Source organism: Mustela erminea, chromosome 1 (assembly GCF_009829155.1).
Source record: "Mustela erminea isolate mMusErm1 chromosome 1, mMusErm1.Pri, whole genome shotgun sequence".
Lineage (NCBI taxonomy): Eukaryota > Metazoa > Chordata > Mammalia > Carnivora > Mustelidae > Mustela > Mustela erminea.
Window position 1 is genome coordinate 3663498 of NC_045614.1, and position 140502 is coordinate 3803999.

Sequence of the window (140502 nt, forward strand, 5' to 3'; positions counted from 1 at the left end):
CCACCGTGAGATACCACCTCACACCTGTCAGAACAGCTAGAATCAAAATCGCAAGAAACAGCAAGTGTTGGTGAGCGTGTGGAGAAAGGGGAGCATCATGCATGTTGGTGGGGAGGTAAATTGGTGCAGCCTCTGTAGAAAACAGTATGGGGGTTCCTAAAAAATTAAAAATGGAACCACCATGTGACCCAGCAATCCCACTTCTCTGTGTTTGAGAAACACAAACTCTTAAGCTGACAAGAGACATGCGCCCCTGCGTCCACGGCAGTGTTATTGACAAGAGCCAAGGTCCGGGAGCGACCGAAATGGTCCAGCGACGAGGAATGGCTATTCCTCGGCCCTAAAAGCGAATGAAGTCTTGCCATTTGTGACAACGTGGATGGACCCGAGGGTATTATGCGAAGTGAAATAAGTCAGAGAAAGACAAATGCTATGTGATGTCGCTCATATGGGGGCTCTAAAAAAACAAAAGAGAAATAGACTCATGGAGAAAAAACTGTTGATTGCCAGAGGGGAGAGGGGTTGGGGAGGCGTGATGGGTAAAATAGGTGAAGGAGATTAAGAGGTCCAGAGTTCCAGTTATCCAATAATACTGTAATAGCTTTATATGGTGGGGGCACCCAGGTGGTTTAGTTGGTTGAACATCCGACTCGACTTGGGCTGAGATCATGATCTCAGGGTCCTGGGATCGAGCCCCGCATCAGGCTCTCTGCTCAGTGTAGCATCTGCTTGTTCCTCTCCCTCCCCCTCTGCTCTTCCATTCAATCACACTCTCTCTCTCTCTCAAATAAATAAAATTAAAAAATGTCTTTCTATGGTGACAGATGTTAATTGGACCTATCATGGTGACTATTTCATCATGTATAAAAACATCAAATCACGTATATTGGAAGCAAACTTAATATTGTATGTGAATTATAATTCAGTGAAAATTATAACTGTTTATTTTGAAATGGTTTTATACCCACAAAGAAATTGCTAGAATAGTAGAGATTTCCTCTGTGTTCCTCACTCAGCCTCTCCTAATGTTAGCATCTTACATAAACCCAGAACCTTGACTGAAACCAGGAAATTAACATCGACAGACCACCAGTAACTCATCTACAGACTTTATTCAAATTTAAGCAGTTTTGTCTCTCATGTCCTTTGTCTGGTCTAGAATTCAATCCAGAACCCCAAGTTGCATTTTGTCATGATGCTCCCTTGGTCTCTGGTTTGTGACAGATCTTCATTCTTTGGTCTTTCATAGTCTCAACACTCTACAGGGTACTGGTTGGTTTAACTTGAGTCTGCCTGGTGATTACTCATGATTCGATTGAGGGTGCCTTGGGCAGCAAGAATACCACAGAAACAATACCGTGTCCTTCTCAGTGCGGTGTATCAGGAGGCATGTGATGTCGGGATATCTCATCGTTGGGGAGGCATTGACTTTGATCACTTGGTTAAAGTCTTGTTGGCCAGGCATCCTCACTGTAAAGTTCTTTCTTTTCTCTTGTAATTAAAAAGCATCTTGTGTGTAGATGCTTTGAGACTCTGCAAATATCCCGTTTTACAACCATTTTTTTCACCCACTAACTTTATCATTGTTGTTGTCATTATTAATTTCCTCCCTTGCTTCCTTCTTTTTCTGAAGTTTCTATCTCATAGCTAACTTGACACCAGGTAATACTTGTGCACATCACAGTGATACAAAACAATGACTTAAAAAAAAAAAAAATCCCTTCTTTCAAATAAGTACGAGAAACCCAGAGAGAGAACACTAACTGGCTATGCAAAAAGGGTAGAGAAGAACCAGTGAGTTCTGCCTGACTTTGCAGAGAGAGTCAGGCTCAAATGCCACGTGTGGGAGCTGGGTGGATCTCTCTTTTATTTTTGTATTCTTCTTATTATTTTTAAAAGATTTTATTTATTTTCATTTCATATTTTTAAATAGTATTATGCTTTTTTAAAAAAAATATTTTTTAAAAGATTTATTTATTTGACAGAGAGAGCACAAGTAGGCAGAGAGGCAGGCAGACAGGGTTGGGGGGAAGCAGGCTCCCCGGTTGAGCAGAGAGCCTGATACAGGACTGGATCCCAGGATCCTGAGACCAGAACTTGAGCCAAAGGCAGAGGCTTAACCCACTGAGTCACCCAGGACCCCCAAAGATTTTATTTATTTATTTGAGAAAGAGGGAGGGAGCCAGAGCACAAGCTAGGGGAGAGAGGAGGCTTTTCACTGAGCAGGGAGCCCAACAATGTGGGGCTCGATCCCAAGACCCTGAGATCATGACCTGAGCTGAAGGCAGAGGCTTAACTGACTGAGCCACCCAGGTGCCTCTGGGCCTTTCTTTTGCATGGAAAATTACTTTCTTCTGGCCTGTGGGCAAATGGTCACAAAGGTCTAAATATGAACATGCTGAGCAGCTGATAAGAAATTGGATCAGAGGGCACCTGCATGGCTCAGTGGGTTAAGCATCTGTCTTCAGCTCAGGCCATGATCCTGGGGTCCTGGGATCGAGCCCCGCATAGGGCTCTCTGCTCAGTGATGAGCCTGCTTCCTCCTATCTCTCTGCCTAGTCTCTCTCTCTGTCAAATAAATAAAATCCTAAAAAAAAAAAAAAAAAAGAAAAAGAAATTGGATCAGAGCTATCCATGGCTGGAATGTTCTTGGTTGAGCAGCATCAGCTTTAGAAATAGGCCAGTGACTTTTTAGGGTGGCTTCATAATCGGTATTTTGCTGGGTTTCCTTATTACTTCTAATACAATTTAAGATGATTTGTTGGAGTTGTCTAGGTAGGCAATATTCAAAGCTTTGTCTTTGTCTTTTTCACACATGTACCTCATTTCTTGTTCTTGTTTTATTGCATTGGCTGGTGTCTCTAGTATTACATGAAAGGGTTGTTATGATAATAGATATTCCTTGTCTCATTTCTGAATACAATGGACATGTTTGTAAATTAGGGATTGACATGTGTGTAAATCATGGCCTGGGGGCCAAAGCCAAGCTCTTGTCCATTTTTCTAAATCATATTTTATTGGAACACAGCCATGCCCATTTGTTTTATCTGGAACTGCTTCAGTGACATAGCAGCCTAGCCGACTGGTTACACCCAGACCTTCTAGTCTGCAAAGGCTGAAATATTTCTAAGTGGTTCTTTACGAACATACTTTGCCAACACTTCTTCTAAAATTTCAACATTACCAAGGAATAAAGTTAAAGAAATTGTTTATTTATTTATTGCTTTTTAATGAAGATTATTTATTTGTTTATTTGACGGACAGAGATCACAAGTAGGCAGAGAGGCAGGCAGGGGAGGAGGGAGAAGCAGGCTCCCCGCTGAGCCGAAAGCCTGATCCAGGGCTCGATCCCAGGATCCTGAGACCAGGACTTGAGCAGAAGGCAGAGGCTTAACCCACTGAGCCACCCAGGACCCCCAAAGATTTTATTTATTTATTTGAGAAAGAGGGAGGAAGCCAGAGCATGAGCTAGGGGAGAGAGAAGGAGCCTCTTCACTGAGCAGGGAGCCCAACGATGTGGGGCTCAATCCCAGGACTCTGAGATCATGACCCGAGCTGAAGGCAGAGGCTTAACCCACTGAGCCACCCAGGCATCCAAGTTGTTTATTTTTTAAAATCAGGTGATAGCTCTCCCTTTTCCCATTGATAGATTTATTATTCTGTATTCCTGATGCACAAAAATAATATAATAGCATATCCTCACCTCCTAACTTAAAAAAGTAAAACACTATACATAGTTGGATATACCTGTATACCCTTTTCCTGAATTTTTTTTTTTTTTTAGCCAAAAGGGAGCAATTATCCTGAATTTGCTTATCAACGAGTTTTTCTAAGAGTTTCATAGTTTACCTCTAAGTAAGGTCTTTGAGCCATTTGAGTTCATTTTTGGATATGGTGTGAGGTAGAGACTCAATTTCATTCTGTTGTTTGTGGATTTCCAGTTGTCCCCGCACCACTTGTTTAAGACTGTTCGTTCTTTGGGGCACCTGGGTGGCACAGTTAAGCGACCGACTCTTGGGTTCAGCTCCGATTGTGAGATTGAGACCCACTTTGGGCTCTGCTCTGGCTGCAGAGTCTGCTTCAGATTCTCTCTCCCTCTTCCTCTGCCCTCCGTGCTCCGCCCCATTCTCTCTCTCTCTCTAAAAAGATAAATAAATTTTGAAAAGAGAACTGTTCATTCCTCATTGAATGGCCTTGACACCCCTGCAGAAAATCTATTGGTCATAGACGTATGGGTTTTCTGGTTTCTCGGTTCTATTCCGCTGATTTATAGGTCTGTGCTTATGCCAATCTCACGGTTTTGAAATCAGGAAGCGTGAGTCCTCTGAGTTTATTGCTCTATTTCAAGATTGTGTTGTCTTTTCCAAGCCCTTTGCAATTTCAAAAGAAATCGAGATTTGACTTTGCTATTCCTGCAAAAAAAGATCTTCGGGATTTTTATACGGATTGCATTGAATCAGTAGATTGTTTGGGGGTAGGTTTGCCATATAGATGAGTTTTTTGGGTTAATATTTTATTTATTCAAGGGGAGGGAGAGGGAGAGGGAGAGCCTGAGGCAGGACTCCGCCCCAGGACCCCGGGATCATGACCTGACCTCAAGCCAGATGCGTAACTGACCAAGCCATGCAGGCATCCCAAGTAAATAAAATCTTTACAAATAAATACAATCTCACTAGAGCTGTACCTGTACATGCCTCCTCAGGCCCCCGCTACAGTGTCTGCAAGATGCCATCCAGGTTTCTGGGTTGAGGTAATGTCCACCTTGCACTTGATACCGTCAAATTGTTCTCCGAGGCAGCACCGGTGCTCGCTGTGGTTGGAGTAGATTTTCTCTCTCTTTCCCTGCTGACCCATAACATCCTGTTCTGTTAAAGAGATACTCAGTTGGCCAGTATTTTCTTAGCATTTTGGCCTCTGGGCACATTGGCAGGATGTCCTGTTGTCTTTCCTTAGGTATTGTTATAGCTTGAGTGCTGTGTTTCTAATAGCTGACGCAGTTTATAACAGATGCAAGTCTTTTCTTCTTTTTTTTTAAAGAATTTATTTATTTATTTGACAGAGAGAGATCACAAGTAGGCAGAGAGGCAGGGAGAGAGAGAGAGGAGGAAGCAGGCTCCCTGCCGAGCAGAGAGCCCGATGCGGGACTCGATCCCAGTACCCTGGGATCATGACCTGAGCCGAAGGCAGTGGCTCAACCCACTGAGCCACCCAGGCGCCCAAGTCTTCTCTTCCTGAAGATTTGGGAAAACTCGCTCACCTGAAGAACCATCTGGGACGGCACCTTGTGAGGGGAATAGATGTTCCACCATCATTTCAGTATTTCCAAAGGTGACTCACTTTTTCGTGGCTTCGTTCTCATTTTGGTGTTTATTAACTTGGGTTCTTTCGACCATTTCATGCATTTAGCGGCATAAAGTTGTACATACGTGGTGTAAGCTCATCCTTTAAAATGTCTCTCCTGCAAGAGGTGTCGGTCCCCTGCCACCCCTACCACCACCCCTAAGGTTTATTTGTACCGTCTTTCTGCCGCAGGTCTGCCTCTTATTATAGGTGTTTCCAAAGATTCAGGTTTTTATATTATTTTGTGTCTGTTGCTGCTGTAGTTCCCCATTTCTTAATTTGATTTTTTAAAAAGATTTTAGAGAGAGCTCGTGAGTGAGGGGAAGAGCAGAAGGGGAGGGAGCAGCAGCCCCCCGACCCGATCCTAGGACCCTGACATCATGACCCGAGCCCAAACCGGGAGTCAGATGCACCTGACTGAGCCACCCGGGTGTCCCTAATTTCTGATTTTCTTAATATTTTCCCTAGAATTTCCTTGGGTTGGTCTTTTTTGGGTAGATGCTCGAGGTGAAATCTTACCTAGTTTATTTTCAGTTATCTTCCTTCCGAGTTGAGATAAAGGCTACGTATTTCCCTCTGAGCCCTTCTTTGGCTGCTTATTTCAGTGAACTCCCTTGCCCCACAAATGCGTTTAAGACGTCAGACTGACCTCAAAGTCCAGTTTGGGTTCTCATTAGCAATGGGCTCGCCACCCCGCCCTAAACATCTTGTACTTCAGGTACGATTTGCCTTCCACTCGTGTTTAAGCTCTTCCAACCCCGTGGACCCGAGCAACTTCGGATCGACACCGATTCATCATGTTTATCGTGTTGGGGCTAGTGCGTGAAGTCTGAATGTTTGCCTTTATGGCCTCCCGCGGGGTCTGGTTCTGGGATGGCTCCAAGCGTTCAGACAGAACGTACCTTCCTGGTTCCGTGCGGCTCTGATCATGTTGTCTGTTGTGTTATCTCGGCTCTGATCATGTTGGCTGTTGTGTTATCTCCTCAGGATCCTGACTGTTTTGACAGTTTGGTCTTTGCATTCCCAAGTGAGGATCGGTCCCCTGCCCTGCTGTGGTTCGACTGACTTCTTTCTTGGGGGCATCTTTGCTTTAAACACGTTAAGGGGTTGCTGTTTAGGACAGCGTGCATTGTCCCCGGCCCCCCCGAACCCTAAATGCTTTGGCCCCTCAGTGACGAGCTTGCTGATGGCTCCTGCTCTAGCCTCTGTCCCTTCCAGCCCGCGGCTGCCCTGTGTGGGCGAGGCTGGCCACAGGCAGGTGGACCAGCGTCACGGTGGCTGTGGGAAATAGGCAGACCCGGCTCTTCGTCCAGGTTTCACCACCCGCCGACCCTGGGTGAGGCACCTGATTTGCTGGAGCCTCAGTTTCCTTATCTGTCCGCCGGTGCATTGTTGAAGGATTAAATGAGACTCCATGAGCCGGGCATATGGTACGTGCTCCGTGAAGGGCGGCGGATGCTATGGTAGCCTGTGGGAAGGGCCCAGGCGACTGGAGGTGCCGTCTTGGTGATCATGTCTGTGGGTTGAGGCCATCCCCTAAGGTCCTCAGTTGCCCGGAAGCCTTCAGATCAATCGCGCCGTCTCCTACCCCCACAAGCAGGAGCATCTCAAGGGCTGAGGCCACGAGCTGAGGATCATACACATTCACTTCCCCCGAAGATGCTCCTTGTGTGGTTCCCAGGAAGGATGGGGAGGCCCTATTTAGACTCTGCTTCAATGGCTCAGGAGACCACAGAAGGGAAGGAGATGCTTCCTTAGAGGGGCTTTGAAGGCTGGGCTTTCTTTGAGGGCACAGCGGTCTCGGCCAAATCCTGCATGATTCAGGTAAGACCAGGCTTGGCTTAGAATCTGTTTGGGGGGCACCTGGGTGGCTCAGTCGGTTAAGCGTCTGCCTCAGCTCAGTCCCAGGGTCCTGGGATCGAGCCCCGCATCGGGCTCCCCGCTCAGTGGGGAGTCTGCTTCCCCCTCTCCTTCTGTTCCCCAACTCGTATTCTCTCGCTGGCTCACTCTCTCAAATACATAAAATCTTGAAAAAAGTCATCTGACAGTTCGGTCCCTTTTGTCTCACAACCTGTTACTAGGAAGATCCTTCCCACCCGTCAGAGCTCAGGAACGGCTCCGCGTCCCGCACGCTGCTTCACCTTCCTTCCTTCATGGTCTGTGCTCCCCCCGCCCCCCCATCCTGCAGTCCCGCAGCTGGACAGGGACCCCCCCCACGCCGCCTCCGTCACCCCCTCCCCAGCACCTCTGCTTCTCCTTGACTCCCCTGATACGTTTCACAATTAAAAAAAAAAAATGCTGGGCGCCTGGGTGGCTCAGTGGGTTAAGCCACTGCCTTCAGCTCAGGTCATGATCTCAGGGTCCTGGGATCGAGCCCCGCATCGGGCTCTCTGCTCAGAAGGGAGCCTGCTTCCCTCTCTCTCTCTGCCTGCCTCTCTACTTGTGATCTCTCTCTGTAAAATAAATAAATAAAATCTTAAAAAAAAAAAAAAAAAGCTTCAGTCTGTAGTTAATTCTCAACCTTCCCGGTTCCTCTCATTTCTTGAGTGTACGTGACCTACGACGGATCTCCCTTCGGTGTTTTTAAAAAGTTTTTCGTCTTGTTAACGCAAAAGAAGAAACGTCCCATCTGTCCAGGGTTTGATCCAACTTTTAACTTTCTTTTCTATTTAGATCGATTCTGTTCTTTTCCAGTTATGGGCACTGAAAGCGGCTTCATTTATTTCTTAAGCTCCCTTCGTTTTTCAGAATTCCTTGTTGCCAGCGTGTCCGAGGCTGCACGTGTTCCTCTGGGGAGCCTTTGCGTCGCCCCGATTTCACGGTGTGCGGTACTCACGGAACCAGTCGCTCAAAGGCTTTGCACTTTCTATGCTGATTCCTACTCTCCACTTACGCCTTATTTAGAAATGTGCTTCCCAGGTGGGGCTAACTTTGTCACGGCATCAACCGACTCCTTGGAGCCAAGGTCTGGTTCCCTGATCTGTTTGTTTCTCAGGATCTGTGGGGATCTCCACTGCTGATCTGCATAAATGTTCCGTGCGTGTTCAAGAATCACGGGGACGGGGGACTGATGACCGGATCAATCTGTTTCATGAAGCTTATTCATGGCACTGGCCTTAGTGACACCTTTTATATATTCTTTCTAACCGCTGGATCTGATGGTTTCTCCAATGGCGCGACCTCCCCTTCCCACGCTGAGTCCCCGCCCTCACAAAGACGTCCCTGTCTTGTCCCCGGAGCTTCTCTGTGACCTCTAGATCCACTCACTGGGTGACCACCGTGGGAAGACTAGGGGCTCCAACCCCAGGCTCCCCTCCAGGGACCCCACTCCTCACTGACCCCCGGCCATGGAGGAGACTGACCAGGGCACGACTCCCAGCCCTGCTTCAAACCCACTGTGTGACTGTGGGTTGACGTCCGTCCCTCTCTGAGCTGGTTTCCTTATCTGTAAATCAGGCTGATGACTCCCCCAGTGGACCTCAGAGAGCCCAGCCATGGTCACGATGATCACTGAGGACATGAAGCGGCCGCGGAGGACCAGAGCCTGGGTTCTGGGGTCCAGTCCCACGATGGCGCCTCAGGCCCTGTGTGATCTCGGACAAGCAGCGCTACCTCTCGGGGCCGCCTTCCTTACCAGACCGTTCAGGCACCCGACCGCCCCAGGGACGGGACGGGACAGGACGGACGGGGGCATGACAAACACTCCACCACCGGCCGGGGTCAGACGATCTTCCTTTAATACAAAGTCGATATATCTACATACGCAGAGGTGGGAAAACCACCCAGCTGCTTCCGTTTGAATAAACAGTGTTGAAAGCAACGGCAGATCCGCTCTTGTACAAAGAGAAAAACTCACTTGCTCAGGGGTGGGGGGTGGGGAACCCATCCTTCTGCTTCTGCCCCATAGTCCCAGGGGGAAAGGGTCCCCGATCCAGGCAGAACATGGCCTCTCTCTCCCGGAAGAAGCGGGACCCCCCCCCCCATTTTGTTCAGTCCTCCTCCTCAGGGGCAGGAGACGGGGGAGGGGGCTCAGGCGGCAGGGGTGGGGGTCACTGCCCTCTCCTCGGTGGCAGCACCCACCCCGGTGGGTTTCTGAACCTGACGCTGGTGGGCCGGAGCCCCCTACTCCCCCCACCCCCCCCATCAGACCGGTCTTTGATATGTTTCAGAATTAAAAAAGAAAAAAAGAAGAAAAATGCAAAAAAAAAAAAAAAAAAAAGAAAAAAAGAAAAAAAAAGGAAGAAACCAGGAGCACAAGGGCCCCTGTCCTTGAGCGAGGCACTCCTTCCCGAGGGCAGCGGCGATGGGAGGAGGAAGCCAGGGGCCCCGGGGGCGGGTCTTGGGGGGTCCCCCTCCCCCGCACCTACGAATGGGGTCATCACACAAAAACGTTCTCTACGGTGAAAAAATAGACTAGTCTGTGAATGGAACAGGAATAAGCAAAGTTCTTTTTAAATCTGTTGACTGGCGAGTCTTTTTTTTTCCTTTTTCTGTTTGTTTCTTCTTAAAAAAAAAAAAAATGAAAAAAAAATACACTATTTAAAAAAAGAAATGTCACTGGATACGGTTACACGGAGTCTGAAAAGAAAGCTGAATTTTGCACCCCCCGGCCCGGCGGCGCCCCCAGGCTGCAGGGCAGGAGGGCCCCCCCCCCCGGGCAGACCAGGGCTCCAGCGCACGGCCCCGCCCGCCTCTGGGTCAGGGGAGAGCCCCTGCTTGCTCCCTGCCCCCCACCCCCCCCAGGAATCTCTCGTTCGGAATCGGAAGGAAATGAGGAATGTGCCAAGTATCGGAAGGCGGCGGCCGGTGCCGGGGGGCTGCTGGGCACCGCGCGGGGAGCTGGGGCGCCACGGCACTCCTGGACCGCGCAGACACGTGGCCGCTGCCTCCTCCCGCCCTGGCCGCCGGGGGTCCAGGCCTCGGGGGCCCACCCGGCGGGGGCGGAGGCATCCAGGCCGTTGGAGTCTGGCCGGCGGCGGCCATGGCTTTAGGTTGCATAGTGGTCAAAGCTCCCGAGGTACTCCAGCGCCGCCTGGTAACAGAACTGGTACTCGTCCTGCAGAGGGGGGGCGAGGGCGGGCTCGGTCAGGGCCCCCAGCTGTCCTGCGGCCCCCCCCGCCCTTGGGGCTCCCCATTGCCCTTGGGAGCCAGCCTCCTGCAGGACAGTGTCCCACGGGGCTGGGCTCTGACCCCAGAAGGGCCTCCCTCTACCTGCCTGGAGCCCCTCCCCCTGCAGCAGGGTGCTCGGGGGCTGGGGGTCCGACCCTGGGGGCTTCCGGAACTCCGGCCTGTCTCGGGGTCCCAGCTGAGCCCTGAACCTGCTGTGACTTTGGAACCGGGGCGGACGCTTCTCTGCCCACTCTGAGGGCTGCTTCTCGGGTCTGGATTTCAGTCTACTCTTGTGTCAAAAGGTCGGACTCCTCCCCTGCGGGCCCCGCTGGCTGTTGAGGAACTTGTGCCCACGACAACCCAGAGTGAAGACTGACTGTGCGCACCCATCTCACGGAAGAGGACATGAGGCGGGGGGAGGGGCGCTGGCCGCAGAGGCCCCGCCCGCGGCACTCACCTCCGTCTGCACCATGGCCGGCCTCTGGGTCCGCAGCATCTTCACGGTCTGGAAGATGTCCACGACGCCCTCATACCGCATGCGCTCCAGCACGATGCTGAGCGTGATGAACACGCCGGTCCTGCCCACGCCGGCACTGGTGGGGGCGAGCACAGCCGTTTAGGGCCGGGTGCCCCGCGGGCCCGCACGCCGCTGCCCGATTCCTGGGGCCTGGAGAGAGCCCCAACCCGCGAGCCCGGGCGAGGCTCGAGGCGGCGCTTGCTGGGCCTCAGTTTCCCCGCTGGGGCGTGCGCGGGACGGCTCACCTGCAGTGGACGGAGATGGGACCATCCTGGCCGAACTGTTCCTTGGTCTTGTGCACTTGGCCGATGAAGTCAATGAAGCCCTCCCCCGACTTTGGCACGCCCTGCTCCGGCCAGTCCGTGAACTGGAACTGCCGGACCGTCCGGGACTGGCCGTCCTGGAATGAGGTCAGCGACCGTCGTGGCTGGCTTCCCGCCGGGCGGGCCTCCCACGCCCCATCCCGCCGCCTGCGCTGGGGGCTCGCTGTCCGACAGCATCTAAGGATGCCGACGCCGCGCTCCTCGCCATCCGCCGACCCCCGCATGTGGTGACGATGTCCTCTCCTATGTCACCGCCCGCCAATCCACACCTCCGGTGCCATCCGCCCGGCCAAAGTGGCATCCAAGGCCACCGTTGGCTGCCGCCCCGTGGTGCACCCGACAGCTGCCTCCCCCAGGTCCCGGCCGCCGCCTCCGTGCTCCACGCGGCATCTCCCCGCTTCGCCACCCAGCAGGGCGCCACTGTCCGCCCAACACTCCCTCCCGTCTGTCCCTTAAAAAGCACCACCCGGCACCATCATCCCACCTCTCGCCACCCACGGCTGGTAACTCCTCATCCGTGGCCGCCACCCCCCTCCCCCCGCTTCCCTGCACTTTCTCTGCCTGCCCCTCCCCCCAACTCTCCAGCAGGGCCAGCCAACACCCTCCCTCTCCGCTGGCCTCCAGCCACGGTGACCCAATGGCCCTTTTCCCGCAGGTCACCATCCGCGGGCGCCGTCTTCCGTGGACCTCCTCCGCCTCTCCCTCGCCATCTGCGCTCCCGATCACGCGCTCCCCCCCAAAGGGTGCCGTCCGGCGAGACCCCGACCCTGACGGCCTCCGTTCCCACCTTCCTCGGTCTTGTACCGTCAGTGGCAGAGGTGGCGCTGGTCAGCGAGCGTCCATCATTCTTCGCGACCCAACGTCGTTTTCCACGGTTTCCTCCACCCCCGCGGGCCCAAGGCTTGCCCTTCTCCCAGCTTCTCTCCCTACCGCGTGGCTGAGAACAGCTCCCCCTCGGCCCACTGGGGGGACCCCGTTCCGGGACCTGAGCTCACTCTCCAGCCCGCCTGCCTCCCACCCAACCCCGTCCGAGCTTGCCTTCCTCCGCCACGTCCCCCAGCCCCACCCGCGGGTTCTCCAGCCCCACGTCCCACCGATCCCACGGCACCGGCTCGCACCACCCAAGTGCCATGGGCCGACCACACCGGCCGCTCACTGGGCTTTACCACCCACTGGCAAGGTCGGGACCGACCCGCACCATCATCCCACCCCCCCCACCGCGGAGAAATCCCCCGTCTCCCCACAGGGCTCCCTGCCTCTGCCAGTCTCTATGGGCCGCCGGCAACCCCCGCTTCCCCACGGCATCCTTACCCACCAACAGCACCGACCCGCTGCTCTCCCCCGCCCGGCGCGGTGCTGAGACCCAGCCCCGCCGGTCATGACCCTCTTCCGGTCTGGGGCTCCCCGGCCCACCGCCCTGCACCGTCACGTCTCTCCCACCACGCTGGGAGCACTGCCACGCCGTCCTCCACGGGGAGCAGCCCGCTCTCGCCCCCCTACACATCCCCTTGGGCCCTGCTCCCTGGTGAGTGGCGCTGCGCATGCTCCCAGGGGGACACTGTGGGGTCGGCACCGCGACTCGGCGCTCTCTCCTACCTGTTTGGTGCTGGGACCGGTTGGTCTTCTCAGCAGCCCAACCCCCAGGGCCTGGTTCTACCCCCAGGCCTTTGCTTCTACCCTCAACTAGGGAAGCTCCCTCCAGACCTGTGCAGCAGACAGGATTCCAGCGTCTGCCAGCTATTCCTCCCCACACTCACCCGGGCATCCGTGACCTTGAACTCCCGCAGGATATACTGAGGCATGTTGTATTCAGCCATCGGGTCCACTACGAAGTACTGATAGCGGGCGGAGCGCTCGGCTGGCCAGTACTGGTGACATTTTTCCTGTGGAGGGGACGGCAGCTGTGGTCAGCCCGGCCTGAGGCCTGCCCCCAGTCCGTGGTCACCCCCCTCCCCATTCCGGTCTGTGGCTCACCCGGTCCCCCCTGCACTCCCTGTCCGTGGCTCACCCCCCACCCCTGGTCCAGGGCTCACCCCTGGCCCCCGCCCCGCCCGCGGCTCATCCCCGCCCCCGTCCGTGGCTCACCCGGCCCATCTCCCGCAGCTTGGTCAGCATCACCACGATGGTAGAGTTGTTCTCCCACAGCATGCGCCAGAAGTCTTCCGTGGTTTCTGCCAGCGGCCCCTGCGTCGCGATGTAGGCCTTCTGCTGCCTGTGGTGTGGGGCGTGTGAGACCAGGGCCAGCGGTGAGGTGCAGGCCCGGGCCGGGGGTCGGCCCGATGCCCATGCCAGCAGGTCCCACCTGCCACGCCCCTGCCTCCCCAGGAGCTGCCGGCCAGCGCCCCTCCCCCCACCCCATCTCCCCAAGCCTCCCCACAACCGTGTTTTGCACCTGGGAAGCCCTCAGCCTCAGGGTAAGTTCTAGTGCCACACAGAGGCAGCAGGACGCCTGCTAACCTCTCCTGCCCCCCCCTCCACCCCCTGAAGGACCAGCCAACTCCTTCCAGGAGTCTGAATGTGCTAGGATTTCGGTCACCCTGCAGCCTCTGTGCCAGCAGGACCTTCTCCAACACCGTCCCTTAGCCAGGAATTCTCAACCTTGGCACTGACATTCAGGATCATTCTCTGGGACGGGCACTGTGGGGTGCTGAGTAGCGCCCCGGCCTCCCCCCACCCCCCCTCCTGTTATGACTAACAAAATGTCACCAGACACAGCCCCATTTCCCTTGGGCGGCAGAACTGCCCAGACCGAGAACCACCGCTGTACAAAGGACACACAGAACCACATCACAGACAGCGGCCATCCCTTAAATACACAGCTCCAGGCTCCCTCCCCCTCAGCCGTGACTCCCGGAGGCCAGCGGGGTGTCCAGCTCCGTCTCCCTTGTGAGGCTGGAGACCCCTGGGCAGAGGGGGCAGAGCGCAGGCACCTGTAGCCGTCGATGAAGCTGGCGTTGATGTAGTCGGAGCCCTCCACCCCGCGGATGGGCTGCAGACAGACCCGCGTGCTCTCGTAGGGCATGATGTTCACCAGGCGGTTCTTGAACTTGTTACAAGGCAGATTGGCACTGATGAAGCGGGACGTGTGGGCTTTGGAGTTGGCCAGGCGCTGTGGGGGCGGCGGAGGGCGGGGGTCACCAGCAGCACCCGACGGCCCTCCAGCGGGCGCCGGGGCTGCGTGTTTTCCCAGCAGCAGCGCTAGGGTGGAGTGTGGGGCGGGGACGAGAGAGCCCCGCCCCTACCGAGGCCCCACCCCCGCCCCGCCCCGGCTCCCGCCCCACGCCGCCCCTCCCACCTTGAACTCGAGCTCCATGCCGGTGACGTGCTCGCCGGGCTCCACCTGCGCCAGCTTCTGGATGTAGGCGTAGAGGCTGCGGGCCGGCACCTCCGTGTTGCCGCAGCCCACGGCCTCCAGCAGGGCCTCGTGGATGAAGCTGTACTGGTCCTCCGTCTGCACCATGTAGTTGCGCTGCGAGCGCATGAGCGTCACGTGGCCGTACACGTCCACCGTCTTCTCGGGCTTGATCCGCTCCAGCATGGCGTCGATGACGATGAAGCAGCCGGTGCGGCCCACGCCGGCACTGCGGGGACGGGCACGGCGGTCAGGGCCCCCGCGGGAGGCCCCGGGGCGGGAGCGGGGGGCGGCCAGCGGTACCTGCAGTGCACGACCACGGGGCCCGCGTCCGGCGGGTTACAGGTCTTCACCCTCCGCAGGAAAGCCAGGAACGGCGTCGGGTACTCGGGCACCCCGTGGTCGGGCCATGCCGTGAACTGGAACTGGCGGACCTCCCGTTTCTCGCTGGAGCCGTTCTGGGGGGCCACAGGGACACCGCGGTCACAGCAGCCCTCCGTGCGCGGACAGAGGACGCCAAATTCACACCCGGGGGGCCCAGGTGCCTCATGTACTGGTGGGGGGGAGGACCCCACCGATGTGTCCCAGCATAGCCAACATCATGCCGGACTTTCTCCCCAAATCCGCCATCTCAGCTGGGGGTGGCTCCATCCCACCAGGTGTTCTGGCCAGAACCCAGGAGTCCCCCTTGACTCACTGGCCCTCCCACATCCAACTGGCTAGGCCTCCGTCTGTCCCAACCCCGCCTGCTTCTCACCCACTCCGTGGCGCCCTTCCTGGTCCAGACCCCTCTGCCCTGGACCCCCTCCTCCAGCTCTTGCCCCAACAGTCCGCCCTCCCCCACAGTGGCCACCAGGGGGCGCCGGTGAGCACCTGAAGTCACATTTGCCCCACCCCCGCAACAGAGCTCGCATCCACCTGAGAACCCCACCCTGAGTTAACCCATCCACCTGAGGGTTAAAGCCCAAGTCCTCACAGAGACCCTCCCCTCCTCCTCTCTCCCCCTCATACATTCTGCTACAACCATAACACAGCCTGCCTCATTGTTTCTCCATCATGCCAGGCATGGTCCTGCCCCAGGACCTTTGTACAGGCTGAGCCTCTGCCAGAATATTCTTTCCCCGGATCTCATGGCTCCTTTCCTCATCATCTCCAGGTCCCCTGACATAGACTTTTTTTCCTCCTTTCTACATATAAGATTTGTCATTTTACATGTTACTGTCAATGCCTTGTCAACCAGACTAAGCTCTAAAAGGGCAAGACATTTTGTCTGTCTTGGTCTTTGCTGTGTCTTGGTGCCCAAATCAGGGCCTGACGCACAGTGAGTGCTTACTGTTAACAGAGGACCTGGCTGGAGTCTGGGGAACATTGTGGTGTCAGCTGTCCTCTCTGCCCCATAATAACAATGAAAAAATGTCCTCCAGATAGCAAACAGCCTCACAGTTGAGAACCAGTGAAGGAGAAGACACATGGAACCATGTAACTGACAGGAACCATCCGTTAAATACATGTCTAAAGTTCCCTCTGCCCCAGGCCTGACTGCCCAGGCTAGCAGGGACTCTCTAGCTTTGTCTCCTACCCACCATGGGCCTTGGCTCGGTGAGGCCAGAGGGCAAGCAGGGAGGGAAGGCCTGGGGACATAACTGATGGCAAGGGGACGACAGGCTCACTGCTATATTGGGTTCTGCTGGTTTTGTCCTCCTACTGTGGCTTGGCACAGCAAGTCCCTCCTCTGAGTCTCACCTTCCCCATCTACGCGACAGGCTTCGAAAGAATGTGGTCAGCCTGGGCCCACACGCTTTTCTCTGTCTGATGGGAGCTCCCGGGACAGAAGCTGGAGCCTTCTGACCATCTCTTCCCCACCTCCATCACCCCCTCCCAGGCACCAGGCCTAGCTTGGGCCCTACCTTGTGCAAAGAGAATGTCCGAACACAGAACGTGGCCAGCTCGATGGTGTCCAGCAGCGTGACCTGGATGAAACCGTAGGTCTCTGTGCCCCTGTTGGGCCAGTACTGATCGCACTTGATCTGCAGAAGGCGAGAGAATGGAGGTGAGCGTGGGCTCGCGCTGGCCGGGGGCACTGGGGCTGCAGGGTCCGGGCCCCACCCGTGATTTCTCCTCTAGCCGTGTCATCATGACGATGGTAGCTGAACGCTGTTCCCACACCATACGCCAGAAGTCGCCGAAGGTCTCCGGCAGCGGCCCCTGCGTGGCGATGTACGCGTTCTGCCGCCGGTAGCCGTCGACATAGTTGGCGTTGATGTAATCACTGCCCACGATGCCTACGGCCGGGGCAGAAGCCAGAGATCAGAGGGGGGTCCTGCGGTCTCCTACACGGATTCCGTCTGGCCTACCACCTCCTGGGAGCCCTCCTGGACCGCCCCAAGCTGTCCCCCAAGGAACCGTGGAGCCTGAATGTGGAGGTTTCTCCACCTCCACACTACTGTCCTGGGGGCCAGACTGTTCTCTGGGGAGGGACTGTCCTGCGCACGGCAGGGTCTGAGCCGCCTCTCAGACCTTTAGATGCCACTAGCTTCCTCTCCCCCGGAACGTGAACACAGAAATGTCCTCGGACCTTCCAAACGTTCCCTGGGCACTGAGAACCGCTGATGCAGAGGGACAGATGGAAACAGCTTACGGACAGCAGCCATCAGTTAACTACATTCCAAAAACTCCCAGGAGCTTCTGGCTGGAGTTGGACCAGGCCTGCGGCCAGCATCAGGGCTCAGTTTCCCTAATCTGTGCCCGCGTTCGTCCACATGGCCACGTGGAGGCCCAGTGTCCGCTTGCTGTCCCTGACACGGGCAAGGGCGGGAGGGGGCCCGGGCTGCTACCTTCGATGGGCTGGAGGATGACGCGGGAATGGTCGTACGCGATGACGTTGGCGTAGCGGTTCTTGGGCTTGTTCACTTCCAGGTTGGAATGCTCCCACGTGAACTGCTGGCCGGGGTCGATGGACTGCAGGGGAAGGTGAGCGGGGGAGGCGTCAGGGTGCGGCACTGGGGGGCCGGGTGGGGGCGGGGGGCGGGAGGCGGTGGCGCCGGCTCACCTCGTACTCCTGGGAGAGTTTGAGGCTGTCGTTGGCCTTGAGGCGCTCCGTGTGCTCGGCCATGTCTGCGATGGGGATCGGGGGGTGGCTGAGCATGCCTGCGAGGGGGGAAAGCAGACCCCGCGGTGCGGGCCGGTCACGCGGCGGCCGGCCTCAGGGTCGGGGGGCGGGGACACTCTACAGTGTGAGTCTGTGATGGACGCGCTGTGGTTAGAGCGAGTGGCGGGGGAGGGGAGGGTTCAGGATGGCCCACGCTGGGGCCGGGAGCCCAGGCCTGCGGGGCTGTCTGCCTGTGGTTGGGGCGTTCAAGGAGCAGCTCCCAGCTGAGCCCGACAACCCAGCTGCAGATGCAGGGGAAGGGTCGGCCAGGAAGATTCCAAGCTCCTTGTGCCTCGTGGCAAGAACCAGGCAAGTGACAGAGAAATGGAGAAGCAGACGCAGCTGGCTGGGCCTCTGGAAACCTCACTCCCCAGGGCACAGGCTGGAGATGGACACCCCTGTCTGCCTCTCTGGGATCAGAGTGACTGTGAGGTCTGCTGCCAGGGAGCGCTAAGGCACTGGGGAGGGGAGACGGTGTGCACTGGGCGGGGGTCCCCATCTGTGTGCCTGCATGGGGCAGGTGCAGGGAGCCCCTGACCTCTGAGGGCTCCTTTCCCCGTCTGGTGCATGGGACGGTAGGGGGATGGGCTTGGCTCGTTCTCCCCAGTGTCTGGGTCTGCAAAACTGGCCTCCGCTCCTGGGGTCTGGCGGGCTGAGCTACGTGCCGGCCCAGAGGTACAACCCAGCCAGGCCGGCTGGTAAACACCAGAATCCCCAGCCCCCCCGGGTGCTCTCCAAAAGCCCTTCGCTGAGGAGTAAAGCTGGGGTCCTGCCACACACCCCCACCTACACGCAGTCACGACCAGCGACCTAAGGGCCCAACAGACCAGACCCCCGACTCCCTGGAGAAGCCAGTGCAGGACAGGTGGACAGAGATCAGGAGGCGGGAGGGAGAACCAAAGATGGAAACAAACAGGGAGTGTGGGGATGGGGCGCGAAAGGAAGCCGAGAACGGAGAGACACAGGAACTAACTTTCAAAGTGAAACCCCGGATCCCTGAGGGGGCTGCTGAGGCCCGAATCTGCAGAAACAGCAAACAATAAATAAATGAAAACACACGGGGGCCCCCGCCTCCCCCATCCCCCGCTGGATGCACGCACAATGGCCGGGCCACAGACGCAAAGGGCAGAGCGACTTCAACAGGGGACGCACGCTGCCCGGCGCCGCCCCCCTCCCCGGCACCCAGGACCTGCGGGAGCCGCTGGGAGTCACTCCGACCAGACTGCAGCCAGTCCTGGTTCTCAGCCGGGACTTCGGAAAGATCCCAAAGCTCTCGGCCTTTTGTCAACATGTCTGCCCCCAACCCCCCTGACCAACCTGGCCTTAGGTCCCCTGCTGGGGTCAGCTGAGGAGATTTCAGATAAGGTGCAGGATGGTGAGGGTGAAACTCGGGGGTGGGGGAAGGGCCTATGGGCCCATGCCATGAGCTTTAAGAAGGACAGCAACTATCAGTTAAATATGGGTGTTAAAAATCCTCACTTGGATGGAAATAGAACTGACATGACCTAGTCCAGAGACAGAAGAGAAAAAGGAGTACATGAGGGGTGCCACATGGGACCTTTTGTGATCCCTTATGGCAGACTGCAGCCATCAGTTACACTTGATCTTAGGCAGAAGGCAGAGAAGCGACAGTAGCCATCAATTAAATATAAGTGATCAAAATCTTCCTTTGAATAACAACAGAACTGATGTGAGACAGTTTAACAGCAGAAAAGAGAAAGGAGTATATTAAGAGCAGCATGTGAGGTCATGCATGAGCCCTTGAGGAGGACTGCAGCCATCAGTAACACAAATGTTTAAAATCTCTGGTTTGAAACAGTTATGAGACAGAAAATAGACAGGAAGCTCAGAGACAAGAAGTAGAGACTGGGTGCAGGGGGAGGGACAGATGTAACCATGCTGTGACCTCATAAGGAGAACAGCAGCCATCAGTTAAATGGAAATCTCCTTATTTGGTTAGAAGCAGTTGGCATGAGCCCGTTAAGAGGAAAAGGATGAGAATGTGTGTGGATCACAGTACAGAGGATGGTCAAGGACAAGACCCTGGTTCATTCAGTTCTCCCTCCAGGCACGGCAGGTGACCTGAGCAGACCCGTGTGACTCCACAGGGAACTGTGGAGAGCCAGGAGAGCATGAGCATCTGTGGACGAGAGACGTGCAGGGCACACGGGAGGCACAATCTCTGTACCTCGCCAGGGGGACATCCCACAGGAGCGTGGGCAAAGGCCAAGGAAAACCCCAAAGGCCCACCCGAGTGTCCCTAAGACCAGAATTGGGAGCCAGAAGCAAAGCTCTTTCCGTCAGAAGAAAGGACAGTTCTTGAGCCCATTTAGTTTTTGAGGGGTCCTTTCTGCTCCCAGAGACAACCCCAACCACCAGTGGAACGCAGCTTTGCAAAAGCCACACTTGGTCATAACCGGACCCCGTCCCTAAAACCCCCAAGCCCGGATCCACTCAGGATTTGGGAACCGGGCATCTTGCTGCACCAAACCGCTCGGCCGGGGGCCGAAGGGGCTCCGCGGAAGGGGCTCTGCCGAGGGGCCCACTCCGTCGTCTGTCACGCTACCTCCCCCCGGCAGTGTGGATCCTGGCACCTAGCCCACGCACGTACCTGGCGTCTGGAAGTTAATGCGTCTCATTTCCACAGGGTCCTTGGGGTGGTGGGGGGCCAGGTCGGCGTTGTTCAGGAGGCATTTGGTGCGGGGCTCTGAGTCCTTGCGTTTACTTGTAGGAGCAAGCAGAAGACTCCCTGAACACCGACCGGCACATGCCCCCAAACGCACGCGAATTCGCGGGAACGTCCGGTACCAGGAGCGCGCGACCCGGCCGGCGGGCAGGGGGCCGCGTACATGCACAGCTGGGGTCCCCAGGACGGCACGTGGACGCGCCTGCAGCCTGCCGGCACCCCCTCGCCTCACGGACACAGCACCACCCAGATCCCCCTCCTTGGTCTCTTGCCCAAGGCCTCCCAAGGACGGGGCTCGGTCCTTACCTGTCGGGCTTGCTGCTCCCGAAAGCAGACACGGATCGGAAGGAGGGAAAAGAAGACAGGTGAGGGCTACCAAGCACCTGTTCTGTGATGGTGGGCAGCTTTCCTAACCTCCCAGAGCCTTGGGCTCCTCTGGAACACGGGGTGCATCCTTCCTGCTTGGGGCCCCACCATGACAAGGGACGGCTCGGCCTTCCCTTTCTAAGGCGAGACACGTCCCGCGAGGCCTGGCAGGAATCAAGTCACTGGCCTGGTCTGAACCCAGGCTGTGTGACTTTGATCCAGCGCCTTAACCTCTCTGAGCCAGGGTTTTCTAGCCGTACGCCGGAGGACCTCTGTGATCCCCCGTGTGACTGGCCTTCCCCAGACCTTGCGGATTCTCCTTCCTCTTCCAGGGAGCCCTCCCTCCTGTCCAGTGGGGGAGTGCAAAAGGGCTCACTTCTTGTAGAGCAGGATGGCAATGACGATGCAGATGATGAAGACCACGGCTAGCACGGGCCCGATCACCCAGATGAGCCCCTCCTCGCCGTCCACGATGGGCTGCGGGTCCGGGTTATCCAGCTGGAAGGGATCCGAGAAGGGGCTGGCCGCAAACGTCTGTGGGACCAGGGCGGGAGGGGCCTCCATCAGGGTCTGTCTTACCCGGCGGTCAGAGTGGTCTTCTTCCAACAAACCTACGTCCCTCCCCGACTCCAAACCCTCCTCCGATGGTTCCTAAGAACCCTGACCCCTGGCCTGGCCCTTTGCCAATCTCCGTTCTCCCCATCGCCTCCCTCGGCCTCAGCCACTCCGAAGTCCTCCTCGTTGCTCGCGCCCCTCCAGACCTCCCTCCAACGTGTGCAAATCCTGACGACATCTTGTCTTGGTGGAACTCCTATACAGCCACCGGAGGCCTAGGTCCCAAGTCCCTTCCTCTAAAAAGCCTTCCCCTTGGAGTACCCCCAACCTCAAGTCCTTCCCTCCGCCCAGCCCTGGTAATGGGAAGCCGGAAGGGCCTGTGTCTAGGTCTGAGGTCGGGGCCCTGGGGGCTGAGGCCACGTCGGGGCCCGTGCACTCGGGGGCCGGGGCTGGAGTGGGCAGACACCGTCTGCGACTCACAGGCTCGCTCTTCTGCAGCACTGCAAGCACAAAGAGGACGTATCGGTGGCCGGGCTCCAAGCCCCTGTTGTCAAAGCCGCCGTACTGCTTCTGGTCCCCAGGGTGGAAAGTGGGCGGCAACATCGAGAAACGAGCGGCAATGTAGGGGCGCGGCGCCTCCAGCTGGCGCGAGTGCCTCAGGCTGCGCCTCTGCAGCCGCGAGATGTCCTGGATGAGCTGTGGGAACAGGGGCGTGGGGTGCTCAGAGGCCAGCCGGCAGCAACAGGGCTTCCAGAGGTCAGGACAGGCCTGGGCCTGGCAGGTCCGGGCCCCACCTCACCTCCTCCAGATCCATGTCTTCTGGGCTCCCCAGAGGGGTCAGGAACTGGCCACCACGAGACTTGCGCAGCGGCACCATCACAATGAAGTAGTTCCTGTAAGGAGACGAAGGGTCAGGGGCCAAGTCCGATGAATGCCTTCTGGCGGTGGGGGGCGGGGGGTGGGGAGTCCCTGCGCTCCGAATCTTCCCTTCTGCTTCTATGCCCCTAGAACCCCAGCCACACAGGACTATAGTTCCTGATTCAAGCCTCCAGGTTTTTGAGTATGTGGTTCCTTCTGCTTCAGGGAGCCTACCCCAATTCTAGCTCTTGAACTCCTACACATCCTTCAAAGCCCCAGCTTCCATACCCACATCTCTTCATAATCCTTAATTCTTTTCTGCTCCCCAGGCAGAGTCCTCGTCTCTCCACTGGGGACTCTCAACCCTGGTGCCTCTAACACACCATGGGTCTGAAAGTGTCTGCTTCGCAGTTCTGTCTCCCCACCAATCTGGGAAACCAGAAGCCGAACGTCAGGCACACAAGACTATCAGGAATGATGGAGGAGAAGACATAGGCCACAGGTAGTGACGGTGCTCATGAAATGCCTCTGGGCAACCACACAGGCTGGGGCTGACACGACCCACGTGTCAGGGCAGGTGGCTCGGCCCAGTCACAAAGCTGGCTAATGAGGGGGTGAGGAATCCTTGGGGGTAGTGGGCGGTTGTGATCATACTGGACAGGCACGGGGCTCTGGCCGTCGGGCAGGTACACCATGATGAAGCCATCGGAGTCGGGCTTGGGGGCCACGCTGGGCTTGGCACTGAGCAGGTTAAAGGCGGTCCAGGCCGTGACAGTCTGCTGAAGGCCACCCAGGCTGCTGCCACGGTTGGTCAACACAAAGTTGTAGAAGGTGTTGGGCTTGAGGTGCGTGATGAGCTTTTTGGTGGTGCGGCCGTCCACGTCCAGTGTGAGCCCATTGTACTGGATCTGTGGGCCAGGGCTGGCTCAGTGCGGGGGGGTCTGTGCTGAGCCCCCGGCCCTGACTGAGCCTTGCCCAGGCTCTGCCTCAACCCCGCTGAACTGTGATCCCCAAAGGAGCCCCAACCCCGGTTCTAAGCCCAGTGTTGACTAAAACGTAATTCCAGAATAAGCCTCAACCCTAGGCTAACTCATGACCCTAAGCCGATCCTCAATCCCTGCTGAGTCCCAACTCTAACTGAGCCCTAATCACAGACTGAGTCCCAACCCGGACTGAGCTCTGACCTCAGACTAAGCCTGGATCCTAGGCTATATCGCCTTCAAGGCAGATCCTCAATCCCAGTTGAGCCCGCACCTGACTGCCAACCAACCTCGAATGAGCCCCAATCCTTATTCAGCCCTAACCGCAGACTGAGCCCTGACCCAAACTGAGCCTCAATCCCAGGTTAAGTCTCGACCACAGACTGAGTCTCAGTCTCAGCTGAGCCCTGATCCCACTCAGCCCTGAGTCCAGCTGAATCCCAACCCTGGTCAAGCCCCAGCCCTTAACCTGGCCCGCCTGCTCCTGGGGCTGGGGGCGGCGCGCGGTCTGCACCTTGTAGGGTGTGGGTGAGTTGTAGTTGTCGGGAAACTCCCAGCTGAGCAGAACGGACGTCTTCATGATCATCTTCACCTTGAAGTTCTTGGGTGAGACTGTGCCGGGCAGCGGCCGAGGGGGAGAGAGAAGAGAGGTCCCGTGAGTGCGGGCGGGAGGGCGGGGTGGGCCGGTGGGGTGGGGGTGGGGGGGCGGCCCAGGCGCTCCCTGTCATCCGCTGTGCCTGTGCCCACGGCCTTACTGCCTGGCCCTGCCTGGCCCTGTCCCAAGTCCCTGCCGGGGAGGGGGGAGACGGCGCTGCTGCAGAGAGAAGACGGAGCAGGAGGGGGAGAGGGAGGGTGCGGGGGGAGGGGGTCGGTGGGGGCGGCGGTGCCACCTAGGCACGTCCCACCTTTGCCAACGCCGGAGCCTCGGGGTCCGGACTCGCCTCGAGTGTCCACAAGGAAGCAGAAAAGTGATCACTTACCTGGGTGGGGGAGAGGGAGGGGGCTGGGGTGGGGGTGGGCACGAGGCCCGGTCCGGCTCTGGTGCGGGGATCGCCGCGCGCCTACCTTGGTCCCGCAGGAACGTCCGGTAGCGGACGGGGGGGCTGTAGGGGCCGGGGCCCTGGCGCGTGTGGGCCCGCACTTGGAGGTCATACGCCGTGTCGGGCTTGAGGCCCCGCAGCGTGAGCACGTTCTCGGCGCCCGGCTCGGCCGCGGCCGGCAGCTCAGTCTCTCGGGCGGGGCCCAAGGCTCCGGCCTCCCGCACGGCCACCGTGTACTTGACTATGGCCCCGTTGCGCTCGGCGGGCACGGGTGGCAGCCAGCGGAGCAAGACAGTGCCCGTGGAGGCGTTCCCAGCTGCCTCGAGGATCTGTGGGTGGCCGCGGGGAGTGTCCTCGGGGATGCTCAGGACCTCGGCCGCCTCCTCGCCCAGGCCTCCTCGGCTCCGGGCCGCCAGCCGAAACACATACGTGGCCCCCTTATGCACACCCAACGCCGTATAGTGGTCCTCAGTGGGTGGGAACTCCAGCGTGGCCAGGGGCGAGTCCTCACGGCCGAACTGCAGGCGGTAGCCCAGCACCTGGTCCTCGGCGGTGCCGGCTGGGGGCTCCCAGTGTGCCAGCAGGCTGCCCTCGGGGGTCTGCTGCACCGACAGGGTGGGGCGGCCCAGCACTGCAGGGAGGGGAAGACGGGGGGCATGTCAGGGCCATGTGGCCCGTCAGAGTCAGGAAGTCTAGAAGTCATGAAGCAAGGGGCAGGGCTGCAAGTTTTAAAAGGGGTCTCAGGGAGGCCCCACTGTTCCAGGCAAGGGAACAGCCTATGCAAAGGCCCTGCGGTGGCACTGAGCTGGGTGAGTGGAAAGAACAGTGAGGCGGCCGGGGACTCAGAACCCAACGAAGGAAAACGTCTCCAGATGCCAGAGCAGGCCCGCATATGTTTACCTCTTCTCGTTCAAAAGTCACTCAGCTCCTGCCTCACTGATGTGCCCCCTGCCTCCCGCCCGCATATGATTAAATACTCATGGGACACAGGAACGTTTCAAAACCTTGCCCTTGCCCCATGGTTCTCACGGTCTCGGTAATAATCAATGTGCCAAGGTTCTCGTAAGTCTGGCAGGAGAGCAGGTCTACAAATAAAACCAGTCTTCTCCTCCTGCAGGACTTATCAGGACCTTTCAGAGCCGTGCTCTGAGCAGTCACAGAACATGCAGTGGGTCTGCTTGACAAACACAGCTGTAATGCAAGACCCCTGAGAGAAGAGAACAATCAGGGGAGGCTTCTTGAAGGAGCTAATGCGTATGCTGGATACCGAAGCACAGAGACTAGGCAGATGGAGGGAACGGCATAGACACGGACCGGCGGCGGCATGGGGAGGGGCTGTGTCCAGCTGGCCAGGAATGTCGGGCTCTGTGGGCTGAGGGAGGGGCCCTGGCGAAGGGGTGGGTGCAGGATGTGAGGTGGAGGGCCCGGAGCCTAGCATTTCTGAAACACAACAAACTGTTGCCTGAGCCACACTTTGGCCTGAGCTATGCCATCTGCCTACAACCTCCTCCCCTTACATTTTCACGGCAACCTCGCCTCCTCCTCAACGTTGGCTGGAGTAAAAAAAATAGTCCCTTGGGACTGATGGTAGGGGCCTGGTGGGGCCAGAAAGGGAAACTGAGGCAGGGCCGCTAAGAGAAGAGGTTTCACGGTGCGGTGTGGGTGATGGCACACGACCTCCGCACAACCTACCCAGGGTGATCAGAGTTGTGACGAGGGAAGCCGGGGGAGAGGGGGCGCCAGGGATGCCCACAGGGAGCACCGGACCGAGACTGTGGGCAGGGGGCAGGCCGGGGAAGGGTATCCAGGCGGAAGGAACAGCCCTGGTGAAGCCGGAATGGGACAGAGGCCTGGCTGTGGTTCCCACCCGGCCGCAGCTAAGCAGGCGGGGAAGCCAGTGAGGAGGAGAAGGTGGGGCTGGCCGGCCTCCTGAGTTGCCCCCGTGTCTCTGCTCTCACTGGCTTGCTGCCCAGTGCTCTCTCCCTGCGTGAGCTCAAGAACTCCATGGGGTGCTCTGGGGGCAACAGGGCCATGGTGGGGGTCGGGGGGCTCTCTCACCTGCTCCCTTGGTCACAACCACCTTGGGTTTGCTGCGAGCACCGTCGCCTTTCATGGTGTAGGCGGCTACGGTGATGGAGTAGGCGGTCTCAGGCTGCAGGTTTGTGATGACCATCTCCTGCGGGCAGGGATGGCGGTCAGCCGCGCCACCGGGCTTGAGACCGGCCCTGCCCACCCCCCTCCCCGGGCTGGGGTCAAGCAAGGCGGATGTGGGGCCTAGTCTGCAGGTAGAGGCGTGCATCCGAGCTCATGCACAGACCCCGACACACAGCACGTCCATGCGAAGATGGGCACACACAGCCTGATACCCCAACATCTTCCACTGGGACCAGCGCTCGCCCCACGGCCTTTGCCCCCAGGCTGTCCTCCCTGCACCGGCCACAAGAGGGCGCCTGTGAGCACCACAGTCACGACCTGCCCTCCTACGCCCACAGCCCTCCAGGGCTCCCACCTCCCATAGGGGTAAAAGCCCAAATCCTTCACTGCCTGTCCCTGCCTCCTCCCACTCCCCCCCCTCCCCCCGCTCCCCCTGCTCCAGCCACTGGGAGTCCTCACTCCTCCGGGATGCCAGGCTTGCGCCCACCCTAGGGCCTTTGCCTGGGCTGTGCCCGCTGCCTCCACGACACCCCCTCGTGCGCTGGAGAGGCACCATCAGGCCACGAGAGCCAATTGTTAAATTCTCAGGAATTTTGTAAGCCCGAATTAAACACAGCCATTATCAGAAAGTAACTTACGTACACATACATAAGAACAAAAATAGTGAATACTCAAAACCCACCCTCTCCTTGTCTTACTACATTTCGCTACCATCAAGGCCCTCGGGGTGATTCTGTCTCGTGTCTGCAGCAGGAAGCTACAGGCGATAAGCTACAGATCGGGACTGCCCACCCCCCAAGCCCAGAGAGTGCCATCAGTAAATCTTTGCAGCCCCTCTAGACCCTGCCCCAACCGGAGCCATCACTAGACACAGACAGTTGACCTTGGACAACGTGGGGATAGGGGTGCTGACCCCCGTGCAGTATAAAATCTGCATGGCACTTCTGACTGCCCCCCGACCCCCCCTGAATTCAACTACTATTACCTTCCTGTTGCGCAGAAGCCTTATAGATAAATGTAACTGACGAAAACATCATTTGCGCATTATACGTATCAGATACCGTATTCTTACGCTAAAGCAGCTAAAGGACAAAGAGGAGGTCACACTGTACTGTGTCTCTCAAAAACAAACTGGCCGGTAAGTGGACCTCCGCAGCTCAAACCCGTTGTGTCCAAGGGCCAAGTGTATTTGTGTCTTGTTGCAGTGGGCCGTCCTCTCCCACACTGGACTGGGACCCCCAGGAGGGCGGGCTCAGGTCTGTCCTGGTCACTGCTCGGGAAATTATGGCTTGTCCTGCAAACGTTCGAGCTGCCGCCTGACCTTGCACACATACCCTCACAGTCATACGTGTGTCCACGTCCCCACGCATGCACACCCACAAACACGGTCCAGCATGCCTGGGTGTAGGGGGCGGGTGGCCCCAGGTCAGGTGCATGTGGAGGGGGGCAGGGATGGATGAAGAGAGGGTCTCCCGCCCCTGGGCCTCACATTCATCCCTCCCAGGGTCTTGGTGGATGGGAGGGGCTGAGGTGGAGGCCTTGGAGGGAACTCACCCCTCCGCCGGCCTGGGGGTAGGGAAGAGGCAAAGCCTCTGGGCATGGGGGGGGTGCTGGTGTCAATTTAACATGAGACCTGGGGCTTTCAGAAGACTGTGTCCTGCGGGCCTCTCCCCTCCCCACCGTGCCGGGGCCCACTGACCCTCTCACCACCCAAGGGCCGCAATGAAGCAGATGCTTTGGCCAGATAGAGAAACTTGGGAGGTCAGAGAAGGCTGAGCCAGGTGACAAAAGAGTCTGGCTGGGTTGGAAACTGGCCCCCACTTTGGATCTGCCAGCCCTAGGTCCAGCAGGGGAGGCGGTGGGGTGCAGGGGTGAGGCAGGGCTGCAGAAAAAGCTTGAGCAAAGGTGTGGCGGTGAAAACCACGGCAGGAGCAAGGCTGGGCGCTGTGCAGGAGGGGCACCGTGTGAGTCCGGTGGGTCTAGGGGTCATCCAAGTAATAGGGCTAACGTATACCCTCTGAGTCCAGGACCCCAGTAGGGCTCCTAGGGCCATCTGCCTGATTGAAAATTGAGGCTACACACTCCACATTACCAGTAGGCATCTGGGGCCCAGGGGAGAAGATCCTCTTACAAAAGACGTGCAGGGGGAGTGTGTGGGGGGGGTGGGGTGTCACATCACTGCACGGCCCGCGGGAGAACACTGCAATGGCCGGGCAGGGGTGCTACTTACATATTCGGCTGTGTCGTCCGTCTCCCACTGAGCGTGGGAGGAGGCGGCAGGGGAGAGAGGAGGAGGTGAGCAGGTGGCCAAAGAGAGAGAAGCAGGGAGAAGGCAGGAGCGCAGGGTCTGGGGGCTGCCCCGCCCACCCAGGCCCCGCCCACCCGAGCCCCGCCCCAGAGCCCCGCCCACCTGGGCATCAGCCAGCATGATGTCCTTGATGCGCGGTGGCCCGCGGGCCTCGGCGCCCTCCATGCGTACGTAGTGGACCTGGTAGCCGCGGATCTGGCCGTGCTGCCGGCCGGGCGCGGGCGAGCGCCACAGCACGCGGATGGCCGTGGCGTTGAGCGCCTCCGCCTCCACCTTCCGCGGCGGCGCGCTGGGCACTGGCGGGGGCAGGGGAGGGGCGGGCAGGGCCGTTACTGGGGCGCCTGGCCCTGCCCCAGGGCAGCACTGCTGCCGGATGCCAGGGTGCCAAGTGGCTGCTGGTTAACTTGGTCTGAGCGCTCACCACCAGCTGGGAGGGCATCCCTCCTTCACGGCTCCCACAGCCCGGAGGTGGGGTGGGGAGGGGGCCCAATGGTGTGCCCCACTTACAGATGGGCCACTGAGGTCCCCCAGAGCCTAAGACATCTGCCCAGGGCCACATGACACGAGTGAGCCCTGCACGCCCCGTTCCTCGGTCGTTACCCACCTGCCTCCATCCTAACAGCATCCCTTCCGGGCAGGGGCTCTTACTCCAATTTGGGGAAACTGGGACCCGTAAGTCGGGCCCTTGACCGCAGCGTTAGTAAGAAGCAAAGCCCGGGCTGGAACCCAGGCTGTCCAGCTGCAGGCTCCCATACACCCCAGTACGCAGCCAGCCCCAAGGATCACGGCCCTTCCTATCCAGCCACACCCCGTGGTGTGGCAGAAACAACCAACCCATCCATCTCTTCCTGCTCTTCCCACCTAATGGCACGGCTGCTGACCGGACCTTTCTGGCCATGGCTCGGAAGCCCGGCCGGGTTCCCAACGCCAAGGACCTGCAGCTTTATTGGAGAAGCTGCCCGCTTGCACTTCTCCCCACGCCTCAGCTTCTACCAGTGGACCCCAGACCGGAGCCTCCTCTCACTTTGCAGTCAAAACGTTCTGGCTGGAAAGTCAGCCACGGCACTCGAGAGCCTCACACCGCAGAAAACCGGCCATTGCTAGAAATCAGGCTCTGTGCCCCAGAAACTGTTAACCATCCGTACCCCTAGAAGCTGTTAACCAGCCTACCTACTTGCCAGACAGGACGGCTCGGACCGAGGACACTCCAGATCCCGGCTTATCCCAGGAGTCTAAAAGCTAGGTTTCTGGGGTTACGGATGCTAAGTCTGTCGCAAGTGCTGCTGGCCGTTCCCCACACTGTTTCTGTAACTTTCCACCATCGGACCAAAAAAAACAATACAGGTCTGTCCGCTTAACCTCCCAGGCACAAGGCTCGGGAGGAAATACCACCCGGAGGGTCTAGAACGGAGCGTTCCAGGATCAAGGAGCCCAGATGCCGTGGGGAGGCTGCTTGCTTCTGGTCTCGCCCTCAAGACTGTGCCTTCTACCTTTGGACCACCAGCCAGCCCCGTTCTGCAGAGCCCGAAGGTGCCGAGGCGCGGGACGGGCTGGGGCCTGCGGGGGTCCCCGGCCGGTGCTTACCGTCCTCGTCGGTGCGGATGACCACGGGCGAGCTCTCGGGCCCTGGTCCCACCTCTGTGTGAGCGACAGTCGTGATGCGGTACTCGGTCCACTTGTCCAGCGCCTCCAGCAGGATCTGAGTGGTGGTCGGGGGGATGCCGTTCACCTCCTTGGGCTGCGGATCCTCGGAGCCCAGCGGTCGGTAGTGGACGCTATAGCTCACCAGGGCCCCGTTGTGCGTTTCCGGCGGCGGTGGGCGCCAACTTACCAAAATGGCCGTGGAGCGCGTGCTGACACATTTAACGTCTTGAGGGGGGGCGGACGGTTCTATTGGAGGGGGGGGAGAACGTGGGGGGCGGGGAGGGGAGGCGGGATGGGCGGGGAGGGGGCGGGGAAACAAAAGATGGGAAAGAGAAAATAAAACAGAAGATGATAACAAACAAAACAGAACCAAACCAAAGGGAAGTCGAACCCAAAAGAAGCGGGTGTCAACCAAAGGTGAGATGGACAGGTGGGCATGGGGGCCGGGAGGGCTGGCCAAGAACACGGGCTCGGCGCCGGGGCTGCACCTGCCCGGCACGCAGGGGGGTCCTGGGGAACAGCAGGAACATCCCCCTTCAGGAGAGCTATGGTGGGCTCGGCACGGTGCCGGGGCCGTCACGGACTAACCAAAGAAGCATCCGTTTGCTGAACCCCTACTATGTGCCAAGCACCACGCCAGGTAATTACATGAAAAGCCCCATCTATCAGGCACCTACTGTGTGCTAGGCATGGCACTGAGCTTTATAGGATAACAGTAAATGCATTTATTTGCTGAACACCTACTGTGTGCCAGGGGAGTAGGGCTGCCAGGGTAAAAGCAGCAAAAGTCCCATTTATTGGGCACCTACTGTGTGCCAGACACAGTGTCAGAGCTTTACAGGTTGACAGCAAAAGCATCTGTGTACTCAACACCTGTTCTCTCAGGGGTCCTGGAGGCTACCCCGTGGCTTACTTCAGCTAGGACCACCCTCTCAGGCTCACCTGGGAGAAAAAATAATGTCCACGTCTTGAGCACCTACTGTGTGCCAAGGTCTTTACAGATCATTGTTCTGCCAGCACCACACCATGGCCATCACAGATTAATGGCCAAGTCTTATTTATTGAGGACCTACTATGGGCTGGGCATCGCTAGCCCTTCGAAGATAAAACCACCAGTTGCCATTTACACAGAACCTTTCCACACTAGGCACTTTATCAGCTAACAGCAGTAGTCCCCACGGAATGAGGACCTACTACGTGCCAGGCCTTACTGGAAAAAGCCCCTATGTAATAAACACCTACCATGTGCTAGGCCCTGTGCTAAGGGCCTTGTAGCACATTAATAGTCCCCGCTTCTTAAGCACCTACTGTGTGCCGAGGACTGTGCTAAGGGCCTTCTATGTAAACGGTAACAGTTTTCACTTCTTGGGCACCTATTTGCACACCCAGGGCCAAAGGCTTTGCAGATGACGACATCATGTTCTGAGCAAAACCTGTGTATCTGAAACCACGCTAGGCCCCCTCAGACGGACAACGGCTCTTATCTGAGCACCCACTATGTGCCTAAAGCCAGGCCAACCTCCTTCAAGAAAGCACCACCTACAGAGCACTTACTGTATACCAGCTGTTCTGTCAAGGGCTTCGCAGAACAGCCGCAGCCTCCGTGTTCCGGGCACCAGGGAAGCTTGTTATAAACAACTGATGGCTTCCGTTCATCGTGTGCCAATTACGTGCTCAGCACCATGCCAATCCGTGCTTAGAATTAAAAGAGCATTTATGAAGCACCTACTGTGTGCCAAGGCAGTGTGCTAAGGGCTTTGTTAAATAGCAGCGATAGTTCACACACATTAAGCACCTACTGTGCGTATTCGGGGCTTTATGAAAATAACATTAAGCCCCTATCTGCTCCGCACCTACTAGGAGACTGTATTAAAGCCATTCACCCTGTGCACACCCCATAACCTAGCCCTTTACACTCAGCATGTGTCCCCTCATGGTACGTCATTTAATTCTTAGGATGCATAAATGGCCAGAACAATCACCCCTCCAGCCTCACTCCACATTACCCGCGGGGAAATCAATTTCAAAGCCCAGCTGCCTGGTCTTCTATGATCACCGCTTGTAGACCTACTGGGTGCCAAACCCCACCTACCCTGGGTGCTTTTTGCACATCACCTCCCACTTCACAGAGGAAGAAAACGGAGGCCAGAAACAGCAAAGCTGCCTTGCCAAGGGCATGCGGCTAGAGCCAGGATTTGAACCCAAGCTCAGCTGTTGTCCAGGGGCCGTCTTGATTTGAGAATGGGGACTTAGACCTCAGCATCAGTCCAGCTGAGAACGGCTGAAGCCATGTGACTTCAACTGCCCGTGGCTCCTGAATTTTTCTTGCCTGCAGGGAAGCCCAGGGAGGCCACTGGCTTTGCTTCAAGGCAAGCCACACAGAACACATGTGGCCTATGTCAAGGCACACAGAACCCCTACTACCATGGAAACCCATTTGTTCAGTGAGCACATGTCTAGAGAGTACTTGTACGTGCATACTGCCTGCCAGGGCCACCAGAGGAGAAACAGAGGGTCCTATCCTATCAAAGATCTCAGACTACCAGACACCTCAGAGGCCTCTCCAACAGCTTACTTCAACTAGAATGACCCTCCGGCCTCACTTAAAGTGAAATGCCGACATCCCCTCCTCTGATATCAGACAAGCGGGGCCCTCTCTCCCATTTCTTGACCAGCCACCCCAACCAAAAGTGCCTGGAGGAATCAGGCAGGAGTGGGAAAACCAACCAAAGAATGTGCCGAAAGGAATGGATTCGCTGAGAAAGGGGGAGGAAAAATAAAATCAAAACCATAATAAAATAAGAAACAACGGTGATGGTGATGATGATGAGAAAAACCATAATAAAAGAAAGAAAGACGCCTTCCAGAAAACTCCCAGTCTGGTTACCTACCTTCCACTCTTCAACTGCTAACTTAAAAGACTTTCTTACGAGGGAGGGAGTGGCTGAGTGTTGAGCTATAAGGCCAGACCGAGCTCTGGGTGGGTCTCTGGACGCAAGCGGGCCCAAGCCCTGCTCCGGCCCCCAGCGTGGGTACGCTGCAGTTCCAGACTGGCGCCGACGAGGCGGGAAGGTGAGACGGTGTGGGGAGACCCACGGCTGAGTGGTCTGGCCTCCACCTACCCTTGAGTTCAGCCTAAGAAGCCCGCCGTCCCCAGGGGGATACGCCTGGCCCTGAGTCTTGCTGCCAGTTCTCTCGGGCCCCACCCGTCCTGGGATGAGAAGTGGGGAGTACCTTCTCCCCCACTCCCTGTCCTGGGCCGCCCCGGAGGTTCACGTGGCTGGGCCAAAGCCGCTTTCTTGACGACCGTGGAGGCCGCCTCCTTCACAATCCGGCCCAACCTGCGTGACATCTTGGGGAGGTGGGGGAGGGTGACAGACCCACGGACAGGCACTGGGGGCCCACCCTGCCAGCTTCCCCACTTCTGGGCAGGCGTGGCTTTTGGCCATGGTGTAGAAAGCTTGCAGAGTGTGGGGGGGGGGGGGGCGTCTCGATTTGGGCTCTGGAGTCCGTGTGGCCTAGAGCTACTAGGGCACAGGCTGGTGGGGGGGGGGGGGCACGCAGGGTGAGCCGTTTTTGTGAACCTGCTTGAGACCAGCGCGTACTCACCTTCGCGGCACTTGTGCCCATCTCTCTCACGTGGCCGCCCGAGCCACAGGACACCCTCACTGATCGCCTCACGCACAAACACGCCCAGACGCCGGGGAGCTGCAGAGCGCTCCGCTTGGCACGGGGGAGTAGGGAGGAGGGAAGGGGGCTGGGGGTGGCAGGGGTGCTGTGTCTCCGAGGCCCCTGATCCCAGCGGCTCAGACCCCCAGGCCCAAGCTGCCGTTACTCGCAACTGACCCGTGCCCCCCGTGTGCACACACCCGGGGGCGGATGAGAAGATCTGAACACCGAGACTGCTTCCGGAACAAGGCCTGCGCTGTGACTGACTGAGAAGGGGGAGGGGAGGGGGGAGGGCCACGGCAGTGGAGGCCACACTGGGCTAGGCTGAGCGCAGAAGAGGGGCCGAGGGAGGAGGGGAGGCAGGGAGACAGCGGGGTCAGCGGCCTGCCTGGGCCCTGAGCGCAGAGCAGGCAAGCAGGGCTGCGTCAGGGGCCACCATGCGGCCCGGAGCCAGCTGCCGGCTGCAGTGTTCTGGCCAAAAGGTGACTTATCTGTGACAGGGAGGCAGGGTGGGCACAGCAAAGAGCTCCAGGGACTCGAGAGCCTGTCCTGGGACCTGCACCCCCTCCCCTCCTGCTCCTGCGCCTGGCAATGGCGGACCAGGGGGCAGAGCCACCTGGGGAGGCGGCGGGTCTCTGTACACCCATGAGGTCTGGGAATGACCGCGTGTGAGCTGGGACAGCCGCGAGGAGCCCTCCCGAGGCCTAGGAGTGGGCACAGCGTGGCTGTTCCGTGAGCCCCAGATACAGAGCAGTGGGGGGGTGGGGGCGGGGAGAGAGAGAAGGTGCCGTCCACACCTGGCCCCGACGTAGGGGGCGCACCTCCGCCCCCCCCAGGGCTCTACGCCCTGGGAGCCGGGGGGGGGGGGGGGGGAGGCGGGGCCTGCGGGAACCCCCAGCGCAGCGTGGGCGGGCACGTCGGAGGCCGGGCGCCCCCCACCCGCGGCGGCGCGGCCAGGGTCAGCGTGCGCCGGGGCCCCCCCGCAGGGAAGGGCGGGGTCCGCGAGACACCTACTGGACTGCAGTGTGCGCTGCCGCACCACCGAGGTGAAGGCGCCCAGGCCCTGCACAGAGCGGGCCGCCAGGCGGAAGGCGTACTCCGTGTTGGGCTTGAGGTCGTCCACCACGAAGGCCGTGGCCGGGTCGAAGGTCCTCCCCACCTGGGGGCGGGGCGGGGCGATGGAGACAGGCAGAGGCAGAGACAGTCCCATGGACAGAGACAGAGATGGTGAAAGAGACACAACAAGAGCAGGAGAGACAAACGGAGACACGGAGACAGAGACAGCGAGAAAGGGCCGGAGACACAGGAGGGATGGAGAGATGCGCAGTCCGCCGCAGGCCGGGCGGGGGGAAGAGAGACATCGGGCACCGAGTCAGCAAGTCCGGAGGGCTGCCGCCCGGCCCCTCCCACCCTGCCCCCCCCCCACCCGCACCCCTGTACCGTGTTCTCCCCCGGCCCCCGGCCCCGTACCTCTCTGCCGTGGTCGCCCTCCCGGAACAGGAGCTCGTACTTAATGATGCTCTCCTGCCGCGGGGGGCTCCACGAGAGCCCGATGCTCGTCTCCGACTTGGCCTCGGCCCTGAAATTCATGGGCTGGCCTGGCACTGTGGGGGAGGGGAGAGGAGGAGAAATGGGGTTCGCGGCGGAGAGGTCCCCTCCTGGGGCGCCCAACGTGCCAGGGGTCCCCAGTGCCCCAGGAAGCTCAGCAACTACCGTGAAGGTGAGGCTGCTCGTTCCCGAATGTTCTCCACTGTGCTGCTCTTCTTTGCCCCGGGGACCCACCGCAGCTCCCCCATGCTCTCTGCTTCCCCCAAACTGAACGACAGAGAGACTGCAGGGGTGATGTCTCAAATCTCAAAACACAGAGTCCCCGTCCTGCGTGTCCTCTAGCAGCACAATTCTGACCCTTCCGCCCCTTACTTTGAGCAGCTGCTGAGCCTTCTCGGCTTTGAGGTTCTGAAGCCTGAGCCGGACCAGAAAAGAAGGGAAACCCACAAAGAGCCAGGGCCCCACACACCTAAATGCCCAACCCCCCAACCCTGCCCCTCGACCTGATCGGCCAGGTGGCCAAACCACTGCCTTTGGGTGGACACCCTTTCCCTTTATAATTTCAAAGCAGGTGGCATCCGTCTCTCGGATGGGAACAGAGAGCAGGGTCTCTCAACCTCAGACACAGCCGCCAGGACCCGTCTGCACGTCCCACCGTAGCCCTGTGGCCTTGCCAAATCCAGTTTCCCAAGAGAAGACAGAAATGGGAGACTTCTGGGACAACTTCCTGCGTCTGAAACGCTAGCACGGAAGTATTTCAAAGCATCCAAGCAGGATGAAAAACCCACCTTGGGGCTTGTAGGCAAGATGAGCCCGCTGGAGGCTCGGAGGTACCTGACTGCCCGCCCCCGCCCCGCCCCTGCCCCCTCCTCTGTTTCCACCACCGCATTCCTGCTGTCCACCCCTCCCACGGGCACCTCACCTCCCTGCTGTGTCTTGACCTGGATGGGGTCCGAGAGGGGCCCGTCGCCCACAGAGGTAAAGGCCAGCACGCGCACGGTGTACGTCTCGTCCTCCAGCAGGCTGCCCACGGTGGTCAGCAGGCTGTCGTCCACGTTGTGCTTCTGCCAGTTGCCGACGGGGTGCTCGGGCTCCATGGTGTAGTAGATGCGATAACCCCGGATCAGGCCATTGGGCTCCACGGGCTCCTCCCACTGGATGATCATGGTGGTGGCGCTGAGCATGCGGGCCTGCACGTTCCGGGGGGCGCTTGCTGGGGCCTGTTCACCCGTGCGGGTGACCACCGACTCACTGGGGGGCCCCTGGCCGATGGAGTTGACAGCGGACACCCAGATCTCGTACTCCGAGTTGGGGCTCAGGCCACCGATGCTGTAACGCGTCGTGGTGATGTCCTCCTTGATCTGGTAGGGCCCGTCTTGGCTCTTGGATTTATATTCGATGACGTAGTAGGACACCGGGTCTGGATTACCGGAGTCCCATGTGATGGTGATGCTGGTGGCTGTGTTCTCGGTCACCACGGGAGTCCCCGGGGCCTTGGGGAGAGCTGCGGGTGGGAGGCACGGTCACACGTCAGGGACGCGGGCTGCAGACCCCGAAGGCCGGGTGACTTTCAGCCAAACAACCAACCTCGCTGCACCTTGACTTCCTCGGCAGTGACCACAGGCCTCATGACCCGCCCATCCCATCTCCCATAGCGGGGTTCGGTGAACTCTGGCCCGAGGACAGGGCTTGGCAAACTCTGCCACAAAGGGCCCCACAGTAACTATTTTCAGCTTTGTAGACCAGGGAGTCTTTTGTTGAGACTATTCAGCTCTGCCCCTGTGGCCCCAAAGCTGCCATAGACAAGACACAGGTGAATGGGTGTGACTGTGTGCCAATAAAACTTTATTTATAAAAACAAGTGAAGGGCCAGATGCAGTCTGCAGGCTATCTGTTTGCTGCCCCTGTTCTAAAGCTAGAAGAATATTTGGGTCACCTTCCTCTGAATTTCACCATGAACCCGAGACGCCAGGAGAACCTATAGTCCTCCAGCCCAGCCCCACCTCTCTGAGTCAGCACAGTCCATTTCCTTCCCTTAGAAGCATTCTCCATCTTCTCTGGCTCGTTCCTACTCAACTCTAGATCTTTCTCTGACCAACTTTCCTGGGAGGTGAGACCTTTACTCTAGGGGTCTGAACAGTGCCACGGGATCCCCGTCACAAGCCCAGGGAGGCTCCATCACAGCTGCCTGGCTACGTGGCCGTCTCCCACGCTGGACTCTACACTCGGCAGAATGAGACCGTGCCTCGCTCCAAAGGGCTGGGCCCAGAAAAACACCCAACCAACAAGTATCTGTTCATGAGACAACGGTCCCCTCCACAGCCACGAATGACCACGAACGGGAACTCAGAGCTTTCCCACCTGTCCCGCCCAACCCCACGGGCCCCACTTACATTTCACTGTGATCTGAGCCACGGCCTCAATGACGCCCAGGCTGGACATGGCCACGCACGTGTAGTTGGCGGAGTCCTTGACGTCTGTGAGCTCCAGCACGTTCCGACCCACGGGCATGTCGTCCTCGGGCGTCAGGTCTTCGGCCCCCTGCATCCACTTGACGTACGGCATGGGTGAGCCCACGGCCACGCAGGTGATGTTCACGTTGCCACCTGGCATGATCTCGTGGCTCATGGGCAAGATGGAGAATCGCGGAGCCACGCGACGGACTGGGGGTGGGCGGCGGCGGGGGGGCATGTAGGGTGGGGGGGTCAGGGAGACGGGATGCAGAGGGGACAAAGAAAGAAAAGCAGGAAGGAAGAAAGAAAGAAAGGAAGGAAAGAAAGAAAAAAAAGGAAAAAAAAGTGGAAAACAATTTAAATATAAACAGGGCTGTTTCCTCCCCCCCAGCTGAAATTTTTTTTCTTCCAAATGAAAAGGAAACAAAAAAACCAAATTAAAAAATCAAATTCCAACACAAAGAAACCAAAACTTCAAAGGAAGGTACTTCACAAACAATATATAGAGAGATATATCGATATATAATAAAAAGAGACATGAAGCATTATTTCATAGCAACAGGGTTTCAGAGACCAGAGTGGCTGGTCACAGCACAGTTACGAACACAAAAATTTATCAGCTGTTTCTCATCTTTGCTGACAGACGTGGCCTCGGGGAGCAGCCCCTCTGCCCGCTCTCCCAAGTGGGGAGCTTCGGAAGATTCTGGCTGCCAGTGTCTGGGGTGGGGGGCCCTGGGGGGGTGGTGCTCTGGGGAAGCTGGACGGGGAGCGTCCCGGAATCCGACGGCGCCGGGAGGCAGAGGGGGCCGGGACCTCGGCCCCCCAACCTTGTCCCCTCTGGGGACTCAGGGGGCCCTGCCCACTTCCCGGGGGCCCTCGAGGAAAAGATGAGAAACTCTAATGAAATTTTTGTGGGTTTTGGGTTTAGAAACCCTTCTAAAAGCTTCTGTCGGATCTGACAAGTTTCCATTGATAGATGCAGCTCTCAGAATCACAAACAGCATGCAAGAGAGGTTGGTTGAGAAAGAGAGCGAGGCAGAAGGAGAGAGAGAGAGAGAGAGAGAGGGAGAGAGAGAGAGGGAATGCGAGGGAAGAGGCCTGGGTTTCGGGAGCCTTCAGTGCACCCTCGCGGGAGCCAGAGAAGAGAGAGAGAAGCCGCAGGAGAGACAGAACAGGAAGACAGGCCCAGAGAGAGGAGGGGGCAGAGACAGAGAAGGAGGGAGGGGGCCCACTTCAGTGCTGCATATTAATTCTAGCGGATGTGACCCAATGTGACACATCACATTGTCACATCGCAGCCCTGGCAGAATCATAAATAGGATATCAATTAATAATAACAATAATAATAATAATAATAATAATAATAATAATAAAACGAGGGAATGAGCTTGAACGTTGAGAAAACAGGGACATGTTCTGTGCGTTTCTCAGCGGGGAAGCGGGTGCAGCCTTCTGTCCCAATCTCGCAGACCGTGAAGGCGGCAGGAGGCATTTCGGGGGCTCCCTTTTCGGAAGCTGGATGGGTTTCGGGGTCGGGGGAAGGGGCGGACGCTAACGGCACCTGAACTCCCACAAGGCACGGCTGCCCACGGACGTTTAACTGCAGCAGGAGGGAACTGGGGGGACCTAGTAGATCCTTTGAGCCCGAAAGAGGGTGTCCCTGGCTAAAACCTTGGGGGCCATGAGAAGTCACGTGGGTGGGTCCCCAGCTTTGGGCGGGTCGGGGAGTCTTGTCTCGAACTACAGAGATGAGACTGGAGCTTGAATAAGGCTCAAGAGGGCCACAAAATGGCTTGTGGCACCCTGACCTGCCTCGGATTCCACACGGTATGGGTTGGGGGGGGCGTGGCTGTCGGGGGTCTGGCTTGCCTTACAGAGCGGGGGCTCCAGGGGACAAAGGGAAGCGGCCTGGCTCCTGAGCTAGAAATCCCAACCCCTGCTCCCTGAATCCGGATGGCTGGAGGCAAAGAGGAGGGGGCAGGACCGAGGGGGCGGGGGGCGCAGGGCAAAGCAGCGGCAGCCCTTCGGAAAAGGAAGCCCCACGAAAAGTCCAGTGTCACGTTGGAGACGGGATGGAGGAAGTGGAAGGTATCGCTGAAGGGGAGGAGTGGGGGTGCGGGGTGGGGGAGACAGAGGGGCCATGCAGACAGACTGGGGGTGAGGGGCGGGGCGGGGCTCCGGGATGGGGGGCGGCTCTCTGGCAGGGCTGGGTGGAGGGTGGGGGGAGTTGGGGGAGAATGGGGTCTGGCCAGCCAGCGGACACGGTCCAGGCCAGCCGCCGGCATCCACAGCGAGGCAGGAGTGGGATGCCGGGCGCTGCGTTGTCATGGAAACAGAACACGATGGGGATGAGCGTGGGGGCGCTAATTAATCAAGGACAGAAAACGGCATCGACGTCCGAAACAAAACCAGGAGGAACAAATGAAAAAACAAAGTGGAAAAAAAAGAGGAAAAATCCGAAAAAAACCCCCAACCGAACAAAAATCCCCTCTGTAACTCAACACCCAAAAGCAAAAAAAGGGGAAAAAAACCAAAAAAAACACAAAAAAACCGAAAAAAAACAAAACAAAACAAGAAGACATGGAATGTGTGGGGCTGAAAATCGGGGTCTGAAAGGGAGGAGGGCTGTGACTTCCCCAGGGAGGTGCCCCCCCGCCCGCGGCAGAACACAGGGTCCAGCCTCCTTGCCCAGCACTCCAGAACCCAGGCTGCGGGTTCGAGGTGGCCACGGAGGTGAGATCCTCAAAGAAGAACCTTCGGGACAAACCAGCCCAGTCCTCGTCTCAGACAAGCTGAGCACACAGCAAGGCAATTCTTCCCAACCTCAGAGTCTCACAGAAAACCTCTCCAGGCAGAGGTGGGCGAGCTGATGTAGTTGAATAAGCCCGATGGGCCTTGGGGAGGTCCTTCGGGTGCCTCGATTTCTTCATCTGTGAAATGGAGCTAACTGGAGACATGCTCAGAAGGCCATTAAGTCGACCGAGGAAAAGCCCAGCACATTGAAGGTACTCAACCTGGGCATGGGGCCAGCAAAATTTCCTTCTGGCCTTCCAGGGTTGGGCAGAGGGGGAAGATCAGCTAGATTCTCTACCTTAAGGGAGTCTGGGATGAATTCATTAAAAAGGAAGCAGAATTTCTGTAGACTCCCCATGTCTCTTTATCCTTTCCAACGTGGTGTGGCAGGAATCTCTAGTGCCCATTTTGTGGATGAGGCAGGGGAGGCTCAGAGAAGTGATAGAGCCGGCTGGCAGACACCAAGAAACTGGTGGGGCCAGAGCTCAAAGCCAGGACTGCCCGGTCCCTGAGTCTTCTCTCGCCATGGCAAGTAGCAAGAATTACAGCCAAGTGTCTCTTCTTGGCACCTGGCTCTTGCAAATTCATGTGTCTTTACCTTCTGGGGACAGCAAAGAGTGCAAAAGTACCCCATCATCTATATATAACTATCAACTGAATAATAACCAGGGACCACCAGTTGAATACTATCCAGCGGTCATTACAACAAATGTCCAGAAGCCATTAGTAAGATACTCAGACAGAAAGGGATTATTGGAATATCAAAAAGAGTAAGTGCTAGCTTTAGGATTTGAAGGTTAACGATGAGCCAAATTTATCCCCGTGTAATAAGGCTCAACATCTTGGCCCACAGATCCCAGTCACATCTGAACTTATCTTAAAATATCTGGAATATACCTCTAGCTTTTTTCAGAAGCAGGGACAAGCATCTATCTTGAACACATAAAAGACCTGAGGTATAGGATTGCTAATTCTAAGTCTACTAAATATGGAAGGGCATTTATCAACAACGGTCATTTTAGTGCTCACAATCCTGAACATGGCCAGCAGCCACCAGTTAAATGGATCTGTCAATAGGATGTAAAAGCTGACAAACTCTGCCTACGGCTTTCTCATTCACCTTATCTGCTTTGAAGGGTAGACTGTAGGAGGAGGGCTGGTTTGCCACAAGTTTGGGGGGGATCACATCCATCGGCACTAGGTGGCTCAGAACCCCCTTGGGGGTTGCACTAAGCCTCCGGGCAACCTTCCAGGCAGCAAGGGCGGGTGGCTGACCGCTGTGTTCTGCCCAGTTTGGTGCTGACACCCACCCACGACATCTTTCCACCCCTGGCTGCAAGCTTGAGGTGCGGGTTAGAAAGTAAGGTGGGCACAGAGCCCACAGGACGGAGTGGCCCCACGGGACCCCCGCCCCCAATTACCGACCTGAATGGAGGGTCCAGGCAGGTTATAAGGGGACCACACCAGCCTTGGTCCTCAGCACGCTCCAGCTGGCTCTCGTTTCCAGCTCTTCTCGTCACCGAGTAGCCGGGGGTCCCAGCGGGGAGGACCCGCATGGGTGAGGGGGTCAGGAGGGTGGGCGGTGGGGGGGTGGCAGGTTGGGGGGGGTGGGTCGCTTCAAACCCCGATTCACATGGAAAAACAACTCAAAAACCGTCAAAGCAACCGGGAGACGACCCCTCCCCCAGGCAGGAAGAGGCAGAAACTCAAAAACCAAAGGGGGTGGGGTTCGGGGGAGAAAGGTTGGGGAGGGGTGAGGGAAAACTCAAAAGTGAGGTGGTCTGGTGGAAGCACTAGGTAGGGAACTCGACAGTGTCAGACATCTCAACGATTCGGCAAGCCGCAGCTCCAAGGGAGGGAGGGGAGCTCTGCCTGGCATTTTGGGGTGAGGGGAGTTGCGGGTACCCCTCCAAACCCCAAAATGAGGATGCGGGTTGGGGGGGAGAGATGCCAAGAAGTTCCGCAGCCCCCACAGGCTCACCGAAGCTTAGATTACACCGGTCCTGGGAAGGGAGGGGGTCCGGGCCTGGTTCCGAAGCCCGGTTCTCAGCCCCTCTGTCGAACCCCAGCCTGTGGCCCGGGGGGCGGGGCGGGGGGGCGAGTACAGCCCCGTGGCCTGCCTTGGGCATCTTCCTGCTCCTGCCCCCTTTCCGCCATCCTGCCTCCTCCCTCCCACGGCCAGCTCCCTCCGCCATCAAGGTAGCGTGCAAGGCCTGGAGGGACCTGGCTGGAGCCGGGCCCACGGGCTGACCAGCAGCCTCGGCAAGCTGTTAGCATTTTTAGCTGGACGTTTCGCTGCCACTGTCGACACTGATTTCATTTTCCTTTTTTTGGGACCCTCTCCCTTGCCCCACTTTTTTTGGGGGGGGGAGGGTTCTAGCAGAAAAATGGGATTGACATCTTGCCAATTGAATGACTTCCTCACGCCCCCCTCCCCTTCACTGCGGCCGCCAGAGACGTGGGGCTTTCCAAATGACAAGGTGTAATCTAATGTTCCCCTCACTCCCCCCCAGAACACAGGAAAAAGCAATGCAAAGGGAGTGAGGCAGGCAGCAGGCGAGAGGGTCTAGAGCTCAGTGTTCCTGCAGAACGCCCCCTCCCGGCCGCCCCACCCTGGAGCCCCCTCTCCCCTTGGGATGACGGTGGGATGAGGAGAAGGGCTGGGTCCTATCAGGGTCCTGTCGGGGGTCTTGGGGGCGGGCAGAGGGAGGCGCGGCCAGGCGTGATCAGCAGGAACTGGGGAGCTCACCAACATACCCCAGTGCAAGCCTTTCTGGAGCTACGGGAGGCGGGGGGGTGGGGGGGCAGGGGCGTGGCCAGAAGTCAGGAAAACACCTAGAGGTCCTACCCACTGGTCTGACATGGCTCGGGGGCCAGAGGTTTAATTTTCAAAACCACCTGTCCTGGGGTGTCTGGGTGGCTCAGTTGTTAAGCGTCTGCTTTCGGCTCAGGTCATGATCCCAAGGTGCTGGGATCGAGCCCCCACATCGGGCTCCCTGCTCAGCGGGGAGCCTGTTTCTCCCTGTCCCTCTGCCTGCTGCTCTGCCTACTTGTGCTCTCTCTCTCTCTCTCTGTCAAATAAATAAATAAAATCTTAAAAAAAAAAGGACGGGTCACAGAGAGAGCTCCGGGGACTACCCGGAAATTGGGGCAGGCTAAACCCACTGGGCATTCAGTCTGGTTCCTGGGCTCAGAAGTCAAGACCTGTCACTGAAATGTCCCAGCCCCACCTGACCTCCTCCCAAATCCTAAAGGTATCCTGAGTCCCTGGAAGGCGGACCGCTCTTCCCCATGCCCCCAGCTCGCTGCGAGTTCTCCCGGCCGGCCCTCACGCCGTCAGGCTCACCAGTTAACTGGGTCCCGCGCGCCATGGTTCAACGACGCTACGTCGCTAGACCAAGGGGTAAAGACACCACCTTTGGCCACTAAAGTGAGATCCTAAAGCTTTACAATGTTGAAGAGACAAACAAGAAAATTAACAGCCAGGGAGAATGAAAGTGCACCCCCTTCCCACCTTGTCAAAAGCCTGAGCTGCATCTTCCCCAGGGGAGTTCTGGAAGTGGAATGAAAAACGGGGCTCGGTTTGGACATCGTGGTGGGCCTTTGCATCACAGAGATCCGTTTCCAGAGGGGAAGGGCCCCATCTGAACATCCTGCCCCTGGAACCAGCCAGCAGGATCAGCAGAAGTGAAGCTGGGTGACGGGGAGTTAGAGTTCAGCTGGGGGCAGGGACTCCGGGCAGCCCCCCGCTTGTGGCTCAGGCTGCCCTAGCAACTATGCAAACGCTTGTAGCTTTCAGGGCGGAACAGGGCAGGTGGCCCCCCTCTTCCGGCAGGGCTGGTGCTTCTTAGCAAGGTAGCTCAGCACCTGAACTGGGCCTGTTTTTTTTTCTTTTTTTTTTTTTTGGCCTCTTGGACTCTCTGGCCACCGAACTCTCTGGCAGAGTGACAGGGGGCTCTTGGATGGCCACTGATCTCACAGAAATTGGGTTGGAACCAGGAGAAAATGAAGTCACAGTATGGGTTCAGAAAAAAGCACCAGCAAAAAATGAGATCAGAGCACATGAATTCGCTTCGGCCCTACAATTCTTTTCAGAGTGGTTTGCCGTAGCCGTCTTACTCCAACAGCGGATCTGCAAGGTACAGCATGGGCCAGATGAAGTCCCCAAAGGAGGGAAGGGACTGCTTGACCTCTTCCCTTCTCTGCTCTCCAGTAATCCCACCAGCGATCTGTTAGGCGTCGTGCACTACACAGGGCACTTGAGCATTAATTAGCTCAACGGAATCCTCCCAACTCCCCTATGAGCTAGTGCGGGGATGACCCTTCTTGAGCAGATGAGAAAACGGGACCCCGAGGTATCTGGTGTCTAGCCCAAGGTCACACGGTCCAGGGAGGGGCAGAGGCGGGGTCTGAATCCAGGCGGGCCAGAGCCCAAGACCCTCGGTAAGCTCTCAGCTCTAATTCTCTGGGACCAAGCTTTGCCGGAGGGGCTCAGAGACCCTCTCCTCTATTTTTTGGAGCTCTTCTGTGGGCTGGCCTGGCAGCTCTCATCCTGGGTTCAAAAGGAGGCAGGAGAAATCAATCTCTTCTTACTGCATGTAAGTCCTCTTGCCCTGGACTTCCCAGTAAGTGGGAGAGATTAGGGAAGGAAGGTGAGCGACAGGAGGGTCCCGGGAAACGGTGGCCCCAGTAGCCCGGCCTCGTCTCTCAACTCTCACCTATGTTGGTTAGTCAGCTGAGGGGTCAGGGGCTAGAAATTTAGATTTTTTTTCTTTTTTTAATTTGGGGTTGGAGTGGTTATTCTCGAGGGCTTGCCTTTCTTCAGGGAGGGAGAAGATGGGAGTCAGCATCTCCGAATCTCCAAAGGTTTGCAGGACAGAGATGCTCTGGTAGGGGTGGGGAAGGGAGGGTGGAGACAGAGAGAGACAGAGACAGAGAGAGGGAGAGAAAGAGAGAGTGAAAGCAAGGGAGAGGCAGGCAGTTGGAGAGCTGGGGAGGCAGAGAGAGAAGGGGGAGAGGCTAGGTCCAAAGTTCCCCTGGGTTTTCTCCAGAATTCCACAGTTCTGATGCTCGGGTACTCAGAAAGTGACCGTGCTGTGTTGCTGGACAAGACTCCCGCGACTGGGGCCGAAGCCCGTGAGGAGGTGGAGGGAGCGGCCAACGTCGCCTGCGAGGCGAAGGCATAGCACTGACGGCGGGATAACAGCCTGTGCCTTTCTCCCGAAGTCGGTCATGCTACATTTCCTGACAGACGGTTCTGGGTTTGTGCCCACGCCAGCTGCCATCTTGAGTGCGGCCGATGAGCCAAGCATGCATTGTTACGAGAGGATGACCCAATGTCAGGCAGCCACTTCCCATGTCTGGACTGCCGCTCTGGTGAACAGGGACTCGAAACGCTGGTTGCCCACTTAGCTGCGCTTCAAAGGCCTGTTTTCTGGGTCGTTTGGGAGAGAGGGAGGCAGTCTCAAGCCGAAGCGGAAAGGCGGGAACGTGTCTGCTTAAGCCCCCTTCCAACATGGCTACCCTGGGAGGCTGAGGTGTCAGCTCTGGGGCAAAGGGGCCTGGCCAGCGAGGCCGGGCAAATGGGGCTGCTCTCCCCACACACCCCACCATCTGTCTACGTCACCTCCCTTGTGCCCTTGAGCCCGGGCGGTCACTTTCTGCCCCAGCATCCCAGCTGTGGGACCCCTACCGCCCCCCTGGATGGTAGCTGGGACAGGAACACTGGCTTTTAAGTCACAATGCGTTTGGAGAACAACCACAGAACAGCTCAGCCCAAGGAACTGAAACCAAATAGCACGTAAACACGAGACAGAACCAAAGACGAAACGCTCTGGGGGAGAAGGGGACCAGGGTGAACGGGGATGGGAGGGGGAAAAAAAAACGAACTGATCGGTTTTTTCCCCCCCAAAACAAAACAAAACAAAACAAAACAAAAAAAACCAAAAAGAATCGTAATAATAATTAAATGAAAGAAAGAAATACGAAGGAAACCAAAGGAGAAAAACGGAACAGGAGACGAGAAAACACTCCAACAGAAGGCGCTGGGAATTCACCAAACCAAACCGACAAGAGTGGCATGCAGAGAAATTGTTACATTCTCCCGGCATGCATCAGGCCCAAGTTACCATGACGACGAGGAGTGCAAAAAACTTAGCAACAACATTACCAACGGATGCATAGAGGCGACCACAATGCAAGCATCGCATGTGTGCGGCCGGCCCTAGGCCGGGCTGGGCGCGGCTGAAATTTTCGTGTCTTTCTGGGTTTTTGCTCTCGCTTGGCGGTTTTTTTTTTGTTTTGTTTTGTTTTGTTTTGTCCGCTTCGTGCTTACTACTCGTATTCCGTCATTTACTGACTTGTTAGCTCTCTGGCTCTCGTTTTCCGTGTGCGTGTCGGCGTGCGTGCGCGCGTGTGCGTGTCTGTGTGCGTGTCGTGTGTGTGCGTGTCACTTTCGGAATGTAAAAATGTGGGTAAAGAAAGTAAAAAAGAAAAAAACACACCAACCTTCTCGAAGCTCTGAGGGAGGTTATGGGGGTTGGATGCAGAACACAATGACATGGGGAGAAGAGAAAAAATAGGGGAGATACAGAGAGTAAAAAGAGGACTTCCCAAGGCTAAAAGCTGCAATAGTTTGTTGTTTTTTCTTTAAACCAAAAAAAAAAATTAAAATTAAAAAATAAAAAAGAACAGCAATGACCTTTTTTTTCTTTTCTTGACATATTACATTCGTCTTCTACGATTTTTTTTTTTTTTTTAAATTCATTTCTGGAGCGTCTGAGACCCAGGCAAAGATTGGGAGGCTGGACCCCCCAAAAGATCAGGGGCTCATGCTGGGGGACCCCACCTCCAGGGGAATGAGGACATGGGGGGTCCCCTCCCTTGCTGCACCCTCGCTAGAGGCCTCCCCCCCACCCCATGCCTGCTGTCCACGCGCTCTCCTCGAACCCTGCCAGACTTACACACCCCCATCCCAGGTGTTTGCAGAGAAATAAGCAGGTTAGACGAAGACCAGTCAGCGGGAGCCGTGGACGCGCTAAAACTCACCAGCGGTGCCACAGCAGTGGGTCGGTGTCTGCCCCCTGCCCACCCCGGCGCCCACACCCCCGTTCCCTCCCCACCACGAGGCCTCCTCCTCAGAGACAGATGTCAAACCCAAGGTGCAGAACCAAGGAGCTGCTTTGGGGGGGCCTGGTGGGGCTGTGCTCGGTGGGGACCAAGCAGGGAGAGTCTGTAGTGGGGGGTGGGGAGGAGCTTCCCGCCTCCCAGCTGGAGAATGGCGGGGGCTTGGTGCCTCGTGTGGGGGAAACTGAGGCCCGGAGACGTGTGGGTGCGGTCAAGGACACAGGGCCCATCAGGGCAATCCCGGGGCTCGAAGGGGGGCCCTGTTTCCTGGCGGCAGAAGCTGTTTCTGCCACGGATCTGATCAGAAACAGCCACGGGGAGGCGGGAGAGGAAGGAAAGCAAAGGGAGGAGGAGGAGGCAGGTCACAGTTTCTGGAAGACCCGAAGAGAACCAACACAGGGCTAAGAGGGGTTGACCCAGGCCTCTGGGGACAAGGGGAGGCTCCCCCCGCCTCCGGCGCCTCTGAAGGGACACCAAGGGTCTGAGAAGGAAGTCTGTGTAGACGCTCCCCAGGGCCGCCTTGGGGGATGGGGGTGGGGCGCTGGGACAAGGACCCGGTCTCCCGGGCATGACGAGAGCGACCAGCCTCGCTGGCGTGCCGTGCCGGCCGCGGCCTGACGGGGTGCCGAGCCCCAGGCCCGCGTGCCTGCCGTGGCCCCGGCCTCGCTCGGGCCGACACGAGTCCTTTCCTGAGGGCGACCAGGAGACAAAGAGCACCGGGCTCTGGGACAGCCGAAGGTGCAGGGGCCGGCGGGGGGCGGCCTCAGAGACCCCCCCCCAGCTCCCGGATCGAGGGCGCTGGGGGGGGGTGAAGCGGGGAGCTACGAGAGGCCACGGAGTCTGGAGAAGCGAAGCAAGCACACAGCAAAGGGGGGGCACGGCACGACACACCACAGAAGCCGACTCGGATGGGCGGGCGGGGGCGGGGTGGGGCGGAGGCCTGCAGGCTCCCCCAGCCCTGTGGGCCCCAGACTGACCCCCTTGGCCCTGCCCCGTTCCCTCCTGCCTCCCCGCCAAGTCCTACAGCCCCTGGGGTGTCCGTCCCAGGCACGGGGGTGGTGGGGGTAAGCAGCCCCCATTGTAGAGGTCAAGAAACTGAGGCCCAGAGACGGACGCCGCCTCACCCAAGGTCCTGCTGGGACCAGGGGGTGGGGGTGGGGGCCCTCCTGCTCGGGTCTGCAGGGAACAGGGGAGCCCGGAGGCTGTGAGCCCAAGGAGGGAGGGGGGAACGGGACAGGACGGGTCCCTGCCTTCGACCTGGACACGGCGTTCCCTACCTCGTACGTAGAGGTTGGCGGGGGAGGAGTAGCGCACGCCGGCGCTGTTGGTCGCCACGCACTCATATTTGCCTTGGTCTGTCTCCTCGCTGCTCTCGATCTGCAGGGCCCCTGGGGGGAGAGGGGAGAAAGCCTGGCCAGTCAGGGAGGGCCTGGGCCTGGGCCGGGCAGGCTGCCCCAGAGCCCCGCGCCCCCTGTCTCTTGTTCGGTCTGGGCCAGAGAGAGGCAGATGAAAGAGATCAGTCAGCCTGGAACCCCCGCTGGGCTGCGGGTCCCCTGGCTCGTCTCCCCACCGCCCCGCACTCCAGCCTCGCCCAGCACCAGCCTAAACGCACTGCACTGTCCCGCCCAGCCCTCCCTGCTCACTGGGAAACCAGGCGGAGCGCCCGGCTGGTGTTTTAGAAATGACCGCCAGGTTTAACTGCGGAGCTGGAGAGGCACGTGGGCCCTCCAGGCAAAGGGGACTGAGTCGGCCTTCATAAGCCTCAGCAGTCATCCGCGAGACCCTGGGGCCTCGGGGCGGCCCCAAGAGACGTGCGAGTTCAGGAAGCTGCGGGTTGTCCCCCTGGTTTCAGCCGGTGCCCATGTGTAAATGAACACGGCCGGGGCTCCTCGAGTGCGTGTGCAATGACAGATCTCAAAGCCGGCAGCGCCCGTAAAGAGAGACGAGGTTGCCTTTCTTTAAGCCTAACTGAAACGTCAGGACTGGGCTCCCTCTCACGTTAGCTAAGGTGAAGGATGTTGAGATGACACACATCAGGTGTGTTTGAAATCAAAAACTTGGACTAAAGCCTCCTGCCCCTGAAACGGATTGAAGAGGAACTTAAATTTCCCCCTGGATTCCCCCAATGTCATCTAAGCAAGTCCGAATTCACCCACCTGCGCTAGAACCACGGGCCTGGATTCAGGATCCTGGTGCTGAGGAGTAATCAAATGAACTTCCTCAAGAGTGTTTGCGACTACGGTCCTACACCCAGGGCCATGGCACTCCCGGGTTAATGGGGGAAACTCTGCGAGTGTTTGAAACCAGCGATCTGAATGAAAACCTCGAATACCCAACAAGCCAGGATCAAAGAATCCGATGGTCATGAGCAAATAAAACTTTAAAGAAGAAGCCAATTGCCTCAAGTATCCTTAAATTCACGGGCCCCAATCAAAGGTCTTAATGCCTCTGAGTATATGAAATTAGGGCTGATTTCCCCCCTCTCTGTTTGAAACCACAGGCCCAGATCAAATAGGTTCCTTCCCACGAACATAGAAAAAGGAACGAACCTTCTCCAGACTGTGTGAAGGCACGGGCCTTGAGCAAACATCGCCGTGCCCATGAGTCAATGAGGAGGCTAACATTTCCCCAGGGATTTCGGAGACCACACGTCTGGGACAAATACTCATTTTCACAAGTAAATGAAGCGTACTGAACCTCCTTAAGGATGTTTAAAATTACAGACCTCAGAAAAGACTCGAACACCCACGAGTAAGTAAATATGAGGCAAATGCTTCCGCAAGTATGTTTGAAATCAAAGGCCTGGGTCACGGTTCTCGTTTTCATAACCAAGGAAAACGGAATCTGAATCCCAGGTATCAGAGTTCCCGGCACCAGGAGTCTGAAAATCCAGTCCAGGCTCCCAAGAAGTCCCCCTTCCCAGCTGTTTGTGGCCGTCCCACAGCAATGACGTGGACCCACAAACGAGGATCCTGGATCAGTTTCTTCGGGGACTATGGAGGCAGGCTCTTCCCCCATTTCCCACACTTCTTTCTTTCCCCCCACCTCAAGGCTCTGAGGAGCAGCAGGCAGCCATTACTGTGACGGCCCAGAGAGGGCCAGGAGCCTGCTCTAGGTCACACAGCATTCCATGGCAAAGCCAGGACCAGACATGGACTCTTCCCTAGGGCTCCCACCCAGGCCTACTCCAGTCTATTTTTCAGCACAGGTGGGGTTGGCCTTTGAGACTGCCTGTCTCTGCTCCATCGGGCTGGACCCTCAGATCTGCAGCATGGGAAGACTGAGGCTGGAGAGAAACAAGGCTGTGCACAGAGCAGCAATCAGCGTCTGGCCCCCAGAGCTCTGGGGGGACATGGAACGTACAGCCCCTCCCCTGAGGCCAGGTGGCCGGCAGGGCAGCCATGGTCACACTCGGCCCCTCGGCCACACACAGCGACAGAGACACAGAACTGGACAGACACTGGGCAGGGTGGCAAGGGGGAAATACGTGGTGCAGCCCCCTATGGAGCCTGGGGGGGGCTGGGGGGGGCAGCGAGAGAGAACGTGAGTGGGCAGGAGGGTGAGGAGAGAGCCTCTTACCTCGGATCGGAGTGCTTTCTGTAAGGGAAGCAGAGAGAGTCAGGTGAATTTCAGAAGGCAGTCCTGGGGGGCCGGGGGGCCCCAGGGAGGCCAGGCTGGGCCACAAGCCAGGCCCGTCCACTCGGCCCCCAGGGGTGGGGGCCTGAGCCAGCCCTGAGGGCTTGTCAGTCAGGAAGACTTCCCCCAGGAGGCGGCAGTCTCCTGGGGAAGGAGGGACTGAGTCCAGAAGGCCGTCTAGGCTGGTCTTAGGGCTGTCCCTACGGCCCAGGGAGGTCTATGGCCTGGTCCGGCCCAGCTGGCTGCCTTCCTTCTGGGCTGAGGGAAGGAGGTCACGGACCTCCCTTTCTTCTTGCCTTCTTGGAAGGGACAGGGAGCCAGGGAGGTCTCGGGAGTCTTGTTAGAGACGGGGGGGAGAGGGGTTAGTGCCCCAGGGCTGGGCATTAATAAAGCAGAGGGAAGGCGTTACAGAGGGACAGGGGAGGGCAGGGAGAGGGGAGCAAGGGCGGCGGGCGGGGCGGGCCCTCCCGTCTCCGGAACCTCCAAAAGGAAAAGAGGAAAGGACAGTCTGCAGGTGAACCTGGGCACTGGGGCAGGGCACACCTCCAGACACACAGAGAAGGCGGTCCTGGCTTGGAGATCATACGCCCAGCTCACCGTCCTGGGAGAGATCCGGCCCCTCTCTCTCTGAACCCAGAACAAGTGGAGCCCGGGGACCCAGAGGCCAGGGCAGAGCGAGGGAGAACACAGCTCCTTCCGCCCGGTGCAGGCAAACTGACGGGCGAACGGGTGCCCGGAGGGGCCAGCAAACTGTTACACTGTGAGTCAGAGGCAGGGGTGGGCTGTGAGCCCAGCTCTCCGGCCTCCCATACTTCTGTATTACCTCTTCGGGAATCCGCAACCCAACAACCCAACGAGACCCCTTTCTCCTCTTTACTTGGGAGGAAATGGGAATTTGCCTAAGGCGGCAAAGACTAGGTGGGGCAGGAATCCAGAGGCCACAGAACAGGACCTCCCAAGATGGCCAAACAGCCCAAGGCCACCATACTGAGAGGGGAGGATATACCTCTGGGGTATTAAAAGTGGTTCTGCTGCTTAACCTGCGGAAGAGAAGGAACTTCCATGGGACTAGAGCAGTCACTCTCACTCTAGTAAGAATCAGCCCAGCATTCAGTCTCAGGGCATTCAGGCTGCATGTTGACAAAAGAGGAAGTGCCCCATGCCAGCCCAGCTGGGAAGTCCTCTCTCCCCCTCAGACCCAGCTCCCAAACTTCTGTAAGTTCCCCATTTTCCGGCAGTGTCAAGGCTGGGGGATTGTTAGGTGCAAAACTTCACTAGCCCGAGGATTCCACTCATTTTTCCTTAGTCCCCATTCTGGGGTCTGACTGGCCTCTTGTGGCCTTGTGTTTTTTCCTCTTTTCCCTTTGGTCTCTTCTCTCTGCAGCCCCCTGGTGCCTGACGGGGGAGGGCCACGGGTGGCTGGTGGGGGAGGGGGTCGTTAGTAAACATGCCACGTGGAGTGGGTCACCGTTACTGTCACAGTGGCTGTTAGTCTGGGGGGAGGGGGCGGGGGAGGAAGGGAAGAAAGAGGGGGACGTTAGTTGTTGACGTGGGAACAAATGAGACTTACCAAAGGTTTCTGAACGTTTACAACAGAGGGACAAGAAAAGAGAACAGGATCGTTAACGGGCGCTGTGCAGAAGCCTGTGTCCTCACCGGGACGGGGGCGGGGAGGGGAGGGGAGGGGAATCATCAGATGTTTTAAGATCAATAAAGCAGCGGACGTTCGTTGAGCACCTAGTCTGTGCCAGGCATCTGGTCACCAGCCCCAGCGAGGAGGCGCATTTCATGGCCGCGAGACCCAGAGAAAGAGACCTGCTCTAGGACACAGCGGATGCTGGCTCAGGAGCTGGGCCCCGGGGTCCGCGCTCTTCCCTCTACTGGGGGCCCTGAGGGCAGAAGCCAGCAGCGAAACAACCAGATCCTCAGGCTGCCATCAGCCCGCAGCTGAACCCCTCAAGCTGCAAGTAGCCTCAGACAGATGGGAGGGGGGAAGGCTGTCTACCCCCACCCCCCTGCACCCAGGGCAAGGCCCGGGTCTCTCCAGGGAAGAAACCCTACGCTTAACGTCTTCCCCTTCTCAGAGCTTGGGGAGAAGCAGAAAGCAGAGGACGGGCAGATGGACCCTCGGCGGATGCTGATGGGACCCGGCAATAAACGGGGGTGTGAAGAACCACCGGGAGGCCTTCAGGCAGGGCTGGCTCCAGGGCAAGGGGCTGTCCTCAGAGGAAGGGTGGGGAGGAGAAAGCAAAGTGGTATACCCCAACATGTGTAATCGCAGTGGACGGAAACACCCAGGAGGGCATGCGGGCGCGTCCCTATCACGTGTCTGCACACGTGGGGACGGGGGGCATGGCTGGGAGGGACAGTAACGTGGGTGCGTGTGCAGGAGGGAGAAGGCGAGCCCACAGGCAGGTGGCAGGGCCTGCATGGGCCTCCCACGGGCACCGGGAGCCCAGACACAGACACGTGGACTCGTCACGAGGTAGTGCGACAACTGACACCACAATACACACACAGCACCCCTCCCCCCCGACGGACGGACAGACTCACAGAAGGGGCACGCGGGCATTACACTGAGACACAACCATGAAAGCACCCATCCCAAAGGTGACCAAGGCCTTGTGCTCTTCCGACCTGACCGGGACCTGGACACACAAGCTGGACTGCCTCCCTGTGCCCGACAGTCTCAGAGACACTCTCGTCCTGCAGCTCTCTATGGCTCCCCGCTACCTTACCTAAGGCCTCCCGCCGCCTCTGGAGATTCTCACTGCATCAGCACTGGAAATTCTCTCTTGCCTTTGCCTTAGACATCTCTCCTCTCCCCTGGCCTGTCAGGGCCCCACCACATCCTCACTGGACAGGCCCATGGCTCAGGAGACAAGACACTCTCCCTCTGCAACCCTCCATGCCTCCCCACTATCTTGCCTGTCTGTGTCCCATCACATACCCAGTGGTTAGGCTCCCTCGCCACTCTCCACGGCCCCCCTCGCCTCTGCCTGTCCGGACCACACCGTGTCCCCACTGCTGGGGCTTTCCATCACTTGGAACATCTGTGCCTCCTTAGGACTGTGCTGCTTGGGGACTGAAGACACTCTGCCCCTGTGGTGTCTGTAGCTCCCTATCACTGTGCACACTGGGGTCGGTTATCACCCCACTCGGGCACGGACACACTCCCCTCCTATTATCTGCTGTAGCTCCCCGTTACCCCTGCCTGTCCATGCTCCATTATATCCCTGCTGGCTCAGCTCTGAAGACAATCGCCCCACCCTAACCCCCTCCTAGTGGCTACACGTCTCCTCTGCCTTTCTGTCTCCCGTTAGGCCCCAGGGCTTGGGCTCTGGAGACGCCGCCCTCCCCCGCTGCCCCGGAGGCCGCGCACCCTCCCAGCCCCCTGCGCTCACCTGATCGCAGCTGCTTTATGCGCCCGTTGCTGGCACTGGGGTCCACAGGCAGGAAGTCCTTGAACCAGGTGATCTCGGGGTCGGGGTTGCCGCTGGCGGCACAGAGCATGGTAGCCGTGCGCGTCCGCTCCACCACCTTCAGCTGGGGGCCCATGTCGATGTTGGGGAATCCAGGGGGCAGTTGGTCCTCTGAGGGTGGAGACGGGGGAAGAACAGGGCAGGGGGCCGGTTGCCACGTGGCCGACACTGCCAGGGGGCAGGGGACCCAAGTTCAGCCCCTGCCTCGATGGGGCAGCTTCTGTGGCCGCTTGCCACGTGGGGGATGGGTCCCCTGGGAGGGAGTGCCAGGGGCAATGGGGGAGGGGGGCAGGGGACAGAGTGCACAGGGCCAGTCTGCAGCTTCTGGCTTGGGGCCACTCCGCCACCAAGGGGATGGCTGGAGAGGTCTGGGGTGCGGGGGATTCTGAAGGTCACACTTGGGGTGGGGCCCTAGAATGTCACTCCACACCCCATAATGTCCAGGACACCCCCCCACCCGAGAGTGATCCAGCCCGTGTCAGCAGTGACACAGGAAAGACTTGCCCGGCAGAGAAGATGCTGGGTCCTTTAGAGCATCCAGAGCTCATTTTAAAAACATAAACTCAGGCGCCGGGGAGGGGGGCGGGGCCGAGTCAGTGAAGAGTCCACCTCCTCAAGTCATGCTCTCAGGGCCATGGGACCAAGCCCCTTGTGGGGCGTCTGCTTGAGATTCTCGCTCTCCCGCGCCCTCTGCCCCTCACCCCATTTTAAAAAAACAAGAAGCAAATACAGACATCCGTAAACGGAAGCCCACTACGCTTGCGCCGTATGCCTTTCCAGTCCGGTCCTCACCTCCTGGGGGGACCCAGATCCTGGCCCACACTGCCCCACCAGCCTCGGCGGCCCCGTTCCGAGCCACCTTCACACTCTCTCTGTCTAGCCACACACACCTCACTGCTCCTCAGAGAGGTCAAGCTCCCTCCTGCATCCCCCTCGGCCTCCGTCTCTGCACCCAGGTGCCCTCAGGCTGGCATGCAGCGGAGCCACACACCTCCCGGACCCCAGCATATCTGAGGCCAACTCTATCCTGTTGTGCCTATGTCACCCCCACACCCCCACGGACCAACGCCGGGCCTGGCATACAGTAGGCGCTCAATAAATGCATGAAAAGCTCAGTTCCGGTTGCTGTTAACCCACCAGAGTCCCCACGCCTCCAGGCCTCAGTGCCCCCATGCGCTGGCCAGGGTCTGGCTTCCCTCCGTGGTAAAGGGGGTGGGAGGACCACCAGAAGGAGAAAATGCCCCTTGTGTCTGGTGCCCGGCAGGAACGTGGTCACGGGCATGCCTGAGAACCTCACCAGACTCCATGACCTAATTGAGCTGGCGTCACGCCAGGGAAGGGAAGCAGCTCAGGGGGCCACCTGCTCCCCCACCCCCACACTCCCCCTCCAGCACCTGACTCCGGGTGCCTTTTGTTCTGATCCGGAACACCCCTAGGTCCACTGTGGCCCTGCCATCCGCAATGGACAAAGGATTCCCCAGGGCCAGGGACGAGGCTCCTTGGTGCGAATTTAAACACCCACTCGCTCCATCACAGGCCAAAAGGAGCCCCCCCTCCCCCAGCAAATTCACACTGAAGCCTGAACCCCAGGACCTCACGGACTTTAAAGGGGGTGATTAAATTACAATGAGGCCACTGGGGTGGGTCCTAATCCAATCTGACGGGTGTCCTTGCAAGGAGGGGAGACGGGGACACAGACGTGCTGAGGGACAAGCACATGAGGACAGGGGGAGAAGACAGCTGCCCGCATGCCTAGGAGAGAGGCCCCAGGAGGGACTGGCCCCGCCAACACCCCAGCCTCAGACTTCCAGCCCCCCAGGACCAGGAGAGAATATATTATTTAAGCTGCCAGATGGTTGGACTCAGTTACAGCAGCCCTGGCAAACCCATGTGATTCCCACCCTGATCCTGATGGCCAAGTGACAGCAAAACTGATCACGGGTGCGGGCTGGTGAAACTGAAGGTGAACTTGCAGGAACGCGGGGGGTACAAAGCCTATGAGGCGGGGTGCCCCGTGGCCACCCTCCAGAGACCCCTGACCCTCAGCTCCGCATCTCCGGTTTCCATGCACCGTGCCCTAGAGGAGGAATGCGGAGCGGCTCGGAGCAGCATGGGGCTGGCGCCAACTTAACCAGCTATCAACAGGGCCACATTATCTACACGCTGGGCCACCCACAGGAACCAAAACAAAGTCCAGACACACTGCTACGTGGACAGGTTGAGAGTGAAAGATGGTATAGATGAAGGGTCAAAAACTACTGTCCCGAGGCCAAACCCGGCCCTTGGCTTGTTTTTGTCAATAAAGTTTTACTGGCACACGGCCACGTCCCTGTGTCCACGTCATCTACAGCAGCTTTCCGGCTACAACGGCAGAGCTGAGAAGCTGGGACAGAGACTCGGCTGCGGAGTCAAACACATTTCCTCCCTGGTGTGTTACAGAAAAAGCTGGCTGTCTTCTGGACCAGACGACGCTTATCTGCGCGCAGGGAAACGACACACAGAGGTCCTGAAGGAGCAGGGGTCTTGGTGGGTGCTCTGGGGCACGGGACTGGGGGACTGACGAAGAGGCGGGCGAGAGACCACCATGCGAGAGAGAGCGGAACTCCGGGCACACCACTGGGGGAGGGGTGCTTGGAGGGCCAAGTGCCCGTCCCAAGTCCTGAGCACTTTGTACCAAGCACTCGACAGGCAAGTTGCCATGCCCTCCTCCAAGATGGGACCTGTTTCACAGAGGGGGAAACTGAGGCTCAGTTTCAGCAGCTCTAGTGCATACAGCCAGACACAGACAGGCTGTGATTCATACCCAGGCCTGGCTAAGCCCAGAGGAAGCTGGGCCGGACCAGCTTGGGCAGCTCCCACCCCCAATCTGGGGACTGGACCTACTCAAGTCTGAGGAGGAGGGGCTGGACCCTGTCCCAGGTGGGTCAGGCCCTGATTGTCCTTCCTGGGCCTGAGGCCTGAAGCCCACAGGTGGTTCTGATTGGCTACCCATGACGTCAATGGAGGTTAAGGCCAAAACAACCCGGCCTGGCTTCTCGGCGCTCCAGGCCTGCATGTGCGCGCCTGCTCACCCCAGAAGGCGGCCACGCCCCACGCGAGTTCACACGTGAGCACTTACCCTGTGTGCCTGCGGCCCCGGGGGGCCCCACCACTGCGCGCGTGGGTGGCAGCCAGCGGTGGGGTGGGGGGGCCTGGGTACCGAGAGCTCCTAATTAAACAAAAATGTTCATCGCGTACCACATTGTGCCCGATTCCTCGGAGTTTAATTAAAACAACAGCAAGGGAGGCGTGAGCAGGGTCCACAATCAGAGGGCGGGGGAGGGAGGCAGGCAGAGCTGGGCCCAGAGCTGGGCCAACGGTAGGGAGAGCCCTGGGACTCAGGGCCGCGGGAGGACAGGCGCTCCTGGACAGGCGCTCCTGGGTCAAAGGCCCGGGGCTGGGAATCCAGCCCAAGCACCACGTCCTCCAGGCGGCCAGAGAACAGAGCAAAGCCAAGGAGGCCTTGATGGGGGCGGGGGTGGGGGGGGGTTGCAGGGAGCACAGACGGCTCTTTCCCAGACTCCCAGCCACTGGGCGGTTAATAGATTCACAGCATGTCCTTTTAACTCTCTGAGCGCTCACAATGGAGGCTGGCACGAGGGAGCGGGAGGCAGGCTGTTCCGTCTGTGCCCGGGAAAGGTCAGGGCAAGCCTATCTGCTGGGAATAGGCGAGGCGGGGCGGGCCAGGCCCGGGGCGAGCAAGCTCCCTGCCCCTCTCCTCCCCGCAGCCGGACAGGCTCCAGGACCCACACGGAGGAAACTATGGGGCCTCTTGTTAAGCAGCCTGGATGTGCAGAGCGCTCGGAGGGAGGGACCCTGCGCAGGCTGCACCCCAGGTCCAAGAAGAAGTGCCCTGGGGGCCAAGGTTCCGCCCACCCAGGCTGTGTTGCCCTGGTGAGGCTTTAGCATGCCAGCCCGGGAGCCCCAGAAGGGCTGGTGGCAGCCGCCCCCATAAACTTGGAGTATGGTCAGTGATGCTTGGGGAGCTGGAGTCAGCCAAGAGCTGGGTCCCTGCGGGAGGGCGGGGTGGGGGGGGCGCAGCCTCTCCCGCGCATGCGCCACCTCCCTGGACCACGTGGCGCCCCCTCGCGGTGAGCCTCATTACTCCCCACCCCGGAGGTCAGGGAGGTGAGGGGCCGCAGCTCCCAGGGGCTTCTTAACTTGCCCAGGGTCCCAGAGCTAGACAGGCTCACACCCCCTTGTCACAGAGCAGGCCGGAGGGAGCAGCGGTGGCGGGGTGGCGGGGGCTGTGACGAGGCTGTCTGAAGGGTGCAGTTTTACAAGGAGAACGCAATTTCCTGATGCCCCCCACCCCCAGGGCTAGCCAGCAGCCCAGCAGTGTTCCCGAAGGATCTGGGTGAATGCATGGGAGGTGGTGGGCAGCTGTCTGTGCCTGTCCAACATCTATTCCTCCTTTGTCCCTTTGGCAGACCCGCCCCTTGCTGATCCTGTCCGTGTGGGCTGACACACCCCTGACTCCAGGAAGGACTCTGCCAATGGGAGCATTTGTTCCTTCGGCCACAGTAACTGGCTCATGGATGGCTATCTAACCCAGCTTAGGCAAGGAGCCATCGTCCCAGGCCACCTGGTCCTCTCTTTGGGGTAGGGGCCTGGGAGCCTGGAGCTACTGGGGTCATCCTACTGAGGACAGTCACTTATGGAAGAAAACAAACCCAGAGGCAGAGAGACGGTGAGACCTAAGAACACTGCGTGAGTTCCTGGATCTAGCCGAACCTGAAGCTGCTGCCTCCACAGGCAGTCTCATTACAGAGATCAATGAATTTTCTTTCTTATGTGAACCAGTTTGAGGTGGATCAGTCTCTTGGAATCAGAGCAGCATGATTAAGATGATAAATGGGAATCACACTAGTCCCTCAACACCGCTCTTTCCTGTAAAAGCTCAACAAATCCCCACTGGCAGGCTCTGGGCCACACTGGGCGTAACATGCTGGGGAAGCGAGATCAAGGTTCCCCAAGGAGAAAATCCAACATTTTCAATGATTCAAAAGCCCAGGGCCTGGTTCCTCCCCCACCCATCTGAAGGAGCCCAGTACCTCGGAGGACAGTGAGCTTGGCGTGGACCGTGACCTCCCCGACGGAGTTCTGGGCCACGCACTCATACACATTCTCATCCCGGGGTGTCCGTAGTGGCTGGATCCTCAGCACGGCCCCCGCGCTCTGGTCGAACTCGATTGTCTGTCATGGGCAGGGGAGAGGGAACAAGGGGAGGCTGAGGTCTCCGGGGAGGCGGGCAGAGGAGCTGGGGGCTGGACCGTCCCTGCACACAGGTGTCCCGTGCAAACCGGAACCCGGGCCCAGGTCTACGCAAGCAGAAGGGCCTGCGTGTACGTGGGTGTGTGAGGAGCACAGGCCGGTAGGTGTGGCAGGCGGGGCGAGGCATGTCGGCTGCAGAAGCGTGTGCGTCTGATTGTGTGTGTGTTACAGGGTGGTGCGTGAGGCTCCGTGTGCGAGATGGGAAAGAGAGAGTGTAGCCTTGCTCAAGGCCACACAGTACTCAGCCGGCAAAGGAAGCCAGCCTGGCCGGGCCCTCACTAAGCAGGCAGACGGGGGCCTGGCCGGGAAGGGGGGAGCGCTGCCGGAGGCCACAGAGGGTGGCTGCCCGGCCTGGCTGCCCGTGTTACATCTGGGAGATGTATCTGGGACACCCGTGTCTGAGCATGGCTGAGCCGCTGGGGCGCCGTCTTGGGAGAGGGCGCCGGCCCCAGACTGTCCCTCCTCAGCCCCGACTCACCTCAAAGCGCTGGGAATTGACCTTCTTGCCTTTCTTGTTCCAGGTCACCCGTGGCTTGGGGTCGCCCGTGGCCTGACACACGAAGGAGGCCACACCCCCTGACACACCAATCTGGTCCTTGGGTTCTTTGATGAACCTGGGGGGCTCTGGAGACACAGGAGGAGGAGGAAAGGTCTGGTGGGCCCAGGCATGAGCCCAGGAGCCCATGGGGCCATGCAAACCCGCCCTCCCTCCTCACGCGCACCCCAGAGACCACAGCCACACACGCTCACATTGACTTCCAACCTCACGTGGGCCACAGAGGATGGTGGAGGGGGAGCCCTCCCCCCAAGACTCTGGGGTCCTCAGATTTAGCACCTGGAAGTCCTGTGTGGGGTGCCCAGCCAACCCTGGAGGATCCCTGGCCTGAAAAAGACTTGCAAGGAGATAATCCCCTGGTGGGGCACGTGGGGAAACTGAGGCATCAAACGGGGAAGCAAGGGATGACCAAGGGATCTGAGGACACAGCTGGCACTGGAACCCAGGGCTCCAGCCTCTCAATCCGTGGGAGGCGTCCAGACACCGGCCAGCTCTAAAAGCAGGAGCTCAGAAAGGCTGATCCGGTTTCCGAGGCATAAGATGCTAACAACCAGGAGAGCAAGTGCTTGCTGAGCGCCTAGTGTATGCAGCGGTGTAGTTCAGTAAAGACCTAACTTTGAGGGCGATGAGCAAAGCCTTCGCTTGGACACACACAGCCACCACCGGCCCAGCAGGGATTTGAACCCGTCTGGCTCTAGGCCACATTCCTGGCCCCTCCAGGAGATCTGAGGTATGAACTCTCTCCCGGCGAGTCTCCAGTGGGGCCTGCGGGGTCTTTAACCCCCAGCAGCCTCCACGCCGCGCGTGGACAGGCCACTGCATCCTGTGAAAGTACCTCCCCTTGCATTCTCGGTTCTGACTCTGCACGGTAACCGTGGGACGGCCCAAGGCGATCCTGGCTCGCCACTTTGCTGTTGGGATTGCTACAGCGGAGCGCAGGAAGGGAACTCAGCGACTCCTGAGGTTTTTTGCGCGACAGATTCAAGGGCTGCGGCGGGTTGGCGAGGCCCTCCGGGAAGCCACCTCGCTATCCGACAAAAGGGGACGGACTACGTGTCCTCGGGGCCGCCCCGAAGTGGGACGCTGGGCAGCACCAAGGGACGAGGGGGCTTTCCTAACTCCTAGGGCAGAACAGCAAGATCTCAACAGCGAGGGGCAGAGAGTGCAGCGGATGTTACCACTTGCACTAAAAGAAAACTCAAGAGGGTGAGCAGAAAACCTGGGGGGGCGGGGCGGGAGTGTGCACGCGCGCATGCGCACTCGTGAAGGCTGCCCCAGGAGAGAAACCAGGTGGCTAGATACCGGGAGGGGGAGAGAGGCTTCCTGCTTGGTACCTTTTTGAGATTTACAGCTGTTTAAAGATAAACGGAAATTATTTCTTCAAATCATTCTTTGAACAAAACGGGGTGCCCATCCCGGCGGCCTGGGCGGCCTCCCCTCCCTTCTTTGAGGCTGCGCTCCCACTGATGCGACCGCGCGCGGCTTTACGGGCGATCCCTGTCTTCCAAAATCCACAGGCCCTGCGCACAGGCATGTGCGGCCTCAGACAGCTCCTCGGGACCCCTGCGAAGCCGTGGTGGTGAACCACGCGCGGACTCCAGGTGGAGAAGCTTGCGTGAGGCCACCCTGTCCAGGGGGACAGCGCCCGCATTTGGACCTTTCTGTCCAAGGGCGCGAGTCTTGGGTTCCCATCGCCTCCAGGGCTCCAGCCTGATCAGGATGTTTTGCTGAGCCCTGGGCTCTGCCTGCCCGGGTGGCTCCTCCTCCAAGCCTCAGGAATGGTGACTGGGGCCCTGCGTGTCCCCAGCTGAAGTCACAGAGGAAAGTCACTGTGGCCGGGTCAGGAATCTTACTTGGGGGAAATCCTCCCTTGGGAGCCCCTGGAAGGAAGGGCAGAAGTGAGCTCCAGGAGGCATCCAGCGGCCCTTTATGACTCCGAGCTGGGACACACCCCCAGCAGCCTGGGGGGTGTGTGTGGAGGTGGGGACAAGAGCAGGGAGCCCCTGCTGTTCTTTCTCCGCTGGAGTCCCTCCTCCCTTCTTCTGGCAGCTTCTACCTCGGGGAGGCCAGCACCTCCCCCAGGGAGCCTTCTCAGATTACCGCAGCAGGCTGGGTCAGGAGCTCCTCTGCCCCCACCTATGCCTGGACATCGACCATCACAGCCTTGGGCATGGTGTGCCAAAACTGCTTGTTATCCGGGGTGGGCATGGGGTGGGCATGGGGTCTCTGGGACGCCACTGATCCGGTGGTCACCTCTCTGGTGACCCGTGACGGCCACTGAACACTGGACCCCATGTAACAGCCCACTCGCTCCCCCCTCTCAGCTCATCTCCAGGCGGCTCTGGGGTCACAGAGAGCCTAGAAGAGCCCTGCCCGCTCACTGCACCCCGATTAGAAAATTTCCTATAGACGCTTGGATTCTCTCCGTTGGATGAACCCTCCCCTCCTCTTTTTGGCAAAGGGGCCCCGACACGAGACAGATATGCCCTGGGGTATGGCAGCCACAGTGGGGTCCTGGGCCAGGTGGCACTCAGCGCTGGTCTTGTACCCGGGACACAGAGAAGCAAAACTGGGGGTCAGGGAGGATGAGGGAGGTGCGCAGGGTCACTCAGGTCGTGGCGGACGGGGGCCGGGATTATTCCACCGGGGGTCTAAACCAGGGACCTACCCCCCAGCAAGGACACGTTTGATAAACAGGGTTGTGGGTCCTCATCCCTGGGAGCATATCCCAGGTGTCCCCCTGTCTTCGCTCAGAGCGGTGACACCCCCAGCACAGAGGCTGGGAGAGAGCCCGAACTCTGTTTTCCACTCCGGACTCTAGAGAGGAGAATCCAAAGCCGGCGTGGAAGACCCACCCACCCGCCTGTCCCCTCCAACCCTGCCTGGGCCAGCCCCACAGCATCCTGGGAAGGCCCCACGGGACCTGAGGCCCTTTCTAGAGCAGCAGTCGCTCCTCTTGGCGCTGGCTGCTGGTTTCGGCTGCCCACGTGGGCTCTCTGTGGCCTGACGGCCCCTACCCTCCGTGGCTCCCCAGGGGCCTGGGCCATTCCCTGAAGCTGGCTGCGCAAACCACGGTGGGTCCCAGAGGACGGAGCTCCTGTGACACAGACCCGCCCCCGGAGGCAAGATGCCTCGGCCTTGGAGACGCAGACCTGGGCTTGAGTGTAGGGCAGTACAGGACACCTAAAGTAACACAGTAACAATGCCTGGGCTGAGGGGACACCCACCGGACCTGCTTCCGATGCACAGCAGGTGCTAATATCCTGGGTCACCTCCCTCTCACTGCTTGCCTGAACCAGCGTCTTCACCTCCCGCCCTGCTCCCCCAGCTCAGGCCCTCAACCCCCTGGCAGTACCACCAACAACCCACAACTGACATGCTCCTCACAATGACCACCAGAGGGCGCTGGTGAGCAGGTAAATCTCTGTTCTACCCTCCTTGGCCTACTGCCCCACTAGGGCTCCCGCCTCTGGGGACTAGAAGCCCAAGCCTCCTCTGAAGCCCCCGAGGCCCTGCAAGACCTGCTCTGGCCCCTCCCTACCCCTTCCTCCTCCCTCTCTCCCCCTCATCCTCTCTGCTCCAGCCACATGGGCCCCCTGGCTGTTCTTCCAACACCCCGGTCCTGCCCCAGGCCCTTTGCACATACTGCTCTCTCTGCTTGGAAGTTTCCCCCACACATGCATAGGGTGCACTTCTCAGCTCCTTTAGGTCTCTGCTCAGAGGCCACCTCACTGAGACCTTCCTTCATGTTCTCCCGCGCCGTTAAGATGCAGCCCCCGACCCTCACCTCACACCCACATCCCCAGCATGTCCGCCATCCAACACACTTAGTGCTTCTCCCTTGCAAGATTATGAGCTCCATAAAGGGGTGGGATGTCTGTTTCGTCTCCAGTGGCTAAACCAGCGCCTGGCACACAGTAGGTCCTTATTAAAGACACACTGAATGAATGAGACCACAGGTCGCATGGTCACACAACAGAGCCAGGATTTAAACCCAGGCCAGGGCAGTCTCCAAATCCCGCAGCCTCCCTCAACCACAGTGGGCTTCCGGCTCTGGCAGCCTCAGTTTCTCCAAGGCCAGTAATTATCCCTGGAGCAAGCATCAAAGAAGTAAACTTATTATTTGTTCAACCAGTGTAAATTAAACCAGTGATTTTCACCCAGGGCGGTGGAGGCGGGGATGGATAGTGAGACACTGCCTACAGACGTCTGTGGTCACGGTCGTCAGGACTGGGGGTGTTCCTGGCATGGAATGGGGGGGTCAGGAATGCTGCTTGACGCCCCCCAACACACAGTGCCTGGGATGCCTTGCCCCCAGGAACAACCTGACCCTGCCTTAAATGAATGAACAAAATGCTAAAATGCTTGTGGTCTTCGACTTGCTGTTCCCACTGTGGGGAACAGAGCCCAGGAACGCACGGGCCCTACAAAGTGACCAGACAGTTCCCAGCCCAGCTGCGGCTTGTGGCTACTTCCTGGCTGTCATGAAACCTCGCCATGGCTCAACTTCTCCATCTGTACAATGGGAACAATGAGAACCGTATTTATCCCATCAGGCTGATCTGAATGTGTTAGGCATCCACTAAAAAAACAACACGAGAACAGGAAAAGGCACATATCGCTGAGGCAAGTGTGCGAGTCTCTGGTGTTCTTGTCCAGTGGTCGAAATTATTGGGCTCGTGGGAGCATGGGATTGTGCGCCTACTACGCGCCAGGCCGCATTCTCATGTGTCTTTGCCACGGGAATGCTGAGGTGTGGATCTGTTCTGAGTCTCATTCAGTCAAGGCGGAAATGGCAGCTGAGAGAGGTTGAGTCACTAGCTCAAGGTCACACAGCAGGCTGAAGGCAGAGCCAGGATTCAAACCCAGACTAACTACAGATGCCACTTTCTTTCCTGCTGGCCTGACCTTGTGTGTCCCCATAGGCCTGAGTGATACCACCTCCAGGCCCCCCGTGGTAAGTTCGTTCTTGGTGTCGGGACCAGGATGAGGGAAGGGACCCTCATCCTTTCCATGCTGCATCCAGAAACAAAGCCTTGCCCACCCCAAACTACACTAAGCCCTTTCTTCACCTCCAGGCCTTTCTGTGGACTACCACCTTCTCCGGTAATGCCCTTTCCGCCAGCAAACTCCTACACAGCCACAAAGCCCCAGCTCCAATGCCCTCTTTCCCAAGAAGCCTCTCCTGGCTCCACCTGGGGAGGTTTGGTTGCCTGTGTATCTGCCACCTGGAGGCCTGGTGTTTCTATGTGGGGCAAGGGAAGGTGAACCCTGTGGCTTCAAGTAAGTCCCTCTGAGCCTCAGTTTCTTTCACTGCAAAATGGGGGGCGGGATGGAACCATCTGGCTGGAGGGAGGTGAAAGAGGTCAAGTCTGTACTTGGCCAAGCCTGTGGCACAGAGCTAACGCTGGGGAAATGGCCATCATCGTCTTTACCATTACTGCTTTTAATACCATCATGATTATTGGCCTCTGAGCCTCCCAGGACCGGCGCCCAGCAGGCACTTCGCTCAGCCTCCTTCATGGGGCACACAGGCGCTGCGTGGCCACACTTGGGGCCCTGGGGAGGCGGTGGGACACAGGCACTCACATGCCCAGACAGGGACTCGGACGCCCACACGTCCCGCACCACCAGACTCTTACCTTCCGCTGCGCAGCCTCCGACCAGCAGGACCACGAGGAGGCCCACGGGACCAACCACAGATGCCACGCCGGGGCCCCAGGCAGGCGCCATGCTTGGTAGCCACCTGCAGCCTCCGGCCTCCGCCCTAGAGGGGGACGGTGCCCCCCCCGTCCCTCACAAAGAGGCCTCGAGCCAAGCCGAGCGTCAGACGGGGCAGCGTCTGCAGAGACAACGGAGGCACAGTGAGAGGTGAAAGAGGAGAAGCAATCCAGGGGGCCTTCATGGAGGCAGCAGCGGGAGGATCGGAGAGGGACGGGGTGGGGGGAAAGGGTTGCAGGACAACGAGGGGGGTTCGCAGGGCGATGATGGGGCAGAAGGAAAGGGCTGAGCCCACATCCCTGCAGTGAGTCCCACCCTCCCTGGGACAGTGCTAGGAGCCTGGGCCTTCGGGAGGGGATTCGGCTACAAGGGTGCGACCCTCAGGAATGGGCGCAGTGACGTGTGAAAGAGACGCCTCGGGGCTCCCTTACCCCCTCTGCCTCACGAACACAGGGCGACAAGAGGGCCGGCTGGGAAGCAGGGAGCGGCCCTCACCAGACCCCAGCTCTTCGGGCACCTTGATCTTGGACTTCCGCCTCCAGCCCCCGAGAGACAGCCACGTCTGCTCTCGGGAAGCCACCCCTATGGTATTTCGGTCAGCAGCCCCAGTGGACAGAGACAGCTCCCAGCCACCCGCTGACTGCAGGTAAGCCTCCGCTCTGAGGGAGTCGGGACCTCAGACCCCCACCGAGCGCCCAACCAGGACTGGGCACCAGCTCCGGGGTCCTGAGTACCTGCTGCCACCCTCCCGGGCTGGGCCGCTGGAAGGACAAGGCTCCAGCGACCGCTGCCGGCTGTCTCTGCACCCCACCTCGGCCCCTGCTCAGCCCACGGACGGATCTGCCCCCCGACACACCTGTCAGGCCCTGCCCCCTGCCCTGTTCCAAAGCCTCTGTGGCTCCCGCTGCCCCCAGAGGAAGCCACTCCTGCTGATCTCACTTCCTCCTCTCCTAGAGGGGTAGCTGGGCAGCCTGAGCTCAGTCCTGCCTGCCGGCCTCTGCCCCTGCTGGGCCTTCTGCCGGGACTGCTGTGCCCCCACCACCTGTGATGGCTCTCAGTTGTCACTTCCTCCGTAGCGCTCCCGCCCCCACCCCTGCGCCCCAGTCCGCATCCCACAGCCTCAGCCATGAGTAAGGCCATCATCCTCCTCACTTTAGCCCAGTTTGCAAATTACATGCGAATGTTAATCACTCTGCGTCTGCTTCTCCCACCAGCATCTAAACTCTTGTGGGAGAGAAGACTCCCTCCTCACTGGGGCCAAAGCCCCTCCCCGGTCTCCACTGTGGCCAGAGCCGGGTAGAGACGCGGCCTCCACGGCCCCGGTCAGCCCCACACCCATCCCAGGCCGTGCCCCGGGCGGGCCCCGGCCACGACCACAGGGATGGGTGCCATATAATGATGGGGCGGCCCCTGTGATTCTGGCTCCCAAAATACCCAGCTGCGGTCACCTCGCCCAGCCCCAGAGAGGCCCCAGGAGGAGGCTGGGCTGCTGGCGGCCTGGTCATGGCTCGGGGATGGGGGTGGGGAGGCCGGGAAGGGAGAGAGAGGGTTGCAGCAGGGGCAGGACTCAACCTGCACATAGTCAGACCACAAGCACAGGCAGATCAGAGAACACGTGGGTCCACGCAGAGGCCACGCATAAACAGCACGACCAGATACGTGCACAGGGTCACAGTCGGGCAGACGACACACACATACAGTTGGGCTACAGGCAAACAGAACCACGGAGGCCAATCAGAGGTCTGTGGTGCGCAGACGCGTAACCAGGACTCACGGACCTCAGACTCAGATGTGTGCACGCAGCCAGGCCACGGGGACCGTGGCCGTGGAGGCGGCACGGAGCCAGGCCACGGAAATGGGCCGTGGAGGCTGCACGCCTGGCTTGCGTGAGCCAGACTGTAAACAGAGGGGCTCAAGCCAGACCCCTTGTCTAAGGACAACAGCCCACAAGTTGCAATTCTGGACACACTTAGACGTAACCAGCTGGGAACCAGGCAGGTGGAAAAGAGAAGCCTAGGGCACAGCCCCTTCACTCCATCAACTGTGCCCCAAGAGGAAGGTGGAGGCCCCAGATGGGAAAAAGAGCCCACAGGCCGTTGGCGCCAGGGTGACCACGGCAGCTGGCCCCACCCATGGACACACGTCTTGGGGGGCACATCAGAGCAGTGGGCTTTGGCCCAGACCACTTGGGTCAGCCGGGCTGGCCCTCAGAGGGCCTCTGGGGAAACTGAGGCCACAAAGGAAGCCCGCAGCCCAGGGGAGCTCACACTCAGGACCGCTAGGCCCACCATGGATCCCCAAGAAGGGGACCTCCTGCTCGACTTCACTGTCCTCCCACAGAATGCGGGCCTCGGAAGGGGCCACCTGCACAGAGGTGACCTCCTGCTCCAGCCACAGCCCCCCCGCTCCCCACACCCCAAGAGAGCCGGGGCAGCCGCCTTCAGAACAGAGCGGCCCTGAATTACCCTGGGGCTCAGAGCCCCCGCCTCGCAGGGCCCACGCCTTCTGGATGTCTGGGCAGGACGGGGCTGATCCGGGCGTGGGCTTCTCCAAATCTGCCACGCCAGCCTGCCGCAGGAGGGGGGCCCTGCGCTGGGGGCTGCCGGGGCCTGGACCATCTGAGGCCAGAGGGAGAGACACCACGGGAACGGGGGCGAGAGGTGGGGGCAGACTGGCGGAGGAGAGGGCCGTGCACCGCACAGAAGAGAAAAAGTGCCGAGGTCTCTCAGGACCCTGTCCTCCCCAAGGAACTGGCCATGCTGGCGGCAGCGCCCCCCTCCACCCCATCCTCTTGTCCCTCCCTCTCCCTGGAGGACTCTGGGTGGAGTTTCCCACCCAGGGCCAAGGCAAGTGGTCTCAGCTCTGCCGGGATCCGTCCCATTTCCCGCCCCTTCTTCCACCACCACCTGGGTGCAGCCCCGCCGTTGCCCATCGGGACCAATGCACCATCGCCTGCAATCGCCCCCGCGATCTGTCCTCCCCCTGAAGGCAGAAGGTGTCTGAGTCAGGTCCCGCCCTCCTCTGCCCACAGCCCTCCAGGGCTCCCACCTCCCTGGGGTAAAAGCCCAAGTCCTCCCCTGACCCCCTAGACCCTGCACAATCTTCCCCATTCCCTCCCTGCCTTTCCCTCCCTCCCTCTGCTCCAACCACACAACCCTCACTCTTCCTGCCCCAGGGCCTTTGCACGTGCTATGCCCACTGCCCAGATTTGATATTATTTAGCTGGGAACGAAAGGGTGAATGGGAACAGGAAGGGTGTCCCCACACAAGGAGCAGCATGAAGAAAGGCAAGAAGCGGAACCCAGAGACCTTAGAAGAGAGATCAGGGCAGAGAGGTAGATACGGGCTGGACCCACACGGCGTCAAGGAGCCCCTGGCAGCTCTGGGCTGGGAGGGACATGCCTGGGTTGGCCCTGGCCAAGCCCCCTCCCTGCCCCTACTTGCAGCAAAGCAGCCTGGGCCACTACCCCTGCCACTGCCAAGAAAAGGAAACTGAGGCAGGTGCCTTGGGGCCACATGATGCCTCAATCCCTGAGTTCCGAGACGATGGTGTGGCTGCAAACAAGGGAGCAGTCCCCTGTGGGAGTCGCAGAGAATAACCTGGGTGGCAAATGAGTCTGGGCTTCAGGGAGGGTGGAAAATGGCCTGTGGGCCTGGAACTGAGGGCCAGGGAGGGACTCCGCCCCTCGCCCCCGCCCCCTACCTGGCCACCGGTGACCCAGCTTCCTCTGGGGCCGGTGCAGAACTATCCGTCTGCTCTTGGCAGCCGGCCGGAGGCAGGTGCTCCCTTTCACAGAGCGCAACACTGAGGCTCACAGAAGAGCCCCAGGCCCCGACTGGGTGGGACCCTGGGCCCAGAGCCCACTTTTCATCCCATGACCGTGTCCTTCCCCAGCCTCTGTGTGACCTCAGCAAAGTGGACGATCCTTTCTGAGCCCAATACAGACTGCTGGGCAGCCTCTGGGGGCTCGGAGCCTTGGTAACAGGGGGTGGAAAGATACCCATGCTTGCTGGTCGCCAGGGCGTGGGTCACGAGATCCTGGAGCCAGCCTTGTGTACCCACGCGGAGCAGGGAGCATAAAGGGGCAATTATGACCCAGGACGGGGAGGCAAATAGGCTCTGTGTCACCCGCACGAGATGCTGTCTCCTGAGGCTCGAGGACACCCCAGTGCCTCTCCCTGCCTGCACCTCAGAGTCTGTCCTATCCTGGAGGGGGGTACCCAAGGGTTCCTATGCACAACCCAATCCTCAGCGGGCTGGCACGGCCCCAGACCAGGGAAGGTACAACGGGTGACCCTGGCAGTGGGGCATGGGGGGAGCACCCCCAACCCCGATCCTGCATGACCCCCCACACACACTCCCTCCCTTCTGGGCCTGCAGACTGGCCTACTGCCTGGAATGGCTTTTCCGAGGCAGACCCTCAAGGGTAGGACCCGGGCTTCCAGCCTTCCTGGATCACTGTGTCCCCAAAGTGTCCAGGAGGGTCTGACCTCCAGCTCTGTGGTCACTGGTGGGCTCCAAGTGGCTCCAGCCAAGCCCCCCTCCCTCTCGGGGCCTCAGTGTCCCCTCCCCCACCCCCCAAACAGGAAAAGGGCTCAGGGTGGGGCCGGGCGGGGCCAGCCCTGCCAACCTTCCGAGAATGGGCTAACACCCGCCAAGGGATCCGCCTTTCATTAACCATAGATTTGGATCGGGTGCTGTCCCCAAGGGTCACTGCAGCCAGGAAGGTGTGGATGAGAAAGGAGCCAGGCCCAGTCCCAGAGGGAGGAAACGGTCATGCCAGCCAGGTGCCCCCGCCACGTGCTAAGCCCTCTTCTCTGTTCCCCACGCGTCCCTCCACTAGACAGATGAGGACTTGAGCTTGAAGAGGGGTAACCGCCCGGTGAGGGGCAGGCAGCGCGGGGAGACGGGGCTAGGCTGAGATTTGAGGCCGGAGACCAGCTCTCAGTCAACCTCCTACGTGCCTGGGCCACCAGGCTTGCCCCTGGCCCTGTGTCCGCCCCACCAGCTCCTTACAGAAGCCCAAGTTGCTAAGATCTGCACCTGCCTGTCCCACTCATTCCCACCAGGGCTCCCAGCTCCTGTGCTCTCCGCGTTCTGGGCCCTGAAGGATGTAACCTGGGCCCACCCGCTGCCTCTTCCCATAGGTTCTTGTGGTTCCCAAGATGCACTGGGCTGCTTCTGCCCTCTGGGCCTTTCTTTCTTTCTTTATTTTTTTTTAAAGATTTTATTTATTTATTTGACAGAGAAGAGATCACAAGTAGGCAGGCAGAGAGAGAGGAGGAAGCAGGCTCCCCGCCGAGCAGAAAGCCTGATGCAGGGCTCGATCCCAGGACTCTGGGATCATGACCTGAGCGGAAGGCAGAGGCTATAACCCACTGAGCCGCCCAGGCGCCCCTTCCGGGCCTTTCTTAACATGTGTGCGCAGACCAGGTACATCCATTCTCTGCTGGCCGCCCTGTGGCTTCCTCCTCCAACACACGGCAACAGATCTCCCCACCCTAGACTGAATCTTGACCCTTCCTGACTCCATCTCAGGACCCTGCCTTCACCCAGCCCTGACCTGCCACTCTGGGGCCGGGAGTGGCCGCGTGACTCTGTCCCTCCTCTGCTCTCAAACATTCCGTAGCTCCCACCAACATCGTTAAAATCCAGATTCCTAACCTCAGCCTTCGGAACTGCTGACCCCACCAGGGTGCAGCCCCAGCGCCTGTGCTGCCCTGTGGGTGCCCCCACTCACGGCCCTCGGGCTCACAAAGGGGTATGGGAACACGCTACCCCTTCTGCCCAGCCCTCCCTTCCTCCTTCCCCACGAAACTTAAGCCTTCACACTCCTCCGCAGGTCTCTGTTGAGCTGTTATCTCTTCCAAGCACCCCTGAGGCCCCAGGCTGCATCAGGGCCCCCCTCTGTGGCTACCCCCACACCCCGTGTGTCTCCCACCATAGGCCTGTCATCCTTCAAGATGGTAGCTTCCTCCCCACCCTGGGAACGTGGCAAGGCCCCACCGACCATGCCCAGGCCCACTTGACCCTTTACCCACATCATTCTGGGGGTCACATTTATTGCAGAGGGGGAAACTGAGGCCAGAGGGAGAGACACCACGGGCGGGGGAGGCCAGCAAGGGCACAACCTCGAGCTGGGACTTACGTATGCTCTGAGGGGCTGCTGGAGCCTTTAAGGGATGGAGATGAGGCTCAGGACCGAGCAGGGGGACTTGGAGGGCTGGGACCCCATGCTGGGAAGTCACAGGAAGACCCTCTGTGTTGTTGCCCGAGACTCTGAGAAGGAATCCTGGGAAGCAGGACTCTGAAGGCAGCAGCAGGGGGTGCTCAGGTATGGGTCTGGTGGGCAAGGATGGGGGACAGAGGCGTGGACCTTAAGGACAGGAACAGGAAGTGGGAAGGGGGGGCTGATACACTTGTCCTGACCCCCCCCCCCCCGTTTATTAAACCTCCAACAAGGTACAGCACTAACCTGGAGTCCACAGACCTGAGGGGTACAAGAACAAATAAAGAGGGGAACGTTCTCTGAGTTTGGGGGGAGAGGTGGCTAAGAATAGGAATCCCAACCCCAACCCCGCAGTCGGGGTTCCCAGCGGAAGGATCCGAAGCCCCCTATCAGAGCGCCCCTGGGTTGGCAGAAGGCTGCCCGCAGCCTGGCTCCGCCCCCGGGAGGTGGGGGAGGAGGACGGGCTGGGGGCCAGGCGGGGGAGGGGACCCCGCAGAGCATAACGGTCCGGAGTTTTCCCAAGTTCCAGCGACCGATCTGAATGGCGTGTGGGAGGCGGGGGCGCGGACGCCAGGCAGAAGCGGGCTGGAGCTGTCCCTGGAGGGTGGCTGGACTGGCCCGAGAGGAGCGCGGGTGGGGGAGAACGCAGGGGTCCCCCCCCTCCACGGGGGCCTGGAGGGGGGCAAGGAGGGGGACAAAACCCAGGGTACCCCGGGCCTCGGGGCAGAAGGGGATCCGGACGCACTCGCACTCACCCCGCGGATCTCGGCTTGGAGATCGGGCCCGGGCCCCTCAGGCCGGGCCCGCTGCTGCCCGTCCCTCGGTCCGCCTGGAGCGCGGCGCGCAGCGAGGACTCGGGAGAGGCCAAGGCCCAGCGAGCTCGGCCTGGGGGCGGGGCCGGAGGCGGGGCCTATGGGCGGGGCAGCCAGGGGGCGGGCCGGGGAGGGGGCTCCGAAGCGGGGCGGGGTCCTGGCCGGAAGTGGGGCGGAGGGGGGGCAGACCAGGGGGAGCTCCATGGGGGTACTGGAAGCCCACATGGGGGTCCAGTAGGGGGAGGCCTCCAAGGGGGTGGCTGTGTTCCCCCAATTGCACACACATGAGGGGGTACCCCAAAAGGCAGAGTCCAAGACTCCCGCCCTTTGTAAGCCTGAACCCAGAGGGAGCCCCCACCTCACTCCCATTTCTCTTCCACGAGCTGATCGTGGCCATGGCAACGGATGAAGGGGCTGGATGCCGGACACGGAGGCAGAGGGCTCCCCAAACACACCCAAATACAGGAGGTCGGAGAAGGGGCAGCAAGATTCCCTCCCGGTCCGGGTTGGATGACAGAGGCCGCGCCCCCTACACACAGAGCCCCCGAGGTGGGGGCGGGGTGCAGGCACAAAGAAGCTTCCCTCCCGCTGCGAGTCCGGTAGGGGTCTGGGAGGATGAATGGGAGACACCAAGGCCGAGGCCCCCACGATAGCCACAACCCTGAGGAGGGGGCGGAGAGCACACACAGGGCCAGATTGGAAACAGATGGGGCCACCGTGCCAGGTCCCAGACACCCGGGGGGGTTGGGGGGAAGGCTGGAGAGGAACGCGAGAAGGAGGGGCAGCCCCACGCAGGCAGCCAATCCCGGCCAGCGCTGCGGCCCCGAGCGGGTTTGAAAACTCCGGAGAGGCAGGGAAGGCGGAGGCCCAGCGGGTCCCGGGAGCTCGGGGAAGCGGTCAAGGAGGGCCAGGGACCCCGATGGAGGCCCGGGAGCCGCCGCAGGGGGCCCGGCTTCCCCATCTGCTCCTATCCTGGGTGAAAATGGTTCCAGTTCTCCCATGAGGGCTTAGGATGAATCCCACAGCCCATACGGAGTGGGCTCTTATGCACATCACGCGCCAAACGTCCCGGAGCCCCCACCACGAGCCCCCACTTAAAGTTAGAAGAGGAAGAAGAGAGAAAAAGCACTTGCTCAAGGTCAGAAAGAACAGAGATTCGAACCAAGGTTTGGGTCCAGAGGCTGAGCCCTTACCCACAATGCTGCAGGAGGCCTGGAGCCCAAAAATAACAAACCACTACAATTTTAAGCCCCTGGGGATAAGGCCCGTGCAGGAGAGACAGGCCCCGCCCCGGAGAAGCTCCCTGCCCAGTGGAGTGAAGGGGACGGGCTCAGAGGAGGGACACAGGGCCAGCTGGGGGGGCCCAGGCAGGACCTACACGTGCACTCCCCAGCCTCTCCCCTGCGTCCTTGCTTTCCAAGTTCTGTGCCTCGGTTACTCCCGCCACAGAATGGAGCACACAATCCCACCCCTCTGGTATTGGGGAGGCCTGCACTGGAGCCCCCAAAGTACTGGGCACCCAGTAGGTGCTTTGTGAACTGAGACCCCTGGCACCCCAGCATGTCGCGGGACACACAGGAGACAGGGGTCATGCAGACCTTGGTTTGAATCTAGGCACTTGCCAGGTGATCTCAAGCAAGAACCTGCCCCTCTCCGGGCCTCAGTTTCCCCATCTGTAACACAAGTTGCACATCAGGCACTCGATGAATCCAGTGTCAGGACGCCCAGGGCTGTGTGACCTGGGGCAAAAGTGCCTGAGGACAGGCCACCCTCCTCCCCAACTGGCCCTGCCCCATCTGGGCCTCTTGCCTGCGTCTCCCTGGAGACAACCTCTTGCCTCCAGGCCACGGTGGTGATCACAACCATGGCCGGGTGGGGAGACCTGGCGCAGGAGGGAGGCCCGTCTCTTGCCCCTCCCAGCTGAGTGGCCCATTTGCACAGAGTCCTATAAATCCCACATCACCTGGTCATCCCACCTGCTACCTGCCTGGTCACGGGGCCGCCCCTCCCACCAGACCGGGACCTCAGGGGGCAGGGCTGGAACTGGCCCAGTCTGGAGCAGAGCCCACTCTGGGCACCGGGCCTGATAGCACATGGTAAGTTCTCAGCAAACGTTTACATAAATAGTCAGGACCCTCCTCACCCAGGACAGCCCTCTCCAACCCTACTCTCCTCCAAAGGCCACACTGTGGAGCATGGCACTCTTGTGACCCAGCAATTTCCACCCACTTTTTTTTTTAAACGTTTGTGAACACCTACTGTGTGCCGGGCCCGGTTGAGGCAGGGGGGACAAAGCAGCAAGGAACTGACAAAAGATCCCTGCCCTTACGGAGCCGACACTCCGGCGCAGGCAACAGACAGGAAACAAATGAAACAAAACTCACTGTGGGTCAGTTGCTGGTAAGTGCTACAAAGACGAACCAAATATGTGTGGACATGTTCATTGACGTGGGATGGAGTATTAAAAACAGGGTGTAGGGGGGTGAGGAGGTGAGATTTGAGCTGAAACTTGAAAGGGCCAAGAGAATACAAAGCAGGTATGGATGGCTGGGAGGAACACTCCAGGCAGAATGAACAGCCAGTACAAAGGTCCTGAGGCAGGACTGTGTCTGGGATGATGGAGAAACAGTGAGGAGGCCCGTGTGGCTGGAGCAGAATGAACGAGGGGGATAGAGGGAGGAGGGAAGAGAGAGAGAGAGAAGCCAGGGCAGGTGAAGCAGGACCTGGGGGCGACGGCAGGGGAGGTAGGAGCCCTGGAGGGTTGTGGGCAGAAGACAGGCCCTGACCCTGGTGCTCACAGGCACCCTCTGGTGGCTACTGCAAGGACAGACGGGGGGAGGGGAGGGCAGGAGCTGGGGACCAGAGAGGAGGAGGTGACTGCACTGGCTCAGCCCAGGAGGAAGCAGAAAAACAGGGCAAGGATGACTCCAGAGTTTTTAGTCTGGTCACCTTGAAGGTCGGAGCAGCCAACTCCTAGAATCTTCCCCCACCCTGCACCCTTGAGGGCTAACTCTGGAAGCCCCCCAGTGCTCAGTGGATGTGTCCTCTGTATACACCCAGAAGGCAGCTGCCCTTGGGGAGGAGCGTGGGGCTAGATCACGTCAGCTCCCACAGCTGGGACATTTGGGGGTAATTTTTTTCAAAATAACTTTTTTTCTAATTATAAAATAGGCGCGTGCAGCAGAAAATTAGGGAAAATCAGCATAAAGAAGAAAATAAAAATTGCCCACAATCCACCCCTCGCCTGGAGAGAAACCATCAGCATGTGGTCATTTTCATTCACTCAGTCTACGAGCACTTATTGAGCACCTACTGTGTGCTGGGTTGAAGGCACAGCGGTGGGCATGACAGAGACAGCTCGCCTACCCTCACGGGGCTCACAGACAAGTGGGGGAGACGGACACCCACAGAGAAACAAACATTGCCAATAACATAATGCCAGGCAGCTATAAAAGACATCGAAAAGAAAATAAGATTCCCTGTAAGGCTCTGAAAGCCTGGAGAGGTCTGCGGGGATCTCTCAGATGGTCTGGATGAAGTAAGCAAATCAGACAAACACCTATGGGAACAGAGCTGCAGGCAGGAGGAAGAGCAAGTACAAAGGTTCTGAGGTTGATTGTCCTATGTGAGCAAGTGGGCACTTTCCTTTTTTTCCTTTTTTTTTGTTTAGATTATTTATTCATTTATTTGAGAGAGGGAGAGGGAGAGCATGAGAGGGGAGAAGGTCAGAGGGAGAAGCAGACTCCCCGTGGAGCTGGGAGCCCGATGCGGGACTCGATCCCGGGACTCCGGATCATGACCTGAGCTGAAGGCAGTCGCTTAACCAACTGAGCCACCCAGGTGCCCAGCACTTTCCTTTTTCAAGTGGGGATCAATATTATGAGGCCTTTTGCCCACCGGGTTTCATCAGTCCCAGCTTGATCTCCTTTATAAACAACAAGGAGAGGGGACATCCTCAGATGGTGCTGGGGCGGGGCGGGCCCATCGTTTCCTGCCCATGACCCTGTCGAGAGGTTCTCAAGCCTCTGAAACACGCCCTGATACGGATGCAGATACTGCAGCCTAGACAAGTCTCCCCCGTCCCAGCCCCCGCCCCCCCACGCCATCCCACTTTCCTCACATTTGTTAAATCTGCCAAAATTCCGAAAAGTTTCATTTAGGGGCAATCACCAAGCGCCCCATCCTTCGCTTCCAGAGCAAGAGAGAAACTGGTTGGGCAGCTTTCTCCTTTCTCTAAGCCCCAGGACTCCTCTGCCACAGCCCCCCCCACCCCAACATTGCCCAACAGCTCCTCCCACCCAGCCTGGCATTCATGACCCGGGGCAACGAGCATGTGCCGACCAGCCAGAAGCCCGCCTCACCCACACTCACATCACGCTCCTGGCGCCGAGTTTGCTGCTGACTAAACCGCAGCCAGAGGGCTGCCCGCCCTGGCTCCTCCTCTGCCTTTTTCACCTGCTGGTCCCCCTGGGCTTATACTTTCCTTCCCTTCTGGACAAATTTGGGACGCCTTCAGGTGTAGCTGGATCCAGCAAATCTGCTTTCCTATGTCCTTCCCTTATCAGCTGATGACAGCTCCATCCTTCCATGGGCTTCCGCTAGAAGCCTTACGTTGGAAGCCTTGACTGTCCTTCTTCCCTCACCCCCACATACTGCCACTCTGGAAACACACCCAAGTTCCCCTCCTGAATTTCTTGTGTACTTGTCCACCTTTCTCTGCACCCTTCCCACCCTGCTCCCATTACTGCCCTCCTGGACCAGCGGGGCAGTGACCTGTATCCTGATCCCCCAGCTCCCGCCTTCACTCCCCACAACGTTCACCAGAGGGCGCTCATGAACACCTGTGTCCTAACTGGGTTCAAAAGCACCCCCTCCAACACTCCAGGCCCAGTCCTACCACAGGGCCTTTGCACATGTCCATGCCATCTGAAACACCTTCCCCAGATTTTCACGGCTGTTTATTTCTCACCATTGAGGTCTCCCACAAACATCACCTCCTCAGAGCCACGCCCTGGCTAATCACACCAGCTCTGGGGTACCCCTGTCATCCTTGATCACACATTCCTCTATTTTCTCTCTCCTTTTTTGGCTTATTTTCATCTGAAAGTATCACTTGTTTACTGTCTGTATCTCCGCTCTCTAACATGGGAACCACTACCCAAATGTGACTTGTTAAACTGAAATGAAATGCAGTTAAAACTCTGAATTCAGTTCCTTGGTCACACTGGTGACCACTGGTCACACTTGGTCACACTGGCTCACAGCCACGATACCAAGGTGTGCAAACAGAACACTGGTCTATCACCGCAGGAGGTTCTGCAGGGCTCTGCAGGGGGCCGTAGGGGTGGGGAGACCAGCGCTGGGTCAGTTCTGTTCGCTGCTGGGTCCTGGTGCTGGGAACACAGTAGACGCTCAATAAATGCATTCTAAATGAGTGACTGAACTAATGAATGGTTGAAGAGGCTCCATGAGGCCCGGAGGGGCTGGTTGGCAGGGTAGGGCAGAGGTCAGCAGACACCATCTATAGCCTAACAAGCCCACACAACTTTGCTTTGAACTTGGGTCTTCTTGGCTCACAAGCCAGGCACCAGCTAAGGGCCGCTGCTCCACTCCAGAGGGCAGAAACGTGTGGAAAGCGGCCCCAACCGCAGCTAGCCTCCACTCCATGTTGGGGCGCCAGGGTGCTGACTCAGCTAGAAGGCTGCAGAAGGAGTGGGCGCCCTGCCCCCCGCCAGCCCATGCCTCCTGGCTGCCCCCACCCCACCCCCAACCAGGCATGCCATCTCCCACCTTAAACCCTCTGGGACTACCTCAACGGATCTGGCCGCATCTTCTCTGGGAGATGCCTCCCCACTCACCAGGTCCCCCGTGAGGACATGCCTGGTGTTTTCCCCCCAAATCCTCCCTCCTTGTTCACTTCTGCCACATCCCCAAATCCCTCATTAAATCTTTCATTCAACTGGCTCATGCCTTTCCCTTAAACTAATTTACTTTAGAAACTAACTCTCTAATGCAGGGCTCTAACTGCCAAGCCTTGAAAGTCGCCAGAAAAAAAAAAAATGTTACAATGAAAATATGTACCCTGTTCTTCCATTTTCCCTGGATACTGTTGCTAAAGCCAGCAGCCCATCGGTTATAAAGAGATCGGCAGGTGTTGGTGTTAAAGATCACCCCGCACCCAGCTGAGCTTTTCTCCTTGAACTGTTACGAAATGAAAGGGGAGTCAATGCTGGTCTGTGATGCTGGATGCCTCCTCCATAACCGCCCCCCCTCCCAAAACAGCCTCCCCGTCAGGGTGTGTGCCTAGAGTTCTATGTGGTCCTGAACAAGTCCTTGGCATTCTCTGGGCCTCAGTTTTCCCACCTGTGCAAGGCACACAACCTCCCAGGATTCTCTTCTTGGGAGGGAAGAGTGATAAAAGGCAGCCATGCCAAGATGGGAGTAAAGAGGAAGTTCTGGGCAGCGGGCACAGCGTGTGCAAAGGCCCAGAGGTAGAAGGGAATGCACTAAGCTCTAGGGAAAGAGGGGGCTGGTACAGCTGGGAGACAGAGTCTTCGGGGCACGGGGCAGGGCGTGTCATGTGAAGACTGAGCACACTAGAGGAGAGAACAATCATCACAATCCAGTAACAACCATCCTTTTACACACACACCTGCACTTAGAGAGGACCTCCTCTATACCCGGCTCCAGGCAGAGCACTAGGGAGGGGCCACAGGGGGACCCAGGCAGCCCCCCCCCAAACTCAGGGAGTTCACCTGTGGAGGAGGCAGGCTTCAGGGAGGAGGTGGCACCTGGAGGTGCTGGCAGGAGGAGGAGGAGGAGGCAAGGAAGAGGAAAAACCAGGAGAGGAAGCGTCAGCGGTACTGAATGGAACAGAAGAGGCGAGGTGGGAAGAGAAACTCTGGGTCGCGTCCCAGCCCACAGGGGAGAAGCTGGAAGGACCAGGCACCTGGGGATGGGGAGGCAGGGCTGGCTCTCTGCTGGGGGACTTCAAGGGCTCGCACAACCTTTCTGGGCAGCTCCTGAAGTTCTCACCTGCTGGGTTACCAGGAGAAGGGGACATCTTCGGACAGGGGTTGGATTTGGACCCAACCCCATCTCCCCCAAGACCTACAAATGCTCGGTAAGCACTTCGTACATGCGAAGCCCTCAGGGCTGAGTCAGGCACAGAGTAGACACCCGATGAGCTCACTGCCCACTACTCCTGGCTTCTGCTACAGGCCGAGCATACACAGCTCCTTGAATTCCCTCAAAGACTGGTTTTATTATTCTCCCACTTTTCAGTTGGGGAAACTGAGGCACAGGAGTGGGGCCCAAATTCTCACTGCCAGCGACCGGCAGAGCTGGGACTTGAACCCGGTCTGGTTCTCAACTTCTCCCGCCACCCATCGGGGTGTCAGCTTCCCCTCCCCAGCCCTTGCTCTCCTGCCCCAGCTAGAAGTCACACAGTGCTGGGATCCACGGCACGTCTAGCGGGGCCCATCTGTGACTGAGCCGCCACCACATGGGCAGGGGCTGGCTGTCACGTGGAGACATAAGGACAGACCACTGTATTAGTATTAGTATTATTAGTTATTAATTATTCCCCAGCCGCTGCCTCTGGCAAGCAGTGCTCATGGGGAGTGGTGACGGTGGGGACACGGGCCTGGGGAAGGACGGCAGCCTGGACTCAGCAAGTGTCTAGGGAGGTCTCACCGCTCGGCCTTTGCGTTCTCCGACCACCCACCGGAATGTTCTTCGCCCAGAAACCTCCCTGGCTTCCTCTCTCCCCACCTCTGTTCAAACAACGACTTCCCAGCCCCCTTATTTAAAATCCTGCCCCACTCTGGCGCTCCCCCATTCCCTTTTTCTGAATTTTTTTTTTCCTAGAGCATCACAACACCCCCTGACATCTGATGTGGGGTTTTTTTTTTTTTTTTCCTTTCTGTGCTTTGTTTATTCTCTTCATGTCCCCAACGGGAGTGCTAGCTCCAAGAGGGCAGGAAATTTGTTTTTTCAAAATTCTTCCTGCCTGGAACAGAGAGCAGCTGGCACACCGTAGACACATTTGTGGAAGGGAGGAAGGGAGAGTCCCTCTTCTCTGCCCCTAGAAGCCACCCCTTGTTTTGTGCCAGTCTCGGCCACAAAGTCACAGACCAGAGGTAACTCTCGAATGGGGTCAAACTCTACTATCCTATCTGGGTCACAGTCCCAGTAGACGCCTCTTCCACAGGACACTGTTATCTCCTAAGCCCACACATCCCCAGACTTTTTTTTTTTTTTTTCTCCACCTGCTGCATCACCTTCCCTCACAAGGCTGCGTCCCATTATCCCCATCCCCTGGTGATGGACACTTAGGTTGGCTCAGTGGTGAATCCATGCCAATGACTCCCAAGCCCTCAGGGGCACCTGTCTCTTTCTCGATGCTGAGGGGGACGTTGAGAATCGGGATGGGGTTGTGCATGCCCTCTGGGCCTGCCAACACGGCCTCCAGGAATTGATCTGATATTTACAACCCCTTGTCACGATCACTCATCAGTAGGGATCAGTTAACTATGTAACAGTTCAAGGACCCGAAGAGGATATACAAGTTCCGTATCTCTCAGTCTTAGGACATTAGTACAGCAGCTGTGAAAAGGAACGGGGAAGCCAGATGTACAATTATGAAATTACTTCGAAGATGCTGTATTTTTAAGTGGCGGGGTGGGGGGAGGGCAGAGAAAACACACACACCCAAGGTACAGAACCCCGTGTAAAACATGCTCCCGTTTGGTTAGACAAAAGGATCTGAATCTCCCCGCCCACAAAAGGCTCCCAGATCTCCGGATAACGGCACTGTCCATAACGGTAGCCATCAGCTGCCTGTGACTGCTCACATTTAAATGGAATAAAATGTAAAATTCCTGTCCTCTGTTACACAAGCCACATTTTATCTGCTCACATTTCAACAGCCACAGGGCTTAGTGGCTCTTTCATTAGAAAATGCAGGCAGGGAACATTGCTATCATCCCACAAGGTCTACTGGACGGTGCCGGGGCTGAGGCGGGGAGGGGGCAACCTACGCCCCTGCAGGCTACATGGGGCCCTCCGGCTGTTTGTATAAATAAAGCTTTATTGGCACACAGCCACGCCTACTCATTCACCTGTTGAGTCTGGCTGCCTTCTGGCTACAAAAGCAGGGCTGAGTAGTATCAACAGAGAGAGACCTCCAACCCCCAGAGCTCAGATGATTTACTCTGTGGCCCTTTGCAAAACCTCCACCTACCAACCCCTGTCCTCAAAGGAGGCAGGTGGCTGCTTCCAGGGAAGGAAGCTGAGGGGAACTGAGAGCCTGGGGGGAGGGGTACAGAGACTCCCCACTGTGCATTCTTCCCGCAAGTTCCTCAATGGTGTCCCCCATGTAGGCGCTATCTGGCCAGAAAAATAAATTAAAAATAAAAGATGTTTCAAAGCGGTGATGCTTCTGCATTCTCCTGCTGGTGGCAGGAGGACACATGCCCAGAGGGCACGGTCGCTCTGGTCCCTCTGCTGTTGCCGCTCTGCGTATCACAAAAGCTTCGGACGTCTTTGCCACGTGAATGAACAAGAGAGGGCGAATCTTCAAAATGAGGGTAAGTGCGTGTCCACTCGTCAGCTGTGAGCCCCCAGACTCTGAAAGAGTAGCGTTCACTTCAGAACCCCCCCTGGACATCCCTGCCACCCAGAGCACCCGTGTGCGGCCACGCAGACAGTGGGAGCCCAATAAGAACTGAGGGAACTACGCCCAGGGCCACAGAGCATCACAAGGCCTGGGTCACTGGGGATGGCGGTGGGCATCGAATGCCGAGTCAAGCTACCCGGAGGCAGTGTTGTCCATGGACCCGTGCCCCACGGACAGCCTTGGGAGAGGGCAAGGGTCCTGCAGCCACAGTGGAGGGGGAGACTGCGGGCTCCAGGCCCAGGAGAAGGATTATATATTCATCAGAACCTTAAACAAAAGCCCCGCAGCCGCCTGTCAGCCAGGCTCTGGCTTTTATGGTAATCGGCGATGAATTACCCACAATGCCCGGCCAAGCGCAAGTGGTTCTTGGCCCAGATCCTAAACTAATTTTTATATGTTCGTGTGTATATAATTTCGCTTGCTCCCTCCCATTCCTCGTCCATCATTAGCAAGAGCGTGGGGGGAGGGGCGGGGGCAGGGGCAGAGGAAACCCTGGGTAGAAAAGGAAGGAGGGTGCTCCCCAAGACCCCTGTCCCGTTCCCGCCTGGCACCGGGCCCCAAGTGCGTGGAGGCAGGAGGTGAGTGCCAAGCTGAAGCCTGGGGGAGCCTGGAAACCACCAAGAACTGAAGCTGGCAGCCCCTGGGGGTGGAAAACACAGAAGGGAAAGGAGCAAGCCGGGAGGGGCGCGGGCCCACCAGTGGGGTCCTGCCTCTGCCACGCGCTCTGGGCACCCTCAGGCAAGCACCTCAACTTCTCTGGGCTCAAGCCTCCTGCTCTGCAGCGTAGGCCCCCTTCAGATCCTCCCCCGACAGGCCTCCAGCACATTTCAAAATGCCCCCCATGCGTAGTGGGCCTCTGTGCTAAGCGCTCTGTGCCAAAAGGTGGAACAGAACATGGGCCTTCCCGAGCAGGGAGCCACCACCTCCAGGAGGCCCGCTAGAGCGCCTCCAGGAAGAGGCAGCCCCGTTGCCTTCTGTGAACTTTGCTGGTGTTCGGTAACATAGGGGTCCCACGCTGGTCCCTCCTGTCCCCGTGGGTGTTCCAGTGGGAAAACGAGCCATTGCCTTGGCTTTCGTTCAATCCCACCCAGCAGCCACGGCATGGCCAGGTCCACGGGGTCTTCTAAAAACCCTTCCAAGAATCCGCCCACCCTTCCACCTCCTCTCCGTCTGGGTCTGGTCCGGGGCCCATGGTCGCTCACCCGGACAAACGCCGCCACCCTTCCCCCCACAGCCACCACCAGAGGGCTCCCGTGGGCTCCTGGATCAGGGCCAGCCTCTGCCCACAGCCCTCCAGGGCTCCCACCTCCCTCTCCCCAAGCTCACTCTGCTCCAACCACAGGGACCCCCTTGCTGCTCCTCCAAAGAATCAGGCCTGGTTCGGTCCCAGGGCCTTTGCAAAGGCCGTTCCCCCTACCAGGAACACTTTTCCCCCAGAACTCCACACAGCTCACTCCCTTACTTCCTGCTGGTTTTACTGAAATGTCACCTTTTCTGAGAGGCCTGCCTTGATTCCACGTTAAAACAACCCCTACGTATCAACTCTGCCCTTCCCTGGCTCCATTTTCCTAAGTTTTTCTTTGCTTTCTTGAAAGCACGGCACCCAGAGAAATGTCCTAATTAAATCCTTTATACATCACTTGTTTCTTGTCCTTCACGTGCTGTAGTCCAACAAGGGCGGGGCTCTGAGCTCCAGCTTCCCCACCACTCTGTGCCCAGCACGTGGATCAGGGCCCAGCATACAGAAGGTGCTCAATCGATACCCACCGGCAAATGTCCTGGGGAGATCCTATGATCGTTCTCAACGCTCGAAAGCTCTTCTTGCGGGCCCAGAAGAACGTTTCAGATTGGAAGCCAGCCCCTAGGCACCACCGGCTCCATGGGAAAAGCCAAAGAGAGAGGCCCCCCCCATTCCTGGCCCACAAAGCCATTAAGGGGAAGCCTGCGTGCCAGACACCATTCAATGTGCTTCACGCACACGACCTGGCCTCACTCCCTCATTCTCTCGAACTTACGGGGGAGGAAACTGAGTCGCAGAGAGGTCTGGCCCCCTGCTCAAGGTCACAGGCTGGAGGTGGCAGAGGCAGAGGACGGATGACAAAGTCGGCTAGTAGCCAAGCCTAACACCTGGTACACAGTAGGCGCCCAATAAACGCCCTGAAAATGTCCAAGGACAAAGCCAGGAGAGGCAGGGCTGTGCCCAGGTGGAGATGGCGGGAGGTACCGAGCAGTCAGGCGGCCGACTGTGGGGGAGAAGGGGCAAGGGCTTGAGCAATCAGTGCCGACATGGAGGAAATTGGGCACCGGGGAGCGAGGCGGCTGGCTTGGAGAACAATTGGCCGCCAATCTCATTTCCTCCTGTGACAGAGCTGGGCAGGCCTGGCCGGGGCCCACGGCTGGCGCGGAGCCAGGGTCGGCAAGGACCTCCCCACCTGTCACCCATGACGTGTTCATCAAGAGCAAGGAGGACGTCATGACCATCGGGTGGCTGGCGGAAGGGATGTGAGTGGGCGCTTCTTGGGTGGGGAGGGGAGAGCTGGCCTAAGGTCGGTGGGGTCTCTGGCCAACCTGTTCTCCTTCTCTGCCTGTCCAACCCACCACTCAGCTTGTGTTTAAGGAGAACCATGTGGTGTACGGTCCGAGACCAAGCTCTGCTCCTTGCTTACTTCAGCAAGTCATTTCCCTTCTGTAAACCTCAGTTTTCCCATCTGGGAAATGGGAATCGTCACTCTCTAGCATGGGACAACCTTCCCAAGCCAAGGACTTTAGATTCACAGCAACGTGAGTCTGAACTGTGCCTTAACCTCCTCCTAGCTGTGTGGTCTCAGGCAAGGGGTTTAAGCCACCTGGGTCTGCTTTTTTCATCGGTTAAAGATGGCTGGTGGGAGCCTCTGGATCAAGCCATGCCTGAAGCTGTTCTAACATCAGCCTTCTAAGGTTATGAGAGCCAGTCAGTTCATCTGCTTTTTTAATAACGTGCTTGACTTGAGTTTCTCCTCCTTTCAAGCTACAAGACCACTGTGCCCCCAACGATGCAGCCTCATCAGGAATGGGGCAGGAAGCTGAGGATCAGAAACCTTGAAGGTTATTCCTGCACAGCAGAAATTGGGACCTCTGGGAGCCAGGTCTTCCAGAATGCAGTCACCACAAAGTGACACCCGCATGGCATCATCCAGACTGGAGACTGTGGGCAGTGCCTGTTTGCTGAGCACCTATCATGGGAGCCATCGACTGAATGCCTATGACGGACCTATTACCCTAACATGTACCATGATCTATTCAGCGAGCACCTACTATGGGCTAGGCCCGGTGCGAGGCACAAGGTGAAACTACTTACTTCACCTTAAAGGCTCACGGAGACTTTTCAAATCTGCCTGGAACACTCCTCCCCCCCTTCTGCCCAGTTAACCCCTACTTGGCCTCCACGTCTTAGATCTGCCACCACTTCCTCCAGGAAGCCTTCCCTGATCTCCCCTCCCATCATTCGCTCTCAGACCCTCCTGTCCTCTCTTCCCCTCCCCTGTCCCAGCACCTGATCTGGTGATTTCTGTATTCCACCAAGTTTAAGATGCTTCGTTATTTTGCTATCCATGCAGGAAGAACATGGCATCCGCTGAACCGGAAATACCTTTTCTTTTTTTTTTTTAAGATTTTATTTATTTATTTGACAGACAAGTAAACAGAGAGGCAGGCAGAGAGAGAGGAGGAAGCAGGCTCCCCGCCGAGCAGAGCCCGACGTGGGGCTCGATCCCAGGACCCTGGGATCACAACCCAAGCGGAAGGCAGAGGCTTGAACGCACTGAGCCACCTAGGCGCCTCTGGAAATACCTTTTTAATCATAGAGAAGTAGCTGATGGCAACTGAAAGAGTTTTTCTGTTTTTTCATTCTGAAAAGAATTTCTAAGAGCTTTCTAAACTTCATTAGACATAGACTTCGATGATATTTTTTTCTCCCAAACTAGGTACATAAGTGGTAAGTGTCAGTAAAATAAAAGGTTTGACTTGAAACTCCTCTGTGTCCCAAGTCCAGCTCTTCTGAGTTGTTTTGCTCCCCAGACCTGTCCGGTTGGGGTTTTGCACACAGCACTGGTCTCTGGGCTTCCAAGCCCAGAACCCAGCATCTTGCACGGGCGACCCTCAGAGCAGCCGATGCCCCCTCAGTGCCCTCCTACCCGGCCTTGTGTGGCTCAAACCCTGTGCTTTGTCGCCTGACACCTTGGGGGTTACAGGGGGCAAGCAAGGCAGGAAGAACTGCTCTAAAACCGCCTGGCAGATGGCAGGCATGCACCAGGCATTACTGGTGAGCTGAGTCCGCTTTCACAGGAAACGAGTGATCAGAGAGGTCAGGCAACAACCACAAGGTCACACAGCTCAGTAAGAGGGGAGCGCGGATTCGGAACCCAGATCTATAGCTAACAGAACCCCCAGTTTCCCAGAGGTTCTCACAACTGACAGCCCTGACAAAGTATTTGCCCAAAAGGGGTGGGACAGGGACCCCCCACTCCACCCCCTAACAGCTCAACTGCGAGAACTCAAACACACCAGCCTTTAAACGCCTGTGAACAGATCTATAAATTAGGGAAAAGTGATGGCCAGTCAGTGCCTGGGGAAAAGGCTGCATCCCAGCCAGGCCCCAGCATTGAGTCAACCCAGCAAACACACAGCTGGGCGACACTGGGGAGGTGCCTTGACGTCTCTGGGCCTCAATGTCCCCACCTGTCAAATGGCTATCGGAATGCCTCACAGAGCTACCGTAAAGATGAAACCTACAAAGTCTGCCTTCAAACTCTATCCCAAATCTGTCTATGCCTCCCCCCTCCTCTGTCTCTACCTGGTTCAGCCCCAGGATCTCCCTGCCTGGGCAGTCAACCACCACCCCTCCCAGTCCGGCCTCCCACAGCAGCCACCAGAGGGCGCCCTGAGCACCTGAGTCAGATGGTCTCTCCCTCCTCGGCCCACAGCCCCCCAGGACTAGAGCCTCACTGGGGTAAGAGCCCAAGTTTTACGCGGGGTCCCCAAGGCCCTCCTTTCCTCCCTCTCTCCCCAGAGCTCACGTGCTCCAGCCACATGGGCCCTCTTGCTGCTCCTCCAATGAACGAGGACTGGTCCTGCCCCAGGGCCTTTGCATGGACTGTACCCTCTGCCCAGACCGTTCTTCCTCCACGCAGCCACTCAGTTCTCTCCCTCACCTCCATCAGGGCTTTCTCAAACTGTCACCTCCTCGGTGAAGCTGTCCCTACAATCCCACTCAAATGCCAACCCTCCCCCCTCCACTCCCCAACCCCCTTCTCTCCTTGCTTTCTCTTATCACCCTCTAGTGTGACAATTATTTTATTTTGCTTCTTGCGTCTCCCCATCAGACCCTGAGTCCCACAAAGGCACGCAGTTCTTCCCATGCCAGGTCGGGAGAGAGAGCGGCACCCAGGAGGGGTCCAGGAAACCAGCCCAGAGGACAGAGGGCAGAAACACAAGGGAGGCAGCCGCTACAGCTGGGCCAGCAGCGGAAGCTTCCACGCCTCCTCCCAGGGGGCCCTTCCTGTCCCCATCTCTGAGCCATCACTGGACGCTGCCCCCCTGCCCTTTCCTGAGCCGCCAGTCCCGGTCTGTGCCATCCGGCAGCCCGACACCTGCTGAGCGAATGCAGGAAGCAGAGGCGGCCCCCGCACTGCCCATGGCCTGGGCCATGCACGTCCCTCCGGGCCATATAATCCCAGCCCCGGTGGGCGGCGGGGGGGGGGACCCAGGGGTGGAGCCAGGACCTCAAAGCCAGACACACAAACAGATGGACTAGAGCAGCGTCCCTCTCCCAGCCCCCAGCCGGAGCCAGCACGTGGAAGGGGCCTGATGTTTAGTGGGTAAAGGCTGTACTACCCTCCCCTGCCCCGGGCCTTCACCCTCACAGACCCATCGGGGGCTCCATAGGGCCCTAGGAGGATACGGTCATCCGCTCCCCACTTTACAGAGCAGGACACTGAGGCTAGGAGAGGCCAAGTCACAGCAAGTGCAAAACAGCTGGGCCTTGAACCCAGGCCGTCTGGTCCCAGAGTCTGGTTCTCAACCACAGGCTCCGTGGTCTCCGTCGGTGACAAGAATAAACATGGCAGGAGAGCGTCTGTGACGTCTCCAGGGCGTCTGCCGGGTACTGAGCCAGGAGGGGAAACCGTGGAGGCGGCTCCTCTCCCGGCGGCCTCCTGGCAGACATGCTGGTGAAATGGGCCCATTTTCCAGATAAGGAAAACCAAGTCCCCGGGGGAAGGAAGTGGTTTCCTGAGGGTTGCCGGAAGTGGCAGGCCCAGAGCCGGCACTAAATTCACTACATCCTGCCCTCAGAGGGATGGTGGAGGTCCTCCCAGAGGGACTGAATGGTGGAATGAGGTTGGCTCACATCTTGAGAAAACCCAGGGGGCCAGGCCCCGGGGAGAAACCCTCAAGTGTTTCATGTGCAGATGGATAAACAGAGGCTCGGAGAAATTCGGCCATCTGCCTAAGCCCCGAGACGTCCCCATGTCCCAGACAGGTAAACTGAGGCTCAGACAAGTTCTACCCTTTTTTTATTTTAATGATTTTATTTATTTAACAGAGAGAGCAATCACAAGTAGGTAGGGGCAGGCAGAGAGAGAGAAGGGGAAACAGTTCCCTGCTGAGCAGAGAGCCAGATGTGGGACTCGACCCCAGGACCCTGAGATCACGACCTGAGCCGAAGGCAGAGGCTTTAACCCACTGAGCCACCCAGGCACCCCAAATTCCACCCTTCTGACCAAACCCTAGATATGTCCCTTTTCCAAAAAAAGTAAACTGAGGCTCAGAGAAGTTCTACCACTTGCCTGGGGTCACACAGTCAGCAAGAGGTGGTGCTGGGACTCCAAGCCGGGGCTCTCCGGCCACACTGGGAACGGCAGTCCACACAGGGCCGCCGGGGCCGGCCGGCGTCAGTCTGCAGGGGAAGCCCCCAGCTGCCCAAACCAGACACCCCCAGGAGCCGAGGCTCAAGGGGGCATTGCCGGTGACTTGCAGCACAAACCCCGAAAGGGCGGGTGCTGGGGATAGGGAAAGCGACCTGAGGATGCCTGGGCTTCTTCAGGCATAAAATGGGGGAAAAAACACCTAACACCAGCTATATTTTTAAAAATCCCACAGCAATAAGGAGGCCGGCCCGTCAGCAAAGCGTCACGACCGTGGGCAGGCAGAGGCCCGGGAACGCGGGGACGCGGCTATTTTAAAGGGGCTATTTCTGGAGGCGAGGTGAGAACACGGGGGCGAGAGGAAGGACCAGGAGCAGCCGCTGGGACAGACTTGCCGGCGAACTGACCGACTCTGGGGGGCGGGGATGAAAGGGGAGAGAGCCGGGGAGCCACCAGCCAGCTGGAGAACCTCGGGGTGTCGCGGAGCCTCATGTCTCCTGCTGGGAACAGAGACCTGTTTAGGCAAAACACGGGCACCGAGCCCTACTGGGCACGCACAGGTGCTTGGTGCTGCTGTGGGCACAGCAGAGGAGGCCGGCCAAAAACGCCTCCCTGGGGAGTCCCAGGCAGAGCGGGAGGCCTAGGATAAGTAAAGATGCCTACAACATGAAGCCGGGGACAGGTGCTTCACCTAAAATCAGAGCAGGGACAGGGACAGATGGGGAGCGGGGGAGAGGCGAATTTTGCCAAGTGATCATTTTACTGATTATTTTGCAAATAGTGATTTTGCAAATCTGAGTAATAGAGAGGTCAGGAAAGCCTCCCCACCCAATGAGCAGAGACCAGAAGGACAGGGTATGTCAGGAGGCATGCGTACTACCGTTGTTAGGACCAAGTCGGGCTTCAGGTACCAAAAAACTCACAGGAGAGGCGTCTGAAACTCCCAGGTTGGTCTTTCAGGGCTATTTGGCCCACCTCACAGTCCTTGGGACCCAGGGGCCTTCATCTTTTTGTTCCCCCATTCTTAGTCACGATACCTGCCTCGTGGTCCAAAAGAGCTGCCTGAGTGCCTACTATCACCTCCATATTCCAGCTTCAAAGGCATTTCCAGGAAATTCTGTCATCTACCCCACTGGACAGAACTGGATCGTGGAACTCAGATGGCAGCAAGATGTACCTTAGGTTTCAAACCAGTGCATCCGAGAGGTTTTGGCCTGGGTGGACAAGAGGGAGGTCATGGGAGCCAGCGCCCTGTGTCCACAACCAGCACGGTTTTCGCTCATCCCGGAGTCTGCCTCCCCAAAGACTCCAAGGGCAGAAACAGTGGCCAGAGCCTGCGTTCCATGGCTCCCCAGAAGCAGGACCCCACCCGTGGCCTGCGCTCCCCAAGCGCCAGGGCCCGAGGCACCCGGCCTCCCCCACCCCTGCCTCGTGCCTGCCTGGTGAGGCCGCCTGTCCAATCCATCTCCTTCTCCTCAGTAAACAACTGTCAGGGAAAATAAATAGTTTTTAATAGGCTCATTAATTGAATTCAGTGAGAAATAACCTTCTCCCCGGGCCGCTGGGAAAGAAAACTCAGATGCCGTGGGCAAGTCCAAGCACCTTGGTTGGAAGGCGGGATGCGACCCGGCGCGGCCAGGAGACCCCCCCAACGCCTCCCCGCGTGCGGGGACGCCGATGCCACCAGCAAGGGGGCCGCCCCGTCCTCCGTTCCCTACAGCCTTCGGAAGGTTGGAAGTCTCCGGTGGTGCTAAGGCAGCTTTCATGCCTCAACACCCCCTGGCCTCAGTTTAAGCCTCTGGCGGCAGCACGATAATTTAGTGTTTAATGTCAGGTTGCGCGTGTGTGCGCGTGTGTGTGTTTTACTCTCATCCCACTTATTTTTAAGGTTCCACCTACTTACGTCAAGGACATACCAGGTCCCCCATTCATGAGAGTAAGACCAAGTTCTCTCTTTGAAGTTTAAAAGAGATCGGTTGAAAAGAAAACCATCATCAGGGGGACTGGGCAGCTGGAGCTAAAGGTACACCTCACAGTGGGTGGCTGGAATTCAGGGGGTGCCGGGCGGAGCACTGGAGGCCTCCATGCAGCCCCACAGGATGACTGAAACACAGGCCTACAAGGTCCGCACTGATCCCCCCGCCCCGGCCAAGGACTCCGGCCACGCTGGCGCGATGGGTTTGCCCCGACACGGCTCGGGGGGCCTGGGGCAACGTCCTGCCCACATCAATCACGTCTGCCCAGGGCTCAACCCCGGCTCCCGCCAGCCTGCTCTTGGCACCAGAGCGGGGAGGCTCCAGGCCTGGCTGGACACCCTTGGGAGAAGCCAGACATGGGCCCAACCACCTTCCAGCAGCCCCAAAGCCTTCGTCCTCCGAGTTCTGTATGTAACTGACGCCCCCAACTTCCTCCCAGAAGGGGTTAATCACCATGGAATATTCGGTGATGTTTAGCCAAGTATGGGGGGAGGGGGGCTTCGACACACCAGCACTTGCCAAGCACATTCAGTAGGGACCCTTTCGACCGCCCAAGAAACCGCTCACACCCATTTCACAGACAAGGAGACAGAGCCTCTGGCAGGTGAATCCACAGACCCAGAAACACACAGCTCACGAGGCCAAACCAAGACCTGACTGTGGGTTCCAAAACTCCAAATATGAGCCTCAAAAGAAAGCCCGGCCTGCTCCTGGTGGCTCCTCAGCAACGTCTCTACGCATCTGGCCAGAAACACAGATACCAAATGAACATCAGGGCCCGCTGAACCCGAAAGCCCCCAGCCCAGCTGTTATTCAGTTTTGGGGGTCCCCGGCCTTTGGACTTCTTTTCTCCCCAAGAGACAGGAAACCTCACAGACTATTTCAGGGTCCCTTGCCCTCCGGACACCCATGCTCAGGGCCCCTGGCTCTCAACACCCTCTCGTTACTGCTTCTGTGCCGGACATCTCAGACACACAGAGACTCAGAGAAGGCAAGCAAGTGGCCAAGGTCACACAGCATCTCCATGAGGGAGCTGCTCTCCTGGCCTCTCTGCCCAGGGAGTTGCAGACGCAGGGCTCTCCCTGTCGGGAAAAAACGCCAAGACACGCCGATGCTCGTGGGGGACAGCGGAGGCTCCCAGAAGCCAGGCAGGCCTGTCCAGGAAAAGCCTGGTAGAATTCGCATTCTGGGAAGGGGCAGCGGATGGGGCAGACAACAGCAACTGAGAAAAGTGTAAAACAGGCATGCTGGGGACACGAGCCAACTAGCCGGCCTGGCCAGAAGCGGAGCTCCCGTCAGAGGGGCCGGCAAGGACGGAGGCCTGGAGGAGAGGGCAAGGAGGTCCCCGCGGCTGGTGCGGAATGAGTGCGGGGGACAGAAGCAGGAGGGGGTACAGGAGCCTGGAGGGGCTTGGCTGGTAAGAAGAGGGTCTGGGGTGCCACCCAGAGAAGTGAAGCAACTTTCCTCAAGTCACACAGCTCCTGAGAGGCCAGCACGGATCAGGAACCCAGACCGGCCAGCAGCAATGTCCCTTCCTCTGCCCCCGATCCTCAGTTTCCGTATCTGCAAGATGGGGGCAGCGGCTGGCACTGTGGGAGCTATTCTCAGGGTGCGCGGAGGAAAGGGGGCTGGAGGGCCAGGCGTGAGGCTGGGGGCCGTGATGGGGGACTTAATGCCTGTTTGGGCAATGTCCCCTCTGCGGCAGCCATCTGGGAAATCAGAGGTTGGGGGTCCTCCCCTCTCTCCAATTCCTCATGAGGATGACCCGTGGGGAGGGTACAGTCATTCAGCCCCTATATGTGCAACCTAGCTGCCCCGGGGGGGGGGGGTAATCAACATGACACCGGTGAAAACTCACGACACAGCAGGCAGAATGTGTCCCCATTTTACGGATGAGAAAACCAAGGCTCTCAGTGGGGGAGAATAACAGGGTCGCCTCACGCGGCCGGGGGTGGGGGGGCCTGTGCCAGGATTCCCACTTCGGGTGCTCAGGCCTCCCTAAGCCCTTCCCGGTGAGGACAGAGTCCAGGCTCCCGGGGCCAACAGCAGGAAAAAGGTCTACACCGCAGGCAGTCCCTCCACACTCGAGACCCAGCACCGAGTTAGCAGCCCCAGCCGGCCACGCTTTCCAGAGGCCGCACTTCAGGGGCAATTACCTACTTCTGAAAATCAATTGGGCAGCGGGGGCCGGGACAGGTGTGTGACGGGGACCCATCCGTTATCCCTGCGTCCGCGTCCCGCACTGCCGTGTAGAGCGCGGGAGGCTCACGGTCACGGGCAAGCCAACAGCCATCCTGCCGCGTTTCTCTCGCCGCCACAGGTCTGGAGCGTGCGTCAGGGTTTCTAACCCTCAGCACCACTGACATTTGGAGCTGGATCGTTTTGGGGGGGCATCCTGGGCGCCCATCCCTGACCCACCCACCCGATGCCAGGAGCACCCCCAGTCCTGACGACCGCAGACGTCCCCGAACATGGTCCCGTGTCCCGGGGAGAGCCCAACTGCCCCTGGTTACAGACCGCTGGGACAAACTCTACAGATAAGGTCCGGCCCAAGACCCAAGAGCTGTGTTCTGGAGAAGACGAGAGAGCCTGAGGGACGGGTCCTGCAGCCAGAAGATAATTCATAGCCCTGCCCCTCGGGACCAGCAGGCTCCCTTCTGCGCCGCATTTCATCTAAGTCAAGTTTATCATTATGACCAATATTAATATAATCAGAGCCAGCGTTTATCGAGTGTGGACGCTGGCCCGGGCTGTCCTCATCCCTCCCCGTGAGTTATCTCGCCCAGGCCCTCTGAGTAACTCATCCGGGGCAGGGAGTCTCAAACCCATGGGACAGCCCGGGAAACTGAGGCTCAGGGAGAGGCCCAGGAGGGGCTGAGGTCACACCTGGCAAAGGCAGGTGTTTTCAGGAAAAGAATGCTCCCAGGACGTAAAATGGGGCAATTTTGTGTAAAATCGGGGTTTTCTGCTTTTGCTCAGATGGGGGCTGTGGAGCCATGGGGGGCTGGCCGGCAGGATGGGTGGTGGGGGCCTAGCTGGGGCACATCACCCACAGGCATTATCAGCCCAGCCTGGATGGGCACTGGGGTTGGAGAAGGACATTCTGCCACATCCTCCTGCCTCAGTTTCCTGCCCTGAGCCGGCAGGACTGGCAGTCGGGCGTAGCTGTGTGGTCTCGAGCTGGTTCCTCTCCCTCTCTGTGCCTTGGCCTGATGGCTGTTCCGAGTGATGTTTCCCCATCTCCCTACAGGGGTCTCTGTTTGCAACGATATTCACATCACACCCAAGCTCGGGGCAGCGGGCTGAGGGGGTCTTCCAGCAAACTCTGGCCACATGATAAACCTTAAAGGAAGAGCTTAGTGTCAGGGCCCCTGTGGTGAGCCCGCCTCACCCTGCCCCCAGAGGTCCCTCCCAGCTTTGCGCTGCTGTCCCCAGTGCCTGCATGTCTCAACACCGAGGTCAGCCCCTCAGAAAGTCCCCCGTGTCCCCACCCCCACCCATAGAACAACTGCGGTGAACTGCCGGGTCCTGCCCGCATTTCCCGCATTTCCTGTCTCAGCAGAATCCAACTGACCGTAGGCGACCCTACTTGTTTATTTAAGTACTCACTGCCTCTCCCAATAACCTGCAGGGTCCAAGGAACATGGGACCGAGCCTGCCTTGTTTACCGCTGTATCCCCAGAATTTAATTCCAATTCGCTTTTATTGAAAACAAAAAACAAAAAGGAAAAAGAACATACACAGAACTTTCCACCAGGCAGATCTGAGCTCCTAGAGCCATCACAATACCCCTATCCAGCGCGGAGCAGTGCCGAAGCCCCCAGGTTCTGGATGAGGAAACCGAGGCTAGGGTCGGTTACAGAACTAGCCCGAGACCTCACAGCCAGTGAGCCGCAGAGCTGGATACGATTCGAACCCAGAGTCCAGCTTCCATGGTCTCTGGGGGCCCATCGTCCACAGACGCTGACTGACTGAAGGAATGAATTGGTGAATGAATGAATGAATGGCCCCACCCCAAGCCTGCACACGGACCCCTTTCCGGGGCGCCTCTCTGCGGGGCTGCTGTCAAAGAGGAGACCTCCCTCTGGGAAGGGGGGGACGCTGGCTCAGACCCACCCGGGGCCTTGGAAGCCGGGGAGCCACCTCCCAGGGGTCTCGGGGGTGCCCGAGTCTCGCGCAGCAGCTGCCTGCCCTCCCCGTCCGCCTCGCCGGGCCTCCCGTGGCTCCGATCCTGCGAAGTGGGGCGGCCTTGATTAGGCAGCCAGTGACGGGGAACGCCCCAGTTTGCAGCGGCTGAGTCATCCTGACATCCCTCCCAGGCTGGACCCCACTGGGGGGCTGCTGGGGAGCCCCTGCTGGGCGGGTCCAGCCAATGTGTCAGCGCGGCGCTCTCCCCCCAACAATGCCGTCCGAGGGGTACCACGATTCTCCATTCTGTAGACGAGAACATGGGAAGACAGAAGTTGAGCCCCTCGCCCCCATCACACAGCCGGAGTGGGGATGCGGGCCCCAGACAGCCCAGTCCAGCATCCACGCTCTCCCCCTCCGAGGAAGGCAGCTGGGAACCCCAGCGTCCACGCAGGGGCCCTCAGGAACCCCAGCGGGTGGACCAGCATCCAAACGACTTCTCGGACAACTGGACAGAGCCAGGCCCGTCCCCAGGAGTTAAGACCTCAGGTCTAGCATCCACTGCCCCCCAGGGAGGGAGACTCCTTGCTCTGTCACCTATCTGTGTGCCCTCGTGCCAGAGAAGACCGTTCCTGGGCCTCAGTCTCCCCATCTGCAAAATGGGGCTCCACGCATGACTGCCACATGGACGGCGGGGGGCAGGGCGTGAAGGTTAAACGCGACGGGAATGCTCTCTGCACAGGGCCTGGCACGGGCGCCAAGTCCAAATAAGGCGGAGTGGCTCTTCCATTTCCCCCCCACACCCCCTCATTTGCAGATCACAGGATTAATTACAAGCGGCATTAAATTATACACACACAGACGCATCGACCTCGCTTCCCCAGAACCCCTGAATTTCCACCCACGCAACAGCATGACAATAGAGCAACTTCCCAGCCCCTGTGCACCCGGCCTGCCTCCCTCCATCCCTCCGTCCGGGGTTCCCTGGCCTCTAAGCCTCTGGGGCTGCGGCTGGCGGGCCACGTGGGGTCTGGGTGTCGCAGTCGCATCAGACACCCGAGGGAGGTCCTTCACCAGAAGCATCTCCTGTCCTGGCTGGCTGTGAACGAGTCCTGATCTCAGAGACGAAGAAACAGAGAGGCCAACCAACCTGAGAGTTTGCACAGCTCTGGCAGAGTAGGGGTGCAGAAGTCAGGACCCCAAAGCCGGAGGCATGAAAACCTTGTTTCGCAGGCAAGGAGGCTCCCACACAGAGAGGGTAAGGGGCAGAGGTGAGGCCCCCCCAGGGAGGGAGACAGAAAGGAGAAAACCTGGTGGGGGGGGCGGGGAGCTGGGATTTGCAGTTCTCGCAGGAGGACAGGACCCTCCTGACCTTCCTAAAAAGGGCTAAGAGCAAAGATTTTAAAAACCAAATATAAAACTCAAAAGCCGCAGACACATCCCAGGGAGTTCGCGACAATTCTGCCCCTTCAAAAAAAAAAAAGAAAGAAAGAAAAAGAAAAAAAAAACTGCGATCAAGCCCCAGTTAAAGCATTTTCATGGGCGGAGGTCACTGCAATCCGGAACCCCAAGCTCCGAGACGCCCACCCCCACCCCCGCCCCTGGGGGGGGGTGGGAATCCGCGGGAGTGATCAGAGACACACAAAGGCCAGGCAAGACCCCGGGTGTGTTTTCAGGTACAGAATCCCTCTGGCCTCCGCAGGACCGAGGACACCTGGCTCCCGGGGACAGAGAGGGGGATTCCTGGGAGCTCAGAAGAGCACCCCTACCCCCCAACATCCGGCCTGGCCAGGCCCCCAGGAGGGGCAGGGGCCCTGCCATCTCCCCTCGGAGGAGGGCAGGGAAAGGAAAGACAAAAATGAGGCAGTGCGAGAAAAGTCGGGGCCCTGTCCATGAGTCACTCCCGCCCGCTCGTTAATTTTCGCCTTTGCAGAAGTGTAAGCCGATTGATTTTTCATTTTCCCCACGCACAAGCCCCCCCCACGCTTCTGAAATATCAGCCAGAGACAAGACAGAAATGGTACGTCGGGGTTTTTTTTTTTTTTTTTCCTGAGTGTCTTTTCTTTCTCTAAAGAAAAAAAAACCCCACATAGTACACCCCATACCTGGAGCTTCTAGAAGGCTAGGAGGGTGACCCCCCCCCCCCCCCCCGCCGGCAGGCATGAGAGACCCTGGTGCCAGGACCTCCCGTGCATCTCTGAGCTAGGATGGGCGGGTCTCTGGGCTGTCCCTCCTCCCTGGGACAGGGTGACAAGCCCGGGAACCTCCATGCCCTGCCACCCCCTGCTCCCTCTCCTCCGCCCCGCAGGCCAAGCCCCAGCTTTCTGGTTCCAGACCGCCGCCAGGTGAGGGGACAAAATTTTAAGAACATCTCCATCCCCCACCCCACCCCAGTATGGGCCACAGTGTGACTCTGTCCACGGACCCATGGCAGATTTCCCGTGGGATCAGCCTGTGGATCCCACCCAGGCACCGTCTCATCCCCTCCTGTCCCCACCAGAGGCTGAGCCACCCTGCCCAGCAGGCAGCTGGGGTCTCCCCAAATACCCCACCCAGGCATCCTTTGCTGTGGGGAAGGACAGAGCAAGGGCAACGTGTGGCCGCTTCGCTGGAGAGGGAGAGGGGCGGCTTCCTTCTCGCCAGTTCTGGGAAACGGGATTGCCCCCCCCCCCCACCATGGGAGGAGATGCCGGGAGGTTGTGTTGGGAAGTTGGGGCCCCAGGCACCTCAGCACCCCTGCCTGGGCCCCCTGCCTCCCTCCAGAAGCACAAGACCTCTGGAGGGGGACCACAGCCCGCAACTCGCCCACGGAGCCCACGACACTTCAAGAACCTTCCGCTGGCACCGAATGACTTCACAAATGGAACTAATGCAGTCGGCGCAAGGCGGGGTGGGGGCACCGCTCTCAGTTGAAAACATTAAGCTTTGTCAATTATCCCCCAAACCCGCTGGGTTTATAAATATCCACCTTTATTTTTAGGGTTTTCCTCCTGATCCCCAACTCTCTACACGCCCCCCCTCTCCCCCCTACGCACGGCGGCTGTATTAAAGTCACGGGCGGCAGGTGAACGCTGCGGGGCACCTGGGTGGAAAAGTCACACTGTGACTTGGAGCGTCAGAAACACCGCCCATCCCTCGTCCCTGGTCCCTCCCGGGCCACCTCGCTGACCATCGTTCGGGCCACTCGGCTGCTGGAGCAATCGGCAGAGCCACAGGTCTCCTGGCACCCCGCTCCAGGACGCAGTAGTCCAAGGGGAGCGCTGCACTCCAACCCCTGTGATGCGCTTCTCGGTGCTGACCCGGAAGGCAGGAGGGGAAACTGAGTCACGCCCCGGAAAGTTGAGAAGCGGAAGCCAATCCATCTCTGTCACCGGCCCCGGGTCCGGGGAGCCCCAGGCAGAGCCCCAAGCTCTGTGTGACCCAAAGAAGAAGCAAAGGGGTGAATGGTGGTGGTTCCAGAACCGTCCACGGAGATGCCGCAACTAAGTCCCTCAAGTCCAGGGAGCTCCTCCCCCGCCCCATACCGGCTCCTCTCACCGTCGTCCACAGCTACATTCCAGTGTTGGGAGAAAAATGTCTCAAGTCTCCAAGGGTGGCCCAGGGACCTGTGGAGACACCCGGAACCCCGAGGGAAGCAGGCAGAGAAGGGGCTCGGACGCCCGCTGGAGGGGACAGAAACAGAACTACCAGTCCCCGGGCGATGACCTATGCGGACCGCAGGCTGGTGCCTGGCTCTCGGTACCCCTCTCCCTGCAGCCAGCATCTGCCCACCTTAGGGGCCTGGAAGGGATCCTGGGGGGAGGATGGATCCCCCGGGGAGCCCAGCGACCACCCTGGGCAGCGTCCTCCAAGCCCATACCGGGCCATACCAGAATGCCCCATCCCATCTCCTGCAGGGGGTGGGCAGAGGACCAGGCCATGGCCTCTCCCCCCAGGACAGCCACTGGCAAGACAGCACCAGCCCCCGTCACCCCCCGGGGGGCCGATGTCATCGGCTGTGGCGGCGGGAACAGGAAAGCGCATGAGCTCACCAGGCAGGCCGGGTCTCCCGCGACGTTTTGTTTGCCTGAGCCCAATTATACCAAGTCTCAGGGCGATTGAGTATGGCGGGTGGCAACCCCCAGGGGGCTGTGGGGGGCCCAGGCCCCAAGCAGAAGTGCACCGTCATGGTGAAGGTGCCCCCAGGCCCAGGGGATGGGGCAGGACGAAGCTTTCTGGAGAAGAACGGAGACACACGCAGACCGCAGGCAGCAAGAAACGCTGCGCCGAGGGCATTGTCGGGGGCAGGGGGCTGCCGCTGGAGACTCAGGTCCAAGTCGGTGGGCTCTGGGATGTGGGGGTGGGAAGGAGCCGCCCCAGCCCCAGCTGTCTGCCTTCCGCAGCCAAAGTATCAGCTGGCAGAGGAAGAAGAGAGCTGAGGGACAGAAGGCGGGCAAGATTGGCAGGAGGAGGGGGGCACAAAGGAAGGGACCCTGGGAGGGGGAGGGGAGCTATGCAAATGGCAGAATCGACCGAATCCCTCGGCCATTAATAAAAGCTCCAGCAGCAGCAGCGGGAGTAGAGGCGCGGACTGGCTCTCTCTTCTCAAGGGAGGCGGGAGGCAGCTCTGAGGGGGAAGCGGGGTGCCCCAAACAAAAGGAGCCCTTGCCCCCCCCCGGCACCCCAGGAACAGTACTGATGGGGGGACATGGAGGGAAAGCTAGGATCCCAGCAGCCAAAGTCTGGGTGGAGGCCACTGGGGGCTCAGAGCAGGTGGGTCCCTGTCCCTGGGACTCCCGGGGACCCTCCAGCTTTGTCCGAGCTTCTTGGAGTGCTAATACACAACCTGGACACCCAGACACCATCCCCCCCTCTTTGCTAGCTCTGTCGGCCAGGCTGGTTTTTCAGCGGTTGGGCCAGTGACAGAAGGGCCCCACGCTCAGAACGGGGACTCCCCCAGACTGAGATGGGGGAACAGGGGAATCCCAGTGGAGCCTTAGAAAGGGGAGGGGAGGTGTCCCCCAGTTGGAGGCGCTGGGGAGGTTTCTTAATTTGGGAGATGAGGTCCCTAGGGGGTTACTAAATTTGAGGAAGGGACATTCTCAAAAGCTGCCCATTTACAGGGCTACCCGAGGAGAATCTGAGATGGGGGAAGGGTCACTAAGGAGGAGGTTCTAGATGAGGGTGGGTGGGTAGTGCGGACCGAGGCTGAAAAAAAAATCCCAGTTTGCAGAAGGGCTCCCTGATTTGAGAATTCTGGAGAAAAGCAGCTGAAGGGGAGTTCTCCGATTTAGGAGGTTTCGCGGAGGGAAGTGTCCAGGACTTGAGGGGGTGTTAAGGGGGATCCTAAATTTGGGAGAAATTTCCATAAGGAGCAGTGAACTTGGCCGCAACCCGGCCGAAACCCATGCGTCCAGGGCTCCGGCTCCCTAACTCCGGGGGGCTCTCCTCAGGGCACGCCCCCCCCAGCGCCCCCTTCACCGGGTTCCGACGGCTCCGCCCCCCTGGATGACGTCACCTCCCCTCCCCCCCCGCCCCTAAGGGGGCTCCCGGGGCGCGCAAAACCCCCGGGGCTGCTGGCTCAAGGGGCGGCTTCCCCTCTCCCGGGATCCCCAAGGGGCCCCCAGCGCCGAGGAGAGGTCGGGTGCCCGGTGCGCGCGCCCGTCCGTCTGTCCGCCGGAGTCCCTGGGGCTGGGGGTTGAGCCTCGCCCCGCCTGGGGGGCTGGGAGGGGGCGCCGGGGCCGCAGAAGGGTGGGGCAAGGCCAGGGTGCCGGAGCTGCGGCCCCTTTCCCCAGGGATGGACGAGGCCGGGAGGGCGCTAGGGCGAGACACCGTTGAGCCGGAGGTCTCGGGGGGAAGACAACTGGAGAGCGAAGGCGGCGGGCAGAGCAGCCGCCCTGGGCGCACCGGCCGGTCAGCCCTCGCTCCCACCTGGAGCCACCCGTCCCGGGCTGGTCTCCACTCCGGGGCGCCCGCGAGTCCCCCTCCCCCCGCACAGCGCCCCCTGCCATCAGGACCCGCCCGGGGAGCCTGGCCGGGAGCCGCCGGGGCCAGCAGCCCCTCCGCACACACGCGCGTCCCCCCTCCGCGCTTCTGCCCCGCCCGCAGCCCCGGGTGGTGCAGCCGGCGGCGCTGGGCAGCTTCCAACGCCGCGCTCCGGGCGATTCCAGCCCAGCCCCCTCCCCCCCGCCGCGGCGAAGCCCCCCCCAGCCCCGCCCGCAGAGCCCTCCCCGCAGCCCCTGCCCGCCCCGGCCCAGCCCCTCGGGGCATTGTTCGGACGCCGCTAGCCAGGCGCCGCGGCTGGGCGTGCAGCCGGCTGCAGCCGGGCACCCTCCGAGCACAATGGCCGTGCAGGCTTTCCCGGCACAAAGCCGGCGCGCTGCCCACTCCGCTGCCTCCGAGACCCCCACTGGAGCGCCTGCAATTTTATTTTAATCGAATTCACGGTTCCCCCCCGCCCTTTACCTGGAGGCTGGCTGGGCTGGGCTCCCCCGGCTCTGCCCCGCTTCACATCCTGGCTGTTGCATGGGATTCGAGCGGAGCCCGAGCGCCAGCGGCTCGCGGCGTGCGCGCGCCGGCCGGGCTGCCGGGCGGGCGGCGCGAGGACACTCACTGCGGCTCGCGCTCCCCTCGCGCCGGATCGCGCGCCCCCCCAGCCGGTGACGTCATCCCTTCCGCCAGCGCCGCCGCCGCCGCCGCCGACCGGGGGCGGGGCCGGGGCGGGGCCGGCTCGCGCGCGTCACTGCGCAGCCGCGCGGCAGCCACGCCCCCCGGCCAATGAGACGGCGCCGGTTGGTCAGGTGGCCCCGGGGCGTTTAAAGGGCCGCGAGAGCACGTGGGGCGCGGGGCTCGGGGCTGCGCGGGACGCGTGGGCGGTGGCGTCAGCGCGAGGGACTCCTCCGGCCACGCTTGCGGGACCCGGGACGCTCGGCGCCTAGGGCGTGGTGCTTGCCGGGCCCTGCATTCGGTCCTGCTCCAGCTCCCCCGGCGCCCTTCGAATGCGTCCACGTTCGCACCCACTGCTGGCCCGCGGGTGTCCACGCCGCACCCGGCCGGCTCGTGACGGTGCCGCCGCCCGCCCCTCCTCACCCGGGGCCCTCGGCTCTGCCTGTCCTTCGCCTGGAATAATGCTCCCCCGGGATCTTTCCCTTGTCCCTAAGATTCCTGCTCCAGCCGCAGCTTCTGGGGAAAGCGCTCCCGGCCCCCGCCGCCAGCCGCCCTCCAACCCGTCGTGCGGTTTTTATCCGGGTCCCCCCAGCTGTGATGTGACTCCCGACGGCCCGGGGTCCCTGTGTGGGGAGCGAACGGATGAGGAAGCATTTCCCTCCGAGCGAGCACTCTGCAGACGCCCCACCTCATTGCCGATACCGCTGGCTGGAGTCCGGGCCCATCACCCCAGGAACCCCAGCTCAGTTGCTGGCGCGCGGGGCAGGACCCTGAGCCTCAGTTTTCCCACCTGCAAAAGGGGCTTGCCCCGTGGGGGCTCAGTGTCCTGTCTGTGAAAGGGAGCAAGATAAAGAGTGTAAGGGTGACCTGTTGAGGATACGCTAGCCTGTCGTTGGTGCTTGAAAACGAGAAGAGCAGAAAGAGAAATGAAGGGGAGGCTTGCCATAGGAGGTCGGAGGGCGCAAAGACCCCGCAAGACCGCACACTTCCGGATGAGTTCTGAACACGCTGGAGGTGTTTTATTTCTCCAAGGTATGTGTTTGGAGAGGGCCTTGTGCCCACAAAAGGACACAAGTTTAGAATTTGGGGTTTTTCCTCCAAAATCGTTGATTCATTCATTCCAGGCCAAAGATGCAGATATAAACAAAAAGCTTTAACCCCGGGAACAAAATGAGAAGGCGGAAGTCATAAATAGGAGAAGAGAGAGGAGAGAATGAATAATTAAACAAGGAACCTAAATTAAGCTCGGAGTTTCCCAGCGGCCAGTGCAGCGGCCAGGTTCGAGGAGCCTGTTTGGTTCTCCTTCCTAGCTGCATGACCCTGACCTAACCATTGACAGTCTGGCCTTCGTTGTCTCATCCATGCAATGAAGACCCAACCCCATCTTGGTGATGGTTTCTCATACACAGTGGGTACTCTAGCTGTGTGTGCCTGATGAAGGCAGAACGAAATGTGATTGCTAGTTCTGGAAGGTTAGATATGGCAGGAGCCCCAGCGTTGCCACCTATTAGGGGAGGGACCTTGAACAAGCCACTCGGCCCCTCTGTTGTCATCTGCAAAAGGGGCAACCACATTTACCTCTGAGAGTTCTTGCGACCAACAGAGGCAAGGGCGTAAGAGCCAGAGCAGCCTATGCCCAGGAAACCCATCCATTCGGCCCTTCCCTCTGTGTGGCATGCTAAGCGATGAAGATACAGAAGTGGACAAAACAGGTTAAAAAAATGTTCATGCCGGGGCGCCTGGGTGGCTCAGTGGGTTAAGCCGCTGCCTTCGGCTCAGGTCATGATCTCAGCGTCCTGGGATCGAGTCCCGCATCGGGCTCTCTGCTCAGCAGGGAGCCTGCTTGCCTCTCTCTCTCTCTGCCTGCCTCTCTGTCTACTTGTAATCTCTCTCTGTCAAATAAATAAATAAAATCTTTAAAAAAAAAATGTTCATGCCTTCCAAGAGTTAACAATCCAGTGAAGGAAATAGATAATATCTCACTTGGGGGGGAAAAAACCCAAGTTCTCCCCGCAGTCTACAAGGTCCTTAATGACCTGCCCCGTCACCTCCCTGTCCTCACCTCCGCCTGTTCCCCTCGCTCTCTCTAGTCCGCCCACACCACCTTTTCACTGTTCTTTGCAAATGGCACAGTCCAGCCTCAAGGCCTTTGCACTGGCTGTTCCCTCTGCCTAGGACACTGTTCCTCCACCTCTTCCCAAGGTTGGATCCCCTCATCTTTCAATTCTCCTAGAGACCCTCCCCGCCCCCTGCTCAAGTTCATCATCGTCAGGGTACCAGGTGATTTATTAAAGTTTGGACTGACTTTACATTTTAGTCAGCTTGCTTATCTTTTTCTGTCTCCCCATGTGACCTGTGCCTCCAATTGGCCATCTGTAAATGGGGGACAGGAGTAGCCTCCACCTCCTAGGGTCATTGGGAGGGAAAAATTAGTTACAGCGTGTCAAACACCCGGCACCTTATCTCGAAGAGGGTTTCTTGATAAACGGGGCCGTTGTAGATGGGGAAACCAGGGTAGCTAGCTAGATGTCCAGAAAAATCAATAGACCAGGCGAACAGAACACTCTAGTCTGATTCTGTCCCAGCTTTCTGGCAGCTGCAGGAGCTTGACAAGTGTCAGGAAGGTGTTAAGGATTCAGTAACACCAAACCAAGACTTCCCATAAGCCAAAGCTCCAAGAGAACCAGGAGGGAATATTCTCCCCAGCGGCACAGCTTAAGTCTCAAAGCTCCACACTGTGGAAAGCAGTGGGATCGGAGGTGGGGCCTGGCAGGCCCTGGGTCTCTTTCGTGTCTGCGGACCCCAGCACCTGGCACGCTGTGGGTGTGACTCATTGGGTGAAAAGTTCAGCCCATGAGCACTTCCATCTTCTGCCAGCCCAACCTCCGCCCCAGCGTCTCCCAGAACCTGGTAATTAGCTCCACCATGTTTTTGTCGAGGCAACTGTAAGAGAACCGTCAGCTGTCCGTTACTGTAGATAAACAGGACTTTTGGTGCCCAAATCAGGATTGTCTGCACAGAACCCTGCCTCAAACCCCTGCAAGACAGGTCCAAAACATCTCCCCAGCAACGTCACCCCTATGCCAACAATTTCACCATGATGATACAACTCCTCCAATTAAACACTGTGCACATGTATGCCCTCTCTCTCTCTCTCTCTCTCTTTCTCTGTCGATTGACTTCAAGTGCCAGAGAGAAAAAGGGGCAGTTGGGAACACCCCATTTGCTGACCACCTGCTCTTCACTGGGCTCCATGTGGGGCTCCTTTGGGGGTCCACGAATTTAGTATATCAGGTAAACACAGGTGCTCTGGATTCAGAGAAACATAGTTCGAATCCTGGCTGTGGCATTTGACAAAATTCAGCATCTCTGCGTGATAAAAAACACTCAAGGCATAGAAGGCACTTCCTCAGCCTCACAAAGCGTCTCTTAGCTAACATCATGACTTAATGGCAAAGGCAGGATCTCTTCCCCCCAAGATCAAGAACAAGGCGAGGACGCCTGCTCTCACCATTCCCACCAAGCATGTTACTGGAGGTGAGAACCTGGCGATTAAGCAAGAAACTGAAATCAGACGCACCCGGATTAGAAAAGAAGGAGTAAAACTAGCTCTCTGGCACGTTGTATTTAGAAAATCTCAAGGAATCCACTAAGAAAGTATTAAAACTGGTAAACCCATTCCTTGGGGCTGCAGGACATCGGATCAATACACGAAAATCCATTGTACTTCCTACGCATTAGCAATGAACAAACAAAACGTAGTTAAGAAACCGATTCCGTTTACAACTGATCAAAAAGAATAGAATACGTAAGAATACATTTACCAAAAGAGATGCAAAACTTATACTCTAAAAACAACGAAGGGTTGCTGAAAGAAATTAAAGGGGACCTAAATAAATGAAAGACAGCTCATTTGTGGATGGGACTTAATATTGTGAAAATGGCAATATTCCTCAAATTGAACTTGGATCTCATCCCTATCAAAATCCCAGCTGGCCTCTTTGCAGAAATTGACAAGGTGATCCTAAAATTCATATGAGGAATTCAAAGGACCCAGAATAACCAAAACAATCTTGAAAAAGAACAAAAGTGGGGGCTCACACATCCCAGTCTCCGAATGGTATTACAAAGCAACAGTCACTGGGGTCTCCTGGGTGGTTCAATCAGTTGGGCATCTGAGTCCATCTTGGCTTAGGTCCTAATCTCAGGGTCATGAGTCCAAGCCCCGTGTTGGACTCCACAGTGGGCATGAAGCCTACTTAACAAACAGAAAACAAATCTACAGTCCTCAAGACATTATGATCCCAGCATAAGAATAGACAAGCAGGTCAATGAAATAGAATTGAGAGCTCAGAATAAACATGTAGGGTCAACTGATTTTCTTTTTCTTTGTTTTTTTTAGAGGTTTATTTATTTCCTTGAGAGGGAGTGATGGGGGAAAGGCAGAGGCAGAGGGAGAGGGAATCCCAAGCAGAGTCCCCGCTGAGCTGGGAGACTGACCCTGAGGTAATGACAAGAGCCAAACTCAAGAATCAGTCATTTAAACACTGAACCACCCAAGTGCTCCAGGGCCAATTGATTTTCAATGAGGCTGTCAACTTAGTGAGGGACAGAATGGTCTTTTCAGCAAGTGGTCCTGGGAAAGCTGAATATCTACACACAGAAGAATGAATTTGGACCCCTACCTCACACCATATATAAAAATACACTCAGAATGGATCATAGACCTAAATATTAGAGCTAAAACTCTTGGGTGAAAACATAGGCATAGATCTTTATGATCTTTGTTGGACAATGAGTTCTTTTGGAGTTTCTTTTGGGGTGATGAAAATATTCTAAAATTAGATTGTGAGTGGTTGGTGATGATGATGGTTTGTTAATATACTGAAAATGATCAAACTAATACACTTCAAATGGGTGAATGATTTGGTGGGTAAATTATATCTTTATGAAACTGTCATGAAAATTCTTGGCTGTGCCACTTTTGTGTCACATGACCCTGAACAAATGACACGTTTCTCCCTTTTTAGCCTCAGTTTCTTGGCCTTAAAATTAGGTATAATTGAAGTGATCTCGCTTGGTCTTTTTGCGAGGATCCCCAGAGCTGTGACACGGGATTATTTTGGGAAGTGTAAAGAAATAATTGAACCTAAATATCCTAGAGGAGAGAACAGGCAGAATTAACCAGGTACAACCACATGGTGGAGTAGTATACAGCTGTGAAAAGGGGTTGAGCGCATAGACCCATGGGGAATACTCTCCAGGATACTTTGTTAGTGAAAGATGCAAGTGGAGAGTTTTGACAATCATGTTCTACCTTTTATTGAAGTTGTCAGCTTATTTTTTTATTATTTTAATGGGAGCAAATGCATATATTTACATGTTAATAAACCCAGGTCAGTACCACTATCTGCACTGAACAAGGGGTAGAATTGATGGGTCTTTCAAGCAATTCTTTCTTAAAATGGCATCTCTCTGTCTTTGCGGTGACACAGTTGTGGATCTGCATGATGGTCATGGTCGCGTGAAGCTGACCATGCGATGAAATGGTAAAGATTGACACACATGCACGCACGCACACATGCACACATGCACGCACGCACACACGCACGCACGCACGCACGCACGCACACACGCACGCACACACACATGCACACACGCACACACGCACACACGCACACATGCAGACGGCCACCTTCTCCTCCCTGGACCACTCATACCACTTTCCTCTGTGCCTGTCCCTCTCCGTGTCCGGATTCCCACTTTCCATGAGAACACCATATTGGATTCAGGCTCATGCGCACGACTGCATTTTAATTTAATGATTTCCTGAAAAGAAATGACTTCCCAATAAGATCACATTCTGAAGTCCCAGGGGTGAGAGGTGGAGGGGGTTAGGACTCCAGTGTATTTCTTTCAGGGGGGGACAATTCAACCTGTAACGGAAACTTGCCCAGAAGGTGACCCAGCTGAAACTCAACCAGCGCTTTGCTACTCCTGGATAATTAAGGGGGTTGGCATCCCCAAGTCACACTACTTGGAGACGCCAGACCCCGGACCATAAATCACCAGCACCTACGCCATGAGATCCAGGGTTTGGGGCTTTGGGGGAGGCTGGGGTACCCCCTACCTGCTGGGCACATGGAGAGACCGAGGGCCTTTAGGGCACCACCTCCCTGGGGACCCAAAGACAGTCTTCAAAACTGGCCTCAGTCCTGTCCTACCAGCTACAGGAGCAGACGGGCATCCTGTCTCTCCTGCTCTTGGGGACAGAGTCCTGGATTTTCCACGGGGTGGGGTGTGGTGGGCAGCTGCCCTAGGTGTTGCCACCAGGGTCCAAGGGACACACCTGGACTCGCCATCCAGGCGCCAAGCCAGGGGCCTCCCCCCCACTTCTATCACAGGTCCCATGCTTGGCACCTGAACCTCAGGGTGATGTAGGTGAGTCACACGGAGCGTGGAAAACCGCGGAATCACTGACTGCCAGGGCTAATCCCTTGTATTTTCCTTCCAGGAGGAAGTCTTAGACCAGTGCGAGGAGGGTCCTGAATGCTTACCAGCTAATGTTTGCTCAATACTTTTCCCAAGAAGGAGAGCACCGTCCCGGGAGTCTCTCTGCGGGAGAACACAGGAAGCTGCTCCAATCTGATAATTTCTTTTTTTGTTTTTTTCCAATCTGATAATTTCTTTTCTTTTTTTTTTTTTCCAATCTGATCATTTCTTTTCTTTTTTCTTTTTTTTTTTTTAAGATATTTATTTATTTATTTGACAGACAGAGATCACAAGCAGGCAGAGAGGCAGGCAGAGAGAGAGGGAGAAGCAGACTTCCCACGGAGCAGAGAACCCCATGCAAGGCTCGATCCCAGGACCCTGAATCCTGACCTGAGCTGAAGGCAGAGGCTTTAACCCACTGAGCCACCCAGGCGCCGGGATCTGATAATTTCTACCTGAACGTTTGTTAATTTCACGGCTGGGCCCCTCATTGTTTGTCTCTGTAAACTGTAGCCTGACTCCTTTAACTTGTTATTTTTACTTGCCTTGGTGTATCCCTTCTCTAGGGAGAGGTGTGACCTCAGAGTTTCTTTTTAAGAAAGAAGTTTACTTATAGGGAAGCAGGTGGATTTAAGGAAAATACTAAGTAACCAGTGGTCAAGCACTACCCAGAGACTGCTTTTTTTTTTTTTTTTTAAGATTTTATTTATTTGACAGAGAGAGAGATCATAAGCAGGCAGAGAGGCAGGCAGAGAGAGAGGGAAACGGGTTCCCTGCCAAGCAGAGAGCTATTTGACAGAGAGAGAGATCATAAGCAGGCAGAGAGGCAGGCAGAGAGAGAGGGAAACGGGTTCCCTGCCAAGCAGAGAGCCCGACGCAGGGCTCGATCCCAAGACCCCGAGATCATGACCTGAGCCGGAAGGCAGAGGCCCAACCCACTGAGCCACCCAGGCGCCCGGAGACTGCTGTTTGAGGAGCGCTGAAGTTCAAATTACAGCTTGAATTATCTTGTGGAAACTTGGTGATGCCCAGGCAGGATGGACCTTCCTGAGACCCAGTTTACAGATAAGGAAACTGAGGCTTCAGGAGGTGACATCATGGGCTCAGGGACACAATTGGAACAAAGACCACCCTGACTGCAGAAACCATAACCTTTTCTTCCCTGATGGTCCTGCCTCTGGACATTTTGCCGCCTGTACCTGCTGCCAGGTTAGCCCTCCTGACCCTTCCAGCCGTAGCCCTTGGTATTACTTATGACTTACTTATGGACGTCACTGTGAAAGCTGGGTGGGGGGTTTGGGGGGCTCATCTATCCATCCCACAGAGCCAAGCACACCATGGGGGTAGCTTAACACCTGCCTGAGTGTGTGGGACCTCCTCTTTGTGTGAAAGGGTTAACTCACTTCATTTGCATACCATGCCCAGGTGCATCTTGGGAATAGACCGCAGCCCGGCTGCAGTGGGATAGGGGCTAGCCTTGGGGCACCCCGACAGGTAGATGAAGGGGAAAGGGTTTTCTTCTGACCAGAGAGACAAGGCTCTGAGCTGGGGCATGTGGCAGGATGAGTCACAGATCACCCTTACTACTGGGGGGTCGGTCAGGGTGACATCCCTTGTCATCCCACAAGAAGCCAATCAAAGAGCACTTGGAAGTCTATTTCTCCCCCAGAAGACTATGAAGCTATCCTCAGTCTGCAGTTTGGGTACAAGCACTGTCCTTCCAGAAGTTGGGTGGCAGGGTACTCAGCCCATCCTGTGTAGACAGGTGGATGGTCCACGCTGCACCTGTCACTGGGTTAGTTTAGTCACCTGTCACTAGGTTGGTTTAATCATGTGCATTTTAGGGCAGTGCCTGGCACAAAGTAGGCATTTGTTGTCTCACACCTCCAGAGGAAATCTTCTTTGGGGAGAGGGGATGTGGCTTGGCCAGGACACGCAGTGGTTAGGGGAAGTCTCGGCAGGGGCTGGGCGTCCCTCCCCTGCCACCCTCTCAAGTTCCCACCCGACCATGCGGCTGCGAGTGGGATCGTCCTGGCAGCGGAGATGTCGCGCAAGATAAAACGGGAAGTGCTAAATAAATCCGCTCGCCTGGCGTCCCAGTTCCCCGGGCGGCTCCTCTCCTGGTGCCTGGCACTCTGGGGCCCTTGAGGGGGGCGCTTTTCCTGTGCCCGAGAGACTCGGGGCTGAGGCATTTCAGACGCTGCACAGGGGCCCCCAGCCTATGGCCGCTATCCTCATCCCCCAATATGGTCATGACTTCCCATAGAACAGGGCAAAACTGAAATATTGGGACCTTCCTGAGCTGGGAGCAGGTGGCCCAGGGAAAGGGGAAGGTCATGACAATAGAAACTTTCATCTGATGAGCACCTGGCCGGCGGACTGATGACTTCTGTCCCCTTTAAAAGCACAGCAAACCGAGACTCAAAGCAGAGGGGAGGCCCTGACACTCACATGGCTTGGGAGGGTCAGGGCTGGGCTTTGGGCCCCAGGTCTGACATTGCTCCTTCCTTGATTCATCCATGCTTCTGACAGATACTTACTGGGCACCTACTGCATGCCAGGCCCTGGGGACACAACAGGGAACAAAATAGGCAACAATTTCTGGCTGACTTGTTAATAGAGACAGACAGGAAATCAGACACATAAATCTATGGTGGGAAGTGCTAGGGCAAAAAATGAAGCAGGAAAGGGGAAAGGCTGGGGGTGTGCTTTTAAAATAGGGTGGTTAGGAAAGGCCTCACTATGATGTGTGAACAAAAGGCCTGAAGTGGATGGACAACATCCCAGGTGGTGGGTGCCGCATGCAAAGGTCCTGGGGCAGGGCAGGGTCTAGCATGTTGGAGGAGAAGGCCCCTGTCTGTAGCCAAGTGAGAGAAGGGAAGAGGAGGAGGAGGGGAGGGCCGGGAGGGAACAGGGAGAGTCCCACAGGACCTTGTGGGGTTTTACTTCATACTTTCACCCCAGAGAGGAGGGAGCCCGGGAGGGCACAGGGCCAGGGAGGGCGGCTCCTGATTCAGGTGCTCCCAGGCGCCCTCTGGCTGCTGAGGGGAGGATGACGGGGCGGAGGAGGGAGAGTGGGAGCTGATCCAGATGGAGGAGGACAGAGGTCCAGGGGCTAGGGGTCAAGGTTGAGGTGTGTGAGCCCCCCCACTCCAGGCAGGACCCCATGAGCCCCATGACTCCGTGAAGGGGTGCCCAGTGCACACTGGGCATTGGAGCAGGGGTCCCCAGAGGGCTGAGCTGGAGACACAGATGTCATCACTCCTAGTGACCTGACAGACGCTGCCGGGTGCTCCCAGTGTGTGCCAGGCCCCGCCACGGCCCCAGTGACAACCACAGCCCCACTGATGCTGAGTTAGAGACCTCACCAGAAGTTACCTCTCCTGAGGGCACTCTCTGTTCCAGACACTGTTCCTGGTGCTTCCAGAGGACTCTCTGCTGCCCTGGGAGGTCCGGACTGCTATGACCCCCTTTTGCAGGTGATGCACAGACAGGTCGAGGACCAGCCCAGGCCCGCACAGCAGAGCCGGAATTGGAAACTGAGTCTTGGTGACGCTGAGTAGAGGGAAGCCGAGGTTGCTTGTTGGGGCCCATCTGCCTTCCCATCACAGGTTCCCAGAGAGTGAAGGGGGTCTAGGAGGACAGTGGATTTCCCAGAGCAGAAATCCCTCTCTGACACAGGCTGACCTTGCACACCTCCAGGGATGGAACCCTCACTCCCCACCTGGGAGAGCCACCTTTGTTTGGGGCATGGCTAAGAGCTATTTTCCTTTAATCTGGCTGGTCTACATGTTCCCCCCACCCCTGGTCCTGCTGCCCGGAGGGTGCTCAGAAAGTCTCCTTCCTTCCCCAATTCTTCTTTCCCTCTCCCCTCCTCCCTCCTCTTCCTTTCTCTCCTCCTCCAGGCAGCCTTCCAGGTCTTTTTCCAAGGAGCAGGATTGGAGACCGGATGAATCCCAGGGTTTGGAGTCACACACCTGCCACTTGGCAGCTCTGTGGCCCCGCGCAATCCATGTCATCCCTCTGAGCCTCAATTTCCCCATCTGTTAAAAAGAGGAAATATTCCCTGTCCTGGTTGCCCCTGGGACCTCTGCACCCAGCTGGCACAACAGATGCTCAGTCCGTGTTTGTCAAATGTTTTCCCTTTCAAGTGTTGGTCCAATGATTATTTCTCGTATACGTCACACCTGACCCTTCTCAAGAGCATCCCAGAGCTCCACGGGGTGACTCTCCATACCCCGGACCCAGGGGGCCCAGCCGACCTCTCTGCTCTGACTTCTCCTTCTCCACCGCGAGCTCCTTCCTGGCTCACAACCTTTGCACATGCTGTTCCCTCTGCGAGGAACGCTCTTCCCAGGCACTGGGTCCCCCCACCCTTTATCCGGACCGTCTGACTTCTTGGCTCCGGCCTCCTGCAGCAGTCTGCGTTTAAATCATGAACTGTGATAGTTAATTGTGTAATTAACTGAGTAACATCTGTCTTCGCACACATTCTGTGTGCCACGAGGGCAGGGTTTTTTATCCGCTTGTTCCCACTTGTATCCCCGGCACCTTGGACTGCACCTGACACAAATTAAGTGCTCAGTAAACGCTCGCGAATGGAAAAATGAAAGACACGGGTTATATACCCAATGCCTCCCGCTTCTTCCCGATGCGCCAGTTTATTGGAGTTTTCTGAATTAAATACACTCCTCCTCATGAGGTTCTAAGCAGAGAACGTGGCACAATCACCTCCCTACTTCTACACTCTATACTCCTGTTAATACAATCAAATTGTTTTCACTCTCCACCCCGCACCCCCCTTTTCCTGCCTTTCTCATTCAGCAGAGGAAAACGTTAAAATGTGTTGATGTAGTCAGAAGTGTTTTAAGCCTTCAGACAATTCAGACTTGAGAATCAAGTGATGGCGGAAGAGCTAAAAAAAAAAAATACATTCTCGTTTATTAGGAGGAGAAAGAAAATGCCATTTCAATGAGACCGAGGCTCAGTTAATGCCGGAATATAAAGATAGACACTTCCTGTCCTCCACACGCAAACTTCACCCGCAGCTGCGGGTGCCAGGCCCTGGAGGGAGGCTGGGACAGGGCAACCACAAAGAGAGTGTAATTGCTCCGGAGTTAAAGCCCTACGTGTTCGTGTTCGCGGAGCCATGCCAAGACTGAATGAAGGTCACAGAGGATGTGAGACGCTGTGGGGAGGGAATCGTCCTTGGGAGGAAGAGAGGAAGGGCAGGGCCACACCCCTCAGGAGAAGGGATTCTTGTGTCCTGTCACCGGTCGTGCGTGGGGTCTTGTGTCTGTCTGGTCTTGTGCGGTTGTTTATCCTCCTGGGGAGGGAGGTTTCTAGTGAAAACTGAAGTACTTACCGTGTGAGCCTGGGCACACTGCATTCCTTCCCTGTGCCTCAGTTTCCCACCTGCCACATGTGGCTAATACTTAATATTAAAATTTTAACATTAGCTACAATTACTCACCATTATCATTTGCTCTACTTACTGTTTATTATGTAAAGATTTTATTTATTTATTTGACAAAGAGAGAGATCACAAGTAGGCAGAGAGGCAGAGAGAGGGGGGGAAGCAGGCTCCCTGCTGAGCAGAGAGCCCGATGTGGAGCTCGATCCCAGGACCCTGGGACCACGACCCGAGCCGAAGGCAGAGGCTTTAACCCACTAGCCACCCAGGCACCCCTACTTACTGTTTTATTGCTGCTTTTATAATACCTTTTCTGGGGTGTCTGCCCAGCGCATGGGCTTTTCCTAAGAATTGCCGGTGACCCTCTGCCCCATTAACACAGTGCTCCCGGCCTCGAGCACAGTGTGACCCCACCCTCCTGTCTTAACAGATGGGACCAGGGCCACAGGTTGAACCAACCCGATTATTTGCTCTGGGGGTTTAGAGAGAGGACCCCAAAGTGCCAAATGCACATTCCAGAGCCTGCAGACCACACCCTGCCTCGTAGGAGGGACAAGCAAATGAAAGAACAAAGATGATAATTGCAGATCACAACGATTGTTCCAAAGAAACAAAAGCGAGGTAGCACAAGGAGTGGGAGGTGTTGGGGAGACGTTAGCCCGGGCGTGGTTGGAGGCAGAAGATCTCCCTGAATAGCTAAGAGATGCCTCAGTGGGCAGAGCAAAGAGCAAGGGCAAAGGGAGGGCCAGGAGTTTGGATTTCATCCTTGGGGCAACAAAAAGAAACCGAAGGGCTTTTTCACAGGGAAAGGAGTACATTTGTGACTTAAAAATGTCATTCTGGAAGACGGAGGAGCAGAGTTTCCTGAAAAGAGAAGTCAGCCTGTGTTTACCCCACAACTCCAACTGCACACCTGCTCATTGATGGGAAGTGGCTGCTTGGGGGCTGTGTTGAGAAAGATTCTGAGCCTGTGTCCCAGTTCTGGCTTGAAAAGAGATGCTGCAATCCATTAGTGATGCCTGGATCCTGTCTCCTGGGAAAGAGTTCTGTTGTTGATTAGTGATGCCTGTCATGAACAGCAGAATAGACTGTCTGGGTCTGTATGTTACATGTGTGCCATTCCAGAGTGAAGGGGTGCTTCTGCCCATAGAAAATCCTCCACATCCGTCCAGCAATGACAACAGGACAGATCCTGGACTCGACAGATCAGGGTTCAAATCTTGGCTGGACTGCTTCTTCCTTGTGTTGACTTTAGTTAAGTTGCTGCCTGCCACAGAGCATTCCCTCCTCTGCAAAGAAGGAACAGAAATCTTGCCCTCGAGGAGTTCTTCTGTGGACGGTGTGACGTGGTATGTGTCACCTGCCCAGCGTGCAGTAGGGCTCGGCCGTGGTGGATGTCGGCCTCCCCGGACCCCCCTTGCTGCACCCCAGGGTCTGAGACCAAATTGGTTTTATCTCCAGACCCAGCTCCAGGGTTGGTTCCAACTCTGCCCTCCAGACCTGGCAGATCCCCTCGGCTGTATCTTGCACCTGGGTTCTGTCCCCAGAACTGCCAGAGCCTTGGCATCCACCATCTACCATCATGCCCCCACCTGGTGGTGGTGTAGATGGAACAAAGTGGACACAGGGACAGATGGGCCTTAGACTCTACGGAGTGTGTGTGTGCGCGTGTGTGTGCGCGCGTGCATTGGGGGGATGTCTCACACCTGGCCTCCACTCGCTTCCCCCTCCCTGGGCCTGCCAAGGAGGGTGCTCCTTGCCAACCTGAGTGGGGACTGTGCCTCTGCCCGACCGCCCACCTGCTCTTGGCCTGCCGTGCCATCATCAGTGTTCATGTCTGCAGGTGGCCGGGCCCCTTCGCCTCCTCTGTTATTTGGCATGGACCGCAGGGATCTTGGAGGCCTGTGAGGAGGCGACCCTTCAAAAGCATCTTGTTGGTGTCTGACCCAGGGGCGACTTTGGAAAGCAATGCGTGTGGAGGACGGCACAGAGCTGAAGCAGTCTGGGGACCAGAAGGCAGAGGTGGCCTCTCCCAGCTTCCCCAGGTCCTGCCCGGCCCTTCGACGCCCACTCTCACCTCCCACGTCGACACCCTATCCTCCATTCAGCAGCCACGGGGAAAATTTCAAAGCACAAAGGCTATTCTGTCTCTAGACTGCCTGGTTGAATCTGTGGCCACTCTTGTCCCCAGGCTAAATCCAGGATTTCACGCTGCCTAAGGGGCACCCCCGGTCCCTGAGCCGTCCCCTCCCTCCCCCTTCCACTGCCCCACCCTGTCTGGCCCTCTTTCTGCCCTGAGCTCCAGACTCCGCACACCCACTTCATATGCTCACATGGGCCATCTTGGATCTCCCCTCCAGACCTTTGCATATGCTGTTCCTTCTGCGCCAATGCTCTTCCTTCCCCCTCCCACCTGGCCGACACTTCAACCTTCAGGTCTCAGCCCTGATGTCACCTCTCCAAGGAAGCCCTGCTGGTACCATCCCCCACCTCGGGGGAGTCCAGTGCCCTTGCCCCGGGCTCCTACCACTGCCTTGTGGCTGCCATCTAAGCTCTCACTGCCTGTTGTGCTCCCCGCTCACATGCGTCTCTGCAGTGACATTCCCGTCACACTAAGGAATTGCTTTCCTGGGGGTCCCCATGATTCAGATGCAGACCTGGGGCTGAGGGAAGCTGCTAGGATGCAGGTCTGCCTGCCAGGCCTGGGTTCAAATCCTGACTGGGCCAGCCGCATGCCGCTTGACTTTGGATCTGGGGTTCCAGCTCTCTCGGATTGTTTCCTCGTCTGTAGATGGGGGCTACACGCGAGACTTGTTCAGCGAATGACTGCAGAGTGAATGGGCGAATGAATGAATGAACAAATGTCAGCCTGTTTTGCACATGGAAGCCAGAGTTTCTTTAAAACTTGGCTCAGGGGGTGCCTGGGTGGCTCAGTGGGTTAAGCCTCTGCCTTCGGCTCGGGTCGTAATCTCAGGGTCCTGGGATTGAGCCCTGCGTCGGGCTCTCTGCTCGGTGCGGAGCCTGCTTCCTTCTCTCTCTCTCTGCCTGTCAGCCTACTTGTGATCTCTGTCAAACAAATAAATAAAATATTTTTTAAGAAACTTAGCTCAGGGGCGCCTGGGTGGCTCAGTGGGTTAAGCCGCTGCCTTCGGCTCAGGTCATGATCTCGGGGTCCTGGGATCAAGTCCCGCATCGGGCTCTCTGCTCAGCAGGGAGCCTGCTTCTCTCTCTCTCTCTCTCTGCCTGCCTCTCTGCCTACTTGTGATCTCTGTCTGTCAAATAAACAAATAAAATCTTCAAAAAAAAAAAAAAGAAAGAAAGAAACTTAGCTCAGATGATTAAGTTGCTACTAAACCAAACTTTTTCATAGGTCTCTGGTGCTCTCAATCAAATCTGCATTCCTCCCTGCCCGCCACACGGCCCTGCACGACCTGCCTTGTCCCTTTCTTGACCTCACCTCCTACCTCTCTCCCCTTGCCCACTGTTCCAGCTACTCAGGCCTCCTCACTGCTTCTGCAAAATACCAGGCATGGTCGTGCCCCAGGACCTTTGCATGTGCTGTGTCAGGCTGACACTGTTTCCCAAAGTCTTGGCTGAGGTCCCAGCTTTCCCTTTATCACTGAGCCCTAAGCCTAAATGTCACCTCCCCTAGAAGACTTCCCTGATCACCCGGAGAACATGTCCGATTGTTCTCTGTCCCTTTTCATTTCCTTCTTAGCTCCAAACGCCCATTTGGTAAAAATCCCTGCATTTGCCATGGATTATTTACCTCTTCGATCTCCATCTCTCCTGCTAGAGCTGTGTCACCTGCCCTCCTTTGAACCTCAGTTTGTTGATTGGTCAAGATGGGGAGGGTATGAGCCACCAGACGCTGAGCCCACAATTGGCCCCCTTGTTTTGTGCTGTGTCCCAGAACCTAGAACAGCGTCTGTCACACAGTAGCCGCCCAGCACATGAAAGGATAAATGAACAAGCAGACCAACTGGGCGGCCCAGCTTCATCCTGCTGGGCTCCTCTGGCCGCCTCTCCGAGCTCTGTCTCCCTGGGGCTGAGCGAGGGGGCACAGGGGAAAGGCTGTGGCATCTGTGCCCCCCGTGTGTGTCCTTGCTCCTGCCTGTGAGCAGAGGTAGGTGGATCCCATGATGTCCGGGGACTCCCTGCATGCACACATGCCTTGCCCACCCATCCGAGGGCACACGTGGGAGCAGATGGGACTGGTCCCTCCAGTGTGCCGGTGACTGGGTTGCCCCCCCCCCAGCACCACATGCAGTCAGCCAGCGGACAGACCCTCTGGACCTGGGTGGAAAAGTGAGGCTCATCTGAGCCTTCCAGGAGGAGGAGCATTAATTAAGCACTTACTGTATACTGAGCCCTGTTCGAAGCCCTTTATTCTTGTCTCCACATTTAATTCTCCCACCGTCCTATAGGGCGGGAAGTGTTATGAACCCCACGTGCCAGGTGGGGAAACCGAGGAGCTGAGAGGGGCAACGTCTCTCCCGAGGCGCAGAACTGGGAAGGCTGTGTACAGCGGTGTTGTCTGCCGCAGCAGAACAAATACGCGAACAACCTAAATGTCCCTCCCCGGAGACTGGTTCCAACAGTCCGCTTTAATACCCCCAAAGAACTGCAAACAGGTTTTCCAACAAAGACCTGTAGATGCATATTCCTGCCAGCGGGACCCACAGTAGCTAAAGGATGGAAGCAGCCCAAGGTCCACCGAGAGATGAACGGGTACACACGGCGGAGTCCGTCCCCACGCTGGAGCACTAGTCAGCCTTGAAAAGGATGACTGACACCTGCCACGATGCGGCTGGGCCACCAGAATATTACGGTAGGTAAAATAAGCCTGACCCAGAAGCAGTCATCCAGCAAGATCCGGAGGAGTCCCGTCCACACAGACAGAGAGGAGAAGCCGAGGTGGGGGCGGGGGTGGGGAGTCCCTGCTTCATGGGGACAGAGTCTCTGTTTGGGGAGATGGAGAGTTCTGGAGACGGACGGGGGCGGGCAGCTGTAGGATGGGGTGAGGGTGCTTCACGCCACGGAGCTGTGCACTTAGAGACGGTTAAGATGGTGAATTATATGCTATGTGTATTTTACCACAATGAAAGAAAAAACCCTGGTTTAGTCTCCCAGAGGAGGGGCAGGTGGCTGTAGCAAAAAAGGGAGTCCGTGGACCAATGAGACATTCTTTCCAAGGCGTATCACTGAATGATAGCAAGGAAAGTTCAGGACAGCATGTGAGTACACACACACGTGCTTGAAGAAAGCAGGTCGGGAAGGGAAACACACAGGTGCTTATGTGCGCACCTTATCTGGTCCTTGGAACGAACATAGGGCTCTGTAGCGGTGGCTTCCTCTGGGGACAGGTGCCGAGTGACTGGGGCCAGCGTGGGGAGGAGGATTTCTTTTTTGCCCTGTTTATAGTCTGAAAGGCAGAAAAACATGATAGTAAAAAGCCCAGCTCTGCCTCTGACCAGCTGTGTGACTTTGGGTAAGTCACTTAAACTCTCTGTGTCTCAGTATCCGCACCTACAAACCAGGAATGGTGAGACCCACCCCAGAGGGCTGTTCAGATGAGGATATGATGAATTAACACTGGTTGCGTGCTGAAAACAGGGTTTGGCATAAGGTGGGGGCCATCGAAGCATTGCTCTTGACTCGTATATCCTGTTCCATCCTGACCAATCCAAACAAAGAAATCTCTAAGACTAAATTTTCTTCAACACTGAATGAATGGTGCGGGGAGAGTGCTTCGTGCCTGGCAGCTAGCCCACGGCTGGCATCTTCAATCCCCCAGCTGGTGAGCTCACCTCTTCTCCCGGCTCCCACCCTCGCCCTCCAGGGACCCAGGCTTAGAGCAAGTGACGCAATCTGGGGAAACCGAGTCCCTCTGGCCACAGGAGCTCCTGCCGCACCTTGCCTGCACAGGGGATGAGGAAAGGGAGGGCCCTCCTGGCATTTGGTCCTCAGGGGAGGGTTGAGGGTGGGAATCGGTTCCTATTTGCCTTAATTAGAATCTTGAAGGAGCTGGTTGCCATGACTTCAGGAGGAAGTCGTGGTCTCAGGTGGAGCCTGGCCCTGGGGTGCCCCAGGAGGAACCCCATTCCCCCTTCCACCAGCGGCCTGGCCTGGCCACTCAGCCTCCGCACTCAGCCTGATCTGGGTTCCCATCCAGACTTTCTTCTCGCCACGGGCCTCTTTCCTCTTCCGTGAATTAGGACTAATAAAACCATCTACCTTCTAGCGCTGTTGGGAGTTACTGTGGCTGTGATTAGTCATTCACTGGGAGACAGTGGTTTTAAATACGACCTCACTTGTGATCCCCAAACTACTTCCATGTGCAGAAGAACGTGTGAGGAACGCGCACTTACCAAGTCAGTACTGGTCCCCTCTAGCAGCTGCAGTATAGATAGTAAGTCTTATTAATGTTTTACAATAATTGTTATAAATTTAAATAACACTTGTAACTTACTAATTAAATAATAATAATTTGATAATTATATTTATTAAGCAACTACTAAGTGCTCCATGCTTTAGGTGCAGAACTCATTTAGTCTTGAGGTGGGGGTGGTGGTGACCCCATTGTACAGACAAGGAAACTGAGGCCCAGAGAGGGGACGCGTCTGAAGGTCGCACAGCATGATGGGGCAGAGCTGGGATGAGATGCCTCTGCGAGGTGTTCCGCTTCCCCCACCTGTCCAATCCTGCCCACTTTCCAAGGGACGAGAGCCACAGAAATAAGACACAGTTCAGATGAGGAAATGTTTGGTGCAGGTGGCAAGGGCCCTTCTGATCACGGAGAAGAGCACCGAGCAGAGTTTGGGGCACAAGAGGAGGTTGGCTTTGCCAACCTTGCCCCAGGGCCAGAAAACCCCTCCGAAGGGATTTTTTTCGGCTGATGTGAATGTCTTGGGCCCCAAGACCTGAACCCCAGAACCGATCCTTCACAGGAGGGCTCCATTGGACAGAGCTCTGCTCACCCCTGAGCATGGCCCATGGCCAAGGAGCAGGAAGGTGCAGCTTGGCTGGCTCTGGTCCATTCAACAAACTCGGGTTGATCGTGGTGAGCAAGGCTAATAGGGAAGGGAACCATGGAGGCGAACCTTAGCATCCCTCTGAGGATCTCAGGAGAATAACCAGAGGGGCGGGGGGCGGAGCAGGACAGGCCTGGAGGAGAAGCAGAGCATAGGACCCGGCATGTGCAGACACTGAAGGGAGGGGTGGATGGGCGGATGGATGTGTAGATGGATGAGTGTGTGGGTGGTGGAGGTGGTTGGGTGGACCGACAGGTAGCACTCTTGCCTGGACCGACAACAGCCAATGGTATCCCCTGGCTGTGCCTTACCAAGCAAAGCACGTGCTGAGCACATGAGCTCTCCACATCCGCAGGCTGATGCTTTCACTCCAGAGTTGGGGGCATCTGGGGATCAGAGAGTTAGAGGCTTTCCCTAAAATCTCTGGGGTGAGCCCTTCCTGCTGCTGTCCTGAGACTGCCCTCGTCAAGGTGACCTCCCAGCATCCAAATCCAGCAGCCACGCCTCAGCCCCTGTCCTGCACTCACTCCCAGCGGCGTCTCACCTGGCCAGTCCCTCCTCCTGGGAACTCTGTCCTCACGGGGCCCCTGGAGGCTACACCTCTCCTGGCTCCCCCCTGTCCTCTCTGTGGGACCCCGCCAATCTCTCTGCCAGCTTTCCCCCCTTTTCTGCTCAGTTTCCAAACACAGGACAGCCCTTGGGCATCTTCTTTTCCTCCCCGCCCCCCTGGTCTATCCCCGTGGATTCAAATAGCTTCTTCTATCAGGGACCACTAGATTTATGTCTTCAGAGGGCATCTCTCCCCTGAACTCCAGACTCTAATGTCCAAGCGGCCCCTTGGCATTTCTATCGGGGTGCCCAATAACAAACCCAGACCAAACCTCAAGTCTCACCCCGCCCCCACCAGCCCGCCCCGCCCCCATCCTCCCTACCCTGGCTGATGGCAACTGCACCCTTCCAGGCGCCCAGGGCAGACACCCTGGCATCGCCCTCGGCTCTCCTCCTTTCCCTACACCCCACGACCAGTTCCGTAAAAAATTCCATTGACTCTGCCTTCACAGTCTGCCCAGAAGGTGCCCCTCCTCCTCGCTGGTCTACATCATCTGGTGCAGTTCCCGCACCTCAGCCTGGACCCACGCAGTCCCATCCATCCTAGTCCCGGACTAGTCCCCCTCCCCGCATCGGCCGCCAGAGGGCGCCTGTGAGCACCTCAGCCAGGTCCTGCCCTCCTCTGCCAGCAGCCCTCCGGGATTCCCATCTCCCTGGGGGAAAAGCCCAAATCCTCCTTGCAGTCCCCAAGGTCCTGCAGGACCTGCCCTGTGCCCTCCCTACCCTACCCTCCTCCCCATCTTCCGCTCCATCTCTCTGCTCCACACACATGGACCTCTTCACTGTTCCTCCAACAAACCAGGCACAGTGCTGCCCCAGGGCCTTTGCACCGGCTGTGCCCTCTGCCCTCCTCCCCCGCCCCACCTCCTTTGGTCTCTATTCAAATGCCATCTTCTCTCTAGGGCCTCCCCTGACCACCCTGTTTAAGATTTACTCTGTTATAAATCTCAGCGTTGAGCCCTTCCCCGCAAATCTTAATCCTCCTTTGCTGCTAGAATTTCCCCCTTAGCCCTCACCACCATCTGACCCGCTGTCTGTTTCACTTGTTTACTTTTTAGCGTACAACGTCAGCTCTTGAAAACGGAGATTTTCATTCTGTTCTGTTTACCATTTCCTCCCAGCACCTAGGACAGCGTCTGACACACAGTTAATATTTGTTGAATAATTAAATACTTAAGGGAAGTCCCAACGCATTGAATAAGCATCCACTATTACCAGACCCTGGAATATGTGTCCAGGAAAAGAGAAAACACAATTGGAGACAAGAGGGTAGGCCCATGACCAGTGCAGGCCAGACTTTCCTGACCTCAGCCCCCAGATGTGGCGGCAGGAGGGACTCCCTGCCCTCCCCGCTCCCCGAGAGGGCTGAGGAGTGAGACAAACCTCCCTTTCCATGGACTTGGACCTCCATCCTTGGCCTCTGAAGCCCCCCTCACACCCCCCAGGTTTCTGACTTTGAGGAAATTTCTCTTTTGAGAATATTCACGGAAGACTTTTCACCCTGGGCCAGCAGCACGTGAGCCTGGGAAAAACACGTAAAGGTCAATGTCTATAATTGAATTTTCCCTGAGATAAAAATAGCATCTTTGTAATCGTTTAAATGGTTCTGAGGGAAGGAGGGAGAGAGAGAATGAGAGAGAGCTACATGTGCTGAAAATGTACAGGCTCTGGTCTCAGCCAACCAGAGTGCCAACTACCCCTGGCTGAGTGACCTTGGGCATGTCACCCGTCCAAGCTTCCTGGGCCAGTCTCTCCCCATGCAAACTGGTGTGTGTGTGTGTATGTGTGTGTGTGTGTGTGTGTGTGTGTGTGTGATTGTCCTAACAAGTAGCTCAACTGAAATGGTAACTATGTGCAAATTGGAGACGGGGCTCATTCAGGTCAGGGTTTCTGGCTGGAGACGGGGGCTTGTTCTGGGTCACAGGCTTGACCTGAATGAATGGGCACCACAGGGAGGACCCTGTGGATGGCACCAGGAGGGTGAGGTGAGTCTGTGCCTGCTGCCCCGTGCCTCAGTTTCCCCTCCCTACACTAAGGTATGGGACTCTATTTTTTCTCTGCCCTCTTAGTGAGAACATTCCACTCTTGGGTGAATCTGGGCTCCCTATTCTGTGGCCTCTTCCCAGATCCCCCCGCCCCATCCTGCGTGGGTCCCAGGGGACGGAGTGAGGCAAAAGGGGAGCAGCCACACACCCCTGACATAAAATTTCTCCCTATTAATTTTGGATGCAGGAAGATTTATTGACATCCACCCTCGCCTCTCCGGGATGGGGACCGTGAGTAAGAGAACCTCCCTCCCCGCCAGGTGGGCCCCCGGTCCTCTCACCGGGAGCCCCTCCCTCTGCTCCCCGCTCCAGATCGCGGTTTCTCTGCTTGGGCATATCACTCCCCTAAACCAAGACTCAGTTTCCCCCTCTGTCCAATGGGCTTCCTGGGCTCTTGGACGACACCAGGACCATGTGTGGGAGTGTTCAGTCCTGGACTTGGCACAGAGTCAGTCCCCAGACAATGGGGCTCTTCCTGAATTTGTTCACCTTCTTCTAGACCCTGCACTCATGATCCTTTGCGTGAGCTGTGTTTCCTACCTGCTCGCCCTCTCTTTCTTATCCCCCTTTGGATAAATCCTTTCCCCGCCGGGACGTGTTTCCCTGCTCTGTGAAATGCATATGTGCAAACAGCGCTGACCTTCCAATGACGTGAGAGTTCAAAGAGGGAATGCATGTGAGCCACAGTGTCTGGTACACAGTAGGCGCTCAATAAATGCTCCACCAACAATATTATCATGAGACTCTCTTCTTACTTCCCTGTGTCCCTTTAGGCAAGACATCTCCCCCTGCTCGGTCTCTGTTTCGCCAACTGTAATGGGGAGGGGTAGACTGGATGGCCCTGGAGGGACTCGGGTGACATCTGGACTTCCCACCAAGAACTGTGTGCCAGGCTGCTCTAGGCACAAGGGCACACCACGGTGACCAAGACAGACCAAAACCCTTGCCCTCATTCTGGCAATTCGTCGAATTCCATTTGTAGTGAGGACAAACACCAAGCAGGTGCAGAGAGAACCACTGGGCATTGGAAGATGCCCGGGAAGGAAACACGTGGAAAAGGAGTGGCCGGGACCTAAGGCCAGCAGGGGGCGGGGGGGGAGGGCTCGCCGGTAGGGCAGTTGGATGTCCACAAGGAGTAGGGAATAGGAGCCAGAAGCATACACCCCAAACCCAGCATCCACTATGGGAATTTCAGCTCAATAAAAGTAAAAACAGTGACCGCGGGCAAGAGGAGCCCTGGCGGCCAGCGATGACGGTGAGATTGATGCCTAGATCAGGATCGCAGACGACGAGCTTTCAGAGGAGGAGACCCTGCATAAATATTGTCAGAACCCAGCATTTCTAAGTGAAAACAGGACTTCCGAGCACAAAAAGCGAGTAGGGTGGCCTCATTCAGTGGGTCACCCTCACGAAGGACCTAATCGTGAGGTATTTTGCATCAAGAACGCGGCCCGTCCCACTTTGCTAAAAGGAACTATGCCCCATTCTCCCATTTTTTGTTTGTTTGTTTTGGGTGTGAAAATTCACTGGACACCAAGAGGTGCATATAAAAATTTCCAATAAAGGGGGCGCCTGGGTGGCTCAGTGGGTTAAGCCTCTGCCTTTGGCTCAGGTCATGATCCCAAGGTCCTGGGATCAAGCCCCACATCGGGCTCTCTGCTCAGCAGGGAGCCTGCTTCTCCCTCTCCCTCTGCCTGCCTCTCTGCCTGCTTGTGATCTCTGTCTGTCAGATAAATAAATAAAATCTTAAAAAAAATTTTCCAATAAAGTAGTTTTCAATTAATGAAGGAGACGGAAGAGGAGGAGACAGCGCGTCATTATAATCACGTCTGCCTCTAAGAAATCATTGCAGGACACTTTCCCCCGAGAAATATCTGCAGAGGGGGACACGGAGGAAGCCGCAAGGTGTTATTTCCTCTGCTCCATAATAGCAACACGTCAAACACAATGTAAATGCTTAATAGAGGATCAATTTCAAAACCAGTATGTGACTCTTCAATAAATTGCAACGTGTCTAATCACACTGAAAACAGACCTAAGGGGAGCTCGCCGAGATGCTGGTACTCTGGGGGAGAGATGACAGCCGAGTTCTATCCCTTCGCTCTAGTTCGTGGCGCTCTTCCTAAATTTTCGGCTGCAAGTGGCATTCCATCTGTGGTCAGAACAGGGATAGATGACATCGGTAAAGCCTTGCTCTTAACAAACAGAAGAAAGAGGGGAAAAGGGAAACCCGAGTAAAGTCGGGGACAAGTTGGGGGCATGGTCCTAACTCCGTTGTTACTAACTGCAGCACAACTGGGAAGTGACCTTGGTTTTCTCACCTGTATAATGGGCCTGCATGGGTTTCCGCTAAGGATCTGCCAAGCCGTGTAGGGCACGACACATCCGATCTCTTCTCTACAGACCACCCAGCCTCCTCCGGCCTCCTGGCACCCCCCGCCGTCTCGGCGCCTGGCAGACCAAGAGAGTTTTTAAAAAGAAGTCACGGATACGGGTGTCTGGGTGGCTCAGGAGGTTAAAGCGTCTGCCTTCAGCTTGGGTCATGATCCCAGGGTCCTGAGATCGAGCCGTGCGTCAGGCTCCCTGATCAGCGGATATGTTTCCATTCTATGAAGCGGATACTGTGGCATCAGCTCCACTTGGCAAACGAGGAAACTGAGGCACAGGGGTGCTAAGCCCCTGTCTGAGCCTTTCTGGGTCTGGGTCCCCATGTTACCCAGTTACGGAGGAGCCCATCCAGATTTGAACTCCTGATGGTACCAGTACTCAAGGTCCAACCATGATACCGTCCGGCTTGTCCCCGTCCTTCCCTGACCTCCTCTCTGCCTCTCTCCCCCTCGCTCAGTCTGTTCCAGCCACATGGGCCTCTTCCCTCTTCCTCTAACATGACAGGCATGGTCCTGCCCCAGGGCCTTTGCACTGGCGATTTGTTCTGCCTAGAGTGCTTCCTCTTCCAGAGACTCTCCTGGGTCTCTCTCATCCTGCTGCATTTTTCTTCACTGCTCTTTCCAAACCATTATTACTTTTCCCACACTGATTATCGCCCGTGTCCCCATCAGGCTTTTACCAACTCGACAGTAATTTCCTCTGTTTTACTCACTGCCGCAAACTGCAAAGCCTAGAACAGGACTTTGCACACAGGAGGCGCTCCATAAAAGCTTGTAGCATGGATAAGTGAAAGAATGAATAAATCCTGGGAGAGAGGAGGCTGTTGGTCTCCCCCCGTTCAGAGGCGGGACGTAGCCCATCCCGGATCCCGGGCGGTCAGGAGCAAAGTTGGGCCTGAAGCCCCACTGGCCAGTCTCATTTCTTCCTCCACCCTCTGAGGGTGTCTGGGGAAGCTGCTGAGCTGCCCAACTCTCCCCCGCAACAAGCAGTCCCCCAAGGCTGCTCAAGAAGTGCGTGTCCTGACGTCAGCGGAACACACAGTGATCGCTGGCCCCGGTAGCTCAGAGCCCCCAGCAGACACACACCCGCTCCAGTACCCCCCCACCCCCCAACCTACCCTCTCATCCCCAGGCTGAGCTGGCCTTGCTGGCGGGCAGTGCTGGGGCCGTTGTGCGTGTCTGTGGGTGGCGGCGGCCACGGGGCTGGGCACGTCCATTCTACCAAGAGAAGGGCGGGGGTGGAGGGGTCGGGGGATGTCGTTGTGGTCAAGGAAATGGGAAATCGAACCAGAACAAGATCGTGCTTTGCACTGACCAGATTGGCAGAAAATTGGGAGGCAAGGTGGATAAAATCAAGGATTGATGAGGGGGAGGAAGGGGGGGGGACGACTCACAGCTGGTGCCCAGCCCGGCCACATCCGGTTAAACCGCAGCGTAGCGGTCCTGTCCTCGATCGCACACCCCGAGAAGCAGCTACACGTGCGTGCAAACAGGTGTGCCTGGGGAGTCGTTGGGGACACGGTAATTAAACCTGGGGATGTGTGTCTGCAGCCATTAAGAAATCTGAGGAGGTCTCTGAGACCTCCGTGTGAGTAGGACATTGTCTTTCCTAGTAACTGTAGCTTAGTAGGGCTGACAAGCTGTCGGATGCCGTGTGTGGTCTGTTCTATGGATTATCTCATCAGACGGTCCCATTTTACAGATGTGGAGGTGGAGACCCAGAGAGGTTAAGTCACAGGCCCAAGGTCACACAGCCAGCACATGGCAGACTTGGGAATTAAACAGGGCCTCTCTGGTGTTCGCAACTGTGTTCTTACCTTCTCTGCCCCTTGTGTTCACTTAGTCATTCAACAAACATGCGATGACCACTATGTACCAGCTCTGCTGTAGATGCCGGAGAATCCAGTGAGGAACAGAAGAGACGATATTTCCCCGCCTTCCTGGAGCTCTTGGGAGCTGGAGAGAGAAAATATCCAAGTTAGCAAATGAACAAAAATGGTCATTTCAGACACTGATAAGTAGTGGTAGGCACAATTGAAGCAGGTGATGCAGGAAAAAGGGACGGGGTCAGGGGATGCAACTTTAGTCGGGACGGTCAGGGAGGGCCCCGCAGGGAGGAGGGACATCTGAGCTGAGACCTGAGTAATGAGAAGGAGACAGGTCTGGGGACATGTGGAGGAAGGGGGTCCTAAGCCGGAGGAATAGCCTGTGCAAAGGTCCTGGGGCAGGACTGTGCCTGGCGTGTTGGAGGAACAGTGAGGAGGCCTGTGTGGCTCAAGCAGATTGGCGGGGGGGGGGGGGGGGAGAGGGGAGGGGGCCGGGCAGATCAGGCAGGGCCTTGGGGGCCATAGTGGAGGATGTGGGCTTTTCTCCTGAGGGAGGTGGGAGTCCTGGAGGGCTGTGGGCAGAGGAGGGCAGGACCTGACTCGGGCGCCCATTGTGCGAAGGACAGACTGCTTGGGGGAGGGCAGCAAGGGTGGGAGCTAGGCAGCCACCTTAGAGGCAAATGGGGCCGTCTTGGTGGGCAATGTTAGCACTGGACCCAGGAGCGGAAAGAAGTTACAAGCATTCCAGGCTCACCCCTCACTGCTCTGAGCGGCTTATCCTCAGGGCAGGGGCACTCCTCTCTCTCTTTCCCAGCAATACCGGCTGGAGAACTACCATCAGCAGCAGCAGCAGCCGCCAAACCCTCCAAGCTGGTGGGGCCTTGGGAGGCCCAGAGATGCCCAGCTTGCTCCCCAGGTCACACAGCAAATGCACAGCCAGACCTCGGGGCCCCTTGTGCCACCTCCCTGCTAGTTTCTCTGTGCTCTGCCTCCTCTTCTGGGGACAAAGATTAGGAGCTGTTTACTGATATGATTTGTATTGATTTTTTAACAAGTGTTCAGCCAAAAAAAAAAAAAAGTCAGTTGGCCCAGCTGTTCCCGTGATGTCTAAATGGGCCCTTTATGAGGTCCTGGGCATGTGGGCGACGGGGTGTGAAGCGCCTGTGGTTTGATCTTTTAGATTTTTCTTTAAGGCTGTCACGTAGCGTTACCCACTCCTGCATTGTCCAGAGTTTCCCTGGTCTTGGCACCCAAGCCCCGTGTCCTGGGGACATCGCCGGGTGGTCGAGCGTCTTACCTGCAGGGGCAAACCGCAGGAGGTGCACGCACCTGGTGGGCAGGTGGGACCAGAGTCCTCACTCGGTGTGCGTGGGGGGGGGGGGAGACGGCAGTTCTCACCTCGGAAGGTTATGTGACGGGTAATCGCGACCATACACGGCCTGGTGTCGTTGGCGGTCTGCAACGAGGTGTCGCACGCAGGCGTCATCGGACCTCACATTTCGATCTGAGCTTCCCAAGGGCAAAGAGGGAAATAATTTTTTTTTTTAAGCTGGAAAAAAAAGTCCTGTGTATAGCAAGCCCTCGGTAAATGCTGGCTTTCACAGCGTGGGCGAAGGACCAGGGGCCTCTGATAAAGGCACCTGTTTGGGGGAGAGGGACCTTCAAGCTCCTTCCAAACTGTATTAAAGCAAAGAAGACCTCAGATATTCCCGCCCAGGATGGAGGAAGGAAGCTCAGAGCAAGCCCCGGGCGGGTCTTCTGGATGTCCCATGCAGTTCTTCTACTGTTCTACAACCTTCCTTGGCTCCCGCTGCCCTCTGGAGTCGATTCTAACCCCTCCCCTCCAGATCATGATGCCCTGTGTGACTTAGTCCCACCACTCCTGAATTGCCCTCAGTATCCATCTTTGTTCCAACTTCCAGATCTTTGAACACACAGTTTTCTCTGCCCACAACACCGGCCTTTGCTCATCTGGAGAACTCCTGCTTAGGGCCCAGGGGCAGCCCTTGACTGACGGGGATCTGTTTGAGTTCGTGCTTTCAATTATCTAAGGGAATATATCCTCACTGTTCTTTAAACATGCTGAGTACGATGCTGCCTCAGGGCCTTTGCACTGGCCAGCGTCAATAGCCCCCCGCTCCGCGTCTGCTCCGTGGGTTCCAGGGAACATAATTAAGGGCAGATCCACGTGTGACGGATTATAAGGGCTGGGCTGGGGTGTCCCACCAGACTCCTCTGTATTGTTTGTAGTAACTCCCACCTCATTGGATTGGCCCAGCCTGTGTGTGTCCATCATTCAATTACCTCTTCATCCTCTCCACCGGCGCATGCTGGGTCATTGGGATCTTGCGCCACCCAGAACTTGGCAATGAGCGCCTCCTGGCGGGCCGTCCTGCTGCCGTTTGTAATGATACAGGTGGTGCCAGCTGGGCTTTGTGCTGTGGTCTCTAACGGGGCAGGCGCCGCAGACAGCCCCATCTCACAGATGAGAAGAATGAGGCTCAGAGAGGGCCGACCTCTTGGCTGAGGTCCCACAGCAAGAAGGATCCGAGCCCACGCAGCCAGACTCCAGTCCCCACGGCTGCACCACCTGGCTCTGTGCCTGGCTGCCTGGTTGGCATTTTGCTTTATTATTTCCCGGGCGCCCTGTTAATTGTCCAAACCGAGCGATTAGCACATTCTTTATATACGGCCCGATGTCTAATTGTCCAGACTGTGGAACTGGTGACTCAAAGTCTCCCTTTCTAATTGTCTTCTCTGCACAATTAGTACCTCGTTATATATGGCTCCGTGGTTGCTTGCACTTCTATAGGCTGTCGGCCTCGCTTCTAATTGTCGGGACTCTGTAATTAATGCCTGTACCAGGATGTCCTCCTCTCCGCTCTGGGCGGTGAGAGGCACGCTCGTTCCTGGGGGTGGGGGCTGGCAGAGCTCAGAGGAGGAAAAGGCAACAAGCCTTGCCTACAGGGAGGTCATTGTCTAGTTAGGAAGGCAGCAAGTAGAAGCAGGATTCACGTTGTGTTTGTGGGAGCCCCAAATCCTGGGGTTGTAGAGTGGGGCACAGGACAAGGGTGCCCTCTGCTGGTGGAAGGGCACTGGAGGCTGGGTCATGCAGGATGCACAGGAGTTTGTGAGGTAGAAGGGAATTCCAGGCGGAGGGAACAGGGTGGGCGAAGGTTTGATATTGAAAAGAGCCAGGCGTTCGGGTGGGGAGGGTCAGGATTAGTGAGACAGTCTGGTGGAGTGTGGAATTACAGCAGGGGGAAATTTAGGGAGAAAGACAGATTTAATGGGATTTCCACATGAGAACACTGAAGACTAGGTTGAGAATCCACAAGAGGGTTCGGGCAGGAGGGAGATGCAATCGGGTTAAGTCTTCTTAAAAGAAATAATCCCTCTCATTACGGTCAAGAGAGGACATTGGAAATGGGGGAGAATGGACGCCCAGAGACCAGGAAGGAGGTAAGATTCGGTACGTGGAATGGATCACAGGCTGTGGGGATGGAGAGGAGGCAATGGGCGGTCATCGGCAGGATGTGGAGGCTGACGGATGATGGGCCAGGAGGTGGGACGAGGGGCAGTGGGTGCCTGGGTCTTTGATCAAGGGGACGAGGTAGGGGATGGGGCCGTGGCCAACAAGAGGAACATGTGGGTTTGTAGTGACGATTTTTGAACCCGACTGAGTCCTGCCTGACATGCTCACTAGCCTGGTCTAGAGCAGAGAAAACAGTTCGAGGTTGGGATCAGACTTGGCAGAAACTCCGCAGCTGCAGGAGTGGGTGGGCTCATGGAGAGAGAGAGCGGAGACCTGGGAGCAAGAAGCCGGCTTTGGCCGCTACGCGCCGCCGAGCCTCCGAGCTGCAGGGCTGGTTTGTTCCGTGGCATTATCGCAGCCTTAGCAGACTGCTACAAGACCCTGTAAACAGGCTCTGATCCCTCCGAGGTCAGGCTCCCGTGGACAGCGGTGAAAGCGGAGCTCACTGCACCCCAGACGTCCGTCCCATCTGGAGGCGCTCCACGCGCCCGTGTCGCAAACCTCCGACTAGACAGGAGACAGCCTCCTACAGCTGCTCCCTGAATTAAGAAACCCAAGGGGTTCCAATAGGTTCTGTGGTAAATTAGCCATGAAAGTACCAGGAAAAACCTAGCTCGGGGGGGTGAAGATCTGCAGTGATATATCTACAGGAAAAAAAAAAAAAAAGATTTGGGAGCTCAGCAGCAGAATGTTCTATAAGAACCTTTTAAAAGCAAACACAGGAGACATGAGCAGTTTTTAAAATGACAGACAATACAATGGAAGATAATATATTTAAAACCCATATCAGTTGTTAACAGACCATAAAAATACAGCTACATTAATCTGAGCTGTCTGTCACGGGCCCTCAGAGCAGCTGTGTGATTTTATAGTTTCGCTCCTGGAGGCTTCCTTGACACTTTCACAAATACATCTCAATTTATTTGGATAAGGACAATAGAAATATTGCTCTTTCTCCCCCCACTTCTCCCTCTTCTTCCTCTGCCATCTCCACCTCCCCCGCCCCCACCCCCCCGCCGAACAGCTGGGAGAGCTTGTGCAGCTGGCCGCGTGATTTTTTTTTTCTTTTCTCGGAGAAAAGTTTTATTGGGTTTGGGGCCTCCGAATCTCAGGGCTGGGGAGGAAAGCCAGGTTGGTGCCTTCCATCGCTGTGTGTCTGCAGGCAAATGCCTCCCGGTTCCAACCACTCAAGTCTCCTTGATCTTCTGCCAGGCCCGGTCCTGCCTCAGGACCTTTGCACTTGCTGTTCCCTCTCTCTCTAGAACGTCCTTCCCCCACTCCTTCCCCCAATTGGCTCTTCTTCCTGTTTCAGCTCTCAGCTCCCATGCCACCTCCTCTGAAAAGCCCTCCCTGACTACCCCCAGCTGAAGATGGTTCCCGGGCCTTCTTTTCACCTCACGACGTGTTCTGTTTCCTTCCCAGCACTTACAGTCATTGAAAATATTTTATTTACCCATTGGTTAATTTGTTGCCTGTCTCACAGTAGACTGATCCCACCGAGGTCAGAGATTTTTTGTTTTTTGGGGGGGGGGGTTGCGTATTTTGATCTACTTTGGTCACTGCTGTCTTCCTGGTGCCTGGGACAGTGCTTGGCACATAGTAGGTGCCCAATCCATGCTTGCAGAGGACATGAATAAAAGGAGAAGATCACCCTGACCAGGGAGGGCGGGGGTGGGGATGGTGGGAGCAAAGGCCAGGAGGTAGGGCTTTGTGGTCAGAAATTTTTCTGAAATTTTTAATAAAAATTTTTTAATTAAATTTTTAATTTAAAAAAAAGAAATTGTGACCCCGAGCAGCTGTGTCGGATCCACCCCGCTTTCTCCTCTTCTGGGGAGGGTTCGCTTCTGATGATTCAAGCGGCACATGCCCGTCTCCAGCTCGTCATGAGGCACTCTGGGCACCCACGTGCCCCCTCCCTGGGAGAGCCAGTGACAGCTTCCTGGCCAAAAGCAAGGGGCCCCTCTTAGCCCCAGCCCCGCCCTGCTGCCTCCCCCCTCCGAGGCATCCAGATGTCGCCGCGGCGCGCGCTTGAAACCCGCCTGATGCTGGGGAAGGCCCGGCGCAGATGTCCCCGGGATGCAACATCTGGGCCGCAGGTTGCTGGCAGCTGGTGGGAGCTGTGACGCTGTGAAGTGCGTTGACATCTCCAGGAGGTTGGGGTGGCCCTGAGTCACCACCCGGTTCCACCACCTGTCTGCGGCCAAAACTTGCCTGACGATTTCTCTGGGCCCGGGAGGAAAGGGCTCCAGATCCGACTGTCATCCCGATTTCTTCCAGCTTCCTCCTTCGGCAAGACCTGTACTTCATCTCTGCCTCGTACTCTGAATCCAGGCACTGGGTTCCCTCCACTCCCACTGCTGCTGCTCCAGCTGGACTCTTTCAGCGCTTGCCTGGACTGGTGCAGTAGCATCTCTTGGGTCTGGTCCCAACGACCTTCCTGCCTTCACTTCCTCCGACCCCCTCACTCACTCTGCTCCTGCCATACCGGCTTCTCTGCTGCTCTTTGAACACTCTGGGCACAGTCTCGCCCCAGGGCCTTTGCCCACGCTGTTCCCACTGCCTGGAATGCTCTTCGCCCCCCAGCTCCCCCTCTTCCAAGTCTCTGTTCAAATGTCACCTCCTCCAAGAAGCCCTCTTGCCATCCCTTGCAGACTTAACCTCTGTCTTAGTTTATTTGGGCTGTTATGACAGTATCCCACTGCCTGGGGGGCTGATAAACAACAGACTTCAGTCTCTCACAGTTTGGAGGGCTGGAAGTCCAAGGTCAAGGTGCCGACAGATTCTGTGTCAGCTGAGGACGCGCTCCTGGTTTCTGGAGGCAGCTGTGTCCTCGCCGAGCCCGCGCATGGAGGAAGGGGTGAGGGAGCTCTCTGGCGTCTCTTTTGTGGGGGCTCCCAGAGACCCCCACCTCCTCACCGCATCGCACTGGGGAGTAGACTTCAACCTATGAAAGGGGTGGTGGGGAGGGAGTTCACGTCTAGACTTCATGTCTTCCCTGACCCCACGTCACCCCGTTGCTCCCTCTGCTCTTGCCACATGGTTTGCCTTGCAGCTTGCTGTCCGGCCACAGGGCCTTTGCTTTAGCCGTTCCTTCCCTCTCTTCTCTGGGGCCCACCCATTCCTGCTCCTCCTCCCATCCCCATCTTCAGCGTCCCGCCTTCCCCTCTTCCCTCCTACCTGGCCTCCCAGTATCCCTTCTCCAGATCCCCCTGACGCCAAGGACCTGGGACGTGTTTCTGTCCAGCCGTCTCTCTGTCTGTCTGTCTTCCTGGGGCCCCTCGGGGAGCGCTCAGCCTACGGCTGGCCACACCCACGCGGCTTTTCAGAAAACACGTGCTGCTCTGCCTGAATTCCCTTTTCCTTCCCAGCCTGCGTTTCCTTCCAAAATTTCCACGGATCAGAGGCGTGGCTAGTAGCGTCTGTTCAGAAGAAGTTGGAGCAGCGGCGGTCAGAGGGGACCACCACCTCGAAGCCAGGTTTGTGCCGTGTGTTCACATCTTACAGGATGACTGTCCTCGCGTCCTGTTGGAGATTTTAGAAGCATCTGAAACCCCCAACCCGTCCCTTGGCAGCGTCTGTCTCTCCCTCTGGCTCCCCAGGGTCCCAGCCCCCCTCCTGAACGCTCCCTCCCCGTCCTGGGGCCCTCCCCCCATTTTCGATGGCAGATGTCACCTAGGGACATCTGATCACATGACCATGATTGAATCCCAGACTGCCACTTGCCTGGCGAGTGTGTGGGATCTTGGGCAAAGCATTTGCCCCCTCTGGGCCTCACTTCCCCCATCTCTAAAATGGGCACACAGTCCCTTTCACCTCATTCTGAGGGCTTGAGGACTTTCTCTGCGCTTGGATCTACACCAGGCCCCAGCACACGGGACCCGTCCAGCCAGCGTCAGCCGCGGCTGCTTCTCTTTTCAATCCCCCAGGGCCCAAGCCCAGCCTCTTCTCCCCCGCCTCTGAGTACAGGGTCCTGGGCCCCAGACCCTGCTCTGTGGCAGCTACCACTGTTGGGAGAAGGTTCTAAAAGAAGATGGAGAGGCTGCCTAGCGGTTCCTCTCGGCACCACATTTACAGACTGAGCCCGGTGCATTTAACTTGGAACAGAGGCTTTGGTGGTGGGGGGACCCTTTGGGAGTTTGGGGATTAGTCCCACCCAGGGGGCTTCAGAGACTCTCAGTAGCCCCAGGAGTTAAAAATCAAGATTCCACAACAGACATCCCACTCCCGTACTTGGGGGCCCGGAAGAAACCCAGCTCCTGCTCCTTGAGGTGACCCCAGGGGTGACCTTTGCCCGCTGGCTGCAAGTGCCTGGAAACCGTTTCCATGACACCCAGGAGCCTCAGTCCCTGGAAGGGCCAGGTCCGAGGGTGTTGGTGGGGGCTGGGGTGGGGGGGAAGAGAAAGCTTGCTTGGTAACCATGGCAACGCCAGCAGCAGAGGAAGGCAAGCCCAGCTGGCATGGAGGCGCCTGCCCCACCCCACCCCAGAGATCCCAGCGCTGCCACCACCCCTGGAGCCCTCCTCCTGGTGCAGCCGGTGAGACCGTGGCCCGGAGACGGATCATCTGCTCCAGGTCACTCTTCGGAGAGGGAAATGTCAACGTGTGGTGGAGTTGGGGGCAGCTAATGGGAAAGGGCAGGGCCTTAGGAACCAAAGCAGAGACCTCCAAGGCTTGGCCAGGGCAATCCAGAAGGGCTTCCTGAAAGAGGCGAATGTTTCCCAAATTTCATCCGGAAAGGTGGCGCCCCACCTGTTCTACGATTTATTTAGTATTTGCCTCCAGCTGACTCATGTCTTCTCAAGTCAGTGTATTTAAAAACAGAGTCTCTGCTTCCCTCCTGGAAATGGAGAGCTGCTTACACCTGTCACAAATAGAAGTGGGCGACAAAACACACAGGATGGAAACAAAACACGGTGGTTCCGCCCAAGGCTCAGAGCCACCGCCTGCTGTCGCTTTGCTTTCAAGAGGATGAGGGGGAGACGGGAAAGGGTTAAGAGCGCCTCAGCCCCCAGCAGAGACTTTCCTCCTCTACATCATCGGAGGGAGTCAAAGAAGACTGGAAACGGACTCATTTCTCACCACGAGAATTATGCTGTTTATTTAATAATCCAGAATCGCTGTGGGCTCCAGCATCCAGGGGAATCCTGACCCACAGGAGGATTTGGTTAGCTGGAGAGGAAAGGCAGCCAGGCGGGGCACACAGCATAAGCAAAGGCACAGGGGAGGACTGCAAGGGAGCCGGCGCGGCTGGGAGAGGTATTTCCCCTGGGCAAGGACGCACAGGGCCTCCGAGTGTTTCTAGTGTTTTCCAACACGGAAGGAGAAAAAAGCAAAGGAACAAGATGTCCAAGTGAGAAGGGCCTTGGGGCCGAGTTCTGAAGGACTACCATGCAGAGCTTTCAGGGAGGAGAAAGTGTTATCTGGAAGACGATTCCAGGGAGCAGCAGAAAGTGAGGGGAAACAAAGACTAGCACGGTAAGGAGCCAACGGGGGGGAGGGGGGGCGGGCAGTGATGAGTAGGTAACTCTTGTGGCTATCTGGGACTCACATTTAGGGAACCTACCGTAAACTGTGTAGAGCAAGCCTCAGAGTGGGCCCACTAAAGGCTCTGACAAGTTCTGCAGAAGAGAGAGCCTGTTGAACAACTTCCTGGATGAGCATGAACTTAAACTCTTTATCCACAGCAGTTTCCTGCCCCCTCTCGGTCTCCTCTTGTATCTAGACTGCAACATGAGACAGAGAAACGTTAACAAAGCTCACAATGAAATAAAAATTAATGAAAATTATTATTATGCCCCCAATGGGATATTTACTGGCTTATGTATCTGGAAAGTCCAAAATATCTGCTTTCAGGCATGGCTGGATCCAGGAGCTGAAATGATGATATTGATACACTTTGAAAGACCTAGGCCTTCATTGCGGCGTACTTGAGAGGTAAAGATGCAAAAGTGTATAATTTGATAGGTTTTGATGCATGCGTATTTCCACGAAACCATCACCGCAATCAGGACGAAGAATATATCATCCCCCAAACTTTCCTTGTGCCCCCTTATAAGAGCTGCCCAGCACATGAAGAAACCATAACAGGACATGCACTTCGAGAGTGTGAAACCTGGCGCCCTGGTCATGGCTCTGGTTGGTCGAGAACAATGGAACTTAAAACAGGTCTGGGCAAAATGAATCAGAGGTTCCAGCAACCGCCAAGTCCCGGGTTCCCAGTTTCTGGCACAGCTTGGATCCAGGAGCTGAGATGATGTTACAGGAAGTCTTTCTGTGTCTCAGCTTGACTTTCCTCTGAGTGGGCTTCCTTCACACTCAGCCATCCCATCCGAGTAATAAAGAGACCCCAACCTTGCTTCGGTCTCCCCAGTCTGCAACCCAAGCCGAAACGGAAACCCTCCTGCCTCTGGGTCCCAGCCAGGCTTTTCTGACTGGCTTGACTCGGGTCACGTGGCTACCACTGAACCAATCACTTTGGCCCAGGGGTGTGATTCTTTCCTCCCCCCCATCCCGCTAAGCAGCTTAGGGTCGCCCTAGAGTCCAAAGTATGTGGGGGTGGAGGTCAGGCTAAGAGTGGAGGAGCAGGGTCTCCCCGAAGGGAGAGCCCATATTGGTCACCCCGAGGCATCTGGACGGGCCCAGACATCTAGGGCCCACAGCGTAGACTCACCATGACAGGCTGTGTGACATTGGGAAAACGGCCTGACTTCTCTGAAGTCTGTTTCTCCGCCCACAAAAAGAGAGCTATGGGGAGCTGGGATTGGGTCCGCGGACCACGGAGCTGCGCGGTGTCTAGAACGCCCAGGAACCTGGGGAGGACACTGCCTCCCTCCTGCCTCTGTCCCATGACCCCATGAACCACAGGCCCAGATTCCTGAGTTTTTATTATACGCCAGGCCTCGTCACACAGATACGCAGCAGGGGCCGCCGCGGGGCTGCGAGTCTCAGCCCATTCTGGAGTAAAATTCATAGACAACATAACCAACCTACACATGCAATTTCCAAAAACATAACTTGCTGCTTAGAATATAAGGGAGAAATAAAAAGAATATTCTTCGCTGTAAAAGTCTATGTATTTCAATATGTAAATGCTCCGGCACGACCATGATAAAAGACGCTGCAAGGCCAGCAGAGGCAGCCTCTGGCCCGGCTGACCCTCATAATTTCTTCCCTGGACCCACGCAGATCCTGGGCCAAGGTCCGTCCCCTCGCCTGTCGTCCCCACAGGCTGTCATTCCCGCAGCATCCACCAGAGGGCGCGCGGGAGCACCCGAGTCAGAGCTGCCCTCCTCAGCCCGCAACACAGAAGGGCACCCACGTCCCCGGAGAAAAGCTCAAGTCCTCGACCAACCGCGGTCCCCTAGGTCCTGCACAACCTACCCTACCCACCTCTGCCCTCCTCTCCTCCCTCCCATCCCGGCGCTCACTCCACTCCAGCCACATGTGCCTTCTCTCTGTTCTTCCATCTCCCCAGGCGCAGTCCTGCCCCAGGGCCTTTGCACAGCCATGCCCCCTCGACTGGTTTCATCTCTTCCCTCAAATCTCAGTTCAAATGTCACCTCTCTTCAGAGCCAACTGCTCCCCCCTTCATTCCCTCTGACATTATCCTACTTTCTTGTCTTGCCTGCACCACGCTTCTGATTTTTCTTTAATCCCTTTATTCTTCTGTTGTCTGACTCTCCCCCATGGCCAAGGAGCCCGGAAGGAGCTAGAACAATGCCCCGCACGTGACAGACATACACGAAGTGCTCCTTTCATGAACACGTACATGAGTCCATCTTCTTGTGCCCACTTTCTGGATGGGGAAGCGGAGGCACAGAGACTAGCTTGCCAGGCATGAGGCTCTCTAGGGCGGAGGGTTAACTCTCATGTCAGCACCCAGCTTCCTGAGGGACCCAGACTGTGAGGCCGAGAGGAGGGGACAGCAGGAGCAAAGGAGTTAAACCCCCGCCCCGACACCACTGAGTCACCAGGCCTGGGTCACTTTGTGCCGAATTCACACATCCACACACAGTTTCTGGCTCCCTTGGCTCACCCGCTTCCCCCCCCCCCCCACCCCAGGGGGAAAGCATATTCGTTCCCATGGCAACCGTGTTGTCTCCAGTCTGACTGG

At 57.5% G+C, this 140502-nt stretch overlaps 1 protein-coding gene across 16 annotated transcripts; it reads right to left on the bottom strand.

The window, feature by feature from the left end:
- Nucleotides 1-9055: 9055 nt before the first annotated feature.
- On the bottom strand, nucleotides 9056-103062 carry PTPRS (protein tyrosine phosphatase receptor type S). 16 transcript variants are annotated; one of them, XM_032307242.1, is made up of 39 exons: nucleotides 73662-73797; nucleotides 66598-66797; nucleotides 60878-61023; nucleotides 60180-60321; nucleotides 55009-55197; nucleotides 53175-53183; nucleotides 51548-51565; nucleotides 49246-49356; nucleotides 47351-47362; nucleotides 37991-38260; nucleotides 36520-37101; nucleotides 35520-35653; nucleotides 35064-35208; nucleotides 30568-30626; nucleotides 30321-30435; nucleotides 28839-29032; nucleotides 28659-28685; nucleotides 26333-26450; nucleotides 24300-24905; nucleotides 23749-23846; nucleotides 22909-23162; nucleotides 22196-22289; nucleotides 21877-22092; nucleotides 21218-21375; nucleotides 20782-20793; nucleotides 20401-20513; nucleotides 18763-18810; nucleotides 17691-17788; nucleotides 17476-17599; nucleotides 16748-16923; nucleotides 16549-16668; nucleotides 14945-15099; nucleotides 14585-14870; nucleotides 14220-14398; nucleotides 13375-13501; nucleotides 13047-13172; nucleotides 11212-11366; nucleotides 10907-11042; nucleotides 9056-10396 (listed from the first exon to the last, which is right to left on the bottom strand). In XM_032307242.1, exons 2-39 carry the CDS (start codon nucleotides 66686-66688, stop codon nucleotides 10328-10330), a joined length of 5712 nt encoding a protein of 1903 aa, XP_032163133.1. In that variant the 5' UTR covers nucleotides 66689-66797; nucleotides 73662-73797; the 3' UTR covers nucleotides 9056-10327. The 16 variants fall into 16 exon arrangements, with proteins under 16 accessions (XP_032163133.1, XP_032163058.1, XP_032163049.1 ...); XM_032307167.1 differs by lacking the exon at nucleotides 73662-73797 and adding an exon at nucleotides 102848-103062 and having other exon boundaries at nucleotides 30321-30626; XM_032307158.1 differs by having other exon boundaries at nucleotides 30321-30626.
- Nucleotides 103063-140502: the final 37440 nt, after the last annotated feature.

Excerpts from the sequence above, each read along its gene's own strand:
- PTPRS (XM_032307167.1), bottom strand. The coding sequence starts at position 66,688 with ATGGCGCCTGCCTGGGGCCCCGGCGTGGCATCTGTGGTTGGTCCCGTG. Across the intron at positions 21,376-21,876 it reads TGCTGCAGAAGAGCGAGCCT|ACGTTTGCGGCCAGCCCCTT; the intron begins GTGAGTCGCAGA and ends CTGGTCCCACAG. Across the intron at positions 18,811-20,400 it reads CATTAACTTCCAGACGCCAG|ATTCGGGCCTCAGCAGCCCC; the intron begins GTACGTGCGTGG and ends CTGTTTCTGCAG.